This window comes from Oncorhynchus kisutch, linkage group LG10 (genome assembly GCF_002021735.2).
Source record: "Oncorhynchus kisutch isolate 150728-3 linkage group LG10, Okis_V2, whole genome shotgun sequence".
Lineage (NCBI taxonomy): Eukaryota > Metazoa > Chordata > Actinopteri > Salmoniformes > Salmonidae > Oncorhynchus > Oncorhynchus kisutch.
Window position 1 is genome coordinate 9,173,680 of NC_034183.2, and position 124,644 is coordinate 9,298,323.

Consider the following 124,644-nt stretch of genomic DNA (forward strand, 5'->3'; position numbering starts at 1 on the left):
TTTGCTCATTGTATAATTCCTTCTCGTGTCTACACGCTCGCACCTCCTTTCACCTTTTCCTTTCGTTTGGGGACTTTAGTACACAACACAACTGCTGTCTGCAGTGGCGTGTATTCATGGATGCCAAGGGAAGCCAGTCTTCAGCAAATATTTGACCAATAAAAAAAATACCAATGATAAAATAATGTATCTTTCATCTATCTCAGTGTTTTCATAATTTTCCATCAATTGGCATGTGGCTCAATCTCTCCGGAGAAATCATCAGAGGGAGGGAAACAGCGCCCCTCTGTCTCTGTATGTGTAGCCCATATATGTGATGCTGTCTGGACAAAAAGTGTATAACATGCTGCCATGCAGCATTTGATTGATTGATGAGAGCAAGCATTTGGTCAATCAGCATTCAGCTGAATGCTGCTCAACTGTGGGTTGTCCTGGTGCAGCAAAATGCCCCCCCAAGGGAGGCCAGTTAGATTTTGGCTTCAGACCAATCAATTGGGTCATTCATCCCCCCACCACTCCCATGTAACCATTCCCCAGGTCGTTGCTGTAAACGAAAATGTGTTCTCAGTCAACTTACCTGGTAATATGAGGGTAAAAAAACAACTTTAAAAACACTTAAGCAAAAACATCATTTTCAGAAAAACTTGTATGTTTCTGGTCTGCTTGTGTTGATGTCCTGTAGTAGCTTGCTAGCTTGCTAAATCGTCCCTTTCCTAAACAATGGATGGAGATGGGGATTTGGACTTGTGGTCAGAAATCAGGACCATGGACAGCCACATTATATTTATACTGAACACAAATATAAACGCAACATGTAAAATGTTGGTCCCATGTTTCATGAGTTTAAATAAAATAGTTCATTTGCATGAAAAGCTTTTTTCTCTAGCATTTTGTGGACAAATTTGTTTACATCCTTGTTAGTGAGCATTCCTCCTTTGCCAAGATAACCCATCCACCTGACAGGTGTTGAATATCAAGAAGATGATTAAACAGCATGACCATTACACAGGTGCACCTTGTCCTGGGGACAATGAAAGGCAACATATGTCAAGATTCGTGGGAGGGTACAATTGGCATGCTGACTGCAGGGATGTCCGCCAGAGTTGTTGCCAGAGAATTTAATGTTTATTTCTCTACCATAGGCCGCCTTCAATGTTGTTTTAGAGAATTTGTCAGTACGTCCAACCGGCCTCACAACCGCAGACTACGTGTCACCACGCCAGCCCAGTATTTGGAATTATATTAGGATCCCCATTAGCTGTTGCAAAAACAAAGCTACTCTTCCTGGGGTCCACATGAAACATGACATAATACAGAACATTAATAGACAAGAACAGCTCAAGGACATTTAAAAATGGCACATATAGTCTACATATCAATACATACACACAAACTATCTAGGTCAAATAGGGGAGAAGCGTTGTGCCATGTGGTGTTGCTTTATCTGTTTTTTAAAACCAGGTTTGCTGTTCATGTGTGCAATATAATATGCAATAATGGCTCTATATAATACTGTACGCTTTCTTGAATTTGCTCTGGATTTGGGGACTGTGAAAAGTGTGTGTGTAAGTTGACAATGCGAACAATTTGGGATTTTCAACACATTAACGTTTCTTATAAAAATAAGAAGTGACGGAGTCGGTCTTTCCTCAACTCTTAGCCAAGAGAAACTGGCATGAATAGTGTTTATATCAGCCCTCTGATTATAATGCAAGACGTGCAGCTCTGTTCTGGGCCAGCTGCAGCTTAACTAGGTCTTTCCTTGCAGCTTAACTAGGTCTTTCCTTGCAGCTTAACTAGGTCTTTCCTTGCAGCTTAACTAGGTCTGTCCTTGCAGCTTAACTAGGTCTGTCCTTGCAGCTTAACTAGGTCTGTCCTTGCAGCTTAACTAGGTCTGTCCTTGCAGCTTAACTAGGTCTGTCCTTGCAGCTTAACTAGGTCTGTCCTTGCAGCTTAACTAGGTCTGTCCTTGCAGCTTAACTAGGTCTGTCCTTGCAGCTTAACTAGGTCTGTCCTTGCAGCTTAACTAGGTCTGTCCTTGCAGCTTAACTAGGTCTGTCCTTGCAGCTTAACTAGGTCTGTCCTTGCAGCTTAACTAGGTCTGTCCTTGCAGCTTAACTAGGTCTTTCCTTGCAGCTTAACTAGGTCTTTCCTTGCAGCTTAACTAGGTCTGTCCTTGCAGCTTAACTAGGTCTTTCCTTGCAGCTTAACTAGGTCTTTCCTTGCAGCTTAACTAGGTCTGTCCTTGCAGCTTAACTAGGTCCTTCCTTGCAGCTTAACTAGGTCTTTCCTTGCAGCTTAACTAGGTCTGTCCTTGCAGCTTAACTAGGTCTTTCCTTGCAGCTTAACTAGGTCTTTCCTTGCAGCTTAACTAGGTCTTTCCTTGCAGCTTAACTAGGTCTTTCCTTGCAGCTTAACTAGGTCTTTCCTTGCAGCTTAACTAGGTCTTTCCTTGCAGCTTAACTAGGTCTTTCCTTGCAGCTTAACTAGGTCTTTCCTTGCAGCACTCGATAACACAACTGGATAATAATCAAGATAAGACTAAGCTAGAGCCTGCAGGAGTTGCTTCTTAGAGTGTGGTGTCTTTATTACGGCCCGACCTCTCCCCATCTTTACAACCATTGGATCTATATGTTTGACCATGACAGTTTACAATCTAAGGTAACAATAAGTAATTGAGTCTCCCCAACTTGTTCAACAGTCACACCATTCATTACCAGATACAGCCGAGGTCTAGAGCTTAGGGAATGATTTGTACCAAATACAATGCTCTTAGTTTTAGAGACGTTCAGGACCAGTTTATTACTGGCCACCCATTCCAATACAGACTGCAACTCTTTGTTAAGGTTTTCAGTGACTTCATTAGCTGTGGTTGCGATGCATATATGGTTGAATCATCAGCATACATAGACTCTGCTGTACACCACACTTTAGATCTTTGACATTAGAGAAGCTTCCATTAAAGAAAACCCTATGAGTTCTATTAGATTGATAGCTCTGAATCCACGATATGGCAGAGTTTGAAAAGCCATAACACATACGTTTTCTCAACAACAGGTTAGGATCAATAATGTCAAAGGCTGCACTGAAATCTAACAGTATAGCCCCCACAATCTTGTTATTATACATTTCTATCAACCAATCCTCAGACATTTGTGTCAGTGAAGTATATGTTGAGTGTCCTTCTCTATAAGAATGCTGGAAGTCTGTTGTTCATTTGTTTACAGAGAAATAGCATTGTATTTGTTCCAACACAATTTGCTAAGTTTGCTGACAGTTTGCTAAGAGCTGGCAGCAGCAAGCTTATAGGTCTGCTGTTAGAACCAGTAAAGGCTGCTTTACCACTCTTGGGTAGTGGAATTACTTTGGCTTCCCTCCAGGCCTGAGGACAAAGACTTTCCTCTGGGCTCATATTAAATATATGACAGATAGCACTGGCTATAGAGTCAGCTACCATCCTCAGTAGGAGTGGCTATAGAGTCAGCTACCATCCTCAGTAACTTTCCATCTAAGTTGTCAATGCCAGGAGGCTTGTCATTACTAACAATCATTTTTCCACCTCTCCCACACTAACTTTACAAAATTCAAACTTGAAATGCCTTTCTTTCATTATTAGTTTTTTATGCATAAGTACGGTGGCTCACTGTTCATTGTTGGCATTTCCTGCTTGCATTTGCCACTTCGCAAATTACATAATTGTTTAAAAGAATTGGAATCATTAAATGGTTTTGCAATGAATAAGTCATCAGAAGATGAAGTTGAATTAGTCTTTCTGCCCATCATTTCATTTAAAGTACTCCAAAGTTTTTTCCGCCATCATTCTTTATATATTTTTAACATCACATGTGCTCCTTCTCTGGCCTCTAGGTCACCAGGCTACTCATTATGCCGCACACCTGTCACCATCGTTACGCGCACCTGCGTGTCGTCAGACTCACCTGGACTACATCACTTCCCTGATTACCTTCCCTATATATGTCACTCTCTTTGGTTCTTTTCCCCAGACATGATTGTTTCTGTGTCATGTTTGTGTGTTGTTCATGTTTTCTTGTTTTGTATTATGTTACGTTTATTTATTAAAACACTCACCTAAGGGAAGGATCATGGAGTGTTTTTTTCTGCCTCCGCCGGTTGGTCAGGCTCTCATCCAGCGCATCAGCAGTGGATCGTCATTTTGATCTGCGTCCTGCGGCTGGAGCAGTACTGTCACGTGTTCTCCCTCTCCTGCCGACTAGGTCACCAGGCTGCTCATTTTGGGCCAAACCTGTCACCATCGTTACGCGCACCTGCGTGTCGACAGACTCACCTGGACTCCATCACTTCCCTGATTACCTTCCCTATATATTTCACTCCCTTTGGTTCTTTCCCCAGGCGTCATTGTTTCGGTGGCATGTCTGTGCGTTCCTGGTTTCTTGGTTTGTACTATGTTACGTTTATTTATTAAAACACTCACTCCCTGAACTTGCTTCCCGACTCTCAACGCACGTCGTTACAACACATGAGTCACAGCAAAATCTTTTGAATGATCTCTTATACACTATTTTAGGCCTAGCTGTAGGAACTTTGGCTTCCCTGGATATGGCCACTGTATTGTGGTCACTGCATCCAATGGGTACGGATACAGCTTTAGAACAAAGTTCTACAGTATTAGTAAAAATGGGACCAATACATGCGGACAATCTTGTTCCTGTCGTGTTTGTGAACACCCCGGTCGTTTAAAAAAATAACCTGAACCAGATTACAGGCACTGGTTACAGTGAGAAGCTTCCTCTTGAGCAGACAGCTTGATGAAAACCAATGAATATTCAGGTCCCCAAGAAAGTAGACCCCTCTGTTTACATCACATACACTATCAAGCATTTCACACATTATTTAGATACAGACTGTTAGCACTTAGTGGCCTATAGCAACACAACAAAAGAAAAGGCTTTAGATGTGCCAAGTGAACCTGCAACCACAACAATAACACTTGACATAAGCTCTTCTCTAAGCATTACAGGGATATGGCTCTGGATATATACAGCAACACCTCCCCCATAAGAGTTCATGTCTCTTCTATAGATGCTACTGCTGTATCAAATTAATTATCTAAGTGAGTCTCAGAAATGGCTAATATATTAATGTTATCTGATGTTAGCAAGTTATTCATTTCATGAACCTTATTCCTAAGGCTACATATATACATATGGGCTATTGTCAGCCCTTTCCTGGGTAGCTTATCAGAGAGAGACATAATATATAAAAGAGCAAACAAAGCAAGATAAAAAAATATACATTCAGCAGTCCATCAATCAATTGATGTGTGTGTGTGTGTGTGCTGCAGGGTTGAAGCTATGAACCCATAGGCTTAGCTCTCTCATCCCTTCGAGGCTTTTGGGAGGGAGGGTGTAAAATGAGCCTGTCATAGCGGCCGTAAGCAATGTCCCCACACGCTGTGGCAGATTGCATAGCTGGGATAAGTTATTTTCTCTTCTGGCACACAGCCTCCGGATAGTCCTTGTTGAGGAAGACATACAGTGTATTTGGAAAGTATACAGACTCTTTGACTTTTTCCACAATATTTTACTTTATAGATTTATTCGAAAATGTATTAATTACAGTTTTTTTCCCTCATCAATTTACACACCACACACCATAATGAAATGTTTGCAAATGTATTAAAAATTTAAAAAACTGAAATATCACATTTACATAAGTATTCAGACCCAGAGAGGTTTGATTGGGTTCAAGTCCAGGCTCCTGTGTTTTCTTGGCTGTGTGCTTAGGGTCGTTGTCCTGTTGGAAGGTGAACCTTTGCCCCAGTCTGAGGTCCTGAGCGCTTTGGATCTTTCTGTACTTTGCTCTGTTCATCTTTCCCTCAATCCTGACTAGTTTCCCAGTCCCTGCCACTGAAAAACATCATCACAGCATGATGCTGCCACCACCATGCTTCACCGTAGGGATGGTGCCAGGTTTCCTCCAGACGTGACGCTTGGCATTCAGGCCAAAGAGTTCAATATTGGTTTCATCAGACCAGAGAATCGTGTTTTTCATGGTCTCAGAGTCCTTTAGGTGCCTTTGGCAAATTCCAAGCGGGCTATCATGTGCCTGTAACTGAGGAGTGGCTTCCGTCTGGCCACTCTACCATAAAGGCCCGGTTGGTGGAGTGCTGCAGAGATACTTGTCCTTCTGGAAGGTTCGCACATGTCCACCGAGGCAGTCTGGAGCTCTGTCAGAAGTGACCATGGGGTTCTTGGTCCCCTCCCTGACCAAGGTCCTTCTCCCCCGATTGCTCAGATTTTAGCTGGGCGGCCTTGTTGAGGAAGACATGCAGTGTTTTCGGGAAGTATACAGACTCTTTGACTTTTTCCACAATTTTTTACTTTATAGATTTATTCTAAAATGGATTAAATACATTTGGTCCCCTCCCTGACCAAGGTCCTTCTCCCCCGATTGCACAGATTTTAGCTGGGCGGCCAGCTCTAGGAAGAGTCTTGGTGGTTCCAAACTTCTTCCAATTAATAATGATGGAGGCCACTGTGTTCTTGGAGACAGAAATGTACCCTTCCCCAGATCTGTGCCTCGACACCATCCTGTCTCGGAGCTAACCACTACACAGAGCCTACATCATCAACATAGCTACTAGGACTAAAACATTAGTAAAGCCGCTACAATCATGAAGTACAGTGTACAGCAAGCAGTTTAGCAGTTAAAATGGCAGCACCGGTGGAAAATTGAAAGCTTACCATGACATGGATGAGTTCCAGTGTTGGATAGCCATAGCCAGCTAGCTAACATAAATAGCATTCCTTTCTGTTTGAGCCGGGTATTTGAGTTGGCTAAATTAGCTAGGTGCATTAGCCAGCTAAGTAAGTGAAAGTGGTGAAAAAAATAGACAGGTCTCTCACTCTGCTGCTTCTCCTGATTTTGTAAGAAATTATTTTGTTCAACTATGGTCTTTTTCTCGGAGTCAACTACTCACCACATTTTATGCACTGCAGTGCTAGCTAGCTGTAGCTTATGATCCTTTGATTGGGTGGACAACATGTCAGTTCATGGTGCAAGAGCTCTGATAAGTTGGAGGACGTCCTCCAGAAGTTGTCAAAATTACTGTGTAAGTCTATGGAAGAGGCTGCGAACCATGATGCTCCTAAGTTTTGTATTGAAGTCAATGTACCCAGAGGAGGACGGAAGCTATCTGTCCTCCGGCTACACCATGGTGCTATCCTACAGAGTGCTGTTGAGGCTACTGTAGATTTTCATTGCAAAACAGTGTGTTTTAAACAATTACTTGGCGACGTGAATATACAGTACATATATGATATCATACTAATGATAATATACATATATATATATATATATATAGATAGATAGATAGATAGATAGATAGATAGATAGATAGATAGATAGATAGATAGATAGATAGATAGATAGATAGATAGATAGATAGATAGATAGATAGATAGATAGATAGATAGATAGATAGATAGATAGATAGATAGATAGGAAGAGATATAACAGCGATCTGTGTTTCATTATATATATAAATAAAACAGCATATACGAGTAGGTTGCATATACGAGTAGGTTGCATATACGAGTAGGTTGCATATACGAGTAGGTTGCATATACGAGTAGGTTGCATATACGAGTAGGTTGCATATACGAGTAGGTTGCATATACGAGTAGGTTGCATATACGAGTAGGTTGCATATACGAGTAGGTTGCATATACGAGTAGGTTGCATATACGAGTAGGTTGCATATACGAGTAGGTTGCATATACGAGTAGGTTGCATATACGAGTAGGTTGCATATACGAGTAGGTTGCATATACGAGTAGGTTGCATATACGAGTAGGTTGCATATACGAGTAGGTTGCATATACGAGTAGGTTGCATATACGAGTAGGTTGCATATACGAGTAGGTTGCATATACGAGTAGGTTGCATATACGAGTAGGTTGCATATACGAGTAGGTTGCATATACGAGTAGGTTGCATATACGAGTAGGTTGCATATACGAGTAGGTTGCATATACGAGTTGGTTGCATATACGAGTAGGTTGCATATACGAGTAGGTTGCATATACGAGTAGGTTGCATATACGAGTAGGTTGCATATATGAGTAGGTTGCATATACGAGTAGGTTGCATATACGAGTAGGTTGCATATACGAGTAGGTTGCATATACGAGTAGGTTGCATATACGAGTAGGTTGCATATACGAGTAGGTTGCATATACGAGTAGGTTGCATATACGAGTAGGTTGCATATACGAGTAGGTTGCTGCCACAGAGATCCTCCCTCTGTTGCGTTGTTTTCCGTCACTCAGACTGGCTCAGACTGGCATCGACAAAACTGTCTGAGAAATGTGCAAATTTCAGAAGGGGAATCAGCAGTTTACCATGGCTTTGGAATTAGACTGGTAACATACTGATACCTTAATCTGCCAATTTGGGCAGAGGCTAACACAAACACAGTTTGACAAACTGCTAAAATGTTATTTGATCTCTGTGTGTGTGTGTGTGTGTGTGTGTGTGTGTGTGTGTGTGTGTGTTCGTGTTGTTCTCAGAATAGGCTGAAAGCTACTGAAAATAAACTTTGAGATGCTGCAGAAGTCAGCCCATTGGTATTTTGGTATTTACAATTTACCTTTGAGATTTCAAGCTAATCATACATTTCTTTGGGGGGGGGGGCTCACCGTTTCCAAAATCAAGGTCCTACCCTTTGGACTTGCCCGATAGCTCAATATGTGACATCATCCTGCTACATGGGCCTTTCGGCCAATCAAATGGAAGTAAATGGCTCCAAAAGTGAACGTTCTAATAGCCCTGCTAGCCCTCCTCCAACCTTTCCGCCGCACACTCCGTGCTTGTGGAAGTTGTCATGGAGATAGAACCGTCCCCGGCGTCTGCTCGCTGGGGTGTTGCCATGGAGATCCCGGCTCGAGGTCCGCTCACGGCAGTGCTGGAGGAAGAGAGCAGCTCGCGGCTGGGGTCCGAGAAGCGAATTCAGGACCTTGGAGAGAAGCGGTGCCGAGGACCCCCTTTCAGCCAAGGGAACTACTACATGCTCATAGTGATCGGAGAGATAGCGACAGACCACCAGCTGCAACGCGCCAGAGACCACTTAGAGCGGGGTGAGTAGGCAACTTCAACGAGTCTCACTGATACACACGAATTCTGTCAAATCAGCATGCATAACCTCCAATATATACCTATAAAAAAATGATAACATAGAACGGATTGAAATGTATAAGATGCAATTGAAAGATATGAAGACTGTGTGGCCAGTTTCCTAATGAGAAAAAAATGACGCATCAGGGATATTGAATCAGCAGTTTTGCACGAACGAATAGCCTACTACGCCACTTTTTAGTGGAACGAAAATGTTGTGGAGCCTTGCCTACACGTTTCGCATTCGTTTTATAATTACAAGGGATTCTGTAATTCTTTGATGAAAAAATCTATACATTTATTAGTTTTTCAATTAGGGACACAAACAGGCAAGTCTCATGGATTCCCAGAAAACGTATGGTTGTTTTATAAAACCTCCAACATAGTATGTAGCCTTTTTCTACCCCATGTATTTCCATGATCCTAACCAACATGGTCTCAGAACATTTCGTGTTATTCTGTACATAAATCCTGAGACACTCCATTTAGTGTGACATGTTACATTTCGTATGGTATGTATTATTTTGTGGATGTCCATCATCCATTTCGTATGATATGTTACTATTTGCAATTCGTACAATATGTTACGAATTTGCAGAACGTATGATATGTTACGTATTTCTAGTTGGCTAACGTTAGCTAGGGGTTAGGGTTAGGATTAAAGGTGAGGGTTAGGGGGAAGGGTTAGCTAAAAGGGTTAAGGTTAGGGTTAGGGGAAAGATTAGCTAACATGCTAAGTAGTTGCAAAGTTTCTAATTATTTAAAATGCTGAAGTTGTCCCTGATGAGATTCAAACCTGCAACCTTTGGGTTGCTAGATGTTCGCGTTATACGCCCACCCTCCTTTTGTTTTTGCCTTAAGTAAACTTCTGTCTTATGTAACCATACCAACGTAACATATCATACTAATTTGAGAATCCCAGGTATACATTTACTATGTTACATCTAGTCTATGAGACCAGACTGTTATAACTCACATATAGCCTGCCATGAGAGGGCCTGCTACAGGAAGAAATCAGTTGCACACATTCTCAGCAATGGTGTGATACAAAAACAACAACAATATGGAAGCCTAAATTGACCACGAAGGGGAAAAATCTGTAGACTAACTGCTTGTGCTTGTTACAAATGCACTGTGCCAAACTCCTGGGACATTGCCCTCATTAATAATGAGTCATCCGTTGCACTAAAGCATTCAACATGATGTTCAGTTAAATACAGTAATGCTGTTGTCTTGTTGAAAACCATAGCTGTCATGTTCTTTCTGTATCAAGGTAGCCCAGGGCTATGCCAATTGTTGCACATGCAGTATGGAAAAATCTTCAATATGAGCTAAAAAGGCATGCTGGATGATAGATAGTTGGGTACAAATGGAGGGTGTTGTCCAGTGTTTTCTGACACATGGCCTATGTCCTACATGGCACCATATTCCCTTTATAGTGCACTACTTTTGAGCAGGGTCCAATAGGATGCCATTTGGAACATATTCATAGTGTGAAATGTGCTAGGTGTTTACATGGTGTGAAATATGCTAGGTGTTTACATGGTGTGAAATATGCTAGGTGTGAAATATGCTAGGTGTTTACATGGTGTGAAATATGCTAGGTGTTTGTTTACATGGTGTGAAATATGCTAGGTGTTTACATGGTGTGAAATATGCTAGGTGTTTACATGGTGTGAAATATGCTAGGTGTTTACATGGTGTGAAATATGCTAGGTGTTTGTTTACATGGTGTGAAATATGCTAGGTGTTTACATGGTGTGAAATATGCTAGGTGTTTATATGGTGTGAAATATGCTAGGTGTTTACATGGTGTGAAATATGCTAGGTGTTTGTTTACTTGGTGTGAAATATGCTAGGTGTTTACATGGTGTGAAATATGCTAGGTGTTTACATGGTGTGAAATATGCTAGGTGTTTACATGGTGTGAATGAAATGTGCTAGGTGTTTGTTTACACGGTGTGAAATATGCTAGGTGTTTACATGGTGTGAAATATGCTCGGTGTTTACATGGTGTGAATGAAATGTGCTAGGTGTTTGTTTACATGGTGTGAATTATGCTAGGTGTTTACATCTTGTGAAATATGCTAGGTGTTTACATCTTGTGAAATATGCTAGGTGTTTACAAGGTGTGAAATATGCTAGGGGTTTACATCTTGTGAAATATGCTAGGTGTTTACATGGTGTGAAATATGCTAGGTGTTTACATGGTGTGAATGAAATATGCTTGGTGTTTACATGGTGTGAATGAAATATGCTAGGTGTTTACATGGTGTGAAATATGCTAGGTGTTTACATGGTGTGAAATGTGCTAGGTGTTTACATGGTGTGAATGAAATGTGCTAGGTGTTTGTTTACATGGTCTGAAATATGCTAGGTGTTTACATGATGTGAAATATGCTAGGTGTTTACATTGTCTCTGGAGGGATGAATCACGCTTCACCATCTGGCAGTCCGATGCCAGGAAAACACTACCTGTCCCAATGCATAGTTCCAACTGTAAAGTTTGGTGGAGGAGGAATAATGGTCTGGGGCTGTTTTTCATGGTTCAGTCCCCAGGTCCCCTTAGTTCCAGTGAAGGGAAATCTTAACTCTACAGCATATAATGACATTCTGGACGATTCTGTGCTTCCAACTTTGTGGCAACAGTTTGGGAAAGGTCCTTTCCTGTTTCAGCATGACAATACCCCTGTGCACAAAGTGTAGTCCATAATACAGAAATTGTTGGTCGAGATCGGTATGGAAGAACTTGACTGAGCTGCACAGAGCCCTGACCTCAATCCCATCGAACACCTCTGGGATGAATTGAAATGGCGATTACGAGCCGGGCCTTATCGCTCAACATCAGCGCCCGACTTCACCAATGCTCTTGAGGGTGAATGGAAGCAAGTCCCTCGCGTCAATGTTTGGTCATGTAGTGTAACTTAAAAAAAGGTAGGAGTGTGGATCAGAAAACCAGTCAGTATCTGGTGTAACCACCATTTGCCTCATGCAGCGCGACACATCTCCTTCACATAGAGCTTATCAGGCTGTTGATTGTGGTCTGTTGAATGTTATCTCACTCTTTCATTGACTGCTCGAAGTTGCTGGATATTGGCGGGAACTGGAACACACATCAATTCAGAGCATCCTAAACGTGCTCAATGGATAAATATTGAGCTGGTGAATATGCAGGCCATGGAAGAACTAGGACATTTTCAGCTTCCAGGAATTGTGTACAGGGCCTTGCAACATGGGGCCATGCATTATCATGCTGAAACATGAGGTGATGTGGGCGGATTAATGGCACGACATGATATCATTCTGGCAGGTAGGTATAGGCTACTTTGCAGCTAGTTAACGTTTAATAGAGAAGGATTCTGGGAAAGTATTTCCGTCTACCAGAAAACAGTGAGGTCTATCATTACCATCGCTATATTTTACCTGTTCCTTAATAGTTTGAAACCTGGATGTTTTACTTCATATTATGAGGTATGAAGCATGTCTTACATCGCTTCAAAGTAGTCTATATCCAAAATCCTACCATTGGAAACGTGGAGGCAATATTTTTTTCATACAGACTTCCTCATTATTCCTCATTACTTCCTCATTCGTCCTCATTCTCCTGTTCTATTGGTTCTATTGGTTTTCTGTCAACTTACTTTCATTGTCTAACAGCATTATCCCAGTCATATTAACAACCCATGATAGTTGTTGCATCTTTAGATCCCCCCCCCCCCCTCTTTCTAACATATACAGTGCCTTGCGAAAGTATTCGGCCCCCTTGAACTTTGCGACCTTTTGCCACATTTCAGGCTTCAAACATAAAGATATAAAACTGTATTTTTTATTAATTTTGCACGCCCAATTTTTCAGTTTTTGATTTGTTAAAAAAGTTTGAAATATCCAATAAATGTCGTTCCACTTCATGATTGTGTCCCACTTGTTGTTGATTCTTCACAAAAAAAACAGTTTTATATCTTTATGTTTGAAGCCTGAAATGTGGCAAAAGGTCGCAAAGTTCAAGGGGGCCGAATACTTTCGCAAGGCACTGTATTTCCACCTCTGTCCATGAAACTGATCGCATGTGCAAATGTGCATTTTAGAACTGTGTTTTCCTGCACATTGCACTTTGGAACATTGTGTGTACATTTCTGCGCCTAAAATGTGAAGAAATAATAGTTGATCAACATTCGGATCTGTTAAGCGAAACATTCTGATCTGTTAAGGCGAAACATTCCGATCTGTTAAGGCAAAACATTCTGATCTGTTAAGGCGAAACATTCCAATCTGTTAAGGCGAAACATTCTGATCTGTTAAGGCGAAACATTCCGATCTGTTAAGGCGAAACATTCCAATCTGTTAAGGCGAAACATTCTGATCTGTTAAGGCGAAACATTCTGATCTGTTAAGCGAAACATTCTGATCTGTTAAGGCGAAACATTCCAATCAGTTAAGGCGAAACATTCCAATCTGTTAAGGCGAAACATTCTGATCTGTTAAGGCGAAACATTCTGATCTGTTAAGGCGAAACATTCCGATCTGTTAAGACGAAACATTCTGATCTGTTAAGGCGAAACATTCTGATCTGTTAAGGCGAAACATTCCGATCTGTTAAGCGAAACATTCCGATCTGTTCCATCAACCCAATTAATTGATACGGCGTATACCCTCCACTACACCACTGAACATAGACTAGTTCAGGGAATAGCAAATGTCATGTTAATAAACAGGTACAAGGTGATATAGGGAATAACCTACTAATCAAACGTCTGAAACATGTTCTGTATGAGCTTATGAGGCATGTTCCACAAAAAAACAAAGTGTCATGAGAAGATATATAGCCTGGCTCACACACTAGCTTAGCCAGAACTAGAGGCAGAGAGGCAGACGGGAGGCAGACAGCATCATGGAAAATTACCCCTTGTCAGTGTAATTGAGAATGTGGGCTCCCCCAGCTTTCTCCACTCCTCGGACATGATGCGAACATAGAATCCCCATTTTGTATTCTCTACCCTTCGTCCTCACAGGATTTCTCAACCACCTTCTGTATGGCACTGTGATGCCCTCCCTCCATACAGATTTACAGGGGTGTTGTGCAGAACTTGCCCTGCATTATTCATTTGGTAACACTTGGGGAACGTGGATGGATGCGGAACATGTTTGAGGTATTACTAAGCATGTACAGTGCATTCGGAAATGATTCAGACCCCTTGATTTGTTAATGGATTAACAAATGTGTTTTCCTCATCACTCTACACACAACACCCCATAATGACAAAGCAAAAACAGATTTTTTGCAAATTTATACAAATTATAAAACGGAAATATCGCATTTACATAAGTATTCAGACCCTTTACTCAGTACTTTGTTAAAGCACCTTTGGCAGCAATTACAGCCTTGAGTCTTCTTGGGTATGACACTACAAGCTTGGCACACCTGTATTTGGGGAGTTTCTCACATTCTTCTCTGCAGATCCTCTTAAGCTCTGTCAGGTTGGATGGTGAACGTCGCTGTGCAGCTATTTTCAGGTCTCTCCAGAGATGTTGAAACTGGTTCAAGTCTGGGCTTTGTCTGGGTCACTCAAGGAAGGTAACTTAGGCCTCACTACCCCCTAACTGAGATACCTACTGCAGCCCTCATCCTCCACATACAAGCCCCGTTCCCCAAAGCACAAACATCCCTGGGTCGCTCCTCTTTTCAGTTCACTGCAGCTAGCAACTGAAACGAACTGGACAGTTTTGTCTCCATTTCTTCATTCAAAGACTCAATCATGGACACCATGTTTTGTGCCGCTAGCAAGTTGTGCTGTTGCCATGTTGTGTTGCTATCATGTTGTTGCCATGTTGTGTTGCTATCATGTTGTTGCCATGTTGTGTTGCTATCATGTTGTTGCCATGTTGTGTTGCTATCATGCTGTTGCCATGTTGTGTTGCTATCATGTTGTTGCCATGTTGTGTTGCTATCATGTTGTGGCCATGTTGTGTTGCTATCATGCTGTTGCCATGTTGTGTTGCTATCATGCTGTTGCCATGTTGTGTTGCTATCATGCTGTTGCCATGTTGTGTTGCTATCATGTTGTTGCCATGTTGTGTTGCTATCATGCTGTTGCCATGTTGTGTTGCTATCATGTTGTTGCCATGTTGTGTTGCTATCATGTTGTGGCCATGTTGTGTTGCTATCATGTTGTTGCCATGCTGTGTTGCTATCATGTTGTTGCCATGTGTTGCTATCATGTTGTTGCCATGTTGTGTTGCTATCATGCTGTTGCCATGTTGTGTTGCTATCATGCTGTTGCCATGTTGTGTTGCTATCATGTTGTTGCCATGTTGTGTTGCTATCACATTGTTGCCATGTTGTGTTGCTATCATGCTGTTGCCATGTTGTGTTGCTATCATGTTGTTGCCATGTTGTATTGCTATCATGTTGTTGCCATGTTGTGTTGCTATCATGTTGTTGCCATGTTGTGTTGCTATCATGTTGTTGCCATGTGTTGCTATCATGTTGTTGCCATGTTGTGTTGCTATCATGCTGTTGCCATGTTGTGTTGCTATCATGTTGTTGTCATGTTGTGTTGCTATCATGCTGGTGCCATGTTGTGTTGCTATCATGCTGTTGCCATGTTGTGTTGCTATCACGTTGTTGCCATGTTGTGTTGCTATCACGTTGTTGCCATGTTGTGTTGCTATCATGCTGTTGCCATGTTGTGTTGCTATCACGTTGTTGTCATGTTGTATTGCTATCATGTTGTTGCCATGTTGTGTTGCTATCATGTTGTTGCCATGTGTTGCTATCGTGTTGTTGCCATGTTATGTTGCTATCATGTTGTTGCCATGTTGTGTTGCTATCATGTTGTTGCCATGTGTTGCCATCATGTTGTTGCCATGTTGTGTTGCTATCATGCTGTTGCCATGTTGTGTTGCTATCATGTTGTTGCCATGTGTTGCTATCATTTTGTTGCCATGTTGTGTTGCTATCATGTTGTTGCCATGTTGTGTTGCTATCATGCTGTTGCCATGTTGTGTTGCTATCATGTTGTTGCCATGTTGTGTTGCTATCATGTTGTTGCCATGTTGTTGCCATGATGTGTTGCTATCATGTTGTTGCCATGTTGTGTTGCTATCATGTTGTTGCCATGTTGTGTTGCTATCATGTTGTTGCCATGTTGTGTTGCTATCATGTTGTTGCCATGTTGTGTTGCTGCCATGCTATGTTGTCATCTTAGGTCTCTCTTTATGTAGTGTTGTGGTGTCTCTCTTGTTGTGATGCGTGCTTTGTCCTATATTTGTATTTTATTCCCAGCCCCCGTCCCCGCAGGAGGTCTTTTGCCTTTTGGTAGGCCGTCATTGTAAATAAGAATTTGTTCTTAACTGACTTGCCTAGCTAAATAAAGGTTCAATTTAAAAAATTAACACAAAAAAAAGACATTCAGAGACTTGTCCTGAAGCCACTCCTGTGTTGTCTTGGCTGTATGCTTAGGATCGTTGTCCTGTTGGAAGGTGAACCTTCGCCCCAGTCTGAGGTCCTGAGCACTCTGGAGCAGGTTTTCATCAAGGATCTTTCTGTACTTTGCTCCGTTCATCTTTCCCTCGATCCTGACTAGTCTCCCAGTCCGTGCCGCTGAAAAACATCTCCACAGCATGATGCTGCCACCACCACACTTCCCCGTAGGGATGGTGCCAGGTCTTGTTTCTCATGGTCCGAGAGTCCTTTAGGTGCCTTTTGGCTAACTCCAAGCGGCTGTCATGTGCCTGTCATGTGCCTTTTACTGAAGAGTGGCACTCTACCATAAAGGCCTGATTGGGGGAGTGCTGCGGAGATAGTTGTCCTTCTGGAACGTTCTCCCATCTCCACAGAAGAACTCTGGAGCTCTGTCAGAGTGGCCATCGGGTTCTTGATCAACTCCCTGACCAAGGCCCTTCTCCCCCGATTGCTCAGTTCTTCCGGGCGGCCAGCTCAAGGAAGAGTCTTCTTCCATTTAAGAATTATGGAGGCCACTGTGTTCTTGGGGAACTTCAATGCTGAAGAAATGTTTTGGTAGCCTTCCCCAGATCTGTGCCTCGACACAATCCTGTCTCCAAGCTCTACTGACAATTCCTTTGACCTCATTGCTTGGCTTTTGCTCTGACATGCACTGTCGACTGTGGGACCTTATATAGACAGGTGTGTGCCTTTCCAAATCATGTCCAATCAATTGAATTTACCACAGGGGGACTTCGAACAAGTTGTAGAAACATCTCAATGATCATCAATGGAAACAGGATGCATCTGAGCTCAATTTTCGAGTCTCATAGCAAAGGGTCTGAATACTTATGCTAATAAGGAATCAGTTTTTATTTTTAATAAATTAGCTAAAAATTCGAATAACCTGTTTTCACTTTGTCATTATTGGGTATTGTGATGTCATTATTGGGTATTGTGATGTCATTATTGGGTATTGTGATGTCATTATTGGGTATTGTGTGTAGATTGATGAGGAACGTGTTTTATTTAATCCATTTTAGAACAAGGCTGTGACGTAACAAAATGTGGAAAAGGGGTCTGAATACTTCCCAAATGCACTGTATTAATTAGTTGATCATTACTAACTTAGTAGTATAATTTTCTAGTTGGGTGAATTGGTGTCTGATAAGTTTGTATGACATAAATTATATGCAAGTTAGTTACTGTAATGAGTTTATAATCAACCACTTCTCTGGACCTCTTCAATGGTGCCTCCTGCTGGCCCTCCAACACCACTTCCAGCAGCATGTGGTCTCCCATCCAGAACCAACCCTGGTTAGCTTCAGAAGCAAGCCAGCAGTGGGATGCAGGGGGGTATGAGAGCTCTCCTGAACACAGTTGACTATTGAGTGATCTCTCTCTCTCTCTCTGTGTCTCTCTCTCGTTCAGGATATTACATTTTAGACATGTCAAGTTGTCTGTCATAATGATCGATGCAATTGTCACATCTTTCAGAAGGGTTTTGTCAGTCCAAACACAAAATACCAATTTGAGCAAGGAGCAAGAGAGAGAGAGAGAGAGAGAGAGACAGTTGACTATTGAGTGATCTCTCTCTCTCTCTCTCTCTCTCTCTCTCTCTCTCTCTCTCTCTCTCTCTCTCTCTCTCTCTCTCTCTCTCTCTCTCTCTCTCTCTCTCTCTCTCTCTCTCTCTCTCTCTCTCTCTCTCTCTCTCTCTCTCTCTCTCTCTCTCTCTCTCTCTCTCTCTCTCTCTCTCTCTCTCTCTCTCTCTCTCTCTCTCTCTCTCTCTCTCTCTCTCTCTCTCTCTCTCTCTCTCTCTCTCTCTCTCTCTCTCTCTCTCTCTCTCTCTCTCTCTCTCTCTCTCTCTCTCTCTCTCTCTGAAGAAAGACAGAAGCTGGAAAAAATACAAAATAACCCAAGTACAGTCATCCTCTTCTTATTGAGGCATGGGGAGATAGGAGGATAAGGGGGTGGAGGAAAGGAAATTATATTCATCTCCTATCCCAGACTCAGACAGAGTATCCACCAGTGAACAGGATCAGAGACAGGCTTCTCCTGCAGTTAAAGGCCCAGTTGAATAGGATCAGAGACAGGCTTCTCCTGCGGCTAAAGGCCCTGTTGAATGACATCTGACGCGGGTTTCTCTCTGAACTCCTGAGAATCTTCACTCGAATCCAATCTGACAAAGGCTCTCTCTATTGTGAGTTTGGAAATTAGGAAGTTGACTGGAACATTAATGAGAATTGTTTTGCTTACTCTTTAAATCAGTGTGTCTGTTCTGGTAATAAGTTCATTTAAACCCAGGTATAATGTGTTATGATGCAGTTATAATGCATTGTAAGACTTGTTATAAGCATGCATGACCCCCCCAGGAACATGGCTTAGAAATGTTCAGCTTGTACTAAACCTGTGGCTCCTTAATAATCAGTCTGTTTCAGTAATAGACATCAAGGTATGTATAACGCGTTACGATGCCGTTATATTGTAAGCCTTGTCATAAGCATATGACCCCCATTAAAATGCCCTATTATTGTAATCACATCATGATTCTGACAGTTATTTTGAGGTAAACTCCTTCCTTAACTAAATGACCAATGTTCTGGTCCGGTACATTTGTAAAAAATATATATATATTTCTCCATATTATAGAAAACATAATAGCTGTCTGGACCAACTTTTATTAATTCCAATTACATACAGTGTCAACTGGGGTTAAATTACATCTTGGAGAAATGAAGTCTTCCATGAAATGGAGAAAAAATAAAATCACACTGAAATATTTAAAATAATACAGATATAGAGATTTAAAAGACGTTGTTTTCCAATTTCCTTTCTCCGACTTCCTATCCATGTGCCCTCGCACAAGATCTGCAGATAATGAGAAATACTCAAATGGAAGTTTAGTATTTTACAAATTCATTTTAAATGGTTTCTCGCCACTTAAGTACAGTATGGGCCACTGTTGAACGGTTGCCCTCATCACGTCCATTGAAGTTATTAGTGTCGGTTTAAAGACAAGTAAACAATGCGTTACAGTTTAACAGGTTTTGAAATAGCCAACTTATCCTTTAATTGTAACATTACCCTCTTCTGTCTTGTTATACCAGGGATCCGCTCCTGGGACGTCAGCCTCAAGTCATGTGACCTGGACCATCAGCTGCAGCTGTTTGTGACGCGTCACTCCGCACAGTTCTCCGCAGAGGTTAGAGGTCAGTCAAACCTGGGTCCTGTGACGTCACACACACACACACAGGACAACGTTGGACTATAATGGGCCCTTTTTCGAACTAGCCTGGTCCCAGATTCTGTTTGTTCTACCTTGTCAACTCCTATGGTTTTTTGTCACAACAAACAATGACAATGACATAGGAGTTTAGAACCAGACCCAGGCTCTTAACACCTAGTGAGAAGAATTAATGTCCGCGTAAATAAGATGATGTCTCCCTTATTACTTCAGGTACAGTAGTCTGGTGCAAGGTGAGTTGAGTTACTCTGTAGAGTCCTTCCATCTTCACACACATATGAGATGTTTCTAGCACTACTCAAATGCTTTCACCCATCCAGACTTGTCAGGCGACTAAATCCAATGAGGATTGAGGGGAAGATGTATTTCTTTACTGATAAGTCACGATGATAATATTATTAACGTACTCATGTGTCTTTATCAGATAAAAATGAGCTGTTGAACACAATACTAGGATGTCCTGGGGTTTGAGACTGTAAGGTCAGTAAGGTTTTGTTTTAAATAACTATTTAATGACATACACAGCGTGGTCCATAAACGTTTTGTAATATGATTCCACATTTTGTTTGTGTTACAGCCTGAATTTAAAATGGATTATTGTAATTCTTCAAGCGCTGTTAAATTGGTTGTTGATCATTCCTTGACAACCATTTTCAGGTGTTGCCATAGATTTTCAAGCAGATTTAAGTCAAAACTGTAACTCGGCCACTCAGGAGCGTTCACTGTCTTCTTGGTAAACAACTCCAGTGTAAAATTGGCCTTGTGTTTTAGTTTATTGTCCTGCTGAAAGGTGAATTCATCTCCCAATGTCTGTTGGAAAGCAGACTGATCCAGGTTTTCCTCTAGGATTTTGCCTGTGCTTGGCTTCATTCTGTTTATTTTGTATCCTGAAAAACTCCCTAATCCTTAACGATTACAAGCATACCCATAACATGATCCAGCCAACACTATGCTTGAAGATATGGAGAGTAGTAGTCAACAATGTGTTGTGTTGGATTTGCCCCAAATATCACACTTCATATTCAGGACAAAAAGTGAATTGCTTTGCAACATTTTTTGCAGTTTTACTTTAGTGCCTTATTGCAAACAGGATACATGTTATATTCTGTACAGGCTTCCTTCTTTTCCCTCTGTCAATAAGGTTAAGGTATTGTGGAGTAACTACAGTGTTGTTGATCCATCCTCACTTTTCTCCTGGCACAACCATTCAACTCTGTAAATGTTTTAAAGTCACCTGCTGGACTCCCTCGACTGAGGGACCTTACAGATAATTGTATGTGTGGGGTACAGAGATGAGGTAGTCATTCAAAAATCATCTTAAACACTATTAAACACACAGAGTCCATGCAACGTATTACATTTTTACTTCTGAAGTTATTTAGGCTTGCCATAACAAAGGGATACTTATTGACTCAAGACATTTCAGCTTTTCATTTGTAAACATTTATTTAAATAAATAAAATAATAATAATAATTCCACTTTGACATTATGGGGTATTGTGTGTAAGCCAGTGACCAGAAACCTACAATTAATCAATTTCAAATTAAATGTAATTTTATTATATTTTGTGTCATTATAAAGGCATTTGCATTTTACATCCGTTTTCAATATGGACCTTTTGATCCATCTGAGGAGAATCCACAATGTATAGTAACTCAGAATAGATGTTTTTTTAGAAAGATTAAGGGGTCATCAAAGGATTTCTGATTCCTCTCCACAGCTACAGTAGGAATATACATATTATGATCTCAAGGCACAGTATTTCAATGCAGTCTGAATTCATTGCTCAAAGATCACATAAACCACACGTGTCCTAAACCACACACACACACACACACACACACACACACACACACACACACACACACACACACACACACACACACACACACACACACACACACACACACACACACACACACACACACACACACACACACACAGTAAATAGGAAACTATGATGGTGATTGATACTTCTACATCGCATCCAGGGGGCTTGACTGCTACTCTGTATTACACACACACACACACACACACACACACACACACACACACACACACACACACACACACACACACACACACACACACACACACACACACACACACACACACACCTCCTGCGATGGTGATTGAGACTTCTACATAGCACCCAAGGGGCTTGACTGCTATCCCATAGCCTCTGTATTACGCACACACACACACACGCACACGTACACGCACACACACTGTAAATAGGAAACTATAGGATACATTGCAACAATGCACTGACAGTAAGTGCTGAGCTATATCGAAGCCAGCAGAAATGACGCAGCATTTTGTCAAGAGAAAGACACATCCAGAGAATGTCCCATCTTATAAAAAATGTTATTTTTAGTGGTGTAACATTTATTTTGGACCGTCCCTTCCGAGTTTCTCCATGTGGCTCTAAAAGGTGTCGTCATAAATACACACTGACATTGTGCTACATAAAAGCCCTCTCCTCTATCAGAGACCTTGAGCACTGCTTGTATTGGCAGCTTTGATCTAAAGTCGATATTTTCTTAGCGATCCAGTCTCCCGAGGACCATTGCGCTAAAAGGGGAGGGGGGGGGGGGGGGGGGGGGGGGGTGAACTCATTGATATCGCCAGGGTTTTTGTCCTCATTAAGAAAAAAAAAGAACGATTTGCGTCGTGGGGGTGTGGTTTGATGTGGGTGTATTTGATGTTTGTTATATCCTTCCTTGGCAGTTATGGTTGTTTGTTCCTCTTCACTCACCGCAGTTGAGTTCTCTCTGTAGTTGATTATCTCTGTAGTTATCTCTGTAGTTGAGTTCTCTGTAGTAGATTATCTCTCTAGTTGAGTTCTCTGTAGTTGAGTTCTCTGTAATTTAGTTCTCTGTAGTAGACTATCTCTCTAGTTGAGTTCTCTCTGTAGTTGAGTTATCTCTGTAGTTATCTCTGTAGTTGAGTTCTCTGTAGTAGATCATCTCTGTAGTTGAGTTCTCTGTAGTAGATTATCTCTCTAGTTGAGTTCTCTGTAGTTGAGTTATCTCTGTAGTTATCTCTGTAGTTGAGTTCTTTGTAGTTGATTATCTCTGTAGTTGAGGAGCCACTGTACTATCTATGACTGGCTAAAGGAATGACGGTTGAAATAATAATAATAATTAGGTGGGTTGTCATATTGTTATATATTGTTATATTTGTCTTATTTCACACATCTACAAGTCTGTGTTAATACGCATGTGTGAATTGGAAATGTGTTTTTTGCTTATCCCAGTTCTCCATGAAACACCCTCGGAGAGAGTGGGGTCCCAGCCAGTGTCAGTCAAAGTGTCACCTTGCTGGCTAGGGGATTCGAACTAGCAACATTTATAAAGAACAAGTGTGGTTTTTTAACATAACGTTGGGGATGATGTATTGTAGCCATGTCTGGTTCTTTAACATAACGTTGAGGATGATGTATTGCAGCCATGTCTGGTTCTTTAACATAACGTTGGGGATGATGTATTGTAGCCATGTCTGGTTCTTTAACATAACGTTGGGGATGATGTATTGTAGCCATGTCTGGTTCTTTAACATAACGTTGGGGATGATGTATTGTAGCCATGTCTGGTTCTTTAACATAACATTGGGAATGATGTATTGTAGCCATGTCTGGTTCTTTAACATAACGTTGGGGATGATGTATTGTAGCCATGTCTGGTTCTTTAACATAACGTTGGGGATGATGTATTGTAGCCATGTCTGGTTCATTGTCTCATGGGTTGATTCTGCTGCTGTGATTGGATGCAGCTGTGATTTGATTGGGTGTCTGGGTCTTTAACATAACGTTGGGGATGATGTATTGTAGCCATGTCTGGTTCTTTAACATAACGTTGGGGATGATGTATTGTAGCCATGTCTGGTTCATTGTCTCATGGGTTGATTCTGCTGCTGTGATTGGATGCAGCTGTGATTTGATTGGGTGCTGCCAGGCAACGTTCCCGTGTTTTGTGGGCATGACTGAAATCTTAATCCAACCCAATGAAAACGGCGACGTCTTCGAATCGTTAAATCTCACAAAATTCTGTTTTGGAAAATACTAACATGATGTCTAAATGTATCTTACTTTTTTTTAAATTGTCCGTTTTAGGACTACAGATGTTTCTGACTACTAAACATAATACATGTTATGACTAGGCAAGTCAGTTAAGAAAAAATATTATTTACAGCCTACCCCGTGCCAATTTCGCACCAGCCTATGGGACTCCCAATCACAGCCAGATGTGGTGCAGCCTGGATTTGAACCAGGTACTGCAGTGACATCTTTTGCATTGAGATGGAGTGTCTTAGACCACTACGCCACTCTGGAGCCTATTGATGCCATATGGGCCATTTTCAACCAGAGAAGTAGTCTTTTTTTGGGGTTCAGCTGTCCTTTATGTATCTCATAAAAATGTAGATATTTACTGGGATTGAATGTGAATAAACAAACGTTTTAAAAAATGGTTTCAGTCCAAGGGAACTATGATATGTTTACAAGCAATTTATCACTGATTTACTTCAATAGAAGCGACAAACTGGCCTTGATACAATAGTAATGATGAGTTAATGGACCATACTGTCACCTCTCTCTATTTTGTGTTTAACATTCAGCTAGGTTTTCCACTTAACTTTTGACTTGTATTTTATTGATCCATATGCAGAAACTGAAGAAATTCTGAATAGTTTGAACATGCAACCAAGCCAGTGGCTTTGCAGTTTCTGGATGTCCAGAAAAAGTATTTTAAGTCAATATTTATGCTCTTAAATGGGTTTATTCTTGGGTTGAAACTCTGGCACAATAAAGAGTTTAAAAAATGGTCCCACACAGTGCTGTGTATAGCTTAGTGTGTTGTTTGAATCTTAGACCACCTCTGCATTACATCATGTCTGCATGCAGGTCCTCCAGGCAGAGAGGGGGTGAGTGAGGCCACCAAACCCAGCCAGGGATGGCTAGGATGGGGGGTAGGTAGAGATGAGGGCCAGGGATGGCTAGGATAGGGTGTAGGTAGAGATGAGGGCCAGGGATGGCTAGGATGGGGGGTAGGTAGAGAGGAGGGCCAGGGATGGCTGGGATGGGGGCGTAGGTAGAGATGAGGGCCAGGGATGGCTAGGATGGTGGGTAAGTACAGAGGAGGGCCAGGGATGGCTAGGATGGGGTGGGTGGGTAGAGAGGAGGGCCAGGGATGGCTACGATGGCTAGGATGGGGGGTGGGTAGAGAGGAGGGCCAGGGATGGCTACGATGGCTATAATGGGGGGTAGGTAGAGAGGAGGGCCAGGGTTGGCTAGGATGGGGGTGGGTGGGTAGAGAGGAGGGCCAGGGATGGGGGGTAGGTAGAGAGTAGGGCTGGGGATGGGGGGGGGGGTAGGTAGAGAGTAGGGCTGGGGATGGGGGGGTAGGTAGAGAGTAGGGCTGGGGGGGGGGGGGGGTAGGTAGGGAGTAGGGCTGGGGATGGGGGGTAGGTAGAGAGTAGGGCTGGGGATGGGGGGGTAGGTAGAGAGTAGGGCTGGGGATGGGGGGGTAGGTAGAGAGTAGGGCTGGGGTTGGGGGGGGTAGGTAAGGAGTAGGGCTGGGGTTGGGGTTGGGGGGGTAGGTAGAGAGTAGGGCTGGGGATGGGGGGGTAGGTAGAGAGAAGGACTGGGGATGGCTATGATGGCTAGGATGGGGGTGGGTAGAGAGGAGGGCCAGGGATGGGGGGGTAGGTAGAGAGTAGGGCTGGGGATGGGGGGATAGGTAGAGAGTAGGGCTGGGGATGGGGGGGTAGGTAGAGAGAAGGACTGGGGCTATGGATTGCATTCGGCTACAGCGCAGATCAATGGCATTGGATGGGGAGGGGAATTCAACACTACAGATATATTTAATGGGATCATGTTGCTCAGAGTCGATGAAAAACACCCAGGGACTGATTTCCCGGAAACAGATGAAGTATTGTCCTGGACTAAAAATCTATGTCCACGTCCACAAAGTGAAGGCTAGTCTTAATATCTTCTAGCATGACACAACCAAAGACTTGGGAATGCATTTGGAAACTGTGGTGTCATTTATGTTGTGGAACAATACATGACTCATATTGTCAGCCCTGTGGCCTTGAAGATACAATGCAGTTGTTATTATACAGGACATTATTTCTGGGTAACAATGGAGTATCTTACTGTGACTGTTTTGAATTCAAAATGGTAAAAAAAAAAAAAAAAGAAGCTTTTTATCAAAGTGCATTTTCTCAAGCAATAATTGTGCTACATTCTTAGAAATTCAAATCAAATGTTATTGGTCACATACACATGGTTATCAGATGTTAATGCGAGTGTAGCGAAATGCTTGTGCTACGTTCTTAGAAATTAGGGTGCCATTTGGAACGTCACCAGTGACATTTCGTTTCAGGTCCTTTAGAGCAGTCTTCCTGACTGACTCCTTCTAACCGCACTTAGTGACCTTGGATTGTTGAGTTGGCGCCCTCAAGTGGTGGATGTTAGAAGTGCAGCAGCTCTCCTATTGGTCTCCTCAGCTGGAACGGATGTCTACAGCGTATGTGGCACCTTGCTGTGTTCATTTTTCATTTTGTTCAATCTGTTTATTCGTTTTGGTTTCTGTCCTCTACAATCAAAAATAAATGTTGTTTTTACATATTTTTATTTTCTTGTTACATTCTACACACATGGCATTTTTTATATATTTTTATTTTACACTAGTTATATAGCAAGAATAAAGTAATTTGATATTTTGATATAAATCTTGTTCAGTAACTATTATCGAACATGATCTTTTAACCCCACCCCTCAGCTACTTTCAGTCTATCCCACCTATCACCTTAACCCCACCCCTCAGCTACTCTCAGTCCATCCCACCTATCACCTTAACCCCACCCCTCAGCTACTCTCAGTCCATCCCACCTATCACCTTAACCCCACCCCTCAGCTATTCTCAGTCCATCCCACCTATCACCTTAACCCGACCCCTCAGCTACTCTCAGTCCATCCCATCTATCACCTTAACCCCACCCCTCAGCTACTTTCAGTCCATCCCACCTATCACCTTAACCCCACCCCTCAGCTACTCTCAGTCCATCCCACCTATCACCTTAACCCCACCCCTCAGCTACTCTCAGTCCATCCCACCTATCACCTTAACCCCACCCCTCAGCTACTCTCAGTCCATCCCACATATCACCTTAACCCCACCCCTCAGCTACTCTCAGTCCATCCCACCTATCACCTTAACCCCACCCCTCAGCTACTTTCAGTCCATCCCAACAATAACCTTAACCCCACCCCTCAGCTACTCTCCGTCCATCCCACCTATCACCTTAACCCCACCCCTCAGCTACTCTCAGTCCATCCCACCTATCACCTTAACCCCACCCCTCAGCTACTCTCCGTCCATCCCACCTATCACCTTAACCCCACCCCTCAGCTACTCTCAGTCCATCCCACCTATCACCTTAACCCCACCCCTCAGCTACTCTCAGTCCATCCCACATATCACCTTAACCCCACCCCTCAGCTACTCTCAGTCCATCCCACCTATCACCTTAACCCCACCCCTCAGCTACTTTCAGTCCATCCCACCTATCACCTTAACCCCACCCCTCAGCTACTCTCAGTCCATCCCATCTATCACCTTAACCCCACCCCTCAGCTACTCTCAGTCCATCCCACCTATCACCTTAACCCCACCCCTCAGCTACTCTCAGTCCATCCCACCTATCACCTTAACCCCACCCCTCAGCTACTCTCAGTCCATCCCACATATCACCTTAACCCCACCCCTCAGCTACTTTCAGTCCATCCCACCTATCACCTTAACCCCACCCCTCAGCTACTTTCAGTCCATCCCACCTATCACCTTAACCCCACCCCTCAGCTACTCTCAGTCCATCCCACCTATCACCTTAACCCCACCCCTCAGCTCCTCTCAGTCCATCCCATCTATCACCTTAACCCCAACCCTCAGCTACTCTCAGTCCATCCCACCTATCACCTTAATCCCACCCCTCAGCTACTCTCAGTCCATCCCATCTATCACCTTAACCCCAACCCTCAGCTACTCTCAGTCCATCCCACCTATCACCTTAATCCCACCCCTCAGCTACTCTCAGTCCATCCCACCTATCACCTTAACCCCACCCCTCAGCTACTCTCAGTCCATCCCACCTATCACTTTAACCCCACCCCTCAGCTACTCTCAGTCCATCCCATCTATCACCTTAACCCCACCCCTCAGCTACTCTCAGTCCATCCCACATATCACCTTAACCCCACCCCTCAGCTACTCTCAGTCCATCCTTCTATCACCTTAACCCACCCCTCAGCTACTCTCAGTCCATCCCACCTATCACCTTAACCCCACCCCTCAGCTACTCTCAGTCCATCCCACCTATCACCTTAACCCCACCACTCGGCTACTCTCAGTCCATCCCACCTATCACCTTAACCCCACCCCTCAGCTACTCTCAGTCCATCCCACCTATCACCTTAACCCCACCACTCGGCTACTCTCAGTCCATCCCACCTATCACCTTAACCCCACCCCTCAGCTACTCTCAGTCTATCCCACCTATCACTTTAACCCCACCCCTCAGCTACTCTCAGTCCATCCCATCTATCACCTTAACCCCAACACTCAGCTACTCTCAGTCCATCCCACCTATCACCTTAATCCCACCCCTCAGCTACTCTCAGTCCATCCCACATATCACCTTAACCCGACCCCTCAGCTACTCTCAGTCCATCCCATCTATCACCTTAACCCCACCCCTCAGCTACTCTCAGTCCATCCCATCTATCACCTTAATCCCACCACTCGGCTACTCTCAGTCCATCCCACCTATCACCTTAACCCCACCCCTCAGCTACTCTCAGTCCATCCCACCTATCACTTTAACCCCACCCCTCAGCTACTCTCAGTCCATCCCATCTATCACCTTAACCCCAACACTCAGCTACTCTCAGTCCATCCCACCTATCACCTTAATCCCACCCCTCAGCTACTCTCAGTCCATCCCACCTATCACCTTAATCCCACCCCTCAGCTACTCTCAGTCCATCCCATCTATCACCTTAACCCCACCCCTCAGCTACTCTCAGTCCATCCCATCTATCACCTTAATCCCACTACTCAGCTACTCTCAGTCCATCCACCTATCACCTTAACCCCACCCCTCAGCTACTCTCAGTCCATCCCATCTATCACCTTAACCCCAACACTCAGCTACTCTCAGTCCATCCCACCTATCACCTTAATCCCACCCCTCAGCTACTCTCAGTCCATCCCATCTATCACCTTAATCCCACTCCTCAGCTACTCTCAGTCCATCCACCTATCACATTAACCCGACCCCTCAGCTACTCTCAGTCCATCCTTCTATCACCTTAACCCCACCCCTCAGCTACTCTCAGTCCATCCCACCTATCACCTTAACCCTACCCCTCAGCTACTCTCAGTCCATCTCGTCTATCACCTTAACCCCACCCCTCAGCTACTCTCAGTCCATCCCATCTATCACCTTAACCCCACCCCTCAGCTACTCTCAGTCCATCCCACATATCTCTGTAAACCGCCCTCTGATTTCCATGTGCAATATATTTTTCAACAGTACTGTGATGTTTAACATAAATTCTGAACATGTCTAGCCAGAAGCTAATCCAGAAGCTAATCAGAAGCTAATCAGAAGCTATTTCAGAAGCTAGTTAGCTTCTTTACTGGCAAATTGTTAGTATTCAGCTAACCACGGTTTGTGGTCATCAGCTATCCTTTAGCTCGAAATTCTATCGCCAGTTTTGTACGGCGCAGCGCAGCGCGGCTCGGAACGGAACATACCGGACCAATTTTTCTCTCCATGTCCCTGGATTTCAACCGCTAACTCTGGACATTCATACCTGGATCTCACAGCTAGCTAGCTGCTATAGTGACTATCGGCTTTCGTCGATTCCGGAGCAAACATCAATTATTCCGGAGCTAGCCAGCTGAAGAGTTCCATCAATCACTCCTGGGCTGCAGTCACCTATCCGGACCCGTTTTACTGCCTACGCGGAGCCAGGACAGGATCTATTGATTGTCTCTTCGTAGCAAAATCTTCAGAGCTGAGATGGTTGTATGCCCCATACATAACATTCTGTTTGTGGGGCCTCCCGAGTGGTGTAGGGGTCTAAAGCACTGCATCGCGAGTGCTTGAGGCGTCACTACAGCCCTGGGTACAATCACATGCTGTGTCACAACTGGCTGTGACCAGGAGACCAATGAGGTGGTGCACAACAGGCCAAGTGTCATCTGGGTTAGGGGAGCGTTTGGCAGGCTGGGATTTCCTTGTCCCATCGTGACTCCCATGGCGGGCTGAGTGCCTGCAAGCTGACTCTTGGCTGGTGTTTCCTTTGACACATTAGTACGGCTTGGCAGACTCGTGTTTTGGACACAGATGAAGCATTGTCCTGGACTGAAAATCAATGTCGACGTCCACAAAGTTCTAGTCGTAAGTAGCTGAATGCTCTCGTGAAAAAGGGGTAAAAGTACAACAGAAAGAAAAACATTCTGTTTGTGGCAAGAATTTAAATTGGAAAACTTTTGAATCAAGCGTTGTTTTGTATATCATTTCAAAAACCATGTGCCATGGAATAGGCACATCGAAAATCTTGTCCCAACTATTTTGCCACCTGTATGGCACTGCGTTTAACATTTTGGTCCTCAATTAAAACTGATATTTTTTACATTTATTTATGATTTTTTTTTGAGGGGGGTCTTTAATAAAGGGCCAAAAAACTAGTTTCCTACCTTCTCCCTCTTCCACTTGCATCATGCATTTTTGTGTTAATGCTGCAAACAGTTATTTGTAATTTTGGATAAAACAAACATTTCGATTTATGTTTGTTAATTGCACATGTGATATAACTCCACCTTCTCTATTCATAATATCTGTAACAAAGATAATTCATTCAGAGTTATTTTTTATAAATATTTTTGTAATTAAAAAAAAATCAATTAGTATATTTGAATTAAACCACATATTTGTTCTGTCTTTTCTAGAGAATAAAACTGGAATTGCAAATAGCTTTTTCTGGCTTGTTTTAGAAAAGACGATATTTTGAAAAAGGTTCCATTTTCAATAAACTGAAAGTGAGAGGTTTTAATCTGGATTAAAGGAAAAAAGACCACACTTTCTCCCACCTGCAGACAGATCAAAAAATGATTTGACTGCTGCTAAAATGTGCAGTATCCTTTCTGGTGGGCTCAACCCCCTCCAACACCCAGTGAAGCAAGGTATGAGGCATGGATTACCGTCAGCATTTTACTCTTATCCCCTATGCCTCTAGGTTTAGGGCCCAAAATATCTGCCTTGTAGCATGGTTCACATGTAAAGGTAATTTCCGATTGAGCCGACATTTGCAGCGTTTACCTTGAATGTAGTCTCCACGACCGCTGGAACATTGCCTTTAATTGCCAATCGCACAATAAAGCGGATTTTCAGCGCTACGATTTTTTATTAAAGCCTTAGTTACACCACACCGATACACACGGAGGTGTGTAGGCTGAGCCACACATGGCGATGGCTCTCAAACGTTTCCCGTCAACAGAATTGGCTCCATTTCCTCCCAAACTATCAAACAGCTATGGGAGCAGTGGGCTATGGGAAATGAGGGCGGATGCAGGCTTCAATGCCCAAAAGGCCTATGGGGTGGTTTAAAGTGAGAGGACATTTATTCTTTCAGTAAAAGGGAAATAAAGAGAGAGGTGGAAACGAAAGCAGCTTTAATTGCCGTACATGTCCACAGGTGGAGAGAAGGAGAGATGAGATGTGTGTGTGTGTCAGATACAGTAAGCTCTGTAATAACAATCCCCACTAAGTAGATCACCCCGGCCGTCCTATAATCTAAGCTAGATGCCCTCAATCTCACACAAATGATCAAGGAACCTATCAGGTACAACCCTAAATCCGTAAACATGGGCACCCTCATAGATATCATCCTGACCAACTTGCCCTATAAATTCACCTCTGCTGTTTTCAACCAGGATCGCAGCGATCACTGCCTCTTTACCTGCGTCCGTTATGGGTCCGTGGTCAAACAACCACCCCTCATCACTGTCAAAACGCTCCCTAAAACACTTCTGCGAGCAGGCCTTTCTAATCGACCTGGCCCGGGTATCCTGGAAGGATATTGACCTCATCCCGTCAGTAGAGGATGCCTGGTTGTTCTTTAAAAGTGCTTTCCTCACCATCTTAAATAAGCATGCTCCTTTCAAAAAATGTTGAACTAAGAACAGATTGGTTCACTCCAGACTTGACTGCCCTTGACCAGCACAAAAACATCCTGTGGCGTGCTGCACAAACATCGAATAGTCCCCGCGATATGCAACTTTTCAAGGAACCAATATACATAGTCAGTTATGAAAGCAAAGGCTAGTTTTTTCAAACAGAAATTTGCATCCTGCAGCACTAATTCCAAAAGGTTCTGGGACACTGTAAAGTCCATGGAGAATAAAAGCACCTCCTCCCTGCTGCCCACTGCACTGAGATTAGGAAACACTGTCACCACCGATAAATCCACAATAATCAAGAATTTCAATAAACATTTCTCTACGGCTGGCCATGCTTTCCACCTGGCTACCCCTACCCCGGCCAACAGCTCTGCACCCCCCGCAGCAACTGGCCCAATAGCCTCCAACACTCTACTCAGCAAATTGGATGCAGTCTATCACAGTGCCATCCGTTTTGTCACCAAAGCCCCATATACTACCCACCACTGCGACATGTATGCTCTCGTTGGCTGGTCCTCGCTACATATTCGTCGCCAAACCCACTGGCTCCAGGTCATCTACAAGTCTCTGCTAGGTAAAACTCTGCTTATCTCAGCGGAGCACGTGCTCCAGCAGGTATATCTCACTGGTCATCCCCAAAGACAACACCTCTTTTGGCTGCCTTTCTTTGCAGTTCTCTGCTGCCAATGACTGGAACGAATTGCAAAAATCACTGAAGTTGGAGACTTATATCTCCCTCACTAACTTTAAGCATCAGCTGTCAGAGCAGCTTACCGATTGCTGCAGCTGTACACAGCCCATCTGTAAATAGCCCATCCAACCAATCACCTACCTCATCCCCATATTTGTTTTTCTGCTCTTTTGCACAGTAGTATTTCTGCTTAGTAGTATTTCTACAGTAGTATTTCACATCCTCATCCTCATCTTCATCACTCCAGTGTTATTTGCTAAATTGTAATTACTTCGCCACTATGGCCTATTTATTGCCTTACCTCCTTACTTCATTTGCACACACTGTATACAGATTTTCTATGTTTTTTTATCCTATGTACAACTCTGTGTTGTTGTTTTTGTCGCACTGCTTTGCTTTATCTTGGCCAGGTCGCAGTTGTAAATGAGAACTTGTTCTCAACTGACCTACCTGGTTAAATAAAGGTGAAATATATATATATTTTAATTAGATGAGATGGTTCCATAATGATAACACAGGGGTATCCAACAGGTTGATCGCAGCCCACATATGAGACCCTAACCCAAACAGTTCTGAATGTACATGCCATTTTCCACAGCAAACTGTCATTAACAAATCTCACAAGTATCAGACACCACACGCTCCCAGCTACTATCTAATCAACGCAACTTTGACATAATCCCACCCCTGGTTAGCCGCTATTGGCTTAAAAAGTCAAACATAACACAATATCTGCCAATTAATTTCCAGCTAAATTGCCCATCTGTCTGTGTGGTGCGTGCGTTTGTCTATCACTCTGTGTGAAGCCAGTTGATGTGATAACCGTCTTGTGGGTTGACAGCAGTGGTGGGAAAAGTACCCAATTATCATACTTGAGTAAAAGTAAAGATACCTGAATAGAAAATGACTCAAGTAAAAGTGAGTCACCCAGTAAAATACCACTTGAGTAAAAGTCTAGAAGTATATGGTTTTAAATATACTTAAGTATCAAAAGTAAATGTACTTGCTAAAATATACTTATGTATCAAAAGTAAAAGTATAAATTATTTCACGTGCCTTATATTAAGCAAACCAGACAGCACGGTTTTCTTGTCATTTACGGAAAGACGGGGGAACACCCCAACACTCAGAAATCATTTACAAACATTCAAAATGTATCAAGTACTTTTGGTTGTCAGGGAAAATGTACAGAGTAAAAATTACTTACTTTTATTTAGTAATGTAGTGAAGTAAAAAGTACAATTTTTACTTTTTTAAATTTTACTAGGCAAGTCAGTTAAGAACAAATTCTTATTTTCAATGACGGCCTAGGAACAGTGGGTTAACTGCCTGTTCAGGGGTAGAACGACAGATTTGTACCTTGTCAGCGCGGGGATTCGAACTTGCAACCTTTCGGTTACTAGTCCAACGCTCTAACCACTAGGCTACCCTGGTATTTTACACCACTGGTTGACAGAAATACTTTCCCCAAAACCTTCTCAATTAAATGTTAACTGCAAAGTAGGCTTTCCTGGCAGAAGTGTATCATGAGTAATTATATCATTTGTATCTAATATTAGTTATTTGCTAACTTTGCCATGAAATGAGCATCAGCAGTACAGAACCATCGCTAGACCGGAACATTAGATGGCACATCCCTCACTCACCAGATGCACAATTAAAGGGCCAGATGCACAATTAAAGGACCAGATGAGCAATTAAAGGGTCAGGTGCACAATTAAAGGGCCAGATGAGCAATTAAATGGCCAGGTGCACAATTAAAGGGCCAGATATAATAATTAAAGGGCCAGGTGCACAATTAAAGGGCCAGATATAATAATTCAAGGGCCAGGTGCACAATTAAAGGGCCAGATATAATAATTCAAGGGCCAGGTACACAATTAAAGAGGAATTAAGCCCAGAAATCAAAATGTGTTCATTTTCTTCCAGACCAAAAACAAAAAAAGTTGTAAATGTGATTTAAGGATTGACATCAACTCAGAACATTCCATTTTGTTGTTTCTATATAAAAATAATTAGGGGGAGAGTGTAAAACAAAAATGTAAAAAATACACTTTTTTGGGGGTGAAAAAGAATCACAGATTTTATAGCCCCCCCTTAGTTGTTTATTAACCATTATTTTACCAGGTTATATTGACAGAAACATAGTACTTTCTCTTGGACACTAAGGACCAGGGGATGAGTTGACAACATAGTGCACTACTTTCTCTTGGACACTATGGACCAGGGGATGAGTTGACAACATAGTGCACTACTTTCTCTTGGACACTCAGGACCAGGGGATGAGTTGACAACATAGTGCACTACTTTCTCATGGACACTAAGGACCAGGGGATGAGTTGACAACATAGTGCACTACTTTCTCTTGGACACTCAGGACCAGGGGATGAGTTGACAACATAGTGCACTACTTTCTCATGGCCACTAAGGACCAGGGGATGAGTTGACAACATAGTGCACTACTTTCTCTTGGACACTAAGGACCAGGGGATGAGTTGACAACATAGTGCACTACTTTCTCATGGCCACTAAGGACCAGGGGATGAGTTGACAACATAGTGCACTACTTTCTCTTGGACACTAAGGACCAGGGGATGAGTTGACACCATAGTGCACTACTTTCTCTTGGACACTAAGGACCAGGGGATGAGTTGACAACATAGTGCACTACTTTCTCTTGGACACTATGGACCAGGGGATGAGTTGACAACATAGTGCACTACTTTCTCATGGACACTAAGGACCAGGGGATGAGTTGACAACATAGTGCACTACTTTCTCTTGGACACTCAGGACCAGGGGATGAGTTGACAACATAGTGCACTACTTTCTCATGGCCACTAAGGACCAGGGGATGAGTTGACAACATAGTGCACTACTTTCTCTTGGACACTAAGGACCAGGGGATGAGTTGACACCATAGTGCACTACTTTCTCTTGGACACTAAGGACCAGGGGATGAGTTGACAACATAGTGCACTACTTTCTCTTGGACACTAAGGACCAGGGGATGAGTTGACACCATAGTGCACTACTTTCTCTTGGACACTAAGGACCAGGGGATGAGTTGACACCATAGTGCACTACTTTCTCTTGGACACTAAGGACCAGGGGATGAGTTGACAACATAGTGCACTACTTTCTCTTGGACACTAAGGACCAGGGGATGAGTTGACACCATAGTGCACTACTTTCTCTTGGACACTAAGGACCAGGGGATGAGTTGACACCATAGTGCACTACTTTCTCTTGGACACTAAGGACCTGGGAAGAGTTGCAGGGGAGAAGTGAAGAATGTTCCTATTTAGAAGCTTAACATAATAGAAAAGGTTGGAGTCCATAGGGTAGGATATGTTAAGATAGGATAGGATACAATACCATACTTTGGTCCATTATTTATCTTAGGTTGACAGTAACAAGAAGACACAATCTCAGGAAATCCACTAAACCGGTACATACATGATATTACCTTTACAGTGTGACTCCCAATTAATTGAAAATGAATCAACAACAAAAAAACACTGCCATTTTATTAATACCAAAAGGATATTTTGAACTTCAAAATAACCTCTGCAAAAACAACAATTGTGTTTGTGCCAACGAATGATGTCCTTTGAAGCAGGAAACGTGCCCCAACACGTATCTGGAAATCCAGACCTACACACAGAACATCATTATCATAATCACACAGTGTGTGACATGACAGAGGTCAGAGGTTAACCTGAGGGCAGCGGTGGGGTGATGATTAATAAGATACCTGGTCAATTGGTTCCAATTTGCTTGGTTGAATCCGTGTTCCTCTTCTTCAGCCATGTTACCATGGTGACCAGGATGACACCTCGTTGACCCTGACATTGACCCCTGGGGGTCCCAGCAGACACTATATGGGTGACAGCGACAACTAAAGTAAACACTCAAATACACTAATTACATTACCGCACTAAATACAAGACCAAAGCTACTGAACAACCAACCACTCCTTATTACCTGTGACCTGCAGATGAGGGGTGATGATGAGGGGTGATGATGAGGGGTGATGCTTGGCCTTGACAGGGGCATGTTTGTAAAGGAGTTCTGAATCTCAACCGCTGGTTGACAGGGGCATGGTTGACAGGGACATGGTTGACAGGGTCATGGTTGACAGGGACATGGTTGACAGGGTCATGGTTGACAGGGTCATGGTTGACAGGGTCATGGTTGACAGGGACATGGTTGACAGGGACATGGTTGACAGGGTCATGGTTGACAGGAAAATGGTTGACAGGGTCATGGTTGACAGGGACATGGTTGACAGGGACATGGTTGACAGGGACATGGTTGACAGGGTCATGGTTGACAGGGTCATGGTTGACAGGGACATGGTTGACAGGGACATGGTTGACAGGGACATTGGTTGACAGGGTCATGGTTGACAGGGAAATGGTTGACAGGGACATGGTTGACAGGGTCATGGTTGACAGGCACATGGTTGACAGGGTCATGGTTGACAGGGACATGGTTGACAGGGACATGGTTGACAGGGTCATGGTTGACAGGGTCATGGTTGACAGGGACATGGTTGACAGGGACATGGTTGACAGGGACATGGTTGACAGGGTCATGGTTGACAGGGTCATGGTTGACAGGGACATGATAATAGGAACATTGGTACATTGCCGATCACTGTTACTATTACTTTGACTCTTTGAAATGGCATTTCCTAAATCTGTCAATTTCTGTGTCCTTGTCAATAAGTGACTCGGATGCAGAAAGGAAACCTCATCTTCTTGCAGGTCTTCGGGGGCCCATTGGATGGAGGAGCCATTATCTTACATTATCTTACATTAGAGCGCAGTTAGTGTTCTGATTTGAAGCACCTCTCTTGGTTCTGTTTCCTGGGAAACACACTGTCCAATTCTAAACTCTTACAAACAGATTAGATTTTGTTTTGGTAACGTTATAATTATCTCCAAGGATGTTACTGTAGGTTTAGAAAAATAACAGGCTAGAGGAGTTGAAACGAAACTTTGATATCGCAGGCTGTCAGCGGCGGTCTCCGTGGCGCTCTCCGTGGTGCTCGCTAGATCCTCGCTAGATTTAGTGTCTCAATGGGGCAACTGTTGATCAATACTCCCTTTTCCCTTATTTGTTGCTTTCCAAACAACATTTTAAGTGACTTATAATATCCCAATGTACAGTATAATGTTCTTATAATGGAAATGCTCTATGCATTATGCTGTTATAATCTCAATTGCTGCCCTTAATTTAAAATAAAAGTGTATTCCAAATAGTGGAGTCAGGCAGGTCCTTTCAGATTTTTATTCAGAGAAATTGAAACGATTAGAACCTCTATCCGTCTATCAACTGATTATTTAACCTGTCCATAGGTGTACTTTCCCCCCCATCATAACACCCTGGGCTACCTATCCCCACCCCGTCATAACACCCTGGGCTACCTATCCCCACCCCATCATAACACCCTGGGCTACCTATCCCCACCCCATCAGAACACCCTGGGCTACCTATCCCCACCCCGTCATAACACCCTGGGCTACCTATCCCCACCCCATCATAACACCCAGGGCTACCTATCCCCACCCCCATCATAACACCCTGGGCTACCTATCCCCACCCCATCATAACACCCTGGGCTACCTATCCCCACCCCCATCATAACACCCTGGGCTACCTATCCCCACCCCCATTATAATACCCTGGGCTACCTATCCCCACCCCATCATAACACCCAGGGCTACCTATCCCCACCCCCATCATAACACCCTGGGCTACCTATCCCCACCCCATCATAACATCCTGGGCTACCTATCCCCACCCTATCATAACACCCTGGGCTACCTATCCCCACCCCATCATAACACCCTGGGCTACCTATCCCCACCCTATCATAACACCCTGGGCTACCTATCCCCACCCCATCATAACACCCTGGGCTACCTATCCCCACCCCATCATAACACCCTAGGCTACCTATCCCCACCCCATCATAACATCCTGGGCTACCTATCCCCACCCCATCATAACATCCTGGGCTACCTATCCCCACCCCATCATAACATCCTGGGCTACCTATCCCCACCCCATCATAACACCCTGGGCTACCTATCCCCACCCTATCATAACACCCTGGGCTACCTATCCCCACCCCATCATAACACCCTGGGCTACCTATCCCCACCCCATCATAACATCCTGGGCTACCTATCCCCACCCCATCATAACACCCTGGGCTACCTATCCCCACCCCATCATAACACCCTGGGCTACCTATCCCCACCCTATCATAACACCCTGGGCTACCTATCCCCACCCTATCATAACACCCTGGGCTACCTATCCCCACCCTATCATAACACCCTGGGCTACCTATCCCCACCCCATCATAACACCCTGGGCTACCTATCCCCACCCCATCATAACACCCTGGGCTACCTATCCCCACCCCATCATAACACCCTGGGCTACCTATCCCCACCCCATCATAACATCCTGGGCTACCTATCCCCACCCTATCATAACACCCTGGGCTACCTATCCCCACCCCATCATAACACCCTGGGCTACCTATCCCCACCCTATCATAACACCCTGGGCTACCTATCCCCACCCCATCATAACACCCTGGGCTACCTATCCCCACCCCATCATAACACCCTAGGCTACCTATCCCCACCCCATCATAACATCCTGGGCTACCTATCCCCACCCCATCATAACATCCTGGGCTACCTATCCCCACCCCATCATAACACCCTAGGCTACCTATCCCCACCCCATCATAACACCCTAGGCTACCTATCCCCACCCCATCATAACATCCTGGGCTACCTATCCCCACCCCATCATAACACCCTAGGCTACCTATCCCCACCCCATCATAACACCCTGGGCTACCTATCCCCACCCCATCATAACACCCTAGGCTACCTATCCCCACCCCATCATAACATCCTGGGCTACCTATCCCCACCCTATCATAACACCCTGGGCTACCTATCCCCACCCCATCATAACATCCTGGGCTACCTATCCCCACCCCATCATAACATCCTGGGCTACCTATCCCCACCCCATCATAACACCCTGGGCTACCTATCCCCACCCCATCATAACACCCTAGGCTACCTATCCCCACCCCATCATAACACCCTAGGCTACCTATCCCCACCCCATCATAACATCCTGGGCTACCTATCCCCACCCCATCATAACACCCTAGGCTACCTATCCCCACCCCATCATAACACCCTAGGCTACCTATCCCCACCCCATCATAACACCCTAGGCTACCTATCCCCACCCCATCATAACACCCTAGGCTACCTATCCCCACCCCATCATAACATCCTGGGCTACCTATCCCCACCCCATCATAACAAAGTGTCTGTCACAGGGTTCATTACTGTGTGCTTGGTTAGACTTAAAGATTGACAGTAATGAAGACTAGTGTGAAAGGTTAAGAGGTTGTAATCAGATTAAAGTAATTTACAGTCCGAGGTTCCTAGCTCTAGTAGCACCCGCAACTCAATCCGTATAAGGAGTCAAAATAGTATAAACAGTATTTTTAACAAATACAACACAAATGTCATCCCATACTCTTTTGCCCATTTTATTACATGGTCACATCATCCATATCTGTTTCTCACATTCCCCATCCTCATGAATCCTCTGTTGGACAGAGAGGAAACTCTGCTAGATTGCAGAGAAGGAATCGATTGTCAACAGGCAGTCAAAGTTATGGTTAGGAGTTGAAGGAGATTGTTTCCCTATCACAAGGCACCACAGCAATATTGCAGACTGTTAATTTCCTCTCCTCTGTACAGCTCTTCAAGTGCTTTCTCATCTCCTCTTGTCTCGTTTGTTTCAAAGATGTGGCCTGTCTATAAATAAGTCCATAAATAACAGTTTATGATACAAGATACTAATAACATCATATTAAAAACAACTAATCAAGTCTTAATCATATGTATTGGTCAGCTGGTACTTTATTAGAAATAACAGAATTTGGTCAGTACTAGATACTCATTCAACTATCTTACTGGACATCTGTGCTTCATCTTGTTTTATATGCCTTTTGTTTCAAGGTCATCTCAGGCCAGAGTGGTGGAAAACAAAGTTTTAAAACTGTGTGATAGGACATCTTGATTACTCTGAGTCACTTCCTGGCTCTATCAGTGGCACTTCCTGGTTCTATTAGTGTCTTGTGACTCGACACAGCCCAGTTCTCTGACCTCATTCGGGGGCCCCAAGACTGGCTGTGCTTCATTACCTTGCTAGCCAATGGTGTTCTGACTGGGTCACCCTGCTCTCTCAGTCTTACCGTGCCCCAATGCATTGTCCTGAATAGAAGCCCAGGTTGAGCTGCGGATTACTTCCTTAGTGGAATGGTGGTCTTTTAATAACTGGGGTTAATCTTGTTACACGTGGTTGTGAACATCCCTTAGACTTACGCCTGGTACCCGCTTTGTCCTGCTCCTCTCAGTCCTCCGTACACACACAGACACACATATTTGAATGGACGGTGTAGAGCAGCCAGATTGCATTCCATGTCAGTAGTCTCTAAATCAACAGAACATGGCCTTGGCTCTCTCTTTTTCCACCTCCGTGCACATTGGGTTGACTTGTGCTTTCTAGGAAGCGTTTCTGCTCTACTACGGTGGTATATAGCAAGGCAGGAGGTGAGAGAGAGTTTACAGGGGTAAATGCAGAGAGACAAGGGAGTCAAAAGGTCATCCAAAGGGCTACATAGGGAGAATCCAGTGAACATTGTACAGTTAAAGTCGGAAGTTTACATACACCATAGCCAAATACATTTAAACTCAGTTTTTCACAATTCCTGACATTTAATCCTAGTAACAATTCCCTGTTTTAGATAAGTTAGAATCACCACTTTATTTTAAGAATGTGACATGTCAGAATAATAGTAGAGAGAATGATTTCAGCTTTTATTTCTTTCATCACATTTAAATTGTTTAACTTGAGTCAAATGTTTCGGGTTGCCTTCCACAAGCTTCCCACAATAAGTTGGGTGAATTTTGGCCATTCCTCCTGACAGAGCTGGTGTAACTGAGTCAGGTTTGTAGGCCTGCTTGCTCGCACATGTTTTTTCAGTTCTGCCCACACATTTTCTATGGGATTGAGGTCAGAACTTTGTGATGGCCACTTCAATACCTTGACTTTGTTGTCCTTAAGCCATTTTGCCACAACTTTGGAAGTATGCTTGGGGTCATTGTCCATTTGGAAGACCCATTTGCAACCAAGATTTAACTTCCTGAATGATGTCTTGAGATGTTGCTTCAATATATCCAGATCATTTTCCCCCTCATGATGTCATCTATTTTGTGAAGTGCACCAGTCCCTCCTGCAGCAAAGCACCCTCACAACATGATGCAGCCACCCTGTGCTTCACGGTTGGGATGGTGTTCTTCGGCTTGCAAACATCCCCCTTTTCCTCCAAACATAACGATGGTCATAATGGCCAAACAGTTCTATTTTTGTTTCATCAGACCAGAGGTCATTCCTCCAAAAAGTACGATCTTTGTCCCCATGTGCAGTTGCAAACCATAGTCTGGCTTTTTTTATGGCGGTTTTGGAGCAGTGGCTTCTTCCTTGCTGAGAGGCCTTTCAAGTTGTCGATATAGGACTCGTTTTTACTGTGGATATAGACACTTTTGTACCTGTTTCCTCCAGCATCTTCACAAGGTCCTTTGCTGTTGTTCTGTGATTGATTTGAACTTTTCGCACCAAAGTACGTTAATCTCTAGGTGACAAAACACGTCTCCTTCCTGAGAGGTATGACGTCTGCGTGGTCCCATGGTGTTTATACTTGCGTACTATTGTTTGTACAGATGAACGTGGTACCTTCAGGCATTTGGAAATTGTTCCTAAGGATGAATCAAACTTGTGGAGGTCTACAATTTTTTTTCTGAGGTATTGGCTGATTTCTTTGAACTTTCCCATGATGTCAAGCACAGAGACACTGAGTTTAAAGATAGGCCTTGAAATGCATCCACAGGTACACATCCAATTAACTCAAATTATGTCAATTAGCCTATCAGAAGCTTCTAAAGCCACAACATCATTTTCTGGAATTTTCCAAGCTGTTTAAAGGCACAGTCAACTTAGTGTATGTAAACTTCTGACTCACTGGAATTGTGATACAGTGAATGATAAGTGAAATAATCTGTCTGTAAACAATTGTTGGAAAAATGTATTGTGTCATGCACAAAGTAGATGTCCTAACCGACTTGCCAAATCTATAGTTTGTTAACAAGACATTTGCGGAGTGGTTGAAAAACTAGTTTTAATGACACCAACCTAAGTGTCTGTAAACTGTATATAAACTAACAATGGACTGACAAACTATGAGTATTAGACTTGTGCTGATAAATTATAGGTTGAGCTTCAAATGGCACCTGATTCCCTACAGGGTCTATCTAGAACATTAAAGGCTGTTTCAGCTGTCCCCATTGGAGAACCATTCGAGGAACCTTTTTTGTTGTTGTTCCATGTAGAACCCTTTCCACTAAGGGTTCTACATGGAATCCAAAAGGGTTATACCTGGAACCAAGAAGGGTTCTGCTATGGGGACGCCTGAGGAACCCTTTTGGAACCCTTTTTTCTAAGAGTGTACATAATGCTACACAGTGTAGGGAATAGGTAGCTATTTGAGATACAGATAAGTACTCAATGGGCCCTAGCTACGGTAACTGCTGTACATCCCATCTGCTGCACCTGCAATGCTAATCCAATAGCAGTAAAATGCAGTGTCATCATGGTGGACTGGCCCTTAATCTTACTGAGTTACCCTCACCAGTCATCATGATGGACTGACTGTCCCTTAATCTTAGTGAGTTACCCTCACCAGTCATCATGATGGACTGACTGACCCTTAATCTTACTGAGTTACCCTCACCAGTCATCATGATGGACTGACTGTCCCTTAATCCAACTGAGTTACACTCACCAGTCATCATGATGGACTGTCCCTTAATCGCACTGAGTTACCCTCACCAGTCATCATGGTGGACTGACTGTCCCTTAATCCAACTGAGTTACACTCACCAGTCATCATGATGGACTGTCCCTTAATCACACTGAGTTACCCTCACCAGTCATCATGGTGGACTGACTGTCCCTTAATCCAACTGAGTTACACTCATCAGTCATCATGGTGGACTGACTGTCCCTTAATCCAACTGAGTTACCCTCATCAGTCATCATGGTGGACTGACTGTCCCTTAATCCAACTGAGTTACACTCACCAGTCATCATGGTGGACTGTCCCTTAATCCTACTGAGTTACACTCACCAGTCATCATTTTTATTTTTTATTTTTTATTTTACCTTTATTTAACCAGGCAAGTCAGTTAAGAACAAATTCTTATTTTCAATGACGGCCTGGGAACAGTGGGTTAACTGCCTGTTCAGTGGCAGAACGACAGATTTGTACCTTGTCAGCTCAGGGGTTTGAACTCGCAACCTTCCGGTTACTAGTCCAACACTCTAACCACTAGGCTACCCTGCCGCCATCATGATGGACTGACTGTCGCTTAATCCAACTGAGTTACACTCACCAGTCATCATGGTGGACTGTCCCTTAATCCAACTGAGTTACACTCACCAGTCATCATGGTGGACTAACTGTCCCTTAATCCTACTGAGTTACACCTACCAGTCATCATGGTGGACTGACTGTCCCTTAATCCTACTGAGTTACACCTACCAGTCATCATGGTGGACTGACTGTCCCTTAATCTTACTGAGTTACCCTCATCAGTCATCATGGTGGACTGACTGTCCCTTAATCTTACTGAGTTACCCTCAACAGTCATCATGGTGGACTGACTGTCCCTTAATCCAACTGAGTTACACTCACCAGTCATCATGATGGACTGTCCCTTAATCCAACTGAGTTACCCTCATCAGTCATCATGGTGGACTGTCCCTTAATCCAACTGAGTTACACTCACCAGTCATCATGGTGGACTGACTGTCCCTTAATCCTACTGAGTTACCCTCACCAGTCATCATGGTGGACTGTCCCTTAATCCTACTGAGTTACCCTCATCAGTCATCATGGTGGACTGACTGTCCCTTAATCCAACTGAGTTACACTCATCAGTCATCATGGTGGACTGACTGTCCCTTAATCCAACTGAGTTACCCTCATCAGTCATCATGGTGGACTGACTGTCCCTTAATCCAACTGAGTTACACTCACCAGTCATCATGGTGGACTGTCCCTTAATCCTACTGAGTTACACTCACCAGTCATCATTTTTATTTTTTATTTTTTATTTTACCTTTATTTAACCAGGCAAGTCAGTTAAGAACAAATTCTTATTTTCAATGACGGCCTGGGAACAGTGGGTTAACTGCCTGTTCAGTGGCAGAACGACAGATTTGTACCTTGTCAGCTCAGGGGTTTGAACTCGCAACCTTCCGGTTACTAGTCCAACACTCTAACCACTAGGCTACCCTGCCGCCATCATGATGGACTGACTGTCGCTTAATCCAACTGAGTTACACTCACCAGTCATCATGGTGGACTGTCCCTTAATCCAACTGAGTTACACTCACCAGTCATCATGGTGGACTAACTGTCCCTTAATCTTACTGAGTTACCCTCAACAGTCATCATGGTGGACTGACTGTCCCTTAATCCAACTGAGTTACACTCACCAGTCATCATGATGGACTGTCCCTTAATCCAACTGAGTTACCCTCATCAGTCATCATGGTGGACTGTCCCTTAATCCAACTGAGTTACACTCACCAGTCATCATGGTGGACTGACTGTCCCTTAATCCTACTGAGTTACCCTCACCAGTCATCATGGTGGACTGTCCCTTAATCCTACTGAGTTACCCTCATCAGTCATCATGGTGGACTGACTGTCCCTTAATCCTACTGAGTTACCCTCACCAGTCATCATGGTGGACTGTCCCTTAATACAACTGAGTTACACTCACCAGTCATCATGGTGGACTGTCCCTTAATCCAACTGAGTTACACTCACCAGTCATCATGATGGACTGACTGTCCCTTAATCTTACTGAGTTACACTCACCAGTCATCATGGTGGACTGACTGTCCCTTAATCTTACTGAGTTACACTCACCAGTCATCATGGTGGACTGACTGTCCCTTAATCCTACTGAGTTACCCTCGTCAGTCATCATGGTGGACTGTCCCTTAATCCTACTGAGTTACACTCACCAGTCATCATGATGGACTGTCCCTTAATCTTACTGAGTTACCCTCATCAGTCATCATGGTGGACTGTCCCTTAATCCTACTGAGTTACCCTCATCAGTCATCATGGTGGACTGTCCCTTAATCCAACTGAGTTACCCTCGTCAGTCATCATGATGGACTGTCCCTTAATCCTACTGAGTTACCCTCACCAGTCATCATGGTAGACTGTCCCTTAATCCTACTGAGTTACCCTCACCAGTCATCATGGTGGACTGTCTCTTAATCCTACTGAGTTACACTCACCAGTCATCATGATGGACTGTCCCTTAATCCTACTGAGTTACACTCACCAGTCATCATGATGGACTGTCCCTTAATCTTGCTGAGTTACACTCACCAGTCATCATGGTGGACTGTCCCTTAATCCTACTGAGTTACGCTCACCAGTCATCATGATGGACTGTCCCTTAATCTTACTGAGTTACCCTCACCAGTCACCATGATGGACTGTCCCTTAATCCAACTGAGTTACCCTCATCAGTCATCATGGTGGACTGTCCCTTAATCCAACTGAGTTACACTCACCAGTCATCATGGTGGACTGACTGTCCCTTAATCCTACTGAGTTACCCTCACCAGTCATCATGGTGGACTGTCCCTTAATCCTACTGAGTTACCCTCACAAGTCATCATGGTGGACTGTCCCTTAATACAACTGAGTTACACTCACCAGTCATCATGGTGGACTGACTGTCCCTTAATCTTACTGAGTTACACTCACCAGTCATCATGGTGGACTGACTGTCCCTTAATCTTACTGAGTTGCACTCACCAGTCATCATGGTGGACTAACTGTCCCTTAATCCTACTGAGTTACCCTCGTCAGTCATCATGGTGGACTGTCCCTTAATCCTACTGAGTTACACTCACCAGTCATCATGATGGACTGTCCCTTAATCTTACTGAGTTACCCTCATCAGTCATCATGGTGGACTGTCCCTTAATCCTACTGAGTTACCCTCATCAGTCATCATGGTGGACTGACTGTCCCTTAATCTTACTGAGTTACCCTCACCAGTCATCATGGTGGACTGACTGTCCCTTAATCCTACTGAGATACACTCACCAGTCATCATTATGGACTGTCCCTTAATCCTACTGAGTTACCCTCACCAGTTATAATTTTCCACCAGAGATGTTTCCATCAAATTTACTTGTTGCAGATTTTTTTATATTTTATTTCAAATCTGTGCGTTATGACTTGTGCACAATAAAATACATTTTGCGGTTTATTTCCCACGTACCGAATTAAAAAATACAAATGAAATGGGTTTCCATCTCATTCTCACCTCTACTTATTTTTTTCACACAAAATACATTGCATTGTATATCTGGTATGAGATTATTATGGTTAAATTTGTTTTTATTTGTTAACGGCAGCCAAGCATCGAGAGCATGTTACCAGAATAAGACCGTCAATATTTATTGGAAAGGAGCATCAAGCTCATCACCTTGCACTTTCACCACCCCTGTGAAGTTCATCATAATTTATTTAATCTGTAGCCTAGTAAACTGCATGGTTTCCCGACGAGGCATAGTCGGAGGACATCACAACATGTCATTGCATGACTCAAAGTTCACTTCGATATGATGGTTATTACAGTATCAATATTTGCACATAAAAGCATTTCACATAATTAATTTTACCTTGCAGGTAACCATGGTTGACAGAGGAAGAACAATGATTCCAAGCACCACCCTCCTTTTGAAGCTTCCAGTCTGTTATTCAAACTCAATCAGCATGACAGAGTGATCTCCAGCCTTGTCCTTGTCAACACTCAAACATGTGTTAACGAGAGAATCACTGACACGATGTCAGCTGGTCTTTTTGTGGCAGTGCTGAAATGCAGTGGAAATGTTTTTTGGCGATTCAGTTCATTTGCATGGCAAAGAGGGACTTTGCAATTCATCTGATCACTCTTCATAACATTCTGGAGTATATGCAAATTGCCATCATACAAACTTAGGCAGCAGACTTTGTGAAAATTAATATATGTTGAGGTGTTGCTTTGGTGACAAAGATATGTAACATTTCAGATTGGAGACTCCGACAGCTCTTTGGCGCAGCTGGTTATGGATCCAAGTGATTTTCTAATGTCTTGGGCCAGCAGGTTGAGAGGGAGTGAATATCTTGCTAATTGGCAATTGTGGAGCATGCTTTATCAGTTGTTTACATTTATTTAGTCGCTTTTAATCTTTCTCTCCCAGGAATAAAAAGTGGCTTCAGTCATCTGGTGTAAGAGCGCAATCTCTCCTAAATGGTGTGTGTGTGTGTCTGTGTCTGTGTCTGTGTGTGTGTGTGTGTGTGTGTGTGTGTGTGTGTGTGTGTGTGTGTGTGTGTGTGTGTGTGTGTGTGTGTGTGTGTGTGTGTGTGTGTGTGTGTGTGTGTGTGTGTGTGTGTGTGTGTGTGTGTGTGTGTGTGTGTGCGCGCACCCATGCGTCATGCATTATTGAAGTAGCTGTTGAATAATTCAAAGCACTACTGATATTGATCTCAGAGCCTGATATCACTGCAGTCTGGCTCAGAGAGAGAGAGATGGAAAGAGAGCGAGAAAGATATGGAGAGATACATAGAGAAAGGTTTAGAGGGAGTAGATAGAAGGGGGAAGAATGAATGAGAGAGAGAGAGAGAGAGAGAGAGAGAGAGAGAGTGAGAGTGAGAGATAGAAAAAGCTTAGTTCAAATGGACGACAACCCTCTCATCATCCCATTGATCACACAGCAATGGTATCCTTGTGGGCCAAACAGAACCCAACCCTGGGTTTACAGGGGGGCCAAACAGAACCCAACCCAAGGTTTACTAGGGATAAAAATAACCCAACCCTAGGTTTACTGAGGCTAAACAGAACCCAACCCTGGGTTTACAGAGGGACAAACAGAACCCAACCCTGGGTTTACAGGGGGCCAAACAGAACCCAACCCTGGGTTTACAGGGGGCCAAACAGAACCCAACCCTGGGTTTACAGGGTGCCAAACAGAACCCAACCCTGGGTTTACAGGGTGCCAAACAGAACCCAACCCTGGGTTTACAGGGGGCCAAACAGAACCCAACCCTGGGTTTACAGGGGGCCAAACAGAACCCAACCCTGGGTTTGAAGGGGGCCAAACAGAACCCAACCCTGGGTTTACAGGGGCCCAAACAGAACCCAACCCTGGGTTTACAGGGGGCCAAACAGAACCCAACCCTGGGTTTACAGGGGGTGCACCTGGCCTGAACAGATAACAGGACACAGAGAATCCATGGAAGGAATTTTTACTTTGAACATTCACACTTTACATTACAAAGAGATAGCGCCGGCAGGAACGTCTGACAAGAAATTGAAATGAGACTGCAAACATTACGAGAATGACACATTTATCGTATCACTTTCCTTTTGAAACCGCTTTTCAGAAAAGCAAACATAACAAACTGAATAATGGATCCAGTCAAATCAAAACAGTGTTTGTGGCCAAACATGAGTGTCTGTGTGTGTGTGTGTGTGTGTGTGTGTGTGTGTCTGTCTGTGTGTGTGTGTGTGTCTGTGTGTGTGTCTGTGTCTGTGTGTGTGTGTCTGTTTGTCTGTGTGTGTGTCTGTTTGTGTGTCTGTGTGTCTGTGTGTGTGTGTGTGTCTGTGTCTGTGTCTGTGTGTGTCTGTGTCTGTGTCTGTGTGTGTCTGTGTCTGTGTATCTGTGTGTGTGTGTGTCTGTGTATCTGTGTGTGTGTGTGTGTGTTACCAGACAAGGTCTTGAAAGAGCAGTGCTGAACAGTGAAGTGTAACATACCTAGTGAAATGTCGGTCTATTGCAGTGATACACTTGGTGTTGTTGAAGTTGCCCCAAGACACTGATCTCGGGTCAGTTTTACTAACCCACTAGTGGTTAAGGTGAGGAATGGGGGAAGGGAAGCTGATCCAAGATCTGTACCCTCAGAATTACACCAGTCCGACTCTCCAAACCGTCTGCAATCCTCAATCAGTCATGCTGCACAAATTTGATTGAATGCCACATAATTTACATAGCAGTCGGGCATCAGATAGCGATATCATATTGATGCGGTTAATGACATGATAAACACTTGTCTAGGCGTTGGGAGATTTGGTGCACGCCTGCAATGTCTGATGCTGTAGTTGATATATCAGCTATACTGGCAGACAGTGGGAGTGACAATGGAAATGAAAGGGGTGTGGTTTCACACGCACACCATACTTTAATGAGAGTACACAGTGGCAGAATACCTGACCACTGTGACTGACCCAAACTTAAGGAAAGCTTTAACTATGTACAGACTCAGTGAGCATAGCCTTGCTATTGAGAAAAGTTGCCGTAGGCAGACCTGGCTCTCAAGAGAAGACAGGCTATGTGCTCACTGCCCACAAAATGAGGTGGAAACTGAGCTGCACTTCTTAACCTCACATATTTCCCTCAGATTACACAGATCCACAAAGAATTTGTAAACAAACCCAATTTTGATAAACTCCCATATCTACTGGGTGAAATACCACAGTGTGCAATCACAGCAGCAAGATTTCTGACCTGTTGCCACAAGAAAAGGTCAACCAGTGAAGATCAAACACCATTGTAAATACAACCCATATTTATGTTTATTTATTTTCCCTTTTGTACTCTAACCATTTGCACATTGTTACAACACTGTATATAGACATAATATGACATTTGAAATGTCTTTATTGTTTTGGAACTTCTATGAGTGCAATGTTTACTGTTCATTTTTATTATTCATTTCACTTTTGTTTATTATCTATTTCACCTGCTTTGGCAACTTTGACATATGTTTCCCATGACAATAAAGCTCCTTGAATTGAATGGAGAGAGATGGGAAGAGGAGGGAGAGAGAGGGGTGGGAAGAGGAGGGAGAGAGAGAGGTGGGAAGAGGAGGGAGAGAGAGAGGTGGGGAGAGAGAGAGAGGTGGGGAGAGGAGAGAGAGTGGTGGGGATAGTGGTAGAGAGAGGTGGGGAGAGGAGGGAGAGAGAGAGAGGTGGGGAGAGGAGGGAGAGAGAGAAAGAGTTGAGGAGGGAGAGAAAGAGGTGGGGAGAGAGAGAAGTGGTGGGGAGAGGAGAGAGAAAGAGATGGAGAGAGTGAGAGAGAGAGAGGTGGGGGAGAAAGAGGTGGGGAGAGGAGGGAGAGAGAGAAAGAGGTGAGGAGAGGAGGGAGAGAGAGAGAAAGAGGTGAGGAGAGGAGGAGAGAGAGAGAGAGAAAGAGGTGGGGAGAGAGAGAAGTGGGGAGAGGAGAGAGGTGGGAAGAGGAGGGAGAGAGAGAGAGAGAGAGAGAGGTGGGAAGATGAGGGAGAGAGTGAGATATGGGTGGGAGAGAGAAGTGGGGAGAGGAGGGAGAAAGAGGTGGAGAGAGAGGTTGGGAGAGGAGGGAGAAAGAGAGAAGTGGAGAGAATGAGAACACTAACCTCCTTATTTGCTATTTAAAGAATCTAAGCAGAGCCAGCATTACCAGAAAGGCAGAAAATAGCTGTGATGTTTGTAAAGGGAGAGAGAAAGAGGCTTGTGTGTGTGTGTGAATAGATGCAGTAGCAGCCCCATTGCACCAAACAGCTGCCAGATGTCATCTCCTATCTGAAATAAAACACACACACACACACGGGGTAGTCACACACACACGGGGTAGTCACACACGCACATTGTTACCCAGTTTGGATTTGCTATGTCATTAGATTGTTGTTTTCATGCCTTGCTGGGCAAGATAGCCTATTTTCTGCATGCTTCTTCTCCATATGAACCTATTCACCCCAAAGGCAACGTTATCTGCGTCATCATACTTCTATTTGTATCAGATTGCTTCCAAATTATGAGCTGTTATGTCAAGAAACCTGTCTGGTAAATTTATATTAAAACATTTCCATTGTCAGATTCGCCAGAATGTTTTTTTCGTTTAGTCTTGAGTTCAGGCAGTGAGTTACCGCTGGTGCAATGTGAGTCGCATAGCGCCCCTCCCTGGCCTGAATCATAGGCGGCTGGCTGCCCGTTGCCGCATCCCGTCCCGCTTTGCCACAGGTCTGCATTCGTATCCAAATCTGCCAATCTTCTCTCCAGTCCCTCCCTCTCTTCCCTCCCCCTTCTCCTTATCCTCCTCCCCCCGCCCGCAGACCACCAACAATGCTCTCCAGTTTCTAGACACACGACTCTCCGGTAAAGTGGCTCTGCATCGTTGTATCATACCTCAGTGCTCTGCATCGGTAACGGTATGTATATGTCTATAGCAAGTTATCTTGGCTAAACGGTTTTACAACAAATATACGGAATGACTACCCTAGCCTATAGGTTTTGTCTGTTCTATGATTTCGTTTGTTTTCATTTAATTGATCACTGGTAGACTGTTTACCGAAGTGTACGTACGGATAGAATCGTAGGGTGGTGACTGTCTCCTCTCCCGTTATCTATCCTCAGATGACCGCATTTCATTTCAATGTATTTCATCAGAAACTTTATGAACACATTTTTAACGACACCTCCGAGTTAACCATCCGTTTCCATTTACAGTTTGACTACACATTTCATTCATATGATTTCAATATAATATTTACCGTGACAGTAATTTGTTGAAAACTTGCCAAAGACAGTATTAAATCATTAAATAATCAGATTCATTTAAACCTACCTTGACATATGGGACAGCAGTACGGGCTACTTACTGTACGTTCAGGTGACGGATTTCAACCACTCCTTCCCTTTATCCAGCGCAACTGGATTAGCGGTCTGTAAGGTAAAGCTTGGACGCACGCATGTGGTATAATGCGTTTTAATATTGAACTGTATCAGGTTGACGAATGTAGCCTTTGTATTCATTAGAATTTAGTTTGGAATAGATTGAGATATGAATGCGATGAAATACATTGGCGCAGTAGATTGCTGTTTTGTTTCCCCTGGGCGCCTTGAGCGATAGTTCGATTCCTTTCGCTTGATTGGATGATGTACGTTTATTGAACTGTGGAGATCGACCTTGTTGCGTGTTATGACCTAGCTTGCCTCTCGGTTCAATCGAGGACAATTTAGAATCTCACAAGGACGCGCAAACGCCCCTCTATCCTGCAAAATGGACTATAATGAAGTGTTAAGGCTCGTGCACGTTCCTCAGAATGTGCACGGGCAGAATGTCTGGATTTGCTAAAGATATCCGGGGGCATTAAACGTAAACTAGATGAATTAGTCATATTTGTTCATGTCATGTTCACTCTGTTTAATGTGGTTCTTTGTTCAACATTACCTTCTGCGTTATGCTTATGAATGAAACAAATATCATGCTGTAAAGAGATGGTGGGAGATAATTATATTCCTGCTTTTGAATCAATGCGATCAGCACCCTTTTCGTTTAAGACTCAAGAGCAATGTTGTAACCTATGGATACTAGCACTGGGTGCATTGGGAATATCCCAGGCCTCTCCAGTGACTCAGCAATGGTCCCTATGACTCAGACGCAGCATGTATGATGTGTGTGCGTGTGCGTGTGTGTCTGTATGACTTGAGGGGCTGATGAATGGAAATAATGATCGACAGCAAGGATGAGACGAGACGGGGGATTCAAATGATATTACTCAAGCCTGAATTGAAACGATGCTGAATTGACATTAATGCTTGTACTGCATTATAATGAAGGTTTATGTAAACGAACGATTTATCCATTAGTGTGACTGTAAAGTGGAGACGTTTCTTTAAAAAAGAAAACATACATACATATATATATATATTTTTTAAAGGATCAGGCTCGCAGGCGTGCATTCTGGGGTGATGTTTTGAATCCCAACGTACACACACTGAACAATCGGAACATATTGCAGCTCTCACTCACCCACCAGGGTCAAGTGAAAGTGCACTAGATTGACAGTGAGCTAAATGTGTCTGTGGGCTAGAGACACGAGTCATTTGATAAACCTGTTTGGTTGTTCTCTACAAGCTAGCTATATCAGTCGTAATCTTTTGTTTCTCTGACCTTCGTAGAGCTATTAGCTTGCTTAGGGTAAGGTGGGATACCTAGTCACTGAATGCCTTCAACAGAAATGTATCTTCCACATTTAACCCAACCCCTCTGAATCAGAGAGGTGGGAGGACTGCCATAAATCAACATCCACGTCTTCAGCACCCAGGGAACTGTGGGTTAAACTGCCTTACTCAGAAAGACAGATTTTTACCTTGTCAGCTCGGGGATTTGATGCAGCAACCTTTATGGTTACTGGCCCAACGCTCTAACCACTAGGCTACCTGCCACCCCAGGATAGGCTAAAGGCATCTGCATGCTTCCCATCCTATATATTATGACGCTGATGATGTTTTTGTTAGTTTTGGTATTCGGCAAGGTTTTTTTTCTGCTCTTTGTGAACACAGCATTTTTCCTTGAGACAAAGCCGAAGTTCAGAGCCCGAAGTCTGCGAACCTTCGGTCATTGGTCAACAATAGGGATTCTTCAATGAAACAATGCCTTAAGTCTGGGCGCTGTCCTGATAGTTAATGTTCAGACATTTGATAACTGCAGGCAACAGAGACTACGGAAGTGTGTTGCCCTTTTTAATTATGGAGTGTGGTGCCAACTGTAGATTAGAGAGTGTGTTGCCCTTTTAATTATGGAGTGTGGTGCCAACTGTAGATTATAGAGTGTGTTGCCCTTTTTAATTATGGAGTGTGGTGCCAACTGTAGATTATAGAGTGTGTTGCCCTTTTTAATTATGGAGTGTGGTGCCAACTGTAGATTATAGAGTGTGTTGCCCTTTTTAATTATGGAGTGTAGTGCCAACTGTAGATTATAGAGTGTGTTGCAATTTTTTATTATGGAGTGGGGTGCCAACTGTAGATTATAGAGTGTGTTGCCCTTTTAATTACGGTCCCATTCATTCAGTTGTGATCACCAGGTTTCTAGGAAACCGAGGGATTTAATAACCATATCCATAACAATCTGGACATTCCACATCAACAGACAAAAGCTTGATAAACAGTAGTGGTGGTCTGCCAAGTCATTTAGGAGGCACAATCAGGTGATCCTACTTCATCCACTTTAAGTCCATTTCTATTTGAAGGACATTTGCGATTACCGTCGTCATTATATGTGTACATTTTGCTACAACAACTTTCGGGGATGGTTTCAAATCAATGGAGTCTTAGCTAGTCAACAGGGTGCTTACTTCCTAATCTGTCAGGATTTGGGATTGGGTTTGGAACAATGAGCCACTCTCACTCTGAAATTAGGAGTGTTGGTTCACGACCTGGCCGACAGTTGCATGTCTGGGGAAATATGTTCGGGAACTTATGTAATCACTGGCCTGAGACCTAATTTAGATAACCTAATTTGTTGAAGTGAAGTGCAATCTATGAATAACTACAGGTAATCATACACAGACTCTCTCACACACACACACACACACACACACACACACACACACACACACACACACACACACACACACACACACACACACTGGCAGACAGGCAGACAGGCACAAGGAGGAAGGACATTGCGATTACCGTTGTCATTAAACATGTATAATTTGCCACAACGACACTGCATGGTTTCAAAGATGGGCCAATGTGCTTTACATGAGGCTGGGATTTAGTCTAGTTAGCCTAGCTTGGTTTAACCAGACTGAATGCCCTGCCACCATTGTTTCACTCAGCATTCAGTCTGGTTTACCCAGGCTAAGATTTACCCTCAAGCATGCCTCAGCATTAAGTTTCCTCATCAGAGTATGTGATTAAGTTAATCAGCTATTAGACCACTGAAGAACTACTCTACTGCAATATTCTGAAGTAGATTACAAGACTCTTCTAGTATTGAGGGACTAGTATGTAAATGCAGTAACAGTAGCTCTCAAAACCGTTTCACTTCCATCCCAGTCAGACTCTATGTGAATCGTTTCACTTCCATCCCAGTCAGACTCTATGTGAATCGTTTCACTTCCATCCCAGTCAGACTCTGTGTGAACCGTTTCACTTCCATCCCAGTCAGACTCTATGTGAATCGTTTCCCAGTCAGACTCTGTGTGAACCGTTTCACTTCCATCCCAGTCAGACTCTATGTGAATCGTTTCACTTCCATCCCAGTCAGACTCTATGTGAACCGTTTCACTTCCATCCCAGTCAGACTCTATGTGAACCGTTTCACTTCCATCCCAGTCAGACTCTGTGTGAATCGTTTCACTTCCATCCCAGTCAGACACTGTGTGAATCGTTTCACTTCCATCCGAGTCAGACTCTGTGTGGACCCTAAACAATTTGAGTCACTGGTTGCTTTTGAGCCCTAGAAGGATGGAAAATGACCAGGCTCTCCTTATAGTTCCAAACCAGATCACATGGTTCCACTTATCAGTGAAGTCTGTCTGACCAGCGCTCACCATTTACCAGGCAACGACTGGAAAACCTTCTGTACCACGACACCGGCTGGAACACTTCCTGTACCACTACAACGGCTGGAATACCTCCTGTACCAATACAACGGCTGGATCACCTCCTGTACCTCTACAACGGCTGGAACACCTCCTGTACCATGACACCGGCTGGAACACCTCCTGTACCATGACAACGACTGGAACACCTCCTGTACCTCTACAACGACTGGGACACCTCCTGTACCACGACAACGGCTGGAACACCTCCTGTACCATGACAACGGCTGGAACACCTCCTGTACCACGACAACGGTTGGAATACCTCCTGTACCACGACAACGGCTGGACACCTCCTGTACCACGACAACGGTTGGAACACCTCCTGTACAAATACAATGGCTGGAACACCTCCTGTACCACGACAACGGCTGGAACACCTCCTGTACCACGACAATGGCTGGAACACCTCCTGCACCACGACAACGGCTGGCACACCTCCTGTACCAATACAATGGCTGGAACACCTCCTGTACCTCTACAATGGCTGGAACACCTCCTGTACCACGACAACGCCTGGAACACCTCCTGTACCGCGACAATGGCTGGAACACCTCCTGTACCTCTACAACGTCTGGAACACCTTCTGTACCAATACAACGGCTGGAACACCTCCTCTACCAATACAACGGCTGGAACACCTCCTGTACCACGACAACGGCTGGAACACCTCCTGTACCAATACAACGGCTGGCACACCTCCTGTATCAATACAACGGCTGGAACACCTCCTGTACCGCGACAATGGCTGGAACACCTCCTGTACCTCTACAACGTCTGGAACACCTCCTGTACCAATACAACAGCTGGAACACCTCCTCTAGCAATACAACGGCTGGAACACCTCCTGTACCACGACAACGGCTGGAACACCTCCTGTACCAATACAACGGCTGGAACACCTCCTGTACCAATACAACGGCTGGAACACCTCCTGTACCTCTACAACGTCTGGAACACCTCCTGTACCAATACAACGGCTGGAACACCTCCTGTACCAATACAACGGCTGGAACACCTCCTGTACCAATACAACGGCTGGAACACCTCCTGTACCACCACAACGGCTGGAACACCTCCTGTACCACGACAACGGCTGGAACACCTCCTGTACCACGACAACGGCTGGAACACCTCCTGTACCACGACAACGGCTGGAATACCTCCTGTACCAATACAACGGCTGGAACACCTCCTGTACCACGACAACGGCTGGAACACCTCCTGTACCAATACAACGGCTGGAACACCTCCAGTACCTCTACTCCTTGTCTTTTCTGTCCTTCTTTCCTTCATGAGCACCGATAGGTAGAAGCACCGGATATATCTCCATCTTATTGTGAACACCTCTGTCACATTCAGATCCTTGAGGAAATGAGACAAGGAAAGGAAGATACTAGAACTGCCAGGCTCTGAAATGACTCCAGTAGAAAGAACAGGCGTCTGTCTCAGAGAGTACAGTAGTTTTGGGGCTCCCGAGTGGCGCAGCGCTCTAAGGCACTGCATCCCAGTGCTAGAGGCTTCACCACAGACTCTGGTTCGATTCCAGGCTGTATCACAACCTTGGGAGTCCCATAGAGTGGTGCACAATTGGCCCAGCGTTGTTAGGGTTTGGCCGTTTAGGCTGTCATTGTAAATAAGAATTTGTTCTTAACTGACTTGCCTAATTAAATAAAGGTTAAATAAAACTGTTAATTAAAGTGAGCAGTCTCCTTGCCTGCTGTGTTGGGGTACAGAGAGAGACAGCTTTCTAAGGCTACTGTGGTGCCGAGGGACTGTGTGGGCGTTCACTCTCTCTCTCTCTGCAGTGAGTAAACTCTCCCTTTGAAATGCAGTGGGTAGGTAGGACAGGACAGATTTCTCTATCTTTCACACAGACACACACCATCATTCTCTCTATATGGTCTGTTTCTTGGTAGAAGGATAGAAAGAGTCTAGAGAAAAGGAGAGGGGGAGAGCAGTCACGTCACAGACAGGGCATTATTGCTGAAAGCAAGCATATTGGGCTGAGGCGACCGTTCCCCTTAAGCGGTGCAGTATAGCAGTAAACATTAATCCTCTACTGTGGAGCTCTATTCCCACTGGTCGTCCTGCACCATCTTCCCCCCTGATCCCAGATCTGCTGACTGCACCTGGTGCACCAGGCATCCAATTTGCCTGCCACCTAGGCTCTAAGGCGCTTGGACTCAAACCAGCCGTGCAAGCTAAGACGGTCCTTTTGGGAAGCTACATTTCACGTAGGCTACAGCTCTCCCTTTTTTTGTTTTTGACGTAGAGTTCCATACTGAAATTCTCCCTGAGGAAACTAGATGATTATGTTTGTTACCATGCTGGCTTGGCGTCGTTCTCATGATATGTGTTGCAGCTATTCTTGATTTTATTTGTGTATTGTGTTCAAAGGAATAAAGAAACACGCCTCAAGCTTTAACATAAATTCCCACACTCCAACGAGGAACAAAATCCAAATCCTAAATCCAGTGGGAGACAAAACATAATTGTGGGCTGAGAGTTTTGAGTACGTAACCATCATAACCGCCACGTCAATACCGGAAATCCGTTGTCCAAAAATAATCCTGCCTACATATTTTACATATGTCTTCGCGCTCAACATTCACTTGACGAGACATTAACCCCAAACTGTCTACTAGCAGTTCTGAAATCCACCCTAAACTGAGAGTAAATTCCCAGGCCCTCTTCCTCTCCATGTAGAGTGGCTGAAAGGCCTCCAGGCAAGCAAGCAGTGGTTTACTCGATAGCCACACCAATTTTACACCAAATTAGTTTTCTGAGTAACTTTTCTTTAGTGGAATTGCTATCTCTGTCAGATTTCCTGAACTCTGAAAGATTTGGAAGGACTCAGTGTCCCGAAATAAGATTTGTGAGATGGGAAAGAATGGAGAATGTTCTTTCTCTTTCTCTCTCTCTCTCTCTCTCTCTCTGGGTTTTCTCAACTCAAGCGATGGTATCACTTGTCAGTGTGTTGAAGGTCACTATGACAGTTATTTTTCATAATACCTGTCTCCTGGTTGTCCATTTGACCCCGTGACCCTGTCTTGGGTTGTCATGAAGATGGATGACATGTCACTGTGCATTAACTCATTGGGGACCTGAAACCTGACACCTCTGGCCTTTTGCGATGCTCAGCATAACAAGAATATTTGACAAGTGACGACAAGCTTGTTTTTTGTTATTGTCATACAGTGAAAAAAATCCAATATCCAGAGTACTCCAATATGTTACTGACTGTGTGGGCTGTAGATTAGCTGTGGTTACACAAGCACAACAGTGTGGATGCAATTAGTATTCATTACCAACTTGTTATCGTTTGCATCCTGCGGCCTCATGCAATTGACTTCCCTAAATCTGAATTATTTAATAAGAGAAGTCAAAACAAGGATCTATGGATTACTTTTTTTTTTTTAATTACTGTTCTGTCTCCCCTCGCAGCTTCTTACGTAATAAAAGACAGTACTGTGCAGCCGTCTTCATCGACCTTGCCAAGGCTTTCGACTCTGTCAATCACCATATTCTTATCGGCAGACTCAGGAGCCTCGGTTTTTCGGATGACTGCCTTGCCTGGTTCACCAATTACTTTGCAGACAGAGTTCAGTGCGTCAAATCGGAGGGCATGCTGTCTGGTCCTCTGGCAGTCTCTATGGGGGTGCCACAGGGTTCAATTCTCGGTCCGACTCTTTTCTCTGTGTATATCAATGATGTTGCTCTTGCTGCGGGCGATTCCCTGATCCACCTCTACGCAGACGACACCATTCTATATACCTTCGGCCCGTCTTTGGACACTGTGCTATCTAACCTCCAAACAAGCTTCAATGCCATACAACACTCCTTCCGTGGCCTCCAACTGCTCTTAAACGCTAGTAAAACCAAATGCATGCTTTTCAACCGATCGCTGCCTGCACCCGCATGCCCGACTAGCATCACCACCCTGGATGGTTCCGACCTAGAATATGTGGACGTCTATAAGTACCTAGGTGTCTGGCTAGACTGCAAACTCTCCTTCCAGACTCATATCAAACATCTCCAATCGAAAATCAAATCAAGAGTCGGCTTTCTATTCCGCAACAAAGCCTCCTTCACTCACGCCGCCAAGCTTACCCTAGTAAAACTGACTATCCTACCGATCCTCGACTTCGGCGATGTCATCTACAAAATGGCTTCCAACACTCTAATCAGCAAACTGGATGCAGTCTATCACAGTGCCATCCGTTTCGTCACTAAAGCACCTTATACCACCCACCACTGCGACTTGTATGCTCTAGTCGGCTGGCCCTCGCTACATATTCGTCGCCAGACCCACTGGCTCCAGGTCATCTACAAGTCCATGCTAGGTAAAGCTCCGCCTTATCTCAGCTCACTGGTCACGATGGCAACACCCATCCGTAGCACGCGCTCCAGCAGGTGTATCTCACTGATCATCCCTAAAGCCAACACCTCATTTGGCCGCCTTTCGTTCCAGTACTCTGCTGCCTGTGACTGGAACGAATTGCAAAAATCGCTGAAGTTGGAGACTTTTATCTCCCTCACCAACTTCAAACATCAGCTATCTGAGCGGCTAACCGATCGCTGCAGCTGTACATAGTCTATTGGTAAATAGCCCACCCTTTCTCACCTACCTCATCCCCATACTGTTTTTATTTATTTACTTTTCTGCTCTTTTGCACACCAATATCTCTACCTGTACATGACCATCTGATCATTCATCACTCCAGTGTTAATCTGCAAAATTGTAATTATTTGCCTACCTCCTCATGCCTTTTGCACACATTGTATATAGACTCCCCCTTTGGTTTCTACTGTGTTATTGACTTGTTAATTGTTTACTCCATGTGTAACTCTGTGTTGTCTGCTCACACTGCTATGCTTTATCTTGGCCAGGTCGCAGTTGCAAATGAGAACTTGTTCTCAACTAGCCTACCTGGTTAAATAAAGGTGTTCTCAACTAGCCTACCTGGTTAAATAAAGGTGTTCTCAACTAGCCTACCTGGTTAAATAAAGGTGAAATAAAATAAAAAAATAAAAAATAAAAATAAAAATAGTCAATCAAGCTCCTTATAGTAGCCTACATAGAGATAGAATGGAATAAGGGGAACATTTAGACATGATTTTATATGAAATATAGTAAAATGGGAGGGAAAGAGATGATTTGATCAGGAGAGTTGGAGGTGAGATATTTATTATATGAGATATAGTAAAATGGGAGGGAAAGAGATGATTTGATCAGGAGAGTTGGAGGTGAGATATTTATTGGAAGTGTGTCTATGACCTTTGACCCACACAGGGTCTCTATATTCCCCCTGTGTCAAATCAAATCAAATGTTATTGGTCACAAACACATGGTTAGCAGATGTTAATGCGAGTGTAGCGAAATGTTCCGACCGTGCAGTAATATCTAACAAGTAATCTAACAATTTCACAACAACTATGTAAAGGAATGAATAAGAAATATGTACATATAAATATATGCATGTGCGATTGCCGAACAGCATAGACAAGATGCAGTAGATGGTATAGAGTACAGTATATACATATGAGATGAGTAATGTAGGGTATGTAAACATTATATAAAGTGGCATTGTTTAAAGTGACTAGTGATACATTTATTACATCCAATTTTTAATTATTTAAAGTGGCCAGAGATTTGAGTCAGTGTGTTGGCAGCAGCCACTCAATGTTAGTGGTGGCTGTTTAACAGTTTGATGGCCTTGAGATAGAAGCTGTTTTTCAGTCTCTCGGTCCCAGCTTTGATGCACCTGTACTGATCTCGCCTTCTGGACGATAGTGGGGTGAACAGGCAGTGGCTCGGGTGGTTGTTGTCCTTGATGGCAGTAGTGATGTCATGGTTGGCACAGTGTGGGTACAGTGTGAGCATCCCAGGTCTCTAGGAGACGATTGCCACAGCGCCAATCCCCTACTGTTGCCCTTTTCTGTCTGTCTGTCTGCCTGCCTGGTCTGGTCTGTCTGTCTGTCTGTCTGTCTGTCTGTCTGTCTGTCTGTCTGTCTGCCTGTCTGTCTGTCTGTCTGTCTGTCTTATATTATTATAGCACATCCTTCCTCACTGGTCAGGGAAGATTGGCATGTGAGAGCAGTATGATGCCAGCCCAGCCTATATATCCAACTGTTAGCTTCCTGGGGTTTATTCTGTCTGATCCGAGCAGTAAGGTTTGGAGCCTTGCATGCCGACTAAACCGGGCTTGCGCCATTGCGAGCGTGTTGATATTGTCCATCCACATCAGACGTGATCAGGACACGGGGGTTGAAATATCAAAACGAACTCTGAAACAACTATATTAATTTGAGGACAGGTCGAAACACATGAAACATTCATGGACATTTCATTTGTCCTGGGATATAAACATTGGGTTATTATTTTACCTGAAATAATGCACAAGGTCATTTTTTTCAGGATTTTTGTAGAATTTGTGTGTTCTCTACTCCGACAATGAATCCACAGATAAAAGGGGAAACCTAGTTAGTTTCTAGTAATCTCTCCTCCTTCAGTCTTCTTCTTCTTTGGTCTTAATATGGCGGTTGGCAACCAACTTTAAGGTGCATTACCACCACCAACTGGACTGGAGTGTGGATCTCAGTTCATCTTTCAATCATCTACGTGGGTGTAAGCTCGTGAAAACCAATGAGGAGGTGGGAGAGGCGGGACTTGCAGTGTGTCACGTGTCTAAAAAATATAACCAAGTTCTATTTTAGCGTCTGGCTATGCAGACGCTCGTTGACCCGCGTGAGAAGTTTGGATGAAATGATTGAATAACATGTACAGTACCAGTCAGAAGATTGGACACACCTACTCATTCAAGGGCTTTTCTGTATTTTTTTACTATTTTCTACATTGTAGAATAATAGTGAAGACATCAAAACTATGAAATAACACATATGGGATGGCAGGTAGCCTAGTGGTTAGAGCGTTGGACTTGTAAACAAAAGGTTGCAAGATCGAATCCCTGAGCTGACAAGGTAAAAATCTGTCGTTCTGCCCCTGAACAAGGCAGTTAACCCACTGTTCATAACTGACTTGCCTCGTTAAATAAAATATGGAATCATGTAGTAAGTGTTTAAAAAAAAGTGTTTAACAAATCAAAATATATTTGCTGTTTGAGATTCTTCAAAGTAGCCACCCTTTGCCTTGATGACAGCTTTGCACACTCTTGGCATTCTCTCAACCAGCTTCACCTGGAATGAAAACAGTACAAATAAAGAAAAACCCTTGAAATGAGTAGGTGTACCCAAAACTTTGACTGGTACTGAATGCGTACATTGATTTTGCAACGCTCGTGCATTAGAAACACACATTTTCGTTAGTCCATTTGTGTGCCTTCATGAACACTCCTGGACTCAATGGCCACGCCCAGAATCCAGTTGAGGGTCTGAGATTGGGACAGATTGGGACAGCTTGGAACTCAAAAGCCCAGCTGTGATTAACGTAGAGAGGGTTTCACTGGCTTAGCGGCACAAACATCCAGCACTGCCAAATCACAGGACTAGGATTACGGCCAGGAACTAGGACATACACTTCCTGTTCGGCTTTAAGGTGCAAGTTGGTGAGCCAAACGACACCCAAGAAATAGTTGGCTGGTGTTAGGATCGGGCTTGTTTAGGAGAAACAGTGGGTTGGCTGTCTGCGCCTTACTCTCAGTCCCTGATAGACTCTGTCACAGGTGCCTTAGCAAGGTCATAGGAGAAAAGAGACCCGCATATTGTCTGAGGGTTTGGAAATAAATCCGTAGCCAATGCAAAAATATATCTTATTTATTTTTAGGACAAGATGTCCCGAAAGTTAAAGGCCAAAGGTGCTAAAGTGAAGTTGAGGAGAGTGCAACATTACCTATAGTAACATATATACTATAGAGATGTGTTGTGTGGAACTGACATGTTTCTCAATCTTGTTGAGTAAATATATGGGTCAGCTTTATGCAATATATTTATATTGATTGTGGACCTCTATGTAGTTCAATGTGATTGCTTTTATTAAATATGTTTATTGTAATATATACAGGGCTGTTTTTATTGTAATATATCCAGGGCTGTTTTTATTGTAATATATCCAGGGCTGTTGTTTATTGTAATATATCCAGGGCTGTTTTTTATTGTAATATATCCAGGGCTGTTGTTTATTGTAATATATCCAGGGCTGTTTTTTATTGTAATATATCCAGGGCTGTTTTTATTGTAATATATCCAGGGCTGTTTTTTATTGTAATATATCCAGGGCTGTTGTTTATTGTAATATATCCAGGGCTGTTTTTTATTGTAATATATCCAGGGCTGTTTTTATTGTAATATATCCAGGGCTGTTTTTTATTGTAATATATCCAGGGCTGTTGTTTATTGTAATATATCCAGGGCTGTTTTTTATTGTAATATATCCAGGGCTGTTTTTTATTGTAATATATCCAGGGCTGTTTTTTATTGTAATATATCCAGGGCTGTTTTTATTGTAATATATCCAGGGCAGTTTTTTATTGTAATATATCCAGGGCTGTTTTTTATTGTAATATATCCAGGGCTGTTTTTATTGTAATATATCCAGGGCTGTTTTTTATTGTAATATATCCAGGGCTGTTTTTTATTGTAATATATCCAGGGCTGTTTTTATTGTAATATATCCAGGGCAGTTTTTTATTGTAATATATCCAGGGCTGTTTTTTATTGTAATATATCCAGGGCTGTTTTTATTGTAATATATCCAGGGCTGTTTTTTATTGTAATATATCCAGGGCTGTTTTTTATTGTAATATATCCAGGGCTGTTTTTTATTGTAATATATCCAGGGCTGTTTTTTATTGTAATATATCCAGGGCTGTTTTTTATTGTAATATATCCAGGGCTGTTTTTTATTGTAATATATCCAGGGCTGTTTTTTATTGTAATATATCCAGGGCTGTTTTTTATTGTAATATATCCAGGGCTGTTTTTATTGTGATATATCCAGGGCTGTTTTTTATTGTAATATATCCAGGGCTGTTTTTTATTGTGATATATCCAGGGCTGTTTTTTATTGTAATATATCCAGGGCTGTTTTTATTGTAATATATCCAGGGCTGTTTTTATTGTAATATATCCAGGGCTGTTTTTTATTGTAATATATCCAGGGCTGTTTTTATTGTAATATATACAGGGTTGTTTTGTAAAAGAGATGTTTAATCTCAGTGTGACTCCCTGTTTAAATAAAGATTTAAAAAATAAATAGTCTGTCTATATGGTCTTTCCACTGAATAAGCCCATGAATGGTGTATAGAGACATTTGAGGTGGCCATTTAGGCAGGGATCTACACTGTTATTTTTTTACAAGGTGCACGTGTGGGGGTAAATTTGAAGAAAATGTAGGAGCAACACAAAGAAATTTAGGAGCACAATTAAAGATATTTGAGGTAATAAAGCTAGATTCCTTACATTTTTCTAGATGCACTGGTGTTCCTAAATAGAAATTCCAGATGTTTAGGCTCATATGCAAGTAAAATGGCCGCCCTCTAGAGCCCTGTTAGCTCTGTGCAGATATGACACATCAGTGGTTCAGCATCTAATAAGGAGCCTACATGAAAGTGGACTTTCACTTGAAATGTTATACTTTGTGTTCTGTGAAGGTTGCGCAATGATCTTTTCTGCTATTGCCTGGTCTCGCCGACTCCTTTTTTAATTTTCCAGTTCACTTATTTTTCCAATAAGTTATATTGAAGATAATGTCCCTTTGTCCTCAGAAGAGAATTAAGTCACATTAGCAAAATTAGATTAGCGGCGCTAACCTTGTTTTGATGTGCCTCTTTACTTGACTTTTGTTTACTGCGATTAGGCATCTTTCCATAAGATGACCCAGCAGGCATCAGGTCAAAAATTGCCTTCTGTTGACCTGTTGGGTGCCGGTGTTCCATAAAAAAATCAAAATAAAATAAACACATTGTCACCTCAACAAGTTAAGAGTGACTGCAGTAAACATGAGATGACATCGTTAGGTCACCGTTGTCAGACGTAGCCCTCGGAGCTTTATCTAAACGCTTAGTGTCATAGGGCTGCCATGATGGCCTCATACTTGTTGTGTACTTTTGAAGGTGTCTTAGCAAGCCAATCAGTCTCTCATCCATAGCTTACTCACACTACTGAGCCGAACCAAGCCCAAGCCCAGCTATAATTGGCACAGTAGTGTGAAAAGGGTACCAGAGAGTTTATTTATTTGCAGGTTTATGAAGAGAATGCATCAGATCTCTATCAGGTACCAGATTAATGCCTGTTTGTATATTTTGTGTGTTTGGATAGAGGATCTTAGTCAAAACACAGGCTACTACATGAGACTGTATCTGTATCTAACGCCCTTGATAAGAGTTGTCTGCAGGTACCCTCTCTAACCATTATGTAGTTCTGGGGGATCTACAGGTACCCTCTCTAACCATTATGTAGTTCTCGGGGATCTACAGGTACCCTCTCTAACCATTATGTAGTTCTGGGGGATCTACAGGTACCCTCTCTAACCATTATGTAGTTCTGGGGGATCTACAGGTACCCTCTCTAACCATTATGTAGTTCTGGGGGATCTACAGGTACCCTCTCTAACCATTATGTAGTTCTGGGGGATCTACAGGTACCCTCTCTAACCATTATGTAGTTCTGGGGGATCTACAGGTACCTATCTAACCATTATGTAGTTCTGGGGGATCTACAGGTACCTATCTAACCATTATTTAGTTCTGGGGGATCTACAGGTACCTATCTAACCATTATGTAGTTCTGGGGGATCTACAGGTACCTATCTAACCATTATATAGTTCTGGGGGATCTGCAGGTACCTATCTAACCATTATGTAGTTCTGGGGGATCTGCAGGTACCTATCTAACCATTATGTAGTTATGGAAAAAATGCAAAACTGACCCTAAATCAACTGTGTCCTACTCCATACCTCCCATTCTGATAACTCTCTGCGACATGTTTTATCAGTATGAGAAGCACGACGGATGCCAAGCATCTAACATTGATTTAACATCGTCTCAGTTCTAGCTCAACTCCAGCTGGTATAGCTGGCTACAGTGAGACAGAGTTAGATGCTGCCTCTGAAGACCAAAAGCAAGACAATTTTAGATACCTTCTTTTTTTTTAATACATTGAACATCCTCTCAGTCCCTGATTATTGCTAAATGTGGAGCAGGCTATGTGGAGCAGGCTATGTGGAGCAGGCTATGTGGAGCAGTGCAGCATCTGAGCCGTGGTTGAGCTGTTTTTTAACAGAGTGCTCTCATTTCCAGAGTTCAGATGGAGGTATTTATATCAAGCAGGTCAGCTGAGGTAAAGGAGGACCGAGGAGAGTAACAGTGAGTTCTGTCTGGAAAAACAACCTTCTGTCCTCTGGGTGTTGGAGTGCTGTATGGAGAGTCGAGTCTGGAGCTAATCGTTTAGGTTCCTGAGGTTCTTAAGTCAACCGCTGACCAAGCCGGACATGATCCAACGTCAACAGTGTTGCTTTAGTTCGTTTACCTCAGGACATTGAGATTTGTCAGTATCTGCTCTTGTTTCGCTGGCTTCTCATTCAAGTTCTTCTGAATGTGGGTGTCTGGGTGGTTCGGGTCTTTGTGGATTGTGTGGGAGAGTTCATCTGGGATTTTATTATGTGTATCGTCAAGACGATGGTACCACCCTTGTACAGAGAAGTGAGGACACAAAGCTAATGCTATGGTAATGTCCCTCCTCTGTGATCTTCTTTGATCTTGAGGAAACCAGTCTATTGCTGAATGTGTGATGGAGGCTGCTTTCAGATGTTAACAACTGCTGAATACTGTTTTTTTGTACATGTCAGGAAATGAAGCAGACGTGAGAGGTGATAGAAAATCCTTTGCTGAAATTAGAGCAGTCTGAGGATATTGAGCAGGAAACTCAACCACCAAATGCATTTGTTCAGCCTTTAGCCTCTTTTTTTAAGATTGGAGTTTTCGACATGCCTTTTGGCGGGATGTCAGTTACCTTGAAGTGGGATACTTTCGCTGTTTCTGGGATGCGAGTTAAAGGAAAAGCCAGTGAGATGAATAGAGGAGGGAAACTTGGCTGAACATCCTGCTCTTCAAAAGGTTTAAACAAAATGGCAAAGCTGGGAAACACAGCTGTCTGACGTGTACTCGTGATTTAGTTTTACGTGTTTATATTACTAAATATGACTTAATCATGGTGGACTCAGATGGACAAACCTACATCAATAATTGAGTGTCATCTACCTTTATACTCTCCATTACTTGTTTGGGGTTGTTTAGGTGGTAGATCAGCTTTAATATTGCAGATAGATTGTAGCTTGCATCATTGTAATTGTCTGCATCACTTCCAATCCCCCATATATGTATATGTGTGTATACATACATACATACAGTGGGGAAAAAAAGTATTTAGTCAGCCACCAATTGTGCAAGTTCTCCCACTTAAAAAGATGAGAGAGGCCCGTAATTTTCATCATAGGTACACTTCAACTATGACAGAGAAAATGAGGAAAAAAAAATCCAGAAAATCACATTGTGGGATCTTTAATGAATTTATTTGCAAATTATGGTGGAAAATAAGTATTTGGTCAATACAAAAGTTTATCTCAATACTTTGTTATATACCCTTTGTTGGCAATGACAGAGGTCAAATGTTTTCTGTAAGTCTTCACAAGGTTTTCACACACTGTTGCTGGTATTTTGGCCCATTCCTCCATGCAGATCTCCTCTAGAGCAGTGATGTTTTGGGGCTGTTGCTGGGCAACACGGACTTTCAACTCCCTCCAAAGATTTTCTATGGGGTTTAGATCTGGAGACTGGCTAGGCCACTCCAGGACCTTGAAATGCTTCTTACGAAGCCACTCCTTCGTTGCCCGGGCGGTGTGTTTGGGATCCTTGTCATGCTGAAAGACCCAGCCACATTTCATCTTCAATGCCCTTGCTGATGGAAGGAGGTTTTCACTCAAAATCTCACGATACATGGCCCCATTCATTCTTTCCATTACACAGATCAGTCGTCCCAGTCCCTTTGCAGAAAAACAGCCCCAAACCATGATGTTTCCACACCCATGCTTCACAGTAGGTATGGTGTTCTTTGTCCTCCAAACACGACGAGTTGAGTTTTTACCAAAAAGTTATATTTTGGTTTCATCTGACCATATGAGATTTTCTCCCAATCTTCTTCTGGATCATCCAAATGCTCTCTTTGCAAACTTCAGACGGGCCTGGACATGTACTGGCTTAAGCAGGGGGACACGTCTGGCACTGCAGGATTTGAGTCCCTGGCGGCGTAGTGTGTTACTGATGGTAGGCTTTGTTACTTTGATCCCAGCTCTCTGCAGGTCATTCACTAGGTCCCCCCGTGTGGTTCTGGGATTTTTGCTCACCGTTCTTGTGATCATTTTGACCCCACGGTGTGAGATCTTGCGTGGAGCCCCAGATCGAGTGAGATTATCAGTGGTCTTGTATGTCTTCCATTTCCTAATAATTGTTCCCACAGTTGATTTCTTCAAACCAAGCTGCTTGCCTATTGCAGATTCAGTCTTCCCAGCCTGGTGCAGGTCTACAATTTTGTTTCTGGTGTCCTTTGACAGCTCTTTGGTCTTGGCCATAGTGGAGTTTGGAGTGTGACTGTTTGAGGTTGTGGACAGGTGTCTTTTATACTGATAACAAGTTCAAACATGTGCCATTAATACAGGTAATGAGTGGAGGACAGAGGAGCCTCTTAAAGAAGAAGTTGCAGGTCTGTGAGAGCCAGAAATCTTGCTTGTTTGTAGGTGACCAAATACATATTTTCCACCATAATTTACAAATGAATAAATAAAAAATCCTACAATGTGATTTTCTGGATTTTTTTTCTTCTCATTTTGTCTGCCATAGTTGAAGTGTACCTATGATGAAAATTACAGGCCTCTCTCATCTTTTTAAGTGGGAGAACTTGCCCAATTTGTGGCTGACTAAATACTTTTTTGCCCCACTGTACATACATACATACAGTTGAAGTCGGAAGTTTACATACATCTTAGCCAAATACATTTAAACTCAGTTTTTCACAATTCCTGACATTTAATCCTAGTAAAAATTCCCTGCTTTAGGTCAGTTAGGATCACCACTTTATTTTAAGAATGTGAAATGTCAGAATAATAGTAGAGTGATTTATTTCAGCTTTTATTTCTTTCATCACATTCCCAGTGGGTCAGAAGTTTACACTCAATTAGTATTTGGTAGCATTGCCTTTAAATTGTTTAACTTGGATCAAACGTTTCGGGTTGCCTTCCACAAGCTTCCCACAATAAGTTGGGTAAATTTTGTCCCATTCCTCCTGACAGAGCTGGTGTAACCAAGTCAGGTTTGTAGGCCTCCTTGCTCGCACATGTTTTTTCAGTTCTGCCCACAAATTTTCTATAGGATTGAGATAAGGACTTTGTGATAGCCACTCCAATACCTTGACTTTGTTGTCCTTAAGCCATTTTGCCACAACTTTAGAGGTATGCTTGGGGTCGTTGTCTATTTGTAAGACCCATTTGCGACCAAGCTTTAACTTCCTGACTGATGTCTTGAGATGCTGCTTCAATATATCCACAATTTTCCTCTCTCATGACGCTATCTATTTTGTGAAGTGCACCAGTCCCTCCTGCAGCAAAACACCCCCACAACATGATGCTGCCACCTCCGTGCTTCACGATTTGGATGGTGTTCTTCGGCTTGCAAGCCTCCCCCTTTTTCCTCCAAACATAACAATGGTCATTATGGCCAAACAGTTATTTTTTGTTTCATCAGACCAGAGGACATTTCTCCAAAAAGTACGATCTATGTCCCCATGTGTAGTTGCAAACCATAGTCTGTTTTTTTTATGGCGGTTTGGGAGCAGTGGCTTCTTTCTTGCTGAGTTGCTTTTCAGGTTATGTCGATATATGACTCGTTTTTACTGTGGATATAGATACTTTTGTACCTGTTTTCTCCAGCATCTTCACAAGGTCCTTTGCTGTTGTTCTGTGATTGATTTGCACTTTTCGCACCAAAGTATGTTCATCTCTAGGAGACAGAACGCGTCTCCTTCCTGGGCGGTATGACGGCTGCGTGGTCCCATGGTGTTTATACTTGTGTACTATTGTTTGTACAGATGAACGTGGTACCTTCAGGCGTTTGGAAATTGCACCCAAGTATGAGCCAGACTTGTGGAGGTCTACAATGTTTTTTCTGAGGTCTTGGTTGATTTCTTTTGATTTTCCCATGATGTCAAGCAAAGAGGCACTGAGTTTGAAGGTAGGCCTTGAAATACATCCACAGGTACACCTCCAATTGACTCAAATGGTGTCAGTTAGCCTATCAGAAGCTTCTAAAGCCACAACATAATTTTCTGGAATTTTCCAAGCTGTTTAAAGGCACAGCCAACTTAGTGTATGTAAACTTCTGGCCCACTGGAATTGTGATACAGTGAGTTATAAGTGAAATAATCTGTCTGTAAACAATTGTTGGAAAAATGACTTGTGTCATGCACAAAGTAGATGTCCTAACCGACTTGCCAAATCTATAGTTTGTTAACAACTATAGATTAACAACTACTATACTATACTCTTTGAAAACGAGTTTTAATGACTCCAACCTAAGTGTATGTAAACTTTCGACTTCAACTGTATAACTGGATCTATTTTTGCTGCAACACAGAGTGCTGAGGATTGAATCTAGCCTTAAGTCTCTAACCTAAGGTATTATTCACCCGTCTACCTACTGCGCAGTGTAGACTATTCTAGAACGTCGTTACTAACTTTTCTCTTAAAGCTACTTGCTGCAAACTCATTTCAGTGAGGATCGGATTACTGGAGTTTTCCTATTATAAATCTGAGTGTGGATTTGCAGGCATGTCTTTGGGGCGGATTTACTTCAGAAAATGTGGGGGTGGAATTGAGCTTCTCTGTTCATTAGCATGAGCTAGTTTCTCAGAGATTACCACAAATTCTAGTTCCACTTTAACCCTTTAGATACCAATATTTAGCCATTAGATACAAGTTCTGATATGCTTCAATTCCCCATATCCATTTTAGAGTTGGTGAGACACAGGGCCACACAAATATTACCTTAACTAGAGCACTTAGAGTTGGTGACAGGTAAGGGATGTGCACATGATACCACAGCACTGAACTGGGAGACCCATTTACAGCCAGTAGGGATGCTCATTACTTTACTCTTTAGTCTTAACAACATCAGGGAGTCATTAAGCTGGTCCCAGATCTGTTTGTGCTGTAAAGCTCCTGCGGTTAGGGTGATGCATAACAATGATCCTAGGAGATAATGATCATTGGGAGATACACAACAAAAACAGATCTGGGATCAGCCTAATGACTTCTACTGCTGTTGTTGTTGCTCCTCTCGTCCCTGTCAGACTGACCAGCCCCTGACTGACACCGACTCTTTGTTCATCGAGTATCACACTGTACCAGTCTGCAGTGTCAGAGAGGGTTGGGGGGGGGGTCATCCTACAGGGACAAGCAGCTGATCGTCCTCTCCCCAGGTCTGATATCATGTCTTTTGCTCACGTATTCTACTACTAGGCTCATGTTTTGAATATCCCCCAACGTCCCTATTGTATTATGTCATATTCTGTACTCCCTCACTGCTCTGGAAGATATCGAAACAAAGTGGTGTAGAATCATGCGGTGATCGCCCGAGGACGGCTAGGCTGCTCTTCCAGTAGGCTCTGATGAACAAGGCTTCTCTCTTGGTAGCTCACTGAGCATCTATAGTTGGCCTATGGCAGTACAACTTACAGTAGCTGTCCCTCTCGGTGTGCCTGGTCCCAGATCTGTTTACGTTGTCTAACCAGCTTTTTACGATAATTGTCATGACAGAACAAACAGATCAGGGACCAGACTAACAGTTTTTTGCTGCTTTCTGCAGCTAATAGCAGCACTCGGGTCAGTTCTGTAGCAGTGGCCAGGTCACCTGAAGCCCCAGGTCCAGTCTCCTTTACTCTCTTACAGACTAATGCTGCTTTGCGTCTCACTGAAGAAGAAAAAAAACAGGGTAGGGTAATGGGTAATGATGAGAGATTTGGACCATTTCCATGGCAACGGCAACCAAGTGAGCCGTGTCCTGTGGTCGGAGTGCTTTTGTTCCGAAATGTCTCTGACTTGTTACCACGACATCCAGAAATGTTCATATTCCTTTTTTTTCCTTTTATGCCTGTGCTGGTCGGTTCCACTTTACAAGTTCTATTATCTTTCAGTAGTAATTGTATCCTCTGCTACTACTAATAAGACTGTCTGTTCATCAGTGGTGTAATGATATAGCCAGCATTTAAGAGTAACAAAGCTTACTTTATCATTGACAACGAAAGCTCATTATCACCTCCACCATTCAGAAGAAGTTTCACTTGGTTTTGTATCAGCCAATGATTCTGTTTCTCCTGGGTCAACTGACCGACTCCAACCAATCACAGTATTGCCATGACGATCACTTAATTTACACGTCTATTTTTATTCATTTGTTTACATGAATATGCATAATACCTGTGACGTGGGGGGGGGGGGGTAGCTATTCAAATGCAAACTTTATAGTTTGGAAATGGATCCAAAGTGTCCATCCTGATTTTGAATCTAAAGTATAAATTCAGATTTTGAATCTCAAGTATACATTCTGATTTTGAATCAAAAGTATACATTCTGATTTTGAATCTAAAGTATAAATTCTGATTTTGAATCAAAAGTATACATTCTGATTTTGAATCTAAAGTATACATTCTGATTTTGAATCTAAAGTATACATTCTGATTTTGAATCTAAAGTATACATTCTGATTTTGAATCTAAAGTATACATTCTGATTTTGAATCTAAAGTATCAGGTTGTCCTTCTCATCACCCAGGCCACCGTTTTATCCCTTAATATAGGGATCTGTTCAATCCGTAGTGTTGGTTAAGGGCTTGTAAGTAAGCATTTCAATGTAAGGTCTACCTACACCACCTGTTGTATTCGGCTCATGTGACAAATAACATTTGATTTGAACATCCGATTTATTGCACAATTGACAATTAAAGGCAACTTTCCTGCGGTCGCGGAGACTGCATAGGCGGTAAACGCTGCATAGCTCGGCTCAATCGGAAAATTCCTTTTACATTTTAACTTGGATCTTCCGCTGTACGGCCTGAATCCAGGCCTTAATCTTTTACCCTGACTCACCTCAGTCGATAATCCAGTAATCACTACTTTGCAGGTGGCCCGGCGACATGAAGCCGACTCTCTGCAGAGGTCTTTCACAGCAAACGGATGACAGTGCAGATACCAAAATGGCAGCAGCACGGGAAAACACTTTTGAATTTTAATGAGTAGAAATGATGACAGGGACGTTCAACATCATATATACTGAGTAGCCTCGTATGATTTATCCTCTCTCTCTCTCTTTATGTCAGTGACTTCATACCTAAGTGTCTGATATTAACCAATAACCTGAAAACCATATGCTCACAGCCCTTGTGATGGTGATTGTCAAACGTTCTTAAATATTCAGCCAATGTTGATATGTTACAAAGCCATGCAATTCTAGCTTAGGTATTGTCCAATTCTCAATTCCCTTGCATGACAATACCAATAGCTGTTCTCAACTTTGTTCTGTTCTAAGAAGCTCTGATTTCAAGCCACAGCCAGTAGACATTTGGTGACCCATTTCCTTTTCCAACTTTTGTTCTTGCCTTGACGCACTGTCTCTATAAGCGTCTGGCCCACATACTGTACAGGCACCATGCAGTACTAAATCTCCCAGACTCAAAGACTGGATGCTCTCCAGCAGGATGTCTTTGGGGCAGACTCTTAAGTTGTTTTTGGGGCAGACTGCTCAGACTCTGCCAAGATTCTCAGTAGCCTCTTAAGTTGTTGACCTGTGCCAATGTTGCTTATGTCTAGAAGGATTTGAAAGGGAACCCTTTTTAAAGCAAATACATGAACGATATTGACAAAACACGTCCTCTCTCTCCTCATGTTGTTCGATGTTCTCTCCCCTGTAGGACAACGGACTCTCCACCACAAAAGTGATGTCCTAGAGACTGTGGTGTTAGTCAACCCATCCGAGGATACGGTTGCTTTAGAGGTGCGTTTTCAACATAAAAAAAAAAACATTTAGGAGAATCTAGTCTAAAATTGTTCAGTTGGCAGGGGATGGAGTGTTAACATGATTTAGCACCTCTAGTGTCTGCATCTTCTTAGGGAATGCAAAAGGTGGCTGATGTTTTTCTAAGTTCATTTATTTTTGTGCTATATTTAGACCTATCAATCATTACATGCAAAACATTTTTTACATTAATTGTCATGATGATTTAGAATCTCAGACATTTAAAAAATAAAATCATCCTGAAAGAAAACAATTATCTCTCACTGTGATTTTAAGTGGCATACCATAACGGCTTAACGAAATTGAAAAACATTTGATGAAATTCAGAGCTTAACCAAGTGTTTCCCAACTCTGGTCCTCCAGTACCCCCAACAGCACACGTTTTTTTGTTGTAGCCCCTGACAAGCACAGCGGATTAAACTGTCAACTAATCATCAAGCCCTCATTGAGTTGAATCAGGTAGAGTTTGTCTGGGCCTACAATAAAAATGTGTGCTGTTGGGGATACTGGAGGACCAGAGTTGGGAACCACTGGCCCTAACCAATATAAAATATAAAAGTCATATTATCTTTACCCTGTGCTCTGTCCTATAATTATCCTCTGTCTTCTCTGGCTCAGATCCAGTCTCTTGTCACAGACTCAGCAGGACATAAGCTCTTGGTCCTGAGTGGGCAGAACTCAGACCACGGTGACCTGCTTCTCCAAAGTGGGGTTTTCACCTATCAGAGCTTCTCACAAGTCTTTGCTGATCCTGGGGTAAGCTATTACTGTTCAGAACAGTCAATTCCTATTCAGAACAGCCTTTTCTGGCATTGTTGACTCTAGTCTGTAGTACTGAAAAGCTTCATTTCATTTTTAATGAAGATTAGATTACCAATGAAAAATGAATCTTAAATATTACTCCAATGAACTGGAATTGTGGATGAAAATCAAAACAGCAATGTCATTGAGCAATGTTTATACATCAGCACTGACCTCTGACCTCGTGGCTTGTCTCTGTCTGTCATTCTCCTGTAGGTCAGTGATTTGCTGGGCGAAGCGGCCCCCGAGCAGCGGGCCACACTCACTGTGTCCTGCCGAGCGGAGGTGGGTTGGAGCTCCCTGGGTCAGCAGCAGCACTTACGGGAGTTCCTTGAGTACAGACTGAACCCTGAGCCTGTGCTCCCCAAGATGGAGGGAGTCACAGAGTTCACGGAGTACATCTCCGAGACGGTAGACGTGCCTTCGCCCTTTGACCTCCTGGAGCCGCCCACATCTGGAGGCTTCCTGAAACTGTCCAGGCCCTGCTGCTATGTCTTCCCTGGGGGGAGGGGCGACTCGGCCCTGTTTGCGGTCAATGGCTTCAACATCCTAGTGGATGGAGGCTCTGAAAGGAAATCATGCTTCTGGAAGTTGGTCAGACACTTGGACCGCATCGACTCGATTTTACTCACTCACATTGGTGCAGACAATCTGCCAGGCATCAACGGGCTTCTTCAAAGGAAAATAGCAGAGCAGGAGGAGGAACAGTCACAAGGCTCTGCTAGCTACAGCGACTGGATGAAGAACCTGATCTCTCCAGAGCTTGGTGTGATCTTCTTCAATGTACCCGAGAAGCTACGTATGCCAGAATCAAACCTAAAGGTCAAGCGTAGCATCGAGGAAGCCTCACTCACGTTGCAGTACCTCAACAAACTGGGAATCAAGCCGGAGCCTCTCTGTAGACTGGTCAGTAACCCTATTGAGCCTTTAACTCTTTTCCATAAGATGGGGGTAGGCAAGTTAGACATGTATGTTCTGAACCCCGTCAAGGACAGTAAAGAGATGCAGTTTCTCATGCAAAAGTGGGCGGGTAACAGCAAGGCCAAAACTGGCATTGTGCTCCCCAATGGAAAAGAGGGAGAAATATCCGTACCTTACCTGACGTCAGTTACAGCATTAGTCGTCTGGCTTCCTGCCAATCCTGCAGAAAAGATTGTCAGAGTGCTGTTCCCTGGAAACGCACCACAAAACAAAATCCTGGAAGGCCTGGAGAAATTAAAGCACCTTGACTTCTTGCGATACCCAGTAGCCACACAAAAAGACATAGCCTCAGGGGCTCCTCCCTCTGTTGTAAAACAGACTAAGCTGAAGCAAAGGACAGACAGCAAAGAGAGTCTCAAATCATCTCCCAAGATGACCACCAAATCCCCAAAGAAAGAAGCCGACGACGAGGTTTCGGTGACCACAGAGGCAAAGAGTGACTCTGTGAAGGAAGGTAGGAAACTGGTAGAGAATGAAAAACCCACAAAAATACTAAAATCCAAGACTGATGGACCAGAAAATAAAAAACTTTTGAAGGAGAAATCCTTGAAAAAACACTCAAAGGAAAGGGCATCCAAGATGGATGAGAAAAAAGACAAGGAAAAGAAGGAGATCAAACATGTCAAGAAGGATGACGCAGCTAAAAAAGAAGACAAAAAAAAAGACCCCAAAGTTGACAAGAAAAAGGACACGTCCAAACCAGAGTTGAGAAAGATAACAAAACCTGACCTAAAACCCCTCACACCAGAGGTCAGAAAGACCCTGCACAGGGCAAAAGCGTCAAGTAAACCCAAAACCGACAAAAGCAAAGTCAAAACGGCCAAGGCAGAGCCTGCTGAACCAAAATCTGAGGAACTAGCAGCAGATACCATTCAGCCTGAGCCATTACAGAATGGGGCTGGTGAGGGCATGTCTGCTTCCTCCACTCCAGAGGATCTTACCAAGCCACCAGAGAGTGCAGTGGAGACACCAGCAGAAGAAAGCATGACCGAATCCCCTACCCAGGAGGAGGAGAAAGAACAGGAAACTGTCTCTCAAACTCCAACGGGCACAAAGTCACCTGAGAAGGGAGCAGCCACAGCAATGGGATTTGAGACTGAATCTCAAAGAAAAGAGGACAAATTAGCACAAGAGCATAAAGAAGAACTTCAAGCACAGGATGTGGATATCTATGAGGATGAGGGAGCTGCCATTGAGGACGATGAGGTGGAGGAAAAAGAAGGCCTGATAGCAGAGAGGAAAATGGTCGAGGAAGAGGAAGATATGGGGATAGGGGAGGAGGAAGAGGAAGGAGAAGATAACAGACTAGACAGGAAACATGAGGTGGAGGAAATGGAGAAAGCTGAAAAGCCCACAGCTATGGCTAAAGAGGAAAGCAGAAGGCCTTCATCCCAGGAGGAGGAAGAGGAAGATGAAGATGTTGTTGAAAAGGCCGAGCTGGAAGAGGTAGAAGACTTAGACGTGATAGCTGATGAAGAGGTCAAAGACAAACCTGAAGCGGGAGAGAAAGAAACATCGGCCAAGAACTGGGAAAGCAAAGCAGTCGAACAGACTGCTGGAGCCAAAGAGGAGGATGAGGAAGATGAGGAAGGCTACATCTCAAATGTTGGAGGCGCTACAGCCGACATAGTATCAACATTGCAAGGAGCCGCTGCTGCCGAGCCCATCTCCTTCATTCAAGACGAAACCATTCCCGGTTACTCCGAAACTGAACAGACCATCTCGGATGAGGAGATTCACGAGGAGGCGGAAGACAGGATACCACACCTCCAATACGAAGTGGGTACATATGACATCTCTGTCCCAGATCAGACAGGCTCCTTGGACACCATCCACAGGATGAAGGAGATGCAAGCAGCAGCTATGGCTGATGTAACAGCCAAAGGTTTCATGAGTGGACAGGAGCAAGTATCAGTATTCACTAACATCATGTCTGCTCCCTTGGCAGAGGAAGAACTTGTTTCCTCAGCCACATCCATCACGGAGTATGATAAATTGTCCTCCTTTCCTACCTCTATTGCAGAGGACCAATTGGTTACTCCCGTCACTACACCTCAGACTGAGGAAACGGGCAAAAGCTCACTGGTTAACGATACTGTTAACAGCGTTCCCCTGGCAATTCCAACCGAGGCCACACATGGGAAAGAACACTTCCACTCTGCTGGGACCATCTCACCAACATCCTCCTTGGAGGACGACAAGTGCTTAAAGTCACCTCCATCTGAGGAGTGCCTTCCTGTTGTCTCTGACGCGAAGACTGAGGATAAGGTCATCAAGGCTCACGATGAAGAGGAAGAAGAAGAAGACCAAACTCCTAACGTTGACATTTCACGTGAAAAACTACAGGAGAGTTTTGCCTCTCCTCAAATGTTCCAGAATAGAGAAAGGGATGTGGAAAAGCTCCCTGCCTCTGAGTCTCATGTCTCCAAACCTGTTCAGGATTTGAAGCTGGATCACCCACCAGTTGATGAGGAGGTACAGCTCTTTAAGTCCAAAGAAGACATCTCAACGGCAGTGCCTCCAAAACCCCTTTCACCTCCACCCTCTTTCTCAAAGCCATTTAGGTCAGACTCCGTTACTTCAGAAGGTGAAGAGCGGTGCTTCAGTCCAGACGATAGCACTGTGAAAATGGCCTCTCCCACACAGTCTGGACCTCCCAGTGCAACCCACTCTCCTCTTCATCAGTCGCCTTTGGAAGAAAAGACCAAGGGCTTCCCAGGACTGGAGCATCAAACACAGGAGGACGTTCATGATTCAGCCACCAAAACAGACGATGAGGATGCGAAGAAAGATCTAGAAGATAATAAGGAAAACCTAGAGGCTGCCATCCAGAAAGAAAGTCAACGTGAGTCAGATGCACCACCATCTGGGGAGAAATCATTTGAACAAGACTTGGCGGTTACAAAAGTGGAAGAAAAAGATGGTCTCTCCGCTTCCACAGATGAGATCCAACTGAAACAGGAGACAACTCCTCTTCCCTCTGAGTCAGTCACAAGGAAAGATGACGTTTCCTTATTAGGAAAGGAATCTTTACGGGAAGACATTTCTAGTGGTGAGGCTATACTCGGACACAGTGACGAGGAAGATGATGATGACCATCAAGAGAAAGAATCCAAAGTGTGCAGTAAGGCTAAATTCCCAAAGGAGAAGGAGAGTAGCTTCTTAGATGATGACGACGGTGAGGATGATGATGAAGATGATGATACTTCTGATGTAAAACCCATAAAACAGGACATGAAGGAGAAAGAGACAGAAAAGCATGACACACACGAGGCTGAAACCACCAAAGAAGGTAAAGAAACAAAGGTTGGTACCACTGAAGCTGAACCCATCAAGGAAGATAAGAAAGTAACAGAAAAGGTTGGTGCCACTGAAGCTGAACCCATCAAGGAAGATACAGATTCGAAAGTGAAGGACAAATGTGATATTCATGAAGTTGAACCCATCAAGGAAGATTCCAATGGGAAAGTGAAAGAAAAATATGTCATACTTGAAGCTGAACCCATCGAGGAACAGAAGAAAGAAACCGAAAAGGTTGGTACTACTGAAGCTGAATCCATCAAGGAAGATAAGAAAGTTACAGAAAAGGTTGGCGCTACTGAAGCTGAATCCATCAAGGAAGATAAGAAAGTAACAGAAAAGGTTGGTACTACTGAAGCTGAACCCATCAAGGAAGATAAGAAAGTAACAGAAAAGGTTGGCGCTACTGAAGCTGAACCCATCAAGGAAGATAAGAAAGTAACAGAAAAGGTTGGTGCTACTGAAGCTGAATCCATCAAGGAAGATAAGAAAGTAACAGAAAAGGTTGGTGCTACTGAAGCTGAACCCATCAAGGAAGATAAGAAAGTAACAGAAAAGGTTGGCGCTACTGAAGCTGAATCCATCAAGGAAGATAAGAAAGTAACAGAAAAGGTTGGTGCTACTGAAGCTGAATCCATCAAGGAAGATAAGAAAGTAACAGAAAAGGTTGGTACTACTGAAGCTGAACCCATCAAGGAAGATAAGAAAGTAACAGAAAAGGTTGGTGCTACTGAAGCTGAACCCATCAAGGAAGATAAAGCTACTTGTGGGGCCGAGCTCATCAAGGAGAAGTGTGAACCTCTGCAAGAAGAGAAACAGAAAGAAATAGAGACTATATTAAATTCTAAAGATGAGCTAAGCTCTTGTATCTCTACCTCTAAAGTGGAGCCAGCCTCAGACTCCACCACAACACAACAAATAGTACAAGAGAAAGATACCTTTGTGGCTGAAGCCATGAAAGATGAGACGAAAGAAAAGGATACCTTTGACACTGAACCGATAAGAGAAGATAAAATAGAAAAAGAGCGAGATACCCTTGTCAGTGAACCGTCGAAAGAAGATAAAATAGAAAAAGAGCGAGATACCCTTGTCAGTGAACTGACGAAAGAAGAGCACAGAGAGAAAGAGAAGGGTGATACATGCATGGCTGAATCCACCCAGGGCGAGAATAAAGAAAATTATAATTCTTTTGAGATTGAAGTCAGTCAGGAAGAGAACATGCAGAAAGAGAAAGATGATACTCATGTGGCTGATGTCAGTAAAGAACGGAAGATGGAAAATGAGCAAGAGAAAGAAGATACTAGTGATTTCGAAGACGTCAAAGATGAGAAAGATAGAGATGAACGTTATGAAGCTGAACCCATCGGAGAGGAAAGAGAGAAAGATAGAGATGAGCGTTATGAAGCTGAACCCATCGGAGAGGAAAGCGAGAAAGATAGAGATGAACGTTATGAAGCTGAACCCATCAGAGAGGAAAGAGAGAAAGATAGAGATGAACGTTATGAAGCTGAACCCATCGGAGAGGAAAGCGAGAAAGATAGAGATGAACGTTATGAAGCTGAACCCATCAAAGGAGAGGAAAGAGAGAAAGATAGAGATGAACGTTATGAAGCTGAACCCATCAAAGGAGAAGAAAGCGAGAAAGATAGAGATGAACGTTATGAAGCTGAACTCATCAAAGGAGAAGAAAGCGAGAAAGATAGAGATGAACGTTATGAAGCTGAACCCATCGGAGAGGAAAGAGAGAAAGATAGAGATGAACGTTATGAAGCTGAACCCATCAAAGGAGAGGAAAGCGAGAAAGATAGAGATGAACGTTATGAAACTGAACCCATCGGAGAGGAAAGAGAGAAAGATAGAGATGAACGTTATGTAGCTGAACCCATCAGAGAGGAAAGAGAGAAAGATAGAGATGAACGTTATGAAGCTGAACCCATCAAAGGAGAGGAAAGAGAGAAAGATAGAGATGAGCGTTATGAAGCTGAACCCATCAGAGAGGAAAGAGAGAAAGATAGAGATGAGCGTTATGAAGCTGAACCCATCGGAGAGGAAAGAGCAAAAGAAAATGAAACAGCTGACAAAGTCAAAGATGAGAAGAGCAAGGAAGAGACAGAAAAATATGATTCTCATGAGATTGAACCTGCTAAAGAGGAAGAAGAGGAGGTGCAAGAGAAAGATCTACGAGAGGCCTTACAGCGCACCACACAGACAAGAACGGTAGAGAAACTAGAGGTGACGTCTGCGACAAAGCTTGAGTCTACATTTCAGGTGCAGTACTCAGATGGAGATGAGGAGGAGGAAGAGGAAGATGAATCCATTTGTATGGCTGGTGCAGGCTCAAGACCTTTATCAGTGGAACCTAGACAATCAGAGCACGACATCATGTCTCAACATCTGCTCTCAACTCAGCCATCAGAGAATGTGCTTAGTGACCAAACGAAGGACCGCCACTCTGAACAGACCACTGAGCTTGCGTCCTCATTACCGAAACGGGAGGCCTCTCCTGATAAAGACATCAAAGAGCCGCATAAAGAAGGACAACATAGACTCTCCCCTGAACTAGAAAAGGACACCAGGACAACTGAGACCACATCAGGACCCCATCTCAGCCAAGAGCCCACCATTGGTTTCCCTACCATGAAAGAGGATCCAGTCTCTGCTATCTCTACCACTAAAAAAGAACCAGTCTCAGACTCCATCACTAGAGACAGCCAGGCTATAAGTTCAACACTATCAAGCACCGATAGCCAGGCTATAAGTTTAGCACTATCAAGCACCGATAGCCAGGCTATAAGTTCAACACTATCAAGCACCGATAGCCAGGCTATAAGTTTAGCACTATCAAGCACCGATAGCCAGGCTGTAAGTTTAGCACTATCAAGCACCGATAGCCAGGCTGTAAGTTTAGCACTATCAAGCACCGATAGCCAGGCTGTAAGTTCAGCACTATCAAGCACCGATAGCCAGGCTGTAAGTTTAGCACTATCAAGCACCGATAGCCAGGCTATAAGTTTAGCACTATCAAGCACCGATAGCCAGGCTGTAAGTTCAACACTATCAAGCACCGATAACCAGGCTATAAGTTCAACACTATCAAGCACCGATAGCCAGGCTATAAGTTCAACACTATCAAGCGCTGACAGCCAGGCTAAAAGTTCAACACTATCAAGCTCTGACAGCCAGGCTGTAAGTTCCACTCTCTCGAGCACCGACAGCCAGGCTGTAAGTTCTACTCTCTCGAGCACCGACAGCCAGGCTGTAAGTTCTACTCTCTCGAGCACCGACAGCCAGGCTGTAAGTTCCACTCTCTCGAGCACCGATAGCCAGGCTGTAAGTTCCACTCTCTCGAGCACCGACAGCCAGGCTGTAAGTTCCACTCTCTCGAGCACCGACAGCCAGGCTGTAAGTTCTACTCTCTCGAGCACCGACAGCCAGGCTGTAAGTTCTACTCTCTCGAGCACCGACAGCCAGGCTGTAAGTTCTACTCTCTCGAGCACCGACAGCCAGGCTGTAAGTTCCACTCTCTCGAGCACCGACAGCCAGGCTGTAAGTTCCACTCTCTCGAGCACCGACAGCCAGGCTGTAAGTTCCACTCTCTCGAGCACCGATAGCCAGGCTGTAAGTTCCACTCTCTTGAGCACCGACAGCCAGGCTGTAAGTTCCACTCTCTTGAGCACCGACAGCCAGGCTGTAAGTTCCACTCTCTCGAGCACCGATAGCCAGGCTGTAAGTTCCACTCTCTCAAGCGTTGACAGCCAGGCTGTAAGTTCCACTCTCTCGAGCACCGACAGCCAGGCTGTAAGTTCCACTCTGTCGAGCACCGATAGCCAGGCTGTAAGTTCTACTCTCTCAAGCGTTGACAGCCAGGCTGTAAGTTCTACTCTCTCAAGCACCGATAGCCAGGCTGTAAGTTCCACTCTCTCGAGCACCGACAGCCAGGCTGTAAGTTCTACTCTCTCGAGCACCGATAGCCAGGCTGTAAGTTCCACTCTCTCGAGCACCGATAGCCAGGCTGTAAGTTCCACTCTCTCGAGCACCGACAGCCAGGCTGTAAGTTACACTCTCTCGAGCACCGACAGCCAGGCTGTAAGTTCCACTCTCTCGAGCACCGATAGCCAGGCTGTAAGTTCCACTCTCTCGAGCACCGATAGCCAGGCTGGTGTGGAGGAATCCCCCCAGCATGAAACACTGCTGCCTTCTATGACAACAAGCAAAGAAGCATCTAATACGGATGAAAAGGCGAAGCATGTTTCTCAAAAAGGAGAGGAGAAACCAGGCAAGGAAGCTGAGAGGGAATTGGAAACGGAGCGGGAAGTTGCTTCCCCGGGACACACACAACCTTGTTCATATTTTCTCTTGGATAAAGATTCTGTGAAGTTTCCGGAGGAAGTGGGCCACATTGATGCTACAAAAGCAGACAGTGCCTCTGAAAATGTGGAAGGTTTTGACAAAATGAGAACAGAGAAGGAGGCGATCGGTGTGAGCTTGCAAGAAGAAAATCAGGGCTTTGGCATGTCTAAGTATGAACCCTATGAAAAGCCCATTTCGAAAGAAGAGGCATCAGACAATAAAGAAGACAGTGAGGTTTCTAGAGAGTTTGATCAGTCAGCACATATTGGCATTGATGATAACAGGAGAACTAGGCAGGCAGACGCTGGTGCAGCTGAATTCGACTCAGAGGACGAGGAAAAAGAGGAACCGCTGTCATTCAGTAGCGTTGATTACACTCCCCCACGTTTCACAGAGAGCGAGAGAAGCCCCAGTTGTAGCCCAAGTGCCTTCCCTGAACACAATGACAAAGAGAAAGGTCAAGAAGAAGAGAGTGATAGGAAGGAGGGACATGCTACACCACACGTGGAAAATAGCTTTGCATATTCAGAGACTCAAGACAACAAAACCACCCCAGCAGAGCCATGCTCATTACCTTTCAATCTCAAAGAAGATAAACCTGAAAAAGTTGAGAAAGATGAAATGAAGGACGATGCCTGGTCGGCCCCTCAAACATCTACAGGAGAGATGGACAAGACTGGAGCATCTCCTAGTATAGAGGAGTATCTGCCAGTCCAGTCAGGCAGAAAGGAAACAGCCTCTCTGTCATGGGGCCAATCCAACCTTGGTGCCCAAGCCTCAGCTACTGCCATGCTTTTTGAAGACATCCCTGAGAAGCAGACAACAGAGAAGGAAAAAGATGAGCCAGTGAAAGACAAGTTGGATTCATCTGATAGTGAGCGAGGAGACTCTCCCTCTGGTCGCTACTCACCAGCGGAGAAAGACATGTTACCTCGTCAAGTTTCACCTAAGGAAAAGGAAAATCAGGCTACTGCTGCCCCCCTGGCCGCGTACTCAGGACATCTCATAGACGATAATGTTCTTGCATCTGAGTACACTCAAATTGGCAGCTCTATCACCAGTAAATCTACAATGGGCTATTCTGAGAGAGAAGACACTCCGGACAGTGTATATAAGAGGCTACTGGTGGTGGGAGAGGATTATGATGATGATGATGATGACGACGATGATGATGATGATGATGATGATGATGATGGTGCAGATGCGGAGGAGGAAGAAGAAGAAGCCAGTGATCTAGATGTGGAGAAGGGTGCAAGAGAGCAGTCTGAAAAAGAAATCTGTAAAACGACATCGGATGATACCACACCTTCTAACCTTCTTGTTACAGAAGAAGAGGACAAGAAGGCCCTCTCACCCGAACCCAACCTCCTCAAAAAGGAGGAACCTACCCATTCAATGACCACAATCTGCCCTCCGCTGGTAGATACTGCAGATTCCCTTTTGAATAATGTAGTTGGTGCCTCGCCACTCCAGTCTGGCAGTTCCACTGCAATAGAACAAACAGGATCTGGAGGATATCCTTCTGAATCCTCAGAGTTTTCTGAGGACAGCCAGCTGGGGTTAAAGGAGGAGAGGTTTGACAGTCCTGACCTATCTCTGCCCACCAAGTCTAGTGAAGATAAACATTACAGTCAGGGAGACATTGAAGCTGAGAGGCAGAGAAGCCCAGATACCGCTAGTCGAAAACCAGAGGAAGCTCCGTCGTCTTACCTCCCATCTGCCTCAGCTTCTCTATCAACCAGCCACCAGTTACGAGAGGAGGTAGAGAGTCCCGTCACAGTGTCTAGTGCCCCCTACAGGACAGATTCTGAGGTTGCTTCCTTTGAGTATTCTTCATTCAAAGATGAAGAATCCTCAGTCAAGCACTCAATCCTCTCAACCTCAAGGGTAATACTAAAAGAGGAGTACCTAGAAGCCTCTGAAAAGCTTACCTCAACAACTACAACTACATTCAGTCTGACACAAGTCTCTCCAGTCTTACCTACTCCAGCCAAAGACACTATTCAACAAGACACATCATCAAGCCATAAAATGGACAAGGGTCAGACCTCTGATACCTTTCATAAACTTGAGGGCATTGTTGAAACCAAAACCATGTCTGCTGGGGCTTCAGAACCATTAAGTTCCCAGCTGTCCAAACCCGCTGAAACCATATCCACTTCAAGGGCTCTCTTTGATGTTTCCCCTTTGCAAAGAGCTGACTCTCCTGACAGAGAATCCCAGGGCTCACTGGACAGCAAAGAGTCCTACACTCTTCCATGCCGCATTGAATGCCAGAAATCTTCAGTGACAGAGCAAAAAGAAGGCATGCTGTCCATAACTGAGACACACATGGTCACCATCGTCTCCAGTACAACCACAACAGTGACCCAATCTGATGTGGTGACAAAACCACAGGAGTCAACTGAAGCCTCTTCCAATGGGCCTACTGAGGTTCGCACAAGTGCCCAAGAAGTCTTCAGTGAAGCAAGCAAAGCCTCTTGTGCCACAATGTCAGATCTACCTAAATCTGATCTGCTTAAATCTGATCAGAAAAAGGAGGAAGAAGAAGAAGAAGAGACAAAGAAAGAGAAAGATAAGATGGAAATGAAAGTGGAGGAGAAGAAAGAGAGCAAAGTAGAGACCCTAAAGGAGGACAAGGAAATGCCAGAGCAAAAGGATAAGGAGGAGAAGAAAGAGATGGCTGGAGAGAAGGAAAAGGTAGAGGAAAAGCAATTGGAGGAGGAAGACGGGAAGGAGGAGGAGAAGAAAGACCAGACTGATGAGGAGAGTGAAAAGGAGAAGGAGAGGAAAGAGGGAGAGAAAGAGAAAGTAGAGGATAAAAAAGCAGAGAAACCGGAAGAGAAGATGTCCGAAAGGAGAAGGAGTAGCTTATCTGACTGGGAACTCCTACAAGGGCCGGGCGCATGCCCAAGCGCCCCTCCAGGCTATGAAGATGACAGGGAAGAGGAGGAGGAAGAGTATGAAACGGAAGAAGCAGAAGAAGCAGAGGAACAATATGGAGAAGAAGAATGCGTAGCTCCAGGCCAGCCCACCCCTCTGTCCACAGCAGAACATGCCCACCATACAAAGGCCTCTGCCAAAACAGATGGAGTATCCAGTCGTCCCACTGACCTGCATATGGAGGCTACCTCCTCGTCCCCCCCTAGCTACTCCTCATGTGAATACACACACCGCAAAGGAGAAATCTCCCCATCCTTCATCAACCCCAGTCCACACGCCCTCTCCAGCGATGATGGCGAAGAGGACAAAGGGAGCGACCACTCTCTTGAGGGGGATGAAGACGACCGCGAGCAACACTCGGTCAAGAGGAGGTCTCACAAGCAGAAGCGACATCTCACTCAATGTGGAGCTACTGAAGCAGGGGAGGGGTCGCAACCAGTTTCCATGCCTCCTGGTGGCATGGCAACTGGACTCGGGGTGGTGCTAGCTGGAGAGGAGACGCCCCCCACATCAGTGAGCGACTCATTAGCTTCGCAGTCTGACTCAGACGTACCTCCAGAGACCGAGGAGTGCCCATCGATTACAGCAGAGGGAAACCTGGACTCAGACGAAGATGCAGAACACCTGCCGGTGGACAAACTATCTGCATCTGCCACCGGAGGGGGCCATCAACCCCCCTCGCCCAGATCAGCTGCGAAGGCCCACGACCCCCTACCTGCCCCTATGAAGGACCCCCTCCCACACCCGCCACACCCTGACGTGTGCATGGTGGACCCAGAGGCCCTCTCTAATGACCAGAGCAGCACGGAGAAACTTCTCAAGAAGGATCACAAGACAACCAAGAGCCTGCGGAAGGGCCTGGGCAAACCTAAGTCTGCGTCCCCAGCCCGGAAGGGGAAGAGGTCCACCACCCCTGTGAAGCAGACCTCCAAGGACTCCTCGCCTCGATCGGCCTCTCTGAGAAGGAGGGACACGGAAAGGAGCGCCAGGCTGACGCAGAAGTCCGAGGGCCTGGGATCCAAGGGGGACCTACACGCTCCAGGGAAAGGCCTGGTGAACGGTGTCAAGAGCAATTTGGGTAAAAAATAAAGAAGGATGATATGACTCCATATTCAGTAGTAGAGGAAACTTGAAAAACATCAAAGATGATAACAATGCAATAGGTTATAACCTTAAAGGGGAAAGGAAACACTTTAGGAAGTAAATCAGTTACAGCTAGCTGGTGTTCTAAATCCTAGTGTTTCCATTCCCCTTTAAATTTCAAAAGTCATCCCCCAAAGGCTTGATGACACACACTTCCCCATTCTAATTTACTCTTGATTTACATAGACATAGTCTGAATCCCCCCCTCCCCCCATTCAAACATGGGAAAAGTAATGAGTCATTCTAAAGTCTAAAATCATTAGTCATTCTAAAGGCATTAGTCATTCTAAAGTCATTAGTCATTCTAAAGGCATTAGACATTCTAAAGGCATTAGACATTCTAAAGTCTAAAGTCATTAGTCATTCTAAAGGCATTAGACATTCTAAAGTCTAAAGTCATTAGTCATTCTAAAGTCATGAGTCATTCTAAAGTCTAAAATCATTAGTCATTCTAAAGTCATTAGACATTCTAAAGGCATTAGACATTCTAAAGGCATTAGATGTTCAAAAGTCATTAGACATTCTAAAGCCATTAGACATTCTAAAGTCATTAGTCATTCTAAAGTCTAAAGTCATTAGTCATTCAAAAGTCATTAGACATTCTAAAGTCATTAGTCATTCTAAAGTCATTAGTCATTCTAAAGTCTAAAGTCATTAGTCATTCTAAAGTCATTAGTCATTCAAAAGTCATTGGCCATTCTAAAATCATTAGACATTCTAAAGTCATTAGTCATTCTAAAGTCTAAAGTCATTAGTCATTCTAAAGGCATTAGACATTCTAAAGGCATTAGACATTCTAAAGTCTAAAGCCATTAGTCATTCTAAAGGCATTAGACATTCTAAAGTCTAAAGTCATTAGTCATTCTAAAGTCATGAGTCATTCTAAAGTCTAAAATCATTAGTCATTCTAAAGTCATTAGTCATTCTAAAGTCATTAGACATTCTAAAGGCATTAGACATTCTAAAGGCATTAGACATTCTAAAGTCTAAAGTCATTAGTCATTCTAAAGTCATTAGTCATTCTAAAGTCATTATTCATTCTAGAATCTAAAGTCATTCAAAAGTCATTAGTCATTCTAAAGGCATTAGACATTCTAAAGTATAAAGTCATTAGACATTCTAAAGGCATAAGACATTCTAAAGGCATTAGTCATTAGTCATTCTAAAGGCATTAGACATTCAAAAGTCTAAAGTCATTAGTCATTCTAAAGTCATTAGACATTCAAAAGTCATTAGACATTCTAAAGTCATTAGTCATTCTAAAGTCATTAGTCATTCTAAAGTCATTAGACATTCAAGTCATTAGGCATTCTAAAGTCATTAGTCATTCTAAAGTCATTAGTCATTCTAAAGTCATTAGACATTCAAAAGTCATTAGACGTTCAAAAGTCATTAGACATTCTAAAGTCATTAGTCATTCTAAAGTCATTAGTCATTCTAAAGGCATTAGACATTCAAAAGGCTAAAGTCATTAGTCATTCTAAAGTCATTAGACATTCAAAAGTCATTAGACATTCTAAAGTCATTAGTCATTCTAAAGTCATTAGACATTCTAAAGTCATTAGTCATTCAAAAGTCATTAGACATTCAAAAGTCATTAGACGTTCAAAAGTCATTAGTCATTCTAAAGTCATTAGTCATTCTAAAGTCATTAGTCATTCTAAAGTCATTAGTCATTCTAAAGTCATTAGTCATTAGTCATTCTAAAGTCATTAGTCATTAGTCATTCAAAAGTCATTAGCCATTCTAAAATCATTAGACATTCTAAAGTCATTAGTCATTCTAAAGTCTAAAGTCATTAGTCATTCTAAAGGCATTAGACATTCTAAAGGCATTAGACATTCTAAAGTCTAAAGCCATTAGTCATTCTAAAGGCATTAGACATTCTAAAGTCTAAAGTCATTAGTCATTCTAAAGTCATTAGTCATTCTAAAGTCATTAGACATTCAAGTCATTAGGCATTCTAAAGTCATTAGTCATTCTAAAGTCATTAGTCATTCTAAAGTCATTAGACATTCAAAAGTCATTAGACGTTCAAAAGTCATTAGACATTCTAAAGTCATTAGTCATTCTAAAGTCATTAGTCATTCTAAAGGCATTAGACATTCAAAAGGCTAAAGTCATTAGTCATTCTAAAGTCATTAGACATTCAAAAGTCATTAGACATTCTAAAGTCATTAGTCATTCTAAAGTCATTAGACATTCTAAAGTCATTAGTCATTCAAAAGTCATTAGACATTCAAAAGTCATTAGACGTTCAAAAGTCATTAGACATTCTAAAGTCATTAGTCATTAGTCATTCTAAAGTCATTAGTCATTAGTCATTCTAAAGTCATTAGTCATTCAAAAGTCATTAGCCATTCTAAAATCATTAGACATTCTAAAGTCATTAGTCATTCTAAAGTCTAAAGTCATTAGTCATTCTAAAGGCATTAGACATTCTAAAGTCTAAAGCCATTAGTCATTCTAAAGGCATTAGACATTCTAAAGTCTAAAGTCATTAGTCATTCTAAAGTCATGAGTCATTCTAAAGTCTAAAATCATTAGTCATTCTAAAGTCATTAGTCATTCTAAAGTCATTAGACATTCTAAAGGCATTAGACATTCTAAAGGCATTAGACATTCTAAAGTCTAAAGTCATTAGTCATTCTAAAGGCATTAGACATTCTAAAGTCTAACTAAAGTCATTAGTCATTCTAAAGTCATTAGTCATTCTAAAGTCATTAGTCATTCTAGAATCTAAAGTCATTCAAAAGTCATTAGTCATTCTAAAGGCATTAGACATTCTAAAGTATAAAGTCATTAGACATTCTAAAGGCATAAGACATTCTAAAGGCATTAGTCATTAGTCATTCTAAAGGCATTAGACATTCAAAAGTCTAAAGTCATTAGTCATTCTAAAGTCATTAGACATTCAAAAGTCATTAGACATTCTAAAGTCATTAGTCATTCTAAAGTCATTAGTCATTCTAAAGTCATTAGTCATTCTAAAGTCATTAGACATTCAAGTCATTAGGCATTCTAAAGTCATTAGTCATTCTAAAGTCATTAGTCATTCTAAAGTCATTAGACATTCAAAAGTCATTAGACGTTCAAAAGTCATTAGACATTCTAAAGTCATTAGACATTCTAAAGTCATTAGTCATTCTAAAGTCATTAGTCATTCTAAAGGCATTAGACATTCAAAAGGCTAAAGTCATTAGTCATTCTAAAGTCATTAGACATTCAAAAGTCATTAGACATTCTAAAGTCATTAGTCATTCTAAAGTCATTAGTCATTCTAAAGTCATTAGACATTCAAAAGTCATTCGACATTCTAAAGTCATTAGACATTCAAAAGTCATTAGACATTCTAAAGTCATTAGTCATTCTAAAATCATTAGACATTCTAAAGTCATTAGTCATTCAAAAGTCATTAGACATTCAAGTCATTAGACGTTCAAAAGTCATTAGACATTCTAAAGTCATTAGTCATTCTAAAGTCATTAGTCATTCTAAAGTCATTAGTCATTCTAAAGTCTAAAATCATTAGTCATTCTAAAGTCATTAGTCATTCTAAAGTCATTAGACATTCTAAAGGCATTAGACATTCTAAAGGCATTAGACATTCTAAAGTCTAAAGTCATTAGTCATTCTAAAGGCATTAGACATTCTAAAGTCTAACTAAAGTCATTAGTCATTCTAAAGTCATTAGTCATTCTAAAGTCATTAGTCATTCTAGAATCTAAAGTCATTCAAAAGTCATTAGTCATTCTAAAGGCATTAGACATTCTAAAGTATAAAGTCATTAGACATTCTAAAGGCATAAGACATTCTAAAGGCATTAGTCATTAGTCATTCTAAAGGCATTAGACATTCAAAAGTCTAAAGTCATTAGTCATTCTAAAGTCATTAGACATTCAAAAGTCATTAGACATTCTAAAGTCATTAGTCATTCTAAAGTCATTAGTCATTCTAAAGTCATTAGACATTCAAGTCATTAGGCATTCTAAAGTCATTAGTCATTCTAAAGTCATTAGTCATTCTAAAGTCATTAGACATTCAAAAGTCATTAGACGTTCAAAAGTCATTAGACATTCTAAAGTCATTAGTCATTCTAAAGTCATTAGTCATTCTAAAGTCATTAGTCATTCTAAAGGCATTAGACATTCAAAAGGCTAAAGTCATTAGTCATTCTAAAGTCATTAGACATTCAAAAGTCATTAGACATTCTAAAGTCATTAGTCATTCTAAAGTCATTAGTCATTCTAAAGTCATTAGACATTCAAAAGTCATTCGACATTCTAAAGTCATTAGACATTCAAAAGTCATTAGACATTCTAAAGTCATTAGTCATTCTAAAATCATTAGACATTCTAAAGTCATTAGTCATTCAAAAGTCATTAGACATTCAAGTCATTAGACGTTCAAAAGTCATTAGACATTCTAAAGTCATTAGTCATTCTAAAGTCATTAGTCATTCTAAAGTCATTAGTCATTCTAAAGGCATAAGACATTCAAAAGGCATTAGTCATTAGTCATTCTAAAGGCATTAGACATTCAAAAATCTAAAGTCATTAGTCATTCTAAAGTCATTAGACATTCAAAAGTCATTAGACATTCTAAAGTCATTAGTCATTCTAAAGTCATTAGACATTCTAAAGTCATTAGTCATTCTAAAGTCATTAGACATTCAAAAGTCATTAGACGTTCAAAAGTCATTAGACATTCTAAAGTCATTAGAAATTCTAAAGTCATTAGTCATTCTAAAGTCTAAAGTCATTAGTCATTCTAAAGTCATTAGTCATTCAAAAGTCATTAGCCATTCTAAAGTCATTAGCCATTCTAAAGTCATTAGTCATTCTAAAATCTAAAGTCATTAGTCATTCTAAAGTCATTAGACGTTCTAAAGTCATTAGTCATTCTAAAGTCAAAAGTCATTAGTCATTCTAAAGTCAAAAGTCATTAGTCATTCTAAAGTCTAAAGTTATTAGAAATTCTAAAGTCTAAAGTCATTAGACATTCTAAGGTCAAAAGTCATTAGACATTCTAAAGGCATAAGACATTCAAAAGTCTAAAGTCATTAGTCATTCTAAAGGCATTAGTCATTCTAAAGTCATTAGACATTCTAAAGTCATTAGATATTCTAAAGTAATTAGTCATTCTAAAGTCATTAGTCATTCTAAAGTCATTAGTCATTCTAAAGACATTAGTCATTCTAAAGTCATTAGTCATTCTAAAGTCATTAGTCATTCTAAAGTCATTAGACATTCTAAAGTCATTAGATATTCTAGTCATTAGTCATTCTAAAGGCATTAGTCATTCTAAAGTCATTAGTCATTCTAAAGTCATTAGTCATTCTAAAGGCATTAGGCATTCTAAAGGCATTAGTCATTCTAAAGTCTAAAGTCATTAGACATTCTAAAGTCTAAAGTCATTAGACATTCTAAAGTCTAAAGTTATTAGTCATTCTAAAGTCTAAAGTCATTAGACATTCTAAAGTCTAAAGTCATTAGTCATTCTAAAGTCATTAGTCATTCTAAAGTCATTAGACATTCTAAAGTCATTAGATATTCTAGTCATTAGTCATTCTAAAGTCATTAGTCATTCTAAAGGCATTAGACATTCTAAAGGCATTAGACATTCTAAAGGCATTAGACATTCTAAAGGCATTAGACATTCTAAAGTCATTAGACATTCTAAAGGCATTAGACATTCTAAAGTCATTAGTCATTCTAAAGTCATTAGTCATTCTAAAGGCATTAGACATTCTAAAGTCATTAGTCATTCTAAAGGCATTAGACATTCTAAAGGCATTAGACATTCTAAAGGCATTAGACATTCTAAAGGCATTAGACATTCTAAAGGCATTAGACATTCTAAAGTCATTAGACATTCTAAAGTCATTAGTCATTCTAAAGGCATTAGACATTCTAAAGGCATTAGACATTCTAAAGTCATTAGTCATTCTAAAGCCAGTAGAGACTTCTCCAATTTTACATTATGGTCCCTCCTCCTTCAGGTACCAACTCCCAGAAATCGAGTTCAGCCGTCCCCCCTGGGCCTCCAATCTATGTGGACCTGGCCTACGTGCCCAACCACTGCAGTGCCAAGAATGTGGACCAGGAGTTCTTCAAGCGGGTGCGTGCTGCGTACTACGTGGTGAGCGGCAACGACCCGGCCGGTGGAGAGCCTAGTCGTGGTGTCCTGGATGCCCTTTTGGAGGGCAAGGCCACATGGGGCTCCAATCTACAGGTGCTTGCTCTATTTCTTTCCCTTAGTCTCTCTCTGTCTGCATACATGCAGGCTCCGCTGTTAAGTAAATGTTTGACTTTTCTCCACATTGTTAGTACATTCTGTTGGACTTTTTTTTTCTTCCACATTTCGTTTTCTACGTTTTTCCTAAATTTGTTTTGACTTTTCTCCACATTTCCATTTAGCCTGTGTTTTCTCGCTGTGAAGACATTCTGCACCACTGCTAATCTCAGGATCCAGAGGGATATATTCAGAATCACTGATCTGAATCACTTGTAAAATGGACTTGGTAGTGTAAACAGATGCTTGACAATGCTTTAGACAATGTATGCCATTGTTTACAGCCACTGAGACGGACATCATTATTTGAGCATTTAGATTGTGAATGTTACAATGTACACAACCGTTCAAAATTTTGGGGTCACTTAGAAATGTCCTTGTTTTCCATGAAAACATACATGAAATTAATTACAAAATGAATAGGAAATATAGTCAAGATGTTGACAAGGTTATAAATAATGATTTTTATTTGAAATAATAATTGTGTCCTTCAAACTTTGCTGTTGTAAAGAATCCTCCATTTGAAAAAAGTACAGCCTTGCAGACCTTTGGCATTCTAGTTGTCAATTTGTTGAGGTAATCTGAAGAGATTTCACCCCATGCTTCCTGAAGCTCCTCCCACAAGTTGGATTGGCTTTATGGGCACTTCTTACGTAGCATACGGTCAAGCTGCTCCCACAACAGCTCAATAGGGTTGAGATCCGTTGACTGTGCTGACCACAGGGTATGGCATGGCGTTGCAAAATGGAGTGATAGACTTCCTTCTTCAAGATCCCTTTTACCCTGTACAAATCTCCCACTTGACCATCACCAAAGCACCCCCAGACCATCACATTGCCTCCACCATGCTTGACAGATGGTGTCAAGCACTCCTCCAGCATCTTTTCATTTTTTTCTGCGTCTCACGAATGTTCTTATTTGTGATCCGAACACCTCAAACTTAGATTTGTCTGTCAATCACACTTTTTTTGTTGTCCAGTGTCCTGTGTTTCTTTTGCCCATCTTAATCTTTTATTTTTATTGGCCAGTCTGAGATGTGGCTTTTTCTTTGCAACTCTGCCTAGAAGGCCAGCATCCCAGAGTTGCCTCTTCACTATTGACATTGAGACCGGTGCTTTGTGGGTACTATTTATTGAAGCTGCCAGTTGAGGACTTGTGAGGTGTCTGTTTCTCAAACTAGACACTAATGTACTTGTCCTTTTGCTCAGTTGTGCACCGGGGCCTCCCACTTCTCTTTCTATTCTGGTTAGAACCAATTTGTGCTGTTCTGTGAAGGGAGTAGTAGACAACGTTGTACGAGATCTTTAGTTTCTTGGCAATTTGTCACATGGAATAGCCTTCTTTCACAGAACAAGAATAGACTGATGAGTTTCAGAAGAAGGTCTTTGTTTCTGGCCATTTTGAGCCTGTAATCGAACCCACAAATGCTGACGCTCCAGATACTCAACTAGTCTCAAGAAGGCCCGTTTTATTGCTTCTTTAATCAGAACAACAGTTGTTAACATAATAGCAAAAGGGTTCTCTAATGATCAATTAGCCTTTTAAAATTATAAACTTGGATTAGCTAACACAACGTGCCATTGGAACACAGGAGTGATGGTTGCTCATAATGAGCCTCTGTACACCTATGTAGATATTCCATAATAAATCATCCGTTTCCAGCTACAATAGTCATTTACAACATTAACAATGTCTACACTGTATTTCTGATCAATTTGATGTTATTTTGATGGACACAAAAAAATAGAAATTATATATATATATATATACACTGCTCAAAAAAATGAAGGGAACACTAAAATAACACATCCTAGATCTGAATGAATGAAATATTCTTATTAAATAGTTTTTTTTTACATAGTTGAATGTGCTGACAACAAAATCACACAAAAATGATCAATGGAAATAAAAATGTATCAACCCATGGAGGTCTGGATTTGGAGTCACAAAACCACACTACAGGCTGATCCAACTTTGATGTAATGTCCTTAAAACAAGTCAAAATGAGGCTCAGTAGTGTGTGTGGCCTCCACGTGCCTGTATGACCTCCCTACAACGCCTGGGCATGCTCCTGGACCTCCCTACAACTCCTGGACAGTCTGTGGTGCAACGTGGCAATGGTGGATGGAGCGAGACATGATGTCCCAGATGTGCTCAATTGGATTCAGGTCTGGGGAACGGGCGGGCCAGTCCATAGCATCAATGCCTTCCTCTTGCAGGAACTGCTGACACACTCCAACCACATGAGGTCTAGCATTGTCTTGCATTAGGAGGAACCCAGGGCCAACTGCACCAGCATATGGTCTCACAAGGGGTCTGAGGATCTCATCTCGGTACCTAATGGCAGTCAGGCTACCTCTGGCGAGGACATGGAGGGCTGTGCGGCCCCCCAAAGAAATGCCACCCCACACCATGACTGACCCACCGCCAAACGGGTCATGCTGGAGGATGTTGCAGGTAGCAGAACGTTCTCCACGGCGTCTCCAGACTCTGTCACGTCTGTCACATGTGCTCAGTGTGAACCTGCTTTCATCTGTGAAGAGCACAGGGCGCCAGTGGCGAATTTGCCAATCTTGGTGTTCTCTGGCAAATGCCAAACGTCCTGCACGGTGTTGGGCTGTAAGCACAACCCCCACCTGTGGACGTCGGGCCCTCATACCACCCTCATGGAGTCTGTTTCTGACCGTTTGAGCAGACACATGCACATTGGTGGCCTGCTGGAGGTCATTTTGCAGGGCTCTGGCAGTGCTCCTCCTGCTCCTCCTTGCACAAAGGCGGAGGTAGCGGGCCTGCTGCTGGGTTGTTGCCCTCCTACGGCCTCCTCCACATCTCCTGATGTACTGGCCTGTCTCCTGGTAGCGCCTCCATGCTCTGGACACTACGCTGACAGACACAGCAAACCTTCTTGCCACAGCTCGCATTGATGTGCCATCCTGGATGAGCTACACTACCTTTTTTTAAATTTATTTTTATTTCACCTTTATTTAACCAATTAGGCAAGTTGAGAACAAGTTCTCATTTACAATTGCGACCATTTTCCACCATAATTTGCAAGTAAATGCATAAAAAATCCTACAATGTGATTTTCAGGATTTTTTTTCTAATTTTGTCTGTCATAGTTGAAGTGTACCTATGATGAAAATTACAGGCCTCTCTCATCTTTTTATGTGGGAGAACTTGCACAATTGGTGGCTGACTAAATACTTTTTTGCCCCACTGTGTGTATATATATATATATTTCAAAACAAGGATATTTCTAAGTGACCCCAAGCTTTTGAACAGTAGTGTAATTGTCAATGTTGTTCAATGTTCCACCCGGGAATATTGCAACAAAAACTGGTTGCAAATAACATCAGTATGACAAATTTTGTGACATCATAGTCCAGTTGTTTCCTGGGTGTACTGTAACATGACATTTTGTGACATCATAGTCCAGTTGTTTACTGGGTGTACTGTAACATGACATTTTGTGACATCATAGTCCAGTTGTTTACTGGGTGTACTGTAACATGACATTTTGTGACATCATAGTCCAGTTGTTTACTGGGTGTACTGTAACATGACATTTTGTGACATCATAGTCCAGTTGTTTCCTGGGTGTACTGTAACATGACATTTTGTGACATCATAGTCCAGTTGTTTACTGGGTGTACTGTAACATGACATTTTGAAAAACGTTAATTTAGCATCCGACAAAAAAACACGTCTTAATAATCAGACGCCAGACGTCTTAAAAATACATTTCCTGGTTCGTTATAAATGTTCTTATGACACATCATTTACCAGAAAAAAGACGTTTTATGACGTTATGCTGCCTGATTTTGCCGGCTCGGCTGATTGCTTGATCAATGTATTGGTGAATTTGACTTGATTACATGTCCTCCATCTCTAACCTAGGTGACTCTGATCCCTACTCATGACACGGAGGTGACACGGGACTGGTACCAGCAGACGCACGAGAAACAGCAGGACCTGAACATCATGGTCTTGGCCAGTAGCAGCACAGTGGTCATGCAGGATGAGTCCTTCCCTGCCTGCAAGATTGAGTTCTAAGTTCTGCACCCGTTGCTATTTTACCTTCCTCTTCCTCCTCCCCTCATCTGTGCTACTTTTTTTCCTCCCATATGTAAGACTCTATTGCATTTGCTGTCGTCTTCGGCATGTGCACTGGCTTCCAACTGGTCAATGTTACCTGATAACAGCCAGCTACGATATGTCAGGCAGAAACATAGCTAAAGTACAGGGTACATGGTAGCTGTACAAAGGTGTGATGTATATTTCTTTCAATTATGCTTTCCATTTAAACAACATACTTGCACGATAAAAACACCTCTTTATTAGATTCGGTCTTAAACAATATTGTTTTTTTCCCCTTCACATATAACCTCTCCAACGTGCACATATTGTGATCACGCACATCATCTGTGATGAGGATAATTCTCAAAAGTTAATTCAGCTTTCAAATCACTGTACTGCACCTCAAATCCACATCTAAATGGACAACACTTTCCAACTAAAAGTGCTATCTTTACAATGTATCGATTTGTCTCGCGTTGTTGGGGCATCTAGTGCCTAATGCTCCATTAAGATTGTCCACAGTTATGTCACATTCAACATGTGATGTTTCAACACTCTTACTTATTGTCTTAAACTCAACAGAGAAATACAAAATGAAAATAAAATGTATAAATTGCTTATCCAAAGGGCCAAAGTAAGTGCCAAAACAGTCTTGAGGTAAGACAGTGGCTGTGTCCCAAATCTGGCTTGCCTACTACTTCCCTAAACAGTATACTGCGTACTAATTGAACTACATACTACAATGTACTTAGTAAGAAAAATGTATGCAGCAAGCAACAAATATCAACATAATGAGAAGGCATCAAACGTGTTGTCGCACTTGTTCCCCCGTCATTTGTTAATTTTTTTTATAAAGCACATCTGATTATCAGCTGGTGTCGAACCAGCGCGGGTGTGAAAAAAAGAACCGATTCACTTCCTCAATAGTGTGTAGTAAATTCTACCAAACGAACAGCCTAAATAAGTATGACATCTAGGCATTTCATGAATACTCGATTATCGAAATTTCACATACTCAAACGGCCTACTATTTAGGATGCAAGTATGGATATTCGGACACGGGCAGTTGTTAACGCTCTGCAAAATAAGTCGAAAACTGTTACGAGATGAACAGTTACTTGATCTCGCTTGTACGCAGACTACGCACAATATTGTATAATGGTAGTAGCTCAGTAAGTATCCTAAATTGAGGCTTTGTTTTCAATATATAAGACAATATTCCTGTTAGGAGATATTACGTAAGATGCAGCTCTAGATGCTGTGCCATTTGACTTTCTCAGTACTCTTTAACTACGTCAACTGGTGTTACAGAGGACTATTACCACATCGCTTGTCGTGAAGCTTTAGGAGGGGCCTGAAAGTGCTACTTTCAGTTTAAATAACTAGCTACCTTTTTATGAATTATTTTTCCTCAGTAGCTGAAGCATGATTCTTGCATTTAGCTCAGACTCCTTCCTTGAGGAGGTAGAGTTTTTTTTTTTACCGTGTGTCTAGTCCTTGCAGTCTCCAAGTAGGGAGTAGCCTATAAACATGTTCCAATACCTTACCGTTTGGCTGTGTGTTTGCTAAAATGAACATTACACTGTAGGCACCGGGCAAAGAGATGGTTCTCTTGTATTTGCTATATTTGTGCTGGATATAATGGTTCTTTATCAATATATGAAGCAGTGGAGGCTGCTGAGGGGAGGGACGGCTCATAATAATGGTCGGAACAGAGCGAATGGAATGGCATCAAACACCTGGAAACAATGGAAACCATGGAAACAATGTGTTTGATGTATTCGATAACATTCCACTGATTCCGCTCCAGTCGTTACCACGAGCCAGTCGTCCTGTGATCTGAAGCCATTATCATGGTCTTTGTTGGTATGTTGATATGTTGATACATGGAGAGATTGTGTTATAACACATTAGAGAAGGATGTTTAAATGAATGCAGCTGACTGGTTGAGACAGAGGCAACCGAGATGAATGTATTACGTTTGATGTTTTCTCCCGTTTTCAGTTCAATTATACTGTCTGTATGAAACTATTTAATGAATTGATGGAAACTGCATCGATTTTCCATGGCGAATTTAGCCATTAGAGTCTACTCCGTCCCACTAAGACAGGATTGTGTGGAGGTTGTGTGAGTGTTCTTGTGGGGGGGGGGAACATGACTGCGGTGGTAGACAATCGCTCTCATGTGCCTTCTGGTTGGGGTATATCGGTCAAGTGAGAAGGGTTACTTTTATAGTAGGCATTGTGGAGAGGGGAACCTGGATCCAGGGATAACAGAAGGAACTGTGGAGAGGGGGACCTGGATCCAGGGATAACACAAGGAACTGTAGAGAGGGGAACCTGGATCCAGGGATAACACAAGGAACTGTGGAGAGGGGGACCTGGTTCCAGGGATAACACAAGGAACTGTAGAGAGGGGAACCTGGATCCAGGGATAATACAAGGAACTGTAGTGAGGGGAACCTGGATTCAGGGATAACACAAGGAACTGTAGAGAGGGGAACCTGGATTCAGGGATAACACAAGGAACTGTGGAGAGGGGAACCTGGATCCAGGGATAGCACAAGGAACTGTAGAGAGGGGAACCTGGATTCAGGGATAACACAAGGAACTGTGGAGAGGGGAACCTGGATCCAGGGATAACACAAGGAACTGTGGAGAGGGGAACCTGGATCCAGGGATAACACAAGGAACTGTAGAGAGGGGAACCTGGATCCAGGGATAACACAAGAAACTGTGGAGAGGGGAACCTGGATCCAGGGATAACACAAGGAACTGTGGAGAGGGGAACCTGGATCCAGGGATATCACAAGAAACTGTAGAGAGGGGAACCTGGATCCAGGGATAACACAAGGAACAGTGGAGAGGGGGACCTGGATCCAGGGATAACACAAGGAACTGTGGAGAGGGGAACCTGGATCCAGGGATAACACAAGGAACTGTAGAGAGGGGAACACATTATAATATCAAACAAATCCATAGTTGTTGTCCAGGAATAGTGCATCTAGTCCATGTGGATGGATGCTGTATCCTGTATACACACAGTTGGTAGGTGAAAAGGTCATTAGCCAGCACATTTAGCCAGCACATTTTAGATTCAGTTTCTTATCGGTTTATTGCTGGTTAGCATTTGTCCCCTATCTTAAAGTGCCGCCCAGAAAATGCATCAGACAATAACGTGGTCAAAGAGCAAGAATGCACTTTTCAAAGGGGAGAAGAGGAGCTAAGGAGTGGGGCTGTGGTTCTAGTGAGAGAATCACACATGTTATTTACGTTTTTATTCAGTGTTCTTTACCATAACGTGGACTATGGTAGCCTTTGATTTTAGAATAGGTGGCTAGAGCAAACGCTCCATACTGTATGTGAAGACGTTCCAACAATAACGCAAGGTAGATATTTATCTAATAACATTTTTAAAAAGTAAACTTTTCAACCCTAAGATCATATTTATGAAACGAACATGAATGTGATGTTGTCGATTGTAGTGGATAGAGATGTGGCACGTGTACCACAGGTCTTACGAGTAGAATGACGTTTTGTGTTGTAGTACGTGCTTGAGTGACACACACACACAGAGAGACGGGGACAACAGTGTGTGTCTTAAAAGTGAGCGTTTGCGGTGGGTAATCAGAGGTGGAGATACTTACTATGTCGCACTGCTCATCGGAACTCATTACAAAACGTGATTCAGATTTGCATTCAATTCCATAGAGATTATAGTCACTTTTTGATTGTTTTGCGTTTTATTGTACTTTTCTGGTAGTTATTTTGTAGTTTTATTAGTTAAATTAATTCATGAATAAATTATCAGTATTAGAATTTTTTTTATTTTATTGATTTGAATTGTTTTTCAATATTTCAGTTACATGTAGAACTAACAATTATGATTGTCTCTTTTGTTTACATTTCTTAGACTGTATTTTTGAAAAGACTGGCTAAAAATGTATTTTATAATAAGCGTCTGATTTTCAGCATTCCTTTTTGCTTTTAGTGATTCTTAAATGTAAGGTGTTTCTGTCTAGAGCTGCTGTGTTGTGTGTTTGGGGCTCCTGGCTTGAGGCCAGAGAGAGTGGACTGGGTGGGGCAGACAGAGGTTGCTGGAGAGTCTGTCTATGACTCATAGTCTGCAGACGGACAGACATCCTTTACATCGAACTGCAAGAGGAACATTCTCTCCCTCTATTGGATCCAGAACCTAACGGAGTCTCCTCTTAGGCTAAACCCATAAAGCCACAGTCTGTAGCCATCTTGCACTAGCCTGAGAAAAGTGCCATCTTTGTCTGTTTTTTGTTTCTGAACTTACTCAAATGTACGCTGCTATAATAGGCTGCAGGACAGCTTCCCCCAGGTCTGTTCCTAGCCCGGCCCACTCTCTGACTAGCAACGCGGCAGAGCCAGCCGGACTCGCGGCTCCGGCTGAATGGTTTCTTTCAGTATTATTGAGATACTCAATTTTGTTAGCTTTAGAGTCAGTATGCTTGTCATGTTGATTAATAGGAAGGTCAGAAAAGCTGCTACGCTGAGTGAGAGCATCTCTATCCCCCGGAGGATAGAGATGGAGGATGTTTATCAAATAGCTGTGTATGAGCAACTACATTTCCCGGTATAGAGGGACCACACTAAGCCTACGACAGGTTGTCAGTGAAAGTATAAATACATGGCTTTGGATATATTACAATGTTGTCACGAACTACTGTTTCTAAACTGATCATATCAATCTAAGTCTCTCTACCCCTTTTTGGCACTCTATGACAGGTACAGATCTAGTACAGGGAAGGTAAGGGGGAAATCTGAACCAGGCTCAAGATTGGCTGTTTAACATATACTGTCTATGACATGGGTTTTTTGAATGGGCTGATATGGTGTATTGTCCTTAAGTCTGACTTAAGTCTGAGTTTTGTTTTAAGTTGTGGCGGAGCATCTTGGTGGTTCGATTCCAAATACCCAGCCTTAGGATCAAGCACCCTGGGGCCTTGGCAGATGGCTGTGAAAAATATATACAAAATATGACTTTGCAGAATGCACTAAACCTGAAATAATACTATTGGTACAGTTGGTACTGTACTGTATGCTGCTGGACAAAAAACCCAGAAGAAAACAGAATTGTACGCAAATATCTAAGAGATATATCAGTGGAGGAAAGCCTAAGGAAGAGACAGACTACTGTAATTCAGATTTAATTTCTAGAACAATGATTGTAACTCAAAACAGATAGTACAGTTTATTCATATTGCAGTGGCTGTTGTTTCATTTGCGGTTCTGTCCCAAGAGGAGAAAACTGTCATTTATGACAACACAAAGACTCGGTGTCCCACACAAACAGAAACATACTTACAATAACACAGAAACTAACTGCAGCTGAAACTTTTCCTGAATATGACTTGAAAACACATTGGAGACAGAAGAAAACAACAAATGAGTCAAATGAAAGATGCATGTACATGTATGTACTGTACACAACTATGTATATACACCTTAAAACAAAATCTCAATAGATATGTTATGAAACATATGATGCTACTTGGTATTTTAGCAGATTTTAATCAAGTGTATGATCAAAACATCCCAAGCCTTGAACAAAGAAACATAGCCAATGCTAACTAGGTAGCTAACAGATGAAAAATAAACGTCTTTCAGTTTCATTTCCATTCTCCCAACTTTCTCATCATAAAAAGATTTGAACTCTTTTGAACATATATCATTGTCCCATCTTATCTCTCTGCATGTGAACTATTTGGTTATAATCCTGAATGTAATTGTTTATTAACATGAAAATGAAAACAGGAAATGCTCTTTTAAAATGGTATATTTGAATCAGCTGATTGTTTAACTGGTTCTGGGATGGCATATATTATTACCGTGCTGTGCTTGACTGTTTTACCCTAAGATGTTGTTATAATAAAACATGTTGTAGTTCTTCGGTCTTTGTCGCTGTATTAATCTTAGTTCTGTTACTATCTTCAGTGCAATTGTAGAAAATTGTCTCTCTCTCTCTCTCTCTCGCTCTTTAAATCTAAAATGCAAAACTACAACTAGGCCTACCGCAGATTAATTGTAAAAGGGAAACAGCCTGGTGATCACCAATAAAAATGCATTTATTGAAATCAGACCACGAGCCTCTTGTTGTTTTGGGATCTTTCTCTTTCATGTGAGTTAGTTTTGTGTTGTGACTCCTATGTAAACGAAGGGGGAGGGGCATATGCACACTAAAAGGAACACATTGTGAAAGATTTATTAGCCCAAAAATGTAGCCAAATGGAGAAATTAATGAAATAACTATGAAAACATTGTACTCTGAGGCTGTCCTAATGTGGACACCATACATTATATGGACATCAAACAATGAATGAATTCCTTCACAAATCCATTCAGGTTGGAATGTTTGAGGAAGGGATAGTATAGAGAGAATTGATAGGGTATTATAAAGTATTGATAGGGTAGTATATGATAGTGTAGGATATTATAGATTAGGATAGTATAGAGAGTATTGATAGGGTATTATAGAGTATTGGTAGGATAGTATAGGATATTATAGATTAGGATAGTATTGTAATGGGTCCTATCTGGGGTAGAGATTCATGCGCAGGACAGCAGATATGAGTAATCAATGTACTTTTACTCAAAATGTCAAATATACAAAGTAACAAATACACGCACACCATGACAGACTGAAAATACAATAAACAATCACTCACAAATAAACATGGGGGAACAGAGGGTTAAATAATGAACAAGTAATTATGGGATTGAAATCAGGTGTGTAAAACAAAGACAAAACAAATGGAAAATGAAAAGTGGATCCGCGGTGGCTAGATGGCTGGTGACGTCAACCGCCGAACGCCGCCTGAACAAGGAGAGGGACCGACTTTGGCGGAAGTCGGGACAAGTATAGAGTATTGGTAGGGTAATATAGAGTATTGTTAGGGTCATATAGAGTATTGTTAGGGTAATATAGGATATTATAGATTAGGATAGTATAGAGTATTGGTAGGATAATATAGAGTATTGGTAGGATAGTTTAGGACAATATAGATTAGGATAGTATAGAGAGTTCTGGTAAGGTGATATAGAGTATTGATAGGATAGTATAGGATAGTATAGGATATTATAGATTAGGATAGTATAGAGTATTGGTAGGGTGATATAGAATATTGGTAGGGTAATATAGAGCATTGGTAGGATTATATAGGATGTTATAGATTAGGATAGTATAGAGAATATTGGTAGGATAGTACAGGATATTATAAACTCAGCAAAAAAAAGAAACGTCCCTTTTTCAGGACCCTGTCTTTCAAAGATAATTTGTAAAAATCAGAATAACTTCACACATCTTCATTGTGAAGGATTTTAACACTGTTTCCCATGCTTGTTCAATGAATCATAAACAATTAAAGAACATGCACCTGTGGAACGGTCGTTAAGACACTTACAGCTTACAGGCGGTAGGCAATTAAGGTCAAAGTTATGAAAACTTAGGACACTAAAGAGGCCTTTCTACTGACTCTGAGAAACACCAAAAGAAAGATGCACAGGGTCCCTGCTCATCTGCGTGAACGTGCCTTAGGCATGCTGCAAGGAGGCATGAGGACTGCAGATGTGGCCAGGGCAATAAATTGCAATGTTCGTACTGTGAGACGCCCAAGACAGCGCTACAGGGAGACAGGACGGACAGCTGATCGTCCTCACAGTGGCAGACCATGTGTAACAACACCTGCACAGGATCGGTACATCCGGACATCACACCTGCGGGACAGGTACAGGATGGCAACAACAACTGTCCGAGTTACACCAGGAACGCACAAACCCTCCATCAGTGCTCAGACTGTCCGCAATAGCCTGAGAGAGGCTGGACTGAGGGCTTGTAGGCCTGTTGTAAGACAGGTCCTCACCAGACATCACCGTCAATAACGTCACCTATGGGCACAAACCCACCGTCGCTGGACCAGACAGGACTGGCAAAAAAGAGCTCTTCACTGACGAGTCGCGGTTTTATCTCACCAGGGATGATGGTTGGATTCGCGTTTATTGTCGAAGGAATGAGCGTTACACCGAGGCCTGTACTCTGGAGCGGCATTGATTTGGAGGGGGAGGGTCCATCATGGTCTGGGGCGGTGTGTCACAGCATCATCGGACTGAGGTTGTTGTCATTGCAGGCAATCTCAACGCGGTGCGTTACAGGGAAGATATCCTAATCCCTCATGTGGTACCCTTCCTGCAGACTCATCCTGACATGACCCTCCAGCATGACAATGCCACCAGCCACCAGCCATACTGCTCGTTCTGTGCGTGATTTCCTGCAAGACAGGAATGTCAGTGTTCTGCCATGTTCTGCCATCTCAATCCCATTGAGGTCATCTATAAGTCTTTGCTAGGTAAAGCTCCGCCTTATCTCAGCTCACTGGTCACGATAACAACACCAACCCGTAGCACGCGCTCCAGCAGGTGTATCTCACTGGTCGTCCCCAAAGCCAACACCTCCTTTGGCCACCTTTCCTTCCAGCTCTCTGCTGCCAATGACTGGAATGAATTGCAAAAATCGCTGAAGCTGGAGACTTTTATTTCCCTCACCAACTTTAAACATCAGCTATCTGAGCAGCTAACCGATTGCTGCAGCTGTACATAGCCCATCTGTAAATAGCCCACCAATCTACCTACCTCCTCCCCATAGTTTTTATTTACTTTTCTGCTCTTTTGCACACCAGTATTTCTACTTGCACATCATCATCTGCTCATTTATCACTTCAGTGTTAATTTGCTAAACTGTAATTACTTCGCTACTACGGCCTATTTATTGCCTTACGCCATTTGCACACACTGTATATAGACTTTCTCTATTGTGTTATTGACTGTACGCTTGTTTATTCCATGTGTAACTCTGTGTTGTTGTTTGTGTCGCACTGCTTTGCTTTACTTTATCTTGGCCAGGTCGCAGTTGTAATTGAGAGCTTGTTCTCAACTAGCTTACCTGGTTAAATAAAGGTTAAATAAAAAATAAATTAACAGTATAGAGAGTATTGATAGGGTAGTATAGAGTATTGACAGGGTAGTATAGAGTATTGATAGGGTAGTATAGAGTATTGATAGGGCAGTAGAGTATTGATAGGGTAGTATAGAGTATTGACAGGGTAGTATAGAGTATTGGTAGGGTAGTATAGAGTATTTATAGGGTAGTATAGAGTATCGGTAGGGTAGTATAGAGTATCGATAGGGTAGTATAGAGTATTGATAGGGTAGTATAGAGTATTGATAGGGTAGTATAGAGTATTTATAGGGTAGTATAGAGTATTGGTAGGGTAGTATAGAGTAGTGATAGGGTAGTATAGAGTATTGATAGGGTAGTATAGAGTATTGATAGGGTAGTAGAGTATTGGCAGGGTAGTATAGATGGTATTGGTAGGATAGTATAGAGTATTGATATGGTAGTATAGAGTAGCGATAGGGTGGTATAGCGCATTGATAGGGTGGTATAGAGTATTGATAGGGTAGTACAGAGTATTGATAGGGTAGTATAGAGTATCGATAGGGTAGTATAGAGTATTGATAGGGTAGTATAGAATATTGATAGGGTAGTATAGAGTATTGATAGGGTAGTATAAAGTATTAATAGGGTAGTATAGAGTATTGATAGGGTAGTATAGAGAGGGGAAAGGAAACGGGGCATGTCAGAGGGAGCGTTCCTTTCATGTACTGTCGAGGGTTTATTTACAGTGCATTTGGAAAGTATTCAGACCCCTTGACCATTTCCACATTTTGTTACGTTACAGCGTAATTAAAAAATGCATTAAATATTTTTTTCCCCTCATCAATCTACACACAATACCCCATAATGACATCCCAATACCCCATAATGACATCACAATACCCCATAGTGACATCACAATACCCCGTAATGACAAAGCAAAAATATGTTTTTAGAAATGTTTGCAAAATGATTACAAATAAATACTGGAAATACCTTATTTACATAAATATTCAGATCCTTCGCTATGAGACACAAAATTGAGCGCAGGTGCATCCTGTATCCATTGATCATCCTTGAGATATTTATACAATTTGTGGTCATCTGTGGTCAATTCAATTGATTGGACATGATTTGGAAAGGCACACACCTGTCTATGTAAAGTCCCACAGTTGATAGTGCATGTCAAAGTGACCCTATTACAGATGCTGAGTCACTGGCTTACTGGGGCTCTCTCATGCCATCCCTGGAAGGGGTGCGTCACCTGAGTGGGTTGATTCACTGATGTGGTCATCCTGTCTGGGTTGGCGCCCCCCCTTGGGTTGTGCCATGGCGGAGATCTCTGTGGGCTATACTCAGCCTTGTCTCAGGATGGTAAGTTGGTGGTTGAAGATATCCCTCTAGTAGTGTGGGGGCTGTGCTTTGGCAAAGTGGGTGGGGTTATATCCTTCCTGTTTGGCCCTGTCCGGGGGTGTCCTCGGATGGGGCCACAGTGTCTCCTGACCCCTCCTGTCTCAGCCTCCAGTATTTATGCTGCAGCAGTTTATGTGTCGGGGGGCTAGGGTCAGTTTGTTATATCTGGAATACTTCTCCTGTCCTATTCTGTGTCCTGAGTGAATCTAAGTGTGCGTTCTCTAATTCTCTCCTTCTCTCTTTCTTTCTCTCTCTCGGAGGACCTGAGCCCTAGGACCATGCCCCAGGACTACCTGACATGATGACTCCTTGCTGTCCCCAGTCCACCTGGCCGTGCTGCTGCTCCAGTTTCAACTGTTCTGCCTTATTATTATTCAACCATGCTGGTCATTTATGAACATTTGAACATCTTGGCCATGTTCTGTTATAATCTCCATCCGGCACAGCCAGAAGAGGACTGGCCACCCCACATAGCCTGGTTCCTCTCTAGGTTTCTTCCTAGGTTTTGGCCTTTCTAGGGAGTTTTTCCTAGCCACCGTGCTTCTACACCTGCATTCCTTGCTGTTTGGGGTTTTAGGCTGGGGTTCTGTACTGCACTTTGAGATATCAGCTGATGTACGAAGGGCTATATAAATAAATTGGATTTGATTTGAAAGCAAAAACCAAGCCATGAGGTCAAAGGAATTGTCTGTAAAGTGCCGAGACAGGATTGTGTCGAGGCACAGATCTGGGGAAAGGTACCAAAAAAGGTACCAAAAAATGTCTGCAGCATTGAATGTCCCCAAGAACACAGTGGCCTCCCATCATTCTTAAATGAAAGAAGTTTGGAACCACCAAGACTCTTCCTAGAGCTGGCCGCCCAGCCAAACTGAGCAATCGGGGGAGAAGGGCCTTGGTCAGGGAGGTGACCAAGAACCCGATGGTCACTCTGACAGAGCTCCAGAGTTCCTCTGTGGAGATGGGAGAACCTTTCAGAAGGACAACCATCTCTGCAGCACTCTATCAATCAGACCTTATGGTACAGTGGCCAGATGGAAGCCACTCCTCAGTAAAAGGCACATGACAGCCTGCTTAGAGTTTGTCAAAAGGCACCTAAAGTACTCTCAGACCATGAAAAACAAGATTCTCTGTTCTGATGAAACCAAGATTGAGCTATTTGGCCTGAATGCCAAGTGTCACGTCTGGAGGAAACGTGGCACCATCCCTACGGTGAAGCATGGTGGCAGCATCAGGCTGTGGGGGTGTTTTTCAGCGGGAGGGACTGGGAGACTAGTCAGGATTGAGGGAAAGATGAATGAAGCAAAGTACAGAGAGACCCTTGATGAAAACTTGGTCCAGAACGCTCAGGGCCTATGACTGGCACGAAGGTTCACTTCGACAAAGACCCTAAGCACACAGTCAAGACAATGCAGCAGTGGCTTCGGGACAAGTTAGCTAGCACTGACCACACCCAAAGCTAGCACTGACCACACACAAAGCTAGTTTTGACGACACAGAAAGCGTACACTGACCACACAGAAAGCTAACACTGACCACACAGAAAGCTAGTATTGACCACACCCAAAGCTAGTATTGACCACACCCAAAGCTAACACTGACCACACACAAAGCTAGTATTGACCACACACAAAGCTAGTATTGACCACACACAAAGCTAGTATTGACCACACCCAAAGCTAACACTGACCACACACAAAGCTAGTATTGACCACACACAAAGATGGTATTGACCACACACAAAGATGGTATTGACCACACAGAAAGCTAACACTGACCACACAGAAAGCTAACACTGATCACACAGAAAGCTAACACTGACCACACAGAAAGCTAACACTGACCACACAGAAAGCTAACACTGACCACACAGAAAGCTAACACTGACCACACAGAAAGCTAACACTGACCACACAGAAAGCTAACACTGATCACACACAAGTCAACACTGAGCTGTTTACAGAAACACAAAACAAATGGGCAGACTGGGTGGTTGTTGACGCCACATTCATCCTCTCTAGTCTCACTTACAATAAACATTTATTGATTAAAGTCACGAAAGACTGAGATTACAAATGAAATCTAATTCAAACTTCTGCAACCAATGATGAATGGATGTTTACACACTGAGTGTACAAAACATTAAGAACACCTGCTCGTTCTATGAAATACAAGAGGACATGTATAACATGATATTTTCTCCCAACAATGTGTCAGGCTTCTGTCAGGACTTCACCCAATAAATGTTTTTACCCAATAAATGACTGGGAGTTTATACATGTGGAGTGTGTGACTATCTTTGTTTTTTTATATCTTCCAGTTTATTCTCCGTTAGTCAGCACCTCCACACTAAATAATGTTCTCCGGGTGTGTGCTAGCTCAGTGCTTTTTATAGGAATGAATCTAAAATCAATTCGTTTTCCATAACACCAAAAAATGTACCTGCTCAAACAAAAATTACGTTATTGGTTCTCTTATACCTTATTTTGACTTTTTATTTCATTTTTAATAATAACATGTTTCTTATTTCCCAATATAAAAAAAAGAAGACAAAAGACAGCAATATTAACAATGATATTCATTGTACTGTTGAATGGGATGGCCCATTTAGAGGACAAAACCAAACTGAACTCACACATACACAGAAGCCCCACTCTATCTTGTACTTGCAAAAATGCTTCTTTGAAATTCTGGCTGCCTTGGAGTTACTATTGAATCCAGTTTCTTAAAATAGCTTTGTGGTATGAAATTGGGTAGACATTTGAAGAGGTAAAGAAACCTGGGTAGGACAACCATTTCAATAGCGTTTATATGACCAACCAAGGAAATAGGCAGAGTTTTCCAAAAATCTATATTTTATTTAAGCTGATATATTTCCATGTTCCAGTTCGCTTTCAATAGCTCTTGTCACTACAATGCCACGGCTGTTCTAAACGGGGTAGATTATATTGGCATCAACTCACTTTTTTTGCCAGTTTATCTTGTAGCCAGAGAAGGAGCTGAATTTGTTTATCAAGTTAAGTAAGAGTGGAATAGAAGTTTTAGGCTTGGACAAAGACAAAAGAACATCGTCTGCATATAGGGACATTTTGTGCTGGGTGTCTTTTATTTTAACAGAAGCTATATCGGCACATGCCCGAATGCGAGTAGCAAGGGGTTCCATGGCTATAGCGAAGAGAGCAGGCGAAATAGGGCACCCCTGTCGGCACCCCTTGAACAAGCGGAATGACTGCGACATTTCCTGATTGGTTACCACAGACGCCATTGGGTGTGCATAAATAATTCTTATCCAATTAATAAATTCCTTTCCAAACCCGTAGTGCTCCAGAACCAACATCATATACTTCCACTCAATCTGATCAAACGCCTTCTGTGCATCAAGAGCTATTACCACTGCCTCAACCTTATGATCATGATACATTACGTTGAAAAGGCGTCTCAAATTGTAGTATATATGTCGGCCCGGGATAAAACCTGTCTGGTCAGGGTGTATGATGTCGGAAATATATGTTTTCAATCTGTTTGCCAATATCTTTGTCAATACCTTGTTTTCTATGGGGAGTAACGACACGGGGCCATAAGACGACGTCTCCATGGAATCTCTATCTTTTTTCAAGATCAGTGCTATTGTAGCCTCATACAGTGTTTGAGGGAGTTTGGCATTTTCTTTGGATTATTTAAACATTCGCAACATAAGTGGAGATAGACTGGCGCAGTACTTCTTATATAATTCTATTACATATCCATCGGGCCCAGGGGCCTTGCTGTTTGGGAATTGTGCTATCGCTGTGTTAATGTCCTCTAAAGTTATCCCTGCATCGAGTGCAGAAGCTGCCCCCCTGTCTAGTTGAGGAAGTTCACATTCAGCGAGAAAGCGTTCCATAGTTTGTGGATCAGTAGCATCACATTTTGATTGGTATAGCTCTGAGTAAAACTGCGCAAAGCATTTATTAATATCCTGCGGATCTGTTACTATTTACCCTCCTTGTCTTTTATTTTGTGAATAGCTCTAGATGCCTGTACATGCCTTAGCCGTCTTGCTAATAATTTATGTGGATTGTCACCCAGTTCAAAATAACTTTGTTGCGTTCTAGCAAATAAAGAGCCCACCTGTTTCGAAAGGATGGTATTGTATTCATATTTTAACTTTGTGATCTTCTGAAGGACTGTATACGAGGAATTTGTCCTAAAAACGTTCTCCTGTTCCCCTAACTCTCAATTTATCTCAGCCTAGTATTGGCGCGTTTCTTCCTCTCTGATGTATAATAAATAATGTAACCTCTAATCACAGCCTTTAGAGATTCCCAATGGGTGGAGTCGTCAACATCACCCGTGTCGTTAGTTCCGAGGAAAAAGGCAATCTGCTCCTTCAAATACTGACAAAAAGCCTCATCTTTCAACAGGTATGCGTCTAAGCGCCACGGTCGCCGACCTGTCTACATATTGTCGAGTTTCAGCACCATGGACAGAGGAGAGTGGTACGTAATTAGAATAGGGGGATAGGTAACCGACACAGCTGCTGTAATTAGTTTGGAATCCAACAAAATATGATTTATGAACTGATGAAAAGAAAGAGTAATCCCTGTCTGTTGGGTGCGTCAGTCTCCAAATATTGACAATGTTAAGGTTTGTCATCAATGTATTTAGACAGACACTGGCATTTGATTGTTGAAGTGACCTTGATAACTGTTTATCTAAAAGAGGATCTAACGTACAGTTAGTCACCTCCCACAATAACACTTGTATCCGAGATATTTGATATGGCCGTAAATACCCTTTGAAAAAATAATGGATCATCGAAGTTGGGTCCATATAAATTGACCAAGGTTACTGGTTTCGAATTCAGTGTACCAGCCACAATAATATCCAGACCCTTAGGATCTGAAATCTAGGATGAGTAACCGAAAGTAATGTTTTTTCTTATCAGGATTGCTACCCCTCTCGCTTTTGCATCAAAGTTAGACTGGTATATCTGACCGATCCAGCCGGCTCGTAGCTTGGCCTGAGCAGAGCGTTTAATATGAGTTTCTTGAAGAAGCACTATGTCAGCACCCAGTGATTTAAGATGAGAAAAAACCTTAGCTCGTTTCACCACATGCCCTAAGCCATTACAGTTACAGCTGACTATCTTTATTCCACCTGGTCTACTCTGTGCTCTGTCACTATGTGGCATTTCTTATTTTAGAGCAAATTGTTGCTGTCATACAAAACTCAGATGAAAAACGTCCCGCCGTGCGGGAGCTTGTCATACCACCTGTATTAATAAACGTGAACATAAAACACATACCCCATCCCCCCCCCGTCCCTTTACTGAGTGACTTCCCCAAACGAAGCACTCCTTGGCTAACACACAAACCTTAGGGTGTCTAGACATACAGCTTGAACTAACTCGTCGTCAATAGACGCTCCGCATATACGCTAATATTAAATAACACTTAACTCTCACGTTAGGGGGTGAGTGGCGCTAATACATCATATGCTAAACAATGCTATATTAGCCACAACATCTCACCTATCATATAAGTCCCAATTTCTGATCGAAAAAAAAATCAAACACATTCCTGGCCTGTATTTGGCCATTTAGCCGGCTGACACAGCCGTTCTGTATCCTCAGCCAGGGAGCTTGCTTGTCAAGAACAGATCGGCCTCTTTTGGGTTGTCAAAAGTACGTGTTGATCCCTCGACTTGTCACCTTAAACCGGGCTGGGAAGAGGAATCCATATCGGATGTTGGCCTCCCTGCATTTGTTGCGTACCTCATCATACTCTTTCCGTTGGTTCCTCACCTCCAAGGTAAGATCTGGGTAGAAAGACACTCTGGCTCCGCTGAAGTTAAGGGGGAACTTTTGACTAGCCAGCTTGAGGATGAGATCCCTGGTCTGGGGAGTGCAGCCGTACAATGAATGGCCTTGGTGGCCCGCCCTTGGTGGCCCGCCCTTGGTGGCCGGCTTCGTTGTCTGAGATCTGTGTGCGCGGTCGATCAGGATGGCCGTTTTGAAGTGTTCACTCCCCAGCAATGCCTGTATCAGCTCCGAGACAAATTCAGTGGGTTTCCCTTTCTCAGTGTCCTCCTGGATGCCACATATTCGGATGTTCTGGCGTCTTGAATGCGACTCGAGCATTTCCATTCGGGCTTTCAGGGTTTTGTTGTCATTTTTGAACGTTGGACACTGTTTCTCTATGTCCTGTAGCCTGGCCTCGTGATCGACTGTCGTCTGCTCAACCTCATGCACCTTTCCCTTAGTTGCTTTCACAGTTTCGTCCAAAGTCCCAATACTCTTTGAGATATCAGCCAACCTTGAGTCCACCTTCTTGCTTGGTGAGTTTATGGCAGCCAGTATGTCCCTTTGCGTGGGCTCTGTGGGGAACTCTTGGAAGCCTCTTCAGCTAACTCCTCGTGGGTCGGCGATGTTGACATTGGTTCGTTGTCTGTCTCATTCAAATTATCTTGTTTAGCGCCCCCTTTTCTGGTGCCTTTTACCTTTGTCATATTTTTTTGAAGCTCTAGGTTGTGAGAGGTTAAGATAAATACACATTTGTTTCAAAATAGAGCAGAGCTCTTCCAAAGCACGTCTACTCCATAGCACGCTCTCTAGCGCCCCCCTATTTGGACATTCTTGTTAGCCAGGTATTTGCAAACCTTGATTAATGCCTATTCTTCAATGCTGTTAAGACAAATAGTACATTTTTGTGAGGATTATTAATGGCTAAGTTTAAAGTAGCACGATATGCTTTGGTCTATAAATTGCTATTGTCAATCTTGGGAGACTATAATATAGGTTCATAGTCAAATATATGCTAATAATGAATATTTAATCATTCAGCAAGAGCCAAGTCAATGTCTGTCAATCTTTTTACATTGTCTAAGGGCTGAATCCTGACTTAACATACTGCATAATTCAAAACAGAAAACTGTATAGTAGGAGAAAATGCAGGGATGATATCTTACTTTCCGTTCTGCAAATGTTCCCTTTACATCAGTGCATGATTTACGAATGCATACAGAATCTCAGGTTAGGAGGCAACCGTATGTCAACAGAAGATGTAAGGAGAGACATCAGAGAGCATGTTACAGACTTGGTCACCATATCATTTGACAGGTAAATATTACTGTTACCCCTGTTGCCTACAGGAGGTTTGAAAAGTTAAAGTTACATATGGGAAATATGAGAGTAATCTTTACCAGTGCAGACTGCACCACACTCACACTGTACAGTGCCTTCAGAAATGTGGATAAGTAAGTATTCAACCCCTTTGTTATGGCAAGCCGAAATAAGTTCAGGAATTTTCTATAACAAGTCACATAAGTTGCATAGACTCGTGTGTGTGCAATAATAGTGTTTAAGATGATTTTTGAAAGACTACCTCATCTCTGTACCCCACACATACAGTTGTCTGTAAAGTCCCTCAGTCGAACAGTGACTCCCGATCACGGCTGGTTGTGATACAGCCCGGGATCGAACCACGGTCTGTAGTGACGTCTCTAGGACTGAGATGCAGTGTCTTAGACCACTGTGCCACTCAGGAGCAGTTATTAATTGCACTTTGGATGGTGTATCAATACACCCAGTCACTACAAAGATACAGGCGTCCTTCCTAACTCAGTTGCCGCAGAGGAAGGAAACCGCTCAGGGATTTCACCATGAGAAAACTGAGGATAGATCAACAACATTGTACTTAGTCCACAATACGAATCTAAATGACATAGTGAGAAGAAGGAAGTCTGAACAATAATACAATATTCCAAAACATGTATCCTGTTTGCAACAAGGCACTAAAAGTAATACTGCAAAAAATGTGGCAAAGCAATTCACTTTTTTTCCTGAATACAAAGTTTTATGCTTGCGGCAAATACAATACAACAAATGACTGAGTACCACTCTCATATTTTCAAGCATAGTGGTGGCTACATCCTGTTATGCTTGTAATCATAAAGGACTGGAAGTTTTTTCAGGATTTTTTTTTTTACTGAATGGAGCTAAGCAAAATCCTAGAGGCAAAATCTAGGAAAGGCAAAATCCTAGAGGGTTGAATACTTAGCCAGAAAGCCTCACAGCAAGGTGATTCTAGAATGTATTGACTCAGGGGGTTGAATACTTACCAGAAAGCCTCACAGCAAGGTGATTCTAGAATGTATTGACTCAGGGGGTTGAATACTTACCCAGAAAGACTCACAGCAAGGTGATTCTAGAAGTATTGACTCAGGGGGTTGAATACTTACCCAGAAAGAATCACAGCAAGGTTATTCTAGAACGTATTGACTCAGGGGGTTGAATACTTACCCAGAAAGAATCACAGCAAGGTGATTCTAGAACGTATTGACTCAGGGGGTTGAATACTTACCCAGAAAGAATCACAGCAAGGTGATTCTAGAACGTATTGACTCAGGGGGTTGAATACTTACCCAGAAAGACTCACAGCAAGGTGATTCTAGAATGTATTGACTCAGGGGGTTGAATACTTACCCAGAAAGACTCACAGCAAGGTGATTCTAGAATGTATTGACTCAGGGGGTTGAATACTTACCCAGAAAGACTCACAGCAAGGTGATTCTAGAATGTATTGACTCAGGGGGTTGAACACTTTTCTATTTATTTTATTTTGTACAAATGTTAGAGTATTTTGTGTAGATCGTTGACAAACTATAACAATTAAATCAATTTTAATCCCACCTTGTACCACAACAAAATGCAGAAAAAGTCAAGGGTGTGAATACTTTCTGAAGGCACTGTACCTATCAAAGGTATTTTTACATTTTATTTAGATATTTACAGAGCCCTGACTAAGCAAATAAGCTGGTTTTAACGAAATCTCAATATATTTCACCTGGCTGACTTTATACTGCAAAATGAGTGAAGGCTCTGGTCTTGGCCAATATTATTACATCTCTCTCCTTACTGGTATCATGCCAGATCATGCTATTGATTGATGATTTATTGATCCTAACACACACACACACACACACACACACACACACACACACACACACACACACACACACACACACACACACACACACACACACACACACACACACACACACACACACACACACACACACACAAACACTCTCTTATAAGCTACCATGTACATTACTGTTCAAAAGTTTGGGGTCACTTAGAAATGTCCTTGTTTTCCATGAAAACATACATCAAAAGAGTTGCAAAATTAATAGGAAATATAGTCAAGACGTTGACAAGGTTATAAATAATGATTTTTAATTGAAATAATAATTGTGACCTTCAAACTTTGCTGTTGTAAAGAATCCTCCATTTGAAAAAAGTACAGCCTTGCAGACCTTTGGCATTCTAGTTGTCAATTTGTTGAGGTAATCTGAAGAGATTTCACCCCATGCTTCCTGAAGCTCCTCCCACATGTTGGATTGGGTTGATGGGCACTTCTTACGTAGCATACGGTTAAGCTGCTCCCACAACAGCTCAATAGGGTTGAGATCCGTTGACTGTGCTGACCACAGGGTATGGCATGGCGTTGCAAAATGGAGGGATAGCCTTCCTTCTTCAAGATCCCTTTTACCCTGTACAAATCTCCCACTTGACCATCACCAAAGCACCCCCAGACCATCACATTGCCTCCACCATGCTTGACAGATGGCATCAAGCAGACCTCCAGCATCTTTTCATTTTTTCTGCGTCTCAGGAATGTTCTTATTTGTGATCCGAACACCTCAAACTTAAATTAGTCTGTACATCGCCTCTTCAATGTTGACATCGAGACTGGTGTTTTGCGGGTACTATTTAATGAAGCTGCCAGTTGAGGACTTGTGAGGCGTCTGTTTCTCAAACTAGACATTCTAATGTACTTGTCTTCTTGCTCAGTTGTGCACCGGGGCCTCCCACTCCTCTTTCTATTCTGATTAGAGACAGTTTGCGCTGTTCTGTGAAGGGAGTAGTAGACATTGTACAAGATCTTCAGTTTCTTGGCAATTTCTCGCATGGAATAGCCTTCATTTCACAGAACAAGAATAGACTGACGAGTTTCAGAAGAAAGTCTTTGTTTCTGGCCATTTTGAGCCTGTAATCAAACCAACAAATGCTGATGCTCCAGATACTCAACTAGTCTAAAGAAGGACAGTTTTATTGCTTCTTTAATCAGAACAACAGTTTTCAGTTGTGCTAACATAATTGCAAAAGGGTTCTCTAATGATCAATTAGCCTTTTAAAATGATAAACTTGGTTTAGCTAACACAACGTGCCATTGGAACACAGGAGTGATGGTTGCTGATAATAGGCCTCTGTACGCCTATGTAGATAGTCCATTAAAAATCTGCCGTTTCCAGCTACAACAGTCATTTACAACATTAACAAAGTCAACACTGTATTTCTGATCAATTTGATGTTCTTTTAATGGACAAAAAAATAGCTTTTCTTTCAAAAACAAGGACATTTCTAAGTGACCCCAACCTTTTGAATGGTAGCGTAACTGCAACCAATGATGAATGGATGTTTATACACAGTGCACAAAACATTAAGAACACCTGCTCTTGCCATGACATAGCTGGATTCCCCTGGTCAGTCTATGATCCATTATTGAAGCCACTTGTTAAATCCACTTCAATCACTGTAGATGAAGGGGAGACGACAGGTTACTGAAGGATTGTTAAGCCTTGAGACATGGATTGTGTATGTGGGCCATTCAGAGGGTGAATAGACAAGACAAAAGATTGAAGTGCCTTTGAACTGGTTATGGTAGTAGGTGCCAGGCACACTGGTTTATGTCTAGAACTGCAACACTGTTGGCTTTTTCACTCTCAACAGTTTGTCCACCACTCAAAGGACATCCAGCCATCTTGACACAACTGTGGGAAGCATTGGAGTCAACATGGGCCAGCAGCCCTGTGGAACGCTTTCGACACCTTGTAGAGTCCATGCCCCGACGAATTGAGGCTGTTCTGAGGCTGTCTCTAATAACTCAATATTAGGAAGGTGTTCTTAATGTTTTGTACACTGTACTCTTTCTTTCTCTCGATTTCTGCTAATACATTTTGCAGCAGTCATCTACAGATGTGAATGATTCTTAATGACTCTCTGTACCCTAGGAGAGGTAAAACACACACACACACGTTGCAGATGCAAGGCAGGAGGGAGAGTGAGCAGAGCTAGGCTGGTCCATGTTCAGCTGGCAGTCCTGCCTTCTTTCTGTCTCTCTGAGGTCTGCAGTTGGGTGACCAGACCCACACACAGCCTCTCTGCCACCCTCAAGCCAAGCAAAACAGCCCCTTGCAGGTAGTCTCCCTAGGAACGGAACAGGGGTTGTCATGGTGACCCATTTCGCTTTAGAAAGTGTAATTGGATACCGATGGCTGCATGTCTGATGTTCCAGTCAGAGGACCATAATGGCGAGAGGGAGGCCCCTTGATTAGGTTTGTGCTCATTAGAGCACACAACGGGAAATCGTTTTGCAAGGGACATTTCTTATTAAAGTCCAGGTATTCCCTCCCCATTTGTGTTTTGTATTTTTATTTGGGGGGGGGGGGCCTAATGAACACAACCCATTTGAAATCTAATTTGGGTGAATAGCCTTACCTTACATAATATAACTTTCACTCGCAGTCAAAATCTGATTCTCTCTCACACACTGTCTCACACACACTATGACCTAGAAAATCTGGACAAAAATCTGGACCTAGAAAATCTGTATTTGCTGTTTGTATATCAAGTTCTGGTTACAAGGATAAAAAGGCATTGCTAGGACATCTCAGTGCAGAATGGAATGTTCAGTAAAGGATTTACATGGTCCTTGTGGGGAACAGCCGGAGACCACTGGCACCAGTTCGATTCCCCTCTGGCTGTGAGCTCCTCATAAATCATTGAAATAGCAATGAGCTGATTGTGCTGTGTGTGTGTAAGAGAGAGGGAGGTGTGTGTGTGAGAGATAGATGGTGTGTGTGAGAGAGAGGGGGGGGGTGTGTGAGAGAGAGAGAGAAAGAGAAGTGTGAGAGAGAGAAAGGGAGGTGTGAGAGAGAGAAAGGGAGGTGTGAGAGGAAGAGGTGTGTGTGTGTGAGAGAGAGAGAGAGCTCCACTTCCTAACCTCCTGCCAAACGTATGACCATATTAGAGACATATTTCCCTCAGATTACACAGACCCACAAAGAATTTGAAAACAAACCCAATTTTGATAAACTCCCATATCTACTGGGTGAAATACCACAGTGTGCCATCACAGCAGCAAGATTTGTGACCTGTTGCCACAAGAAAAGGGCAACCAGTGAATAACAAACACCATTGCAAATACAACCCATATTTATGTTGATTTTCCATTTTGTACTTTAACTATTTGCACATTGTTACAACACTGTATATAGACATAATATGACATTTGTAATGTCTTTGCTCTTTTGGAACTTGTGTGAGTGTAATGTTTACTGTTAATTTTTATTGTTCATTTCACTTTTTCATATTGTCTACTTCGTTTGCTTTGGCAATGTTAACATAAGTTTCCCGAGACAATAAAGGCCATTGAATTGAATTGAGAGAGAGAAAGACAGAGAGAGATATGTGTGTGTGAGAGAGAAAGCGAGAGTGATGTGTGTGTGTGTGGTTGCCAGTGGTAGGTATGAATGACATCAGTGTTTGGTATGAATGACATCAGTGTTTGGCATCCGGTGAAGAAACACAGCTTTCACCGTCTCTCTCCCTATCGGGTGACACAGCTCTCTGCATTCACCCACCGTCTCTCAGGAGAAGTCAATTACGTGGGGGGGGTAGCTAAAATGAAGCGGTTTCCGTAGCAACGCATTGGGCGCCGGAGCCGAGGAATGAGTCATCATTATTGTTCACGGATAGGGAGGGAGCGGGGAACAGAGGGTGGGTGAGAGGAGAGAGAAAGCGAAGGAGAGGGACACAGAAAGGTGTCCCATCCCAGAGCAGTGACTCAGCTGTCAGGCAGCACCCTCTCTTTCTTTATAGATCAACAACACAACCCAGCCTGTAGACCTTAAGCAGAGACCAGGAACAACATTCCCTGTCTGGACTGGTCAACCAGATGGGACCAGTCTCACGCATACAGAGATACAGTGTACAAAAAAATTAAGAACACCTTCCTAATATTGAGTTCCACCCCTTTTTTCCCTCAGAGCAGCCTCAATTCGTCCGGACATGGACTCTACCAGGTGTCGAAAGCATTCCACAGGGATGCTGGCCCATGTTGACTCCAATGTTTCACACAGTTGTGTCAAGTTGGTTGGATGTCCTTTGGGTTGTGGACCATTCTTAATACACACGGGAAACTGTTGAGCGTAACCAAATCCAGCAGCGTTGCAGTTCTTGACACAAGCCAGTGCCCCTGGTACCTACTACCGTACCCCGTTCAAAGACACTTAAATATTTTGTCTTGCCCGTTCACCTTCTGAATGTATATTGATGTCGTCGAGAGATTTACACAGTTATCGAAACGTCTACACGAAACTCAGCCCTTACTTTAAGTGTTTCTAAAATACCCCGTGGGACAATAAAAGGGTGGGGAAACAAGTGGAACCATTTCCTCGTTTAATCGCTAGGTTTTATGGGTATTCTGACTCATTCTGTGGTACTCAATATATAAAAAGTAGGGGACTGAGCCTCATGGATGGATCATTTCTGTTTCAGAATGAGAGGTGGTTTCTCTCTGCTGGTGTTGCTGCTCTGTCCGTCTGGGGGAACGGGCTCAGGGAGAGAGAGTGGAGAGGTCAGACAGAATGACATCACTCAACATAGACCACGCGACCTGACATGAGAACGCTGTGACACATGGTGGTGGAACAGAGGGTGAAGCTGAGGAACACAGAAGGCAAGAGCATAGAGAATGAGATAGGCTTCTAGTTGCCAAAAGGCTGTTTTAGCATGGGCAGCGCTATTGAGGGCATCCACCATGATTCCGCCATTTTAAAGTAGTCATAGTAGGAATTCCTATGGGTTGTAGCCTCAGTGGCGCTGCTCATGTCACAGACTCTAATGTCACAGGCTCTAATGGCACCGATATAAAGATGAGTCCCCTATCTCTATTGGCCTGAAGAACAGCCAATGAGAGCCAGATGGACTGGAGAGAACGCAAACAGACCATAGGTAGCATTCTTGGCTACTTTTAGGTAGTTGCGATGGGACCCTACAATAACAATATTAAATCTGGTCTACACTAAATGTCACCACTAACATCGGCAACGTCTACAGTCCAGTTACAGGGAGGGGGGGACTCGAGGGAACTAGAGGTTATGAATATGTATACATTGCAGTGGCTCTAGAGCTGGAGGTTATGAATATGTATACATTGCAGTGGCTCTAGAGCTGGAGGTTATGAATATGTATACATTGCAGTGGCTCTAGAGCTGGAGGTTATGAATATGTATACATTGCAGTGGCTCTAGAGCTGGAGGTTATGAATATGTATACATTGCAGTGGCTCTAGAGCTGGAGGTTATGAATATGTATACATTGCAGTGGCTCTAGAGCTGGAGGTTATGAATATGTATACATTGCAGTGGCTCTAGAGCTGGAGGTTATGAATATGTATACATTGCAGTGGCTCTAGAGCTGGAGGTTATGAATATGTATACATTGCAGTGGCTCTAGAGCTGGAGGTTATGAATATGTATACATTGCAGTGGCTCTAGAGCTGGGGGTTATGAATATGTATACATTGCAGTGGCTCTAGAGCTGGGGGTTATGAATATGTATACATTGCAGTGGCTCTAGAGCTGGAGGTTATGAATATGTATACATTGCAGTGGCTCTAGAGCTGGAGGTTATGAATATGTATACATTGCAGTGACTTGAGCTGGAGGAGGAGATGTGTCCTACATGGTACTTATAAGCTTCAAGATCGTTGGTGATCACAATAAACATAGCAACTTCAGTGGCTTCCCACTCTTCCCTATGTGAGGAGAACTAATAAATTAAAAGAT

The 124,644-nt window shown here is 42.8% G+C and overlaps 1 protein-coding gene across 2 annotated transcripts; it reads left to right on the forward strand.

Annotated features, from left to right (window-relative positions):
• Positions 1-8,773: 8,773 nt before the first annotated feature.
• On the forward strand, positions 8,774-105,489 carry LOC109898293 (microtubule-associated protein 1B). Of its 2 annotated transcripts, XM_031833021.1 has the most exons (7): positions 8,774-9,119; positions 19,705-19,806; positions 75,389-75,471; positions 76,111-76,248; positions 76,510-88,945; positions 95,012-95,244; positions 99,202-105,489. In XM_031833021.1, exons 1-7 carry the CDS (start codon positions 8,867-8,869, stop codon positions 99,355-99,357), a joined length of 13,401 nt encoding a protein of 4,466 aa, XP_031688881.1. In that variant the 5' UTR covers positions 8,774-8,866; the 3' UTR covers positions 99,358-105,489. The 2 variants fall into 2 exon arrangements, with proteins under 2 accessions (XP_031688881.1, XP_031688882.1); XM_031833022.1 differs by lacking the exons at positions 8,774-9,119; positions 19,705-19,806 and adding an exon at positions 51,979-52,231 and having other exon boundaries at positions 99,202-105,300.
• The last annotated feature ends 19,155 nt before the right edge of the window (positions 105,490-124,644 follow it).

Coding starts and splice junctions, on each gene's coding strand:
- LOC109898293 (XM_031833021.1), top strand. CDS start 8,867: ATGGAGATAGAACCGTCCCCGGCGTCTGCTCGCTGGGGTGTTGCCATG. Junction 19,807..75,388: donor GTTCTCCGCAGAGGTTAGAG/GTCAGTCAAACC, acceptor TCTCCCCTGTAG/GACAACGGACTCTCCACCAC. Junction 76,249..76,509: donor AAGTCTTTGCTGATCCTGGG/GTAAGCTATTAC, acceptor ATTCTCCTGTAG/GTCAGTGATTTGCTGGGCGA.